At 38.5% G+C, this 127755-nt stretch overlaps 2 protein-coding genes across 12 annotated transcripts; one reads left to right on the top strand and one right to left on the bottom strand.

Moving 5' to 3' along the window:
• The first annotated feature begins 11792 nt into the window (after positions 1-11792).
• On the top strand, positions 11793-73850 carry REPS1 (RALBP1 associated Eps domain containing 1). Of its 9 annotated transcripts, none has more exons than XM_053974707.1 (20): positions 11793-12053; positions 27377-27500; positions 31398-31597; positions 40417-40570; positions 46503-46630; positions 47109-47271; positions 47568-47631; positions 48484-48638; positions 53200-53339; positions 57993-58073; positions 60979-61066; positions 61869-61970; positions 64098-64170; positions 66454-66572; positions 67343-67407; positions 68432-68617; positions 69826-69921; positions 70525-70630; positions 71330-71435; positions 72499-73850. In XM_053974707.1, the coding sequence occupies exons 1-19, from the start codon at positions 11901-11903 to the stop codon at positions 71407-71409; spliced, it is 2277 nt and encodes a 758-aa protein (XP_053830682.1). In that variant the 5' UTR covers positions 11793-11900; the 3' UTR covers positions 71410-71435; positions 72499-73850. The 9 variants fall into 9 exon arrangements, with proteins under 9 accessions (XP_053830682.1, XP_053830679.1, XP_053830676.1 ...); XM_053974704.1 differs by having other exon boundaries at positions 11794-12053; positions 46503-46567; positions 70525-70673; XM_053974701.1 differs by having other exon boundaries at positions 11794-12053; positions 57996-58073; positions 70525-70673.
• Positions 73851-81340: 7490 nt separating this feature from the next.
• CCDC28A (coiled-coil domain containing 28A) lies at positions 81341-88791 on the bottom strand. Of its 3 annotated transcripts, none has more exons than XM_053974710.1 (6): positions 88684-88791; positions 87650-87838; positions 84770-84933; positions 83921-84075; positions 83266-83288; positions 81341-82085 (listed from the first exon to the last, which is right to left on the bottom strand). In XM_053974710.1, exons 2-6 carry the CDS (start codon positions 87805-87807, stop codon positions 82031-82033), a joined length of 555 nt encoding a protein of 184 aa, XP_053830685.1. In that variant the 5' UTR covers positions 87808-87838; positions 88684-88791; the 3' UTR covers positions 81341-82030. The 3 variants fall into 3 exon arrangements, with proteins under 3 accessions (XP_053830685.1, XP_053830683.1, XP_053830686.1); XM_053974708.1 differs by lacking the exon at positions 88684-88791 and adding an exon at positions 88378-88660; XM_053974711.1 differs by lacking the exon at positions 88684-88791 and adding an exon at positions 88279-88367.
• Positions 88792-127755: the final 38964 nt, after the last annotated feature.

Here is a 127755-nt window from a genome sequence, read left to right as displayed (position 1 = left end):
GGTTCACAGAAGTTTACAGTTGGCTAGAAACAGGGAAGAAGACATTCTTTATCACTGGATTCATGACAGTTAATGATCACTTAATTCAAGATTCCTGTTCATAGGCATTTTTAAGGATCAATTTTGTCTGTAATTTTGATTATCTGCATTCCAGGTTCTTAGCTGAAAAACAGTACTTATGGTGTATATCACACCATTTGAATCTGGTAATATTTGCAATTGCACTGAATTTATATTATATTTTTAAGTCACATACAGAAACACTTTATTGTTTCCTGCATATGGGGAAGTGTACATTTTAGAGTAAGATCTGTATACAAACTGCCTTTCAGGAATTCTTTTCTGGCTTCAAGATACAATGCCAGCACTGAAATCCAAATGAGGTTCAAATTCATGTGCCATCAAATTTTATTAATTTCACTGGCACTGCAGCCACAAGTCATTTGATCCTAAATAATTTGATTTCCTGCTGTGTGAAACTGCAAGAGGGAACAACGATCAGACTCCCAGCATAGTTTCCCATGGAATACTAGCAGTGGTGTCGCATATTGACCTAATAGCCTAGGAGGATTTCTGTGATGGTGAAGAAGGTTAAACTGTGTGTTGATTTCAGACAGGAAATAAATATCTACCAGGGAAGTACTATGAGAATATCAAATTAGTTTGCATTTTTATCTATGCCACATGGTTTGATTACAAACGGGACAATTTTCTCCTGCATCTAACATCTTAAGTTTTATTAATTTCTCATCTGCAAAGTGAATTGCAATTGAATATCCCAAGACCCTGGGATAAGTCTTACCCTTTCTTATTTTTCCTTGAGGAAATTACATCCAAGGACCTCTGACACATAGCAGAAGCTTAGATTTAAAAATACAGTTAAGAAAAATATATGACCATTCTTTTGTTTGGTTTATAGTTATCCTATGTGATTGTGTTACATGTACATGAATAATATTTGCCTCTGAAGGTATTGTGATGTCATATTTTGAAGCCAATATTATTTGTTCTGTCACACAAACAACACAGATGGATCCCACTTCCTTTATGTTTACTGAAAGAAGCACAAAAGCTGTCTTGCACACAGGCAAGTGTTTTCTCTGTGAACAGCTACAGAAAATTCTCAATGCACTTCCTCTGAATCCAAGCCTTCCTTAAGTAAGTTTACACCAACTTGTTCTTACAGTTTCCTGCCTCTGTTTTTCACAATTCAAAAAAGCAAAGGTTTGCCACTTTGAATGCATCATCACTATGTAGTGTATTAGGAACCAGCATATTACTCCATTGTAAACAGTTAATCTCCATTTCAATTTTAATGGAATCTTGTAAAACAATATTAGAGGACATGAAAGTAGGCTTCTGTTGATCTGCAAATTGGGCAGAAATTATGAGGGTAGGGAAGGGGCTGATGATTCCAGAATTTGTTTATCTATTGCTGCTCTAAAATCCAGAAATAATTGTAATTACAGTGCTAACAGGAAACAGAAATTGGAGGGGTAGTTTTTTTTTCTTCAAGCAATCAATTGTATCACAGACAAAGCAAAGTTAAGTCAATGTTAACTAATAATTAGTTAACAGAGTTAACAAAGGCTCAGTATTAACCACTTGCATATAGCAAATAGTCATCAATAAAGACTTGGTACTTTGGTTAATTGGTTACTACAGATCAAAATGTTTCCATCACAGAGGCAAGCAGAAGGCTTGAGACTAGTATCTCACACCAGAAGAAATGAAGGAGTTGTTTTGTTTAGTCCCTTTCTGAGGAATACATATCCTTTATTTCATGACTGGGAAATAGAGTTTGTATGTGTTCCCAAGTTAAAACTGACTGCACAGGCTATTTTTCTCACGGGTCAGATGTGAGGAAACAGTACCATTTAACTTCCTTCATAATCTCTATATAAAGAGAAGAGGAAAATGGGACCAGACCTATTGTTCTTACAGTTTCCTGCATCCTCTTCCACTATGCCTCGTTCAAAAAAGCAGTGATTTGCCACTTCGAGTGCATGACCTCAATTTAGTGTATTTGGATATCTAATAATATATATATGGCTTTTCCAGTACACTGACAATATCAGAAAAGCCCTTATTGATAAAAAGGTTTTATGTGAAAGGTAGCTTCTGAGTTTGTGGGAGGGGGTTTCATGTAAATATTGTAGCTCCACATTAAAAGTGTTCTCTTTCTTTCAAGTTAATAAGATCAAACTACACAAATAAATAATCTGACCAAAAATCTCAATAAACTATTTTTGGGTTTCCTTTTCTCAGCTGTTTTTCCTAAGTCTTCAGTCAATTGAGTGGCTAGACTATTATGATCAAATATAAACAAGAGAAAGGTTTTGAGTTATAGAATCATAGAAGCATTTCGATTGAAAAAGACTTCTAAGTTCACCAAGTCCATCATTACAAAACACATTTGGTGCACTCTTGGCCACCCTAGTCCCAGGCTTTTTACCAGGGCTGCAACTCTTATTGAAATGGACTGGGAAGTGGAACAAGTAATTTCTGTTCTCACTCTGTAGATAAGCTGTAGATGGAGATGTGGGGAAGCAAGCATGAACCCACTGTGTGCTCCTGGGAAGCCCTGCTTTGCTCTCCAGTGCTACTCCTCCTATCGCTACGACATCCTCTACAAATGAATTGCAGGGATCGTGCCTGAGGCTTGCCCTTACTGTCTCTCAACCATTTGGAAGACACCTATAAAAAGAAGCACTACCCAGATATTTCCCATGAAGAAAACTCCTAGTACATCAGTCCATGGGTCAGAGGAGGACAAGGAGGCTGAGACAGTCTGCAACCTTTTGGTTCCTATTCAGGCTATGAGATCTAGGTTGCTACCTCAGCCAGGTAGCAACAGTGTTTAGGTTCTTGCAAAGAATCAGCATTGCTTTTTATTACAACTGGGTTTTGATCACTGGGGAGTACAGAAGAGATAAGAATTCAGGACACAGCCCATCAGTCAGAGAGATGACTGTACATTCTAATAGCTTCCTCATTTAATTATTTTCTATAAGAGAGTCAAAACTGATCTTAGCCTAAAAGAAAAGGCACATGGAAGAGTAATGATGCAAAGTGCTGCTTTTCTTTACCTTTTATTTAATATTCCACTATAAGAGAGATATGTGTTTCATGCACTGAAGAGTATTCTCTTTCCTCTGTCAAAGACACAAATTCTGGAAAATTACTTTGGTGGAAAACACACATAATTTGACAGTTCAATGAAAAAATGAGTGGATAGGAAAAGATGCAATCATCTCTCTGTATTTATGCACGTATAGTCATTCCAACCTTCCAGTCTATAACACACTCATTTTATGATTAATTTAAAGAACTGTAAGATCTGAACTTTTTTTTTTTTTCCTAAAGGAACAGAGAGAAATAAAGCACTTGGCAATGATTCCACTTAAACTCAGAAAGTTATAGCACTATGTAGGCTTAGCTCAAATTCTACCAAATATAGCCCTGCTAAAATGACTGGAACAGAACATGATGTTTCAAAAATAAAGAGATTGCATTTATTTAGAACACTTGAATGTGTGTTAATTAAGTGTATTTCCACTCTGCTCAAATAAGAGGTTTAATTCAAATAACTTTTATTGATTTTACATTACAGGACTGTCATTAGCATTTGCTAACTGAGTCAAGTTTTGATGGTAATAGCTTTTCTTCAGAAATTATTTATACACTGACAGGAAAACTACATCCTTCTCTGACATCTTGAGATTCTCAATGCAAACAAAAGAAGTTTCAGTTCTGTGTATATTTTACGTATTTTACTGTCAAATTCAAAAAATGGGGTCTGTGAGTGGTTTCTGTGTAGTACAATGAAAATGCTACTGTATTTTGAAATCAAGTTCTGCTGTCAGGTATAACGAGGCAAGTACAAGTTATGCTCCTTAATGTGATGGAATTATCCTAGATTTTATAAGAATACATGTGAGCTGGGGATGTGTAGGTGAGGTCAATGATCAAAGCAGATGGCAATTTGGCTGTAGGGTCTGGGTCAGCTGCTGGAAGGGCAGCCACAGCCAGGGCCAACCTTGTCTCAAGGGAGCTGCTTTCATTCCAGGTTCTGCTGCAGGGCCAGGCCAAAGCTGCGGTCCCTTTGCATTGCTGCTCTGTGTGTCCCTGGCTGTGGGCTGCTGTTGCAGACCACACAGTCCTGCCCACTGCCTACGCTAGGGCGGCAGCATGGGGCTTTTGCCAGCAAAGGTGGCCACTGCCTGTCTTGTGATCATGCATGGATCCCAGCTTTCCTTGCTAATCCCTCACAATAAAAATGGATAAAGAGATGCAGTTGGAAATAGATCTTCAAAATAAGTCAAGATGTTCAGAAGGGAAAAAAGAGAAAAGCGTAAGACAAGGGACAGAAAAAATAGCATAAAAATTAGAAAGTGTGAAGATTTGAGAGTCTGTAAAACATATTAAAGCAAAGTTATATATAGAGAGGAAAACTTTTAATTATCAGACTCCTTCCTAAAGCCACCACAGATGGAGCACACAGCATCTTAATATCCCTCCTATACCTGACTGAAACATCAGAGAAATGTCACAACAGTGTTGTCTTTAACAAATGAAGCATATTTGAAAGCACATGGGGGTGGTTTTGCTCTAGAGGAATTTAAGAAATAGACTAGATTATAGATACCTTTTAAAAATATAAGACACAAAAGGGATTTTATATTTTATTTATCTTAACATACAAAGAACATCGCTGTGGACAAAAAAAAAAAAAAAAAAAAGAATTAATTCAATTCCTTGGGAAACTGATATTAATGGAAAATAGCTAAAAGAACAGGCTGAGTCAGATTCTGACCAAGAGGGAGAATCGCTCTGTGAAATAGTAAACCCATGAATCCAGAATAGAGAAGGTACCAAAGCACAAGGAACAGGCTGGAATACAAACCCCATGAGTATCAAAATTGCGCAGGATTGTATTGCTGCCTGTGAGGAAAAAATATGCAGAATGAAAGGTTAAAGGGAGAATTTAAAGATCTTGCATAATTGATTATAACTGAAAATTCTTTAGGTAAAAAATAGCAAGATGGAAACGAAAATATAAGTGATGTAACTGTAAGGAAAAGGACAGATGCATTTATATATACAGCCAAAAGCAGGGAATATAAAAAGAAGGGAGGGTTGAGTATGTGTGTAATATGGGAGAGATGTGAAATTTTGCTTTCAGCACTTCTTCCCACCTCGTAACCAATTTCTGACAAATTCAGTAATGTGCCAGAAGTTTCCTGAAGTAGCTATTAACAACCCTCCCAGATGGAGATCATTATTCAGTGGAGTAATGAGGAATAATCAGGAAGGAATAGTGAGGAATAATCCCATCAGGAAGGGATAACATCCTGTTTCATCATCAAGTTACACTGCATTTCCACATTCAGGGAGCAAGAGGAAAGAGTGAAAGGTAGGAGAACAATGAGAACGGCTCAAGAATCCAGGGTGACCGGAAGCTGAGTAAATAAAGGTAATGGAGGTTAAGACTGTTTTCAGACTAACTGGGACTTCAGTAATGAAAATTCTATAGCTTCAAAAAAAAAAAAAAAAAATATTGAAGGACTACAAAGGTATTACAAATAATTTTTAAAAAGTAATTTGAATATAGCCTTATAATACTTCAAGGCAGTTGCTATCAATATATAAATAATTTTATTAATAAATATGTATGTTAGTGTCAAAAGTACAAAGAAAAGTTAATCTCATCCCTCCTGACTCTACAAAATTGTAGAGAATATATTTATAAAAGAGGATGTAGACATTGTTATGGATAAACTGTAAATAAATATGGCAGCAAGGCCAGATGAATTTAAAGTTAAATATTGTAAGGATCTAAAAGGAGCTTTCATTTCAATAAAAGACTTATTTGATAGTATCATGCAAGCAAGAGACATTCTTTCCTTTTGGAAGAAACAAAGATAGTTTTAAAATCTAAAGAGAGATGGTATTCAATCAGCTGCTCAGGCAGGTAAACATTAAAAAAATCACTCTGCCTTCAATATATTCTGTAAAGGAATGCCTCTCTGAAAACTACCAAACACATGTAAGTCTGGCAGGGTAAGGGTAGAGGGCTCACCACCTTTTGACATGCAGAGATGAAATCTTCTGTAGAAATCTGCCAAAATCATAAGGAGTAAAAGTTGCTCTTCTCCAGTATCTTCCATTAACTGAAACCCTTTCTTTTAAATGCTTTCTTTTGATTGCTTTCTCTTTTCAATCAGGTGAAGTATTGGGATGAAAGAGAAAAGAATTCAGTTTTTCAAATATGGGCAACTTTTACAAGGACCCTGATAGACATACACAAATTAAATGTTTAAAGGAGAGACTGGAGAAAACTGGTGCAATAGTGAACAATATGGAAAGGACACTATTCATTCTGAACTGAGAAGGTTTAGAGACAGTAGATGGTTTCAGCCAGGATCCCATGCATATTTCATGCACAACACTCTAGGGAGGCTGCTGAGAAAGAAGTTATTATTTTCCCTTCTAGGATATGCCTGCACACTCACTTTCGTGACTAAGCACATTGCTTTAGATCCACTGTTCACGTGACGAATGCTCCTTGCAAAGGTGCTCTCCTTGTACAGAAGGAAAAGAACAAAACCCCCATTGTTGTTACTGTCTGATACCTGGCTCTGTGTGGAAAGGATTTTTATATTCACCATAGAAAATCTCATAGCCTTAAATGCAGGATGCCCTTTTGATGGAAAAACAATCCCAACAGGACTGGTCGAACTGGTAGGTTCTTGGAAATATGGATGCCATTTCATAGAAGGTAAAAACAGCACATGACAAAACTCATGTTTTTCAAAATTGCAAAAATGTAAGGTTGGAAAGAGGTTGTAAACTGTAACACAGAACATACATGCAGAAATTTACAAAAGTATGGGTACAATGTCTGTAAAATGGCTATATTCCTACTAAAATGTTGCTTCTATACAAAGAAAATACATATGCTTTTAGAAAAGCAGAAAAGGAACTTCTTTAATTTGTAATTATTAACACTGTTCTCAAAATCTTCTTCTGTCTGGAATAAAGTACCTTATGTCCAAAGGTATCTTCTTTTTTGAAAAAAAAATGAGGCAGTAACAACAAACCAGTCTGAAACAGGAAATATTTTTAAACATCTCCCATTCATTTCTAGACCTAATTTACTTGTCTTTACACTAAAGAATCAGGATAGAACAAGTTCCCAGAACTCCTGATGAGCTGCAAGTAAAGGGAGTATATTGACAGAGATTGTAAAACCTGCTCCACAGCATTATGTATGCGGAAGAATTTAGAAAGGCAATGACAAATAACCCCAGGGCCATTTTTCTAAACTTGGAGAACCAGATGCAAAATGGAAACTGGACCTGAATACATACTTTATAAGGCTGAAAGTTATTTGAAGGTATTTTAATTAAAAAAAAAAATCTGAGCATATATCTTACTTCAGTGCAAATCAGGTGGTACGTGAGACCCACTAACTGTAATAAGAATATCAAAAGCACGTAGAGTGTAGACATGGCACACCTCCATCACCTGATGAGCACCAGACCCTGCATCTGTTTATGTGTTGTATTTACTTTTAGAAATTAGTCTCAACATGTGTAACAGCTAGTTTTCAGAAAGTTCATAGCTGATAAAAGACACTGAAACCAGTTTTAAGTGGTATTGCCTTTAAATAAATAAATTTCCTTTTGGTTTTTAGTACTAATAAACATACATACTTCTGGTCACATATCAAATTGTAAAAGTATGTCTTTTCTAAGAAGAATGTATTATTGATGTATAATTTAGGTCTGATTCTAAGAGTTATGGGCAGCAAAACAATCTTGCACTTCAATCCCCTTGGGTCACTGAACTTGGCTTTTCTGTGACAATGATGATTTTCTCTAACTCGGATGTCTTAAAAGGATGAATCCTTTGATATCAATATATGTAATCTAACAGTTTCTTCATAGACAATAAAAGACAGTAAAATTAAGCACCACATGGAGAATAGTTTAACTCTTATCTATTCAGAACTCTGAATTCTAAGAAGGTACATTAAAAAGAGAAGAATAGGTACAATACCTAAAAATCCAGGACAAAAAGGTCCTGTTCTTGTTCTGTTTAAAACATAAATCAAAATACTCGAATCAAGTGTTTCATGTACTGAAGGCTGAATCTACTATATCAAAAGTGTATCACTAATGATACATTTTGGTGGGTATTTAAACATAAACCTTCTTTGTGTATCTAATATGAGCTCTGGGGAATTCTGTGATACAAATCTTCCGAAACCAAAAGACCTAGAAGTCTAAATTGTTTGTGTCAGTTGCACTTGCAAGTGCCAATACAGAGAAGTTACTCACTAATATGCATGAATACTATTTTCCTCAGTTCATCCTGTGGCAAACAGCATATTTTCCAGACCAACAAAATTAATTCCCATTGAAAAGCCACTGAAAAGATTTAATTATTTATCTCAATAGATGCGAAGTCTGGCATGATGGGCACCAGTAAAGTTCTGAACAGAAAAGTCCCTTGTCGGGCTGGAGGTTTTCAGGGGCTGATCAGGGGAGGAAAGGACAATCACATAGTCAAACACAGAAACATTGTAGTGGGACTCTCTGAGGCAAAGATGCTGCATTCATCTGTAGGTTTTTGGAAGTAGAAATTAATTTGCTACACGTCATGTCATTTTTATTATTTCTGCTCAGTCTTTGAACTGGCACAAAGCAAGTATGTAAGTTTATGGTACAGGAGTTGGAAATGAGACCCAACAATCTGATTCCCAAACTATCTATATGAGCAGCTTCAGAGAGATGCTATACCACAGGGAAAAGCATTCATCTCTCCAGCAAGCAATGACGTGACATTTTCATGTGACATATAATGGGTTTAGTGAAATGTACAGTTATTGAACACACTTCAGAACTGTTTGACACTTGGTTATGTGGGACTAGTCCATGCTGGGGAACTTCCTCCTTGTATTAGTCTTTGGGTATTGTACAAATTGGCGCAGCCAAGTGATCTCCATTAATGTATAAAGAGAGTTCTTGCTGCAAAGATGCAAATAATAAAATAGCAACTCAATTAAAATAATAAAATGTCCAGATTACTCACTCAATTAAAATAATAAGATGTCCAAATTATTCTTACAAATAAACCTCAAAATTATTTTGAAAATAGAAGTATTTTGGGGTGCTTACACTAACTTATAGGTAAAGATATGCATATATTAATGTTTCAAACTCCAGTGCCTGAACTAGCCCACAATCACTATAAGAAGCAAAGGCACTTGGAACCCAAACACTTACTGATAAGTGATTTAGAAACCTCTTCTACACATGCATCTGTGTAACTAATAGAATCACAATATGCAATTTAACCATGGAGGGGGGGTCACAATCATTGTACTTGCAGAGACACTGATGTGACAATAGCTCCAAGTAAGTGACCGATGATGCCAAATTGGCCTAAGTCTATAAAATCATAATAATTAGATATAATATTTTTTAAAAAGTTATTTCTTTAATATAGGTTATTTTAAGGAATTTTAACTTAGAATGTGATTGATCTGTTTGGTTTCATTGTTAGTGTAATTGGAGTTGCAAAAGTTTGATAATGGTACATTTCTGGGAAGAACCTTTTGTCTATTATTTTAACTATAAACTAACGTACGTGTGATTTTCAGAAACTTTAGTTAGCAGAAAACTTTAGTTAACTGTGTATTTCAAATAGCAAGAAAGATGAATGTCTACTTTAAGTTCAAAATGTAACTATGTTAAGAGACAAAAAGGATGAGGTGCTTAAGGGAAAAAAGAGCAGTCAGCAACAGCAATCTGGAAAGAGAAACATTGGAAGAGTTGTGAAGGAAGATGAAGTGAAAAAAGAAAACAAACATAAATTAAGAATGACAGAAATATATGAAGTAGTGGACTGCCAACTCAGCAGGATTTAAATCAGACCAGGTAGTCAAAAGGTCAGGCAGGAGACCACGGCTTTTGTTAGATGCCCTCCAGAAGCCGAAGGAGCTTGGAGACAATTCTGTTAGTGTACTGCAGGAAAAGCATTGATCTACCAAGGGGACTTAATTTCATCCTTCAGTATCTGAAAGGAGCCTACAAGAAAGATTGAGAATGACTATTTACAAGGGCATATAGTGACAGGACAAGGGGGAATGGCTTCAAGCTGAAAGACAGTAGGTTTAGATAAGATATAAGCAAGAAATTCTTTACTGTGGGGGTGGTGAGGCACTGGAACAGATTGCTCAGAAAAGCTGTGGATGTCTCATCCATGGAAATGGTCATGGCCAGGTTGGATGGGGCTTTGAGCAACCTGGTTTAGTGGAGAATGTTCACAGCAGGAGGGGTAGAACTACATGATCTTTAATGTACCTTCCAACCCAAACCATTCTACAATTCTACCCAAGGAAATACACAGAAGCTAGGAAAACAAATCCAAGAGAGACACATGGAGCAAGAGCTCTTGATGTGGAGATAGGTGAGCTCTTGCCTATTCTTCCTTGCAAGGCCAATGTATGGAGCTATTATCCAAGCCACTTATTGTGTGCTATGTGGTGTTGATGAATACTGTAATGATGGTGGAAAGAGGAAGCATACAGAGGAGGGCAACCACTTATAGCTGGGCCTATATGGCATAATAGGCTGCCCTTCACCAGTTATCAGCAGAACCTGCACTGGGGATGATGTCAAGTGCCCCAAGCTCGACAGGAGTGAGTATTCTCCTGTATTCAGCACTGGTGATGCTATACTTCGAGTCCTGTGTCCAAGTTCTGGGTCCTTCAATTCAGGACAGACATTGAGATGCTGGAGCAAGTTCAGAGATGGGCATTAGGAGCAGCTGAGGGAGCTGGGGGCATTTAGCCTGCAGAAGGCTCAGGGGAGACCTTATCACTCTCTTCAACTCCCTGAAAGAAGGGTGTAGGCAGGTGTGGGTCGTCTCTTCTCCCAGGCAACCAGCAATAGGACAAGAGGACATTGTTCCAAGCTGCACCAGCAAAGGTTCAGGATAGACATTAGAAGGAATTTCTTTACAGACAGGGTGACCAGAAATTGGAATGGGCTGCCCGTGGAGGTGGTGGCATCACTGTCCCTGGATGTATGTAAGGAAAACCTGGACGATGCACTGAGTGCTATGGTCTAGCTGACGTGGTGGTGTTCAGTCACAGGTTGCATCCGATGACCTCGAGTCTTTTCCAAGCTAATTGTTTCTGTGATTCTGTGAAGGCAGGCTCGGGAAGCCGTTCTGCACTGCCTCAGCCTCTCACACGACGTACTAAGCCAGGACGGCCGGGACGGCCGCGCAGCTGAGCATCCCCAAATTTATTGGGAACCTTCCCCGGGGGCCTGTGCAGTCCCGGCCGGGCCAGAGAGCGAGACGCCCCCCACCGGGGTCCGAGCGCCCGCGCTCTGCGGGGCCCTGGCCTGCGGGGCCTCCCCCGCGCCGCCACACCCACAGGGGGCGCTGCGGCGCACGGCCGGGCCACGGAGCGAAGCCGGGGTGCGCGGACTACTACTACTGCCCCGCCGCCCCCCCCGCCCCTAGGGCGCCGCAGATGGCGCCGGCACCGGGGGGCGGGGCGGGGCGGGGAGCACCGCTGAGCCTTCTCCCCGCTAGCCCCGCCCCTGGGCCCGGCGCTTCCGCCGCCGCCGCCGCCGCCGGCGCGGAGGGGGCGGGCTGCCCGCGGCGCTGGGCGCTCCCCACGCCTCCCTTTCCGGGCGGCGGCGTGCGCAGGCGCGGGGGAGGCGCGCAGGCGCGCGGCCGCGTGGGCGGGCGGCGGGGGGAAGGTGCGAGCAGCCGCCCGCGCGCGGCCGCCGGCGGCGCGTGTGTCTCGTGTGTGCCCCCACCGCCGCCTCCCCCCGGCCCCGCCGCCGCATGCGGATGATCCGCGGCGTTAAAAGATGGAGGGGTTGACGCTGAGCGAGGCGGAGCAGCGCTACTACTGCGACCTCTTCTCCTACTGCGACACCGAGAGCACCAAGAAGGTGGCGTCCCACGGGCGCGTCCTGGAGCTCTTCCGCGCCGCGCAGCTCCCCAGCGACGTGGTCATGCAGGTACGGCCGCCGCCGCGGGGCCCCCGGGGGTCGGCGGGCCTGGCCACCGCCCCGCCGTGCCGAGATGGCCCCGGCCCGGCCTTGCCCTTCCCCTCCGCCCGGCCCGCGCCCCCTGCCCGCCCCGCAGCCCTTGGGCGGGGGTCGTCCCGCCGGCGGGGACTCGGGGATTACAGAATCTTTGGGGTTGGAAGGGACCTGTGGAGATCTTCTCGTCCAACCCCCTGCCGAGGCAGGGTCCCCTAGAGCAGGTGACACAGGAACGCGTCCAGGTGGGCTTTGAGCGTCTCCAGAGAGAGACTCCGCGACCTCCCTGGGCAGCCTGTTCAGTGCTCTGCCGTCCTCGGTGTCAGGGGGCTCTGCCTCGTGTTGAAACTTACTGTGATTTAGTTTATGGCCATTGCTCCTCATCCTGTCGCTGGGCACCACTGGAAAGAGCCTGGCACCATCCCCTTTGAGATATTTACGTGCATTAATGAGATCCTCTCTCAGTCTTGTCTAGACTAAACAGGCCCAGCTCCGTCAGTCTGTCCTGATAAGAGAGCTCCAGACCTTGATCACCTTTGTGTCCCTCCGCTGGACTCTCTCTGTTAGCTCCTTGTCATTCTTGTACCGAGGAGCCCAGGACTGGACACAGTAGGATGGAGCTGTTGTCTGACTGGCCACCTGAGCCCCTCCGGTGCAGGGGAAAGGCAGGGGACACAACGAGTTGTGCACCGTGCACCCTGTGCCAGCCTCCCCTCCCCTTATGTACCTCCGACTGCAGGGCTGGGAAGAGGCTGGTGGTGTCTCTGCTGGCAGCCTCCAGCAACTGGTAGGAAGATATTCTGTGCCGACAGAGGCCATCCACAGTGTGAGAACTGTAGAGTGTAAAACTGAGGATGAGTGAGATTGTCCCCATGATCTGCTGATGAAGAGCAGCATAGAAGGAAATCTGGTTTTGTGTCCTTGGGAGCTACTGACACTGGTCCACTTCACCTCAGCCGTGCAGTCTTTTTTGGACATCACTTGCTGGCAGGTATTAACTTACCTGTAGTCAGCCTAATGTTTCTAATAACAACAAATGTGGTCTTAAGACTGACATGGGCCCATACTTGCTGTATGTATGTGCATAGTTTTAGCACTTCCTTGGCCAGGTTATGTCTAAGATGTGTAGCAGTACTGCAGAGCTACCTGCATAGGAAAGGGAAAGTCTGCTTTTGTGTGCGTAGGTGATTATTTGAGGAATGTATTCCCAGTGAACCATTCTTATGAACAGCTATTTGTCATAATTTGCTGCTTCTGCAGTTCCCTCTGTCGTTGTTCAGTGCTTTAAAGTTTACATAGTCTTTTAAACTGCTGTGGGTAAACCTGTATTTAGAAAGCCATGCCCGCCTTTTATGCCGTTTCATCCTCAGCCTAGTGAGATAAGCAGCCCTTTTAACAAAGTATTAAACTTACTATTGCTAGAAACATAAATTGCAGGATACTGGAATTCAGTGCCAGGAGAACACTCACTGACTAGGGCTACTTTGGTGTGTTTTAGGCCTCCCAGCTTGGTTAGCTGAAATGAGTTTAAGAAACAATGAGGTGGAAGAGGGCTGAATAAGAAATGGTTCTTCCTGGTAAAACCAGTAATCTCTTATTTGACAACTTGCTATACTGGACTTAATGGTAGGAGAGTCTGCATGCTCAGTATTATGAGTAAGGTTTCTCAAGGGCCACCCATGGCTGCTTTTTGTGTGTAGCCAGCCAGTTTCAGAAAAATCATCCCAGGGAAAGTGAATGTTTACATCTTTGCCTTATTTAGAAGTTTATTTTACATAAAATTTGTCTGAATCAGTGTATAGTAAGCTAGTGCTAGAGATTTTATTTTATGCAGGAATTTAGTGCAAGAACTTGGAAAGACCTGGAATTCTGAAAACAAGTGTCCACAGGTTATATCCTTATCTTTTGCAGAGGAGGTCAGATATTTTCCTGCAAAGTAGACTGCATCTGAAGAAGAGAGACTACTCCGGCGTCATTCCATGGGTCCTAAATAAATTAACTGAAGCAGACCTGGCTTATCACTCTAGTGATCTCAAGTAGAACCTTGCAGTTAAAATGGCAAACAAGATATTGGATTGCCTGAGGAATGAGACTGTAAATAGTACAAAGAAAGTTGAAATGCCATTAGCAGTTTGACCCATTATGAGTGTCTTGTGCAGTCACAGTTGGTCACCTGTAAAGTACCTCGTACTTTGAAAATAATTTAGTTGTGTAGTTATTTTGCATTCTTCTTAAGGTATGGCTCTACACCATGTTAACACAGGCATGAATATATTGTATTGGGGTTCTTCAAAGGGAAGTTGCATTTGATGCTTTGAAAGCTGAGACTATGTAACTTAAACCTCAAGATGAAGTAGCTTAAGAAATAAATCCTGTGAAGGAGGTGGAATTTTCTTTTGACCATATGGGTGCTGTGTTTTTACCTGTTCATTTGAAGCACCAGCTGCTTGTGGGGAAATGAACTTGATTCAGTTACCCAATCCTTACATAATCCTGGAATGCAAGTGTAGTACTGGTCACATGAATGCTAAGTGCTTTTGTAGGTGTGCAAAACATAGCGTAAAAATGGTTGCTCTTCAAGCTCACGGGGACCAAGTAGTCCTGAGGAACTACTTCGTAGTTTTTCCTTTTCAGTACTACAGGTTGGTAGGTACCTTTGAATAGTTCAGAACTGATTCTATTGGAAATGAAAATGTCTGACAGTTGCATTTTTAGACTCATAACTTGTTTTGCTTGCAAATCTGTTGAAAGAGCTATGTCCTTGTAAGAGATTTGTCTTACAGGGTCAAAAGTTAATATGTGTATCTCATTGTTCCTAATCAATTTCATTTCTCCCTCTGAGGGACACTGTCAGCTCCCTGTTTAGCGGGGATAAATCAACATATAGAAGAGTGAAACAGTTACGGTTGTTGTATACCAAGCTAGGGTGTCCTGGAAAAGAAAAGCTCAATGTCTGTTTTGTACACATCTACAAAAGGAGAGCTTTATTATCAGAATAAAATACCACACCAAAGAAGCATATGTCAGAACACCAGTCTCTATTAACCCACATTTCTTCTTCTTTATGCATATCCCTGAAATGAGCATTAAGGTAGAAGACGTGCATAAAAGAGAGAATAATAGTACGTGTGTTGGGGTAAGAAGTCCAGCTACTTCACAACAGTTATGAGTCTTCATATCACTCTCAGGGTGTGGTTTCACATTGCAGTTGACAAAAATCTAATGGTGAGTTGGCACTGAAGAAGGTGCTCCTGTCTTCCCTCAGCCTTGTGTTCCTTCTTGCAAAGACACTCGTGCCTGTCCCAATGCTGTTGTGGGTAGAAAATTAATTACAGCTTTTTGTTGGTTATAACTCTGTATCAGGTGACAGTGGGGTTGAATGAATGTCAGTGCTAGCACAAGAAAGGAGGCAGGAAGACTCTTTGACAGAGGGGAAGTAGAGAACTTTCTTTGTTCTAGAGCACTTGGATATTTTAGTTGTGACCTGGCATGGGGTTTGTTGGCTTAAACCACTGGAAGATGGAGCTGGCTCTGGCTCTCCTTTGAACAGACAATGAGCTGGTCCAGGGAGCTTGTTCAGCCAAAAGTTAGAAGATTTTGTTAAATGTAGTTTTCACTTGCCTCATCTTGTGTCTCAGTTGCATGTACATTGGTGTTTGTATGTGCAAGCAGCATGCCACAACATGAGTGATCCTGAGGAGCTGTCATCCACCATATTTATGCGCTTCAGGAGCTTCCTTTTGCTAGAGTTCCAGCCTGGTCCTGTGCATTGGATGTTAGCTAGTTTTCATTATGTGCCTCGATACAAAAGAAACGTAGTTGCCTGTTCTGGAGTGGCTGCACGGAGGAGCATGCTCAGGGAAATTGGCTTCAAAGGCATATTTCATATCTGACCTAAAACACTCATATATGTATGCTAATAAAGTCAGTTTTTGGTGTCTCTGCAGTGGTGGGGAAATTGCTTGTAAAAGCAGCAGTTAGTCAAAAAAAGGTATTGTGAAACTCATTACTTGTGTATGGAATGAATATAGTAGCTGTTCCATTTGATTTGTAGTATTCTTATTTAGGTGAGTTAATCATAGAATGTTTTCTGAATTTGTACTCTTGACTATGAATCACAGAAACTTCACCAGACAAGAAGCAAGTCAGTGCATATGATACTCATCTGAAATTAATGAGTCAGAGCATCTTGCTTTAAAATACAACATTACTATATAACTACAAATGTGTAATATTGGCATGTATCTTCTCTAAAATGAATGAACTGTAATCTTCAGTGCTGGCATTGTACAGCAATGTTACCTAGCTTCTAATTTAGTGTTAGAGACTCTTTGACAGATGAATCACACAATTATGCCCAGTTACTTCAATTACAGTAAGCTTCCATTAGTCCAGTAAAAACCTAGTGTAAAGCTATTTTTGGCTCTTGTTAGCCACTTTCAAGCTTTTTGTTTATTTTTTTTAAGGAGTCATTACAGACAGATTAGTTTTGCTTCTTGTTTTATTGCTAGAAAAGAATTATACTCTGGTTGTCTACCTCAACTCTCTGTCAGAGTTTGCTGCCCTCTCATCAGAAATTTTAAGAAAGTGCGTACCCGTGATGCAGCTGCTTCGTTGAGAAGTCCAGACTCTGAGATGCAGGCATGTTCTGTTGTTCTTGAGGTGGTAGTTTTTGGAGACAGAGGGAACAGAGGATGCAGTGGTGGTTTTCTCAAATGCCAGAGCTCATTTGCTGACAGGCAGCACAATTATAAATGGAATTACAATCCATAGGCAGAACATGACAAAATGAAATTGCAGGTTTCTTTGTTGGAAAATGGCTGTAGAGAGAAAGGGATCTAAGAAAATAACAGCTTTTTTGCAATTACCATGTTGTTGGAGTTACTGTTATAGTGAATTTTCCTACAGAAAGACTACCTGTTTGTCAAGTCAGTAGAGTCTACTAAATGCCAGCTTTGAATGGAAGCTAAGCCAGGGCTTAGGATTGCCTGTTTGGTAGAGACATGCAGAAGACTCAAACTCATTCTGGTTAATTTTCTGAATTTATTATTCTTCCTGAACTGATGGGGTAAGAAATCACAATTCCTTATACATGGCAAATTTCATGCCTTCCTTTCAGTCATAGGAATTTGGTTTATATTTAAAATAATAGCACTTCTAGATATTTAAAAAATGTATGCTGTGTAAAAAGCTTTCTTCTCTCATACTGACTATTAACTAGTCTGTAACAAGCCCAAATGGAAAAAAAAAATCACTTTATTTACTCCAACGCATACATTTTGTTTATTTTATTATTTTAAATCTTATATTAAAATGTCACTTAGAAAATATTTTAAATTAGTTTAGATTTCTTCTGAGGCAATATTCACAACAGGTCATTATCAAGGTACTCTTCCAGTGTAGATACCTCTAACTATAGCAATTTTCTTAGTAATCTGTAGTATTTTTTTAGCCTGAGCACCGTAAAATTGATGGATCTGTAGACTTATGATTATAATATTACCTAATTTACATATAATTTTACATCTTCATATATTTTCATATAGAATATGTTTGCACGCATATATTATGCTATATCAGTCCTCATTTAGTAAACAAGAGTTGTTAAAAACCTGTTGTAAGTCCTTGGATCTGCAGTTAAAAATATCTGATTTGTGAATCACCTATTTTTTCCCTTCAAATGTCACTGTAATAGCATATTCGTCTTTCAGCTAAGCAGTAGGTTAGCTTTGATTCCCTGTATTGATGAGATGCACAAGAGTGTACTTTCTGTTATTGCCAGGAATGGCTTTTAATCTGCTGCTTATCCTGTGAATTATGCTTTGAGTTTTTGCAGAATTCTGGTAAAAATGTTTATTTAAGTGATGTTACTTTCACGGAGACTATGCTGGGCTAAAAATTAATTTATTTTTACAGTTAATTAGTTGGAGTGGTCTCATCTCAGCAGCATTTAAGAAGAGAACAGTCATTGTTTTTTTAAACAAAAGGCAGGAAGTTATGGCAAAAATGTAGGACTTTAGATTAAGTATATTAGACTTATATTTGTTTTTAGTGGATTTCTTGGTGTAATTGGTTTTGAGCCTTTGAAATTGATATTCATACTGTACAGTCACTTACATAGTAAACAATTCCTTCATAAGTCCGTATGCCAACGAAGCACTCAGATAATTTCAAGTATCACAGCTCAGCTTAGTTTGAAAACAGTTTATTCTTCTCTTTTTAAAAGACACATGTCAGGAGAGGTGATTATTATCCTTTCTGACATAACTGGATATAATTCTAGAATTGGAAATATCAGGGCCTTTGGCAAATGTAGCTGTCTTAGAATCAAGTTGGCTGTACAAAATTATGGATTGTAAATTTGATCTTTTACCGGTGTAAGCGGTTCTTTTGTGTTAGAAGTTTTAAGTACTTCACTGACTGTGAAAATGGCAAACATGCCTTCATCTTAGTCTAATCTTTAGTAAATGTTACTGCAGATACTGTGAAATTACAGGACTTTGCTGGCAGTCTCTGTGACTTCTCAATTGTATTTACTAGCTCTCAAAATATTAGTCCTTGCAGACAAGTTTCCTACCTATTTGGTCATAAATATTTGCTGTTTTAGGTTAGTCCTTCTTGTAAAATTCCTAGGTGTCAGATTGGAGTTCTGCAGTTCTTTTAAATTAGTTTGAAGTCAAAAGTGAGTGTGGGAGAAATATATTGACTATCAGATTTCTCACTGGAGTTCCAGTAATGATTAATGTAAGAGTATATTTCCCTCTTAGTCTCTTTTCTTTAGCATTTCTGTTGACCATAAGGATATTCTTAAGCCAGCAATGTCATTCTTTCTAAATTAATGTACCAAGTTGGTGATCATGTTCATGACTTGCTTGTTTTTCCGTCTGGGGTTAGTGTCTGAAGAGTTAAATAATCCCTACATTTGTTATACAAAAAATACAGTATAACATGTCTGACTATGTATAGGAACTGTGTTTTGAGTGGTTGAAAGACTTGGAAAAGATGACAGTCTGACCTGAATTTCTGGAATGATTGACTTCTGACATCTAAAATGCTTCTGAAGTATAGTAACAGAGCAATGAATAGGCTCAGTTTTGAATATATCTTTCAACTTCACTAATCCCAGAGAAAGATGACCAGGACTGAGCTGTGTGAAATTTAGTATTAGGTGCTGACATACTCCTGCTACAGACTAGTAGTTGGGAATTGCTGTAGTATTTGTCACTATTGTTACAATAGTGTGAATGACTTGGTTTTTCTAATTTGAAGCATCTTTAAAAAATGTAAGACCTAATGTTAACAGTGGAGTCTCAAGCGTAGCTCTGTAATAGTGCAGTTTTTAGAACTTTAACCAAGGTTTGTTTAAACTTTGATAGACGCATCGTTAAGGCTTCTTGGCCTCAGTGGGAGAAGGAGAGCTGTGCAAAGCTAACTAATTAACAGTGCTCAGATTGATACTCAGAGAAAAAAAGACTGGTATGGGAAAGGACTGTAGAGTAATGGACACAGTATCTTCAGATAAACTTTCATGAATGTGCTCAGGAATAACAGGAACAGACCAGGACAGTCCTATTTCTCCAGGCCACAGCATGACCACTAAATCTGGGATCAGAGAATGCCTTAATCTTTGTTTTACATTAGCAAAAGAACCAGAAACTTGTGCTCATTTGGGATTTTTCTCTGTTTGTATTGTTCTGGCATAATAATGGAAGGTGATGCGTGAGGAAAATGTTAAAACTGAAGAAGAAAGAAAATAATTATTAGCAAAGAATATCAATCACTGGAACGCTTCAATTATAGAGAAGATCTGAAAATGAAAATGTCTGTATAAATGCTCCTTTCTTCAGCTTTTAGTATTACGGGAAAAGTATTCAACTTAATGCTACATGGTAGAAGTACTCACAATTAGAATATCTGTGAAGTATTTCCAATGCCTGCTGAAGCTAGATGCTTTCTTGATAATTATATGCAAGTAATTCCATTTGTTTATGCTAAGGAAGATAAATCACATTTTGAAGATTGGTACAGCTACTCACATAAACTTCAACCATAAGAACAAGCAAACAACACATAAAGTTAGGGCGAACTTGGTTAGTCTTTATAAGTATTCCGTTGGACTTTCAGTTATTGCAAGAATAAGACCAAGTGCCTCAAAAGATTGCAGATGAAGAATGTCACTCTGTGTGTGCCAGCTGGGGCTTGTTTGCCATTTCTGCTTCAGGTTTTGCTTGTCAAAAACATAAACTGCAAACCTAAAAACCAAGTTCCAGCTATCTGATGTTGACCAGTGAGAGATATATTCTGTAAGATTCATTGCAGTTTGTTCATAAAAACTTGTACTTTTTCTATTGTAAATAAGGCCTGTGGGTAAATAACTTCTGAAGCTCTGCTGAGGTGTTTGTCGGTTGTACAGTAGACAGATTCAGTTTAATAAAAGAGAAAATAACTAACACAGTAACTTTTTGTTGGCTTACTGAGTGGAGTAATCACATTGTGTGACCAGACAGATAAGCAGCAGTTGTTGCTCAGGAACGGGGAACTGCAGCTGAGAGCAGAGGAGGGAGGAGCTATTTAGGTTAAGCAGTAATGTAAAATTACATAGTAAGAGAACACAGGTATATGGAATATCTCACTTTAAACGAGCCTCTCTTTATGCATCAAAAATGAGAAATGGTTCTTATAGTTTCCCCAGGCTGTCTTATGCTCTTTCAGATTTTTTTTTACATTTCCAGTTCTTCTGGCTGCTTTATTACCATTTCTGCTTGTAAAGTGCTTGTAGGTGCTCTTGAGCACCTACTCTGCCAAAGAAAAAGCGGTAGAGAAAGTCTTAATACAAACAAAGAGCAACTCTGCCTTGAAGTCTTCCAGGTGTGATTTTTTTACTTGGGAGGATGGTAGTTGCTTTCTAAGTGAGTGTTCATCTGGCTATCTGTATTTTCCTTTGTTGGTGCTACTGAACATATCAGAAGGGTGTAGAATTCTTTATTCTGCCCTGGTTTTGAGGGTATATAACAACATTTTCTTTGAGTTGTAGTCAAGTAAGGCAGTCTATTTCTCTAGATATTTGGAAAAATGGCTTCTCTAAGTCAGGGTCTTGAGGCTGCATGTAGAGTGCATCTACCTTATCTTTGTGGATTGCTGGGTGGTGATTGCCATGTACTACCAAATCAGAAGGGAATTGCTGACCTCTAGAGAGCCATAGAGATCTACATGAGAGGCTCTGCAGGTCAGATTCATGTGTAGAGCTTGTAACAGCTTTTGCAGAAGCTCTTAGTAAGACCACAAATTTTGATTCCAGGTGGAAAAATCAAAAAAGCTACTACTGCATTAGGAAGTGTCTTTAATAAATGAGGCTAATGCACTGGGAATCTTCATGCTACCAGGAACAAGAGGTGTTGCAGACAACTTTTGAAATGGGTCAAGTTCAGCAATTACCTAAATACAACTCTTTCAAAAAGCACCACCAGTAATAAAAGCTCTATGAGATTTTTGTGTATGTGTGGTGTCAGCATACTCCCTTGTTAAGAATTTATCTGTCATAAATCAGAGTTTTAAATTTCCACTAGTTTTTGTTACCTTTCTATTAACAAAGTGAAAGCATGACTCCAAATCTGAGAACCTGTACTCAGGGAGTGGCCATGCTTGTAAAACAGATCCCAAAGTACAGGGGCAGAATAATTCCTCTGAGCCTTAAAGTACTGGGTCGTTTCTTGAACAGCTAATTATTTGTGATGTGATTAATTCTAAAATTTCATTTAACTGAAACAGATGTATGTTTGACCCTGAAATGACCTGTAGAATGGGAAATCTTAGTTCTAAGTATCTATAGAGAATTAATTGTCCAAGCAGATGAGTAGCTTTTTCTTCCCAGTGGCATTTTAGCGGTCTGCTTCCACTGTGGATCTGTGCAGTGTGAAAATCAAGGGCAGAGAAGTATTAGGAGAAGCTCAGACAGTAAAAGACTCTAAATAGTTCACTGCCAGAGAGCGTGTGTTGCCTTGGAAGTCCTCCAGCACTATTGGTTTTATTTCTTTCAAAGCCTGTGTTCTGAAGCCAGGTTTGTGGAATTGACTGAGATGTATCTTCATGGAACAATCAGTAAAACCTTACTATTTGTTATGCAACAGAGAACAGCAATGCCCTAAATATACTCTGTGCCTTGTAATTCTTAGTATCAGCTGATTAGCTATGTTTACTACAATGCCTAAGTACCTAATAAGATAAATGTATATGTTAGAGGGAATTTTACACTTGCTGTTCAGCAGCACATGAACATTTTCTGCTTCACAGTGACTGAATATTAAATATAGCAGTATTCATTATCCTTCATAGATGCATTTTGCAAATGATCTTTGGATAGGTGTAAGACTGTTGAAATGTTTGCAATGTGTTGAAACATAGAATTCAGAGCAATACTTGGACTGTTTCTTTTAGTGGCATTCTTTTTTTATCTTTCTATAATTGTTTTTTATTTGTGTCCCACCTTGTGCCAAGCTTTGTGGAGCTCTGTGAAAAACTGGGTCAGAGACTTGACTTGGTTAAAAATAGCTCATCAAAAGAAGGATCTTTGTCAGTTCTCTGTCTTGTTCCTGTTGCACAGTGCAACAACTGTTGCATCTGTGAAGCTACCTGTCAAGGGATATCTTTGAAGAGAAGTTAAAAATTCTAACTAATATTAGCAGACTAATCAGTATTGCTTTGTCCACTTGACAATAGGTGAGAGACTGTAGTTGGAAAACTGTGCCAGGCTGTGATCAGCAATTAGTGAGGTAGATTGAGATAAATGAAGTGGCAGGAATTGATCTAACACCAGTTGCAGAACAATGTGATTAGAAGATAACAAATTGGGAGGACAGAAACGTAATGAAGCTAGGAAAAAACGAGTGAAGGAGATTTTCATAGTTCTTCTGTGTGTAGGGATGGTCAGGGTTTTTTTTTTAGCACTACAATAGCAATGATTAGGAAACATTTTTTCAACTTACATCACACATCCCTGAATTACATTAGGGATGTGGCTAATTTTTGTAACAGCTGAGGTGAGTGGAGTACATGACTTCAGGACAGCATTGTTGTAGGACAGTGTGTTCTAGAAACCAATTTGAGTTTGTATCCCAATAAACTTTTAAGTTGAAAAAAATTCTGTCATATGTTTTTAGTTTGAAAACTTATCAATGAACTACTGTGTATGAGATACAGAAATAACATTGTTGATATGATACATTATTAAATTTTAAACTGAATTAAAATCAGTCCATAATCAGTTACATTCTTATTAACTAACAAAACTGAAGCAAGTTATTATATTTAATTTTTTATCTTAAGTAAGCAACTTTTTTTTAATGCAATACTTGTTTTTCATTTGAAGGTTATTGTTAATATGCACAGTAAAACTCAAAATTGTTTTCTAAAAATTGAAGCACATTCATATGGTTTGGTTTAACTCAAGTTTGTATCAAATATGTATAATGAATGTGAGAACTTGTTTTGTATTTCTGGTGCATGGTTTACTTGGAATTGTTCATGGTCTTTGTTAAATTTAAACATAAGAGAAAATTTTGTTTCTGTAAAGGTGATCACTCAAAGAGGTTGTCTAGAGAATTTGTAGAGTTTCCCTGCTTGGATATATATACTCAAAATTCCAACTGGATACAGTTCAAAGCAACCAACTGAGCCTGCTTTGAGCAGGGGGAGTGGAGCAAATGATCTCCAGAGGACCTTTGCAAGTTCAACTATTGTGTGATTCTGTGTAGGGTTTCTTTGTGTTTAACAATTTTCATTTTTATATTCTTGGTGTAAGACTTCTTTTTTAATCAACAATGTCCTAGTTTGGATGAGATGATAAAAAAGGTCCTCCTCTAAGTTTGTTCACTCCCCCTCCCATCAGCACACAGCATGTGTGTTTTGGCTTCCAGCTTGCTAAAGTTGTCTTCAGGTGTTGCCTCTTGCTACCTTCTGGTATGGAACAGTAGGTACTTAAGTAACTCTCTCCAAGCAGATGAAATATTTTTATCTTTACTGTGTAGGTGGCATGCATGTTGCTTCATTTATTGTTTTAGCATTGATGTCATCCCTGTTTAAATACTGTTTTACTTTTGCATGAATAATATTTACAGATAATGGGCTTCATTTGTCTTGTAGAAGAACCTGGGGGCAGGGAGACTATGATATTCTGGAAGATACTCCCAGAGAGATTTCGTGAGTTCTGGGAAGTGTATTTCACTGCATTTGATAGAGAAATTATTTGTTCCACTTCACCTGGAATTTGTAAAGGTTCACAAAACTCTTGAAGTTCAAGGGCCTCTTATTTGAAATCTGTAAGGGTTCTAGAAGGTATCTACTTGAAACAGTGCCCTTTGACAACATACTGCTTCCCAGCCATGTCTGGTTTCTGCCAACTCCTGGTATTTCTGATGCTGTTGTTACATATTTGTGGTATGATGACTGAGCATGCAATTTAATAATTCACAGCTACTGCACAGAGGTGTGGCTTTGTGAGTTTTTTGTTTGTTTGGGATTTTTTTGGTATTTTTTATCGAGGGCTTTCAACAATTCTGGAGCTTTGCTGAGTTGTTTGCCTTACTCTAGTAAATTGCAGTAGTGTGACCTCAGGTTCTTCATACCTAAAGAGATTAAAACAATTGTGAAGCATTTTGTCTTGAAGATGGCTCTGCATTCCTTGAAGAGTTTAGGGAAATTCCTTATCCTCTTTCTTCTTAAGCAGATGAAAGCCCTAAATCTCAGAGAAGCAGTTCTTTGATATTTTTTTATTATTATTCCCCCATTCAGTATAGCTTATTGCCTGTTTCATGTTTAAATCCTGCTTCAGGGAATTTCCAAGTACTCTGTTTTGAGTATGTTTGGGCATGATGTCACTAAGCAGAGGAGTTTCCACTAGATGCTTGCATCTAATGATTTTACTCAACCTTCAATCATGTTTCCAATTAGGTTATATTCTGTAATTGAAGCAGAATAGCATACCTTTAGCTAGGTATGAGTGGATTTGACACCTCTTGTTCAGCAGCAGAAGAGCATTCTTTTTTGAAGTGGGATGGGTGGGGAGGACTGGATTGTTTGGTGGTTTTTTGTTTTGTTTCTGGGTGGGTTTTTTTGGGTTTTTTTTTTTTTTGTATCATTAGCTTTTTGTTCTTCTTGATATTTATATCTGGTGTATTTATATATATTTACTTTGCGTCCATGCTTGCATCTCCTTTTTCATCCTTACCTGTCACAGTAGCTTAGTTATTAATTCAGTTTTTAACAGAACTTTTTTTTTCCTATCTGGAAGTACTGAAAAGCTCCAACAAAAGATAGTTTGTAGTTCAGCCATGACTTTGAAATTGCACAAAGCCATTACTGCCTAATGATTCCATAAGCTCAAAATGCCTCTATCATTGCTTCTTTTCATAAGACTTATGAGAGTCTATTTAAACCATCTGTTGGTGCTAGGTCACTGAATCCACAAGCTTTTTCTATTTTGCTTGTAGTCAACTATGTGGATGTTCCATCAGTCTTCCAGCATACAGCACTTTAAAAAAAGAATTGCTTTTGCTGTCACACTGGTTTTGATTCCTAGCTTCTCTTGAATCTCCACTGCTTTAGCTCTGCTGTTTATTTAAACTCAGGATAATTATTTTTGATGTTAGGTAGAGTAAAGGTTTAGATGTCGATGCCTCAGTTTTTATTTGAATTGTCATCTGTCAGTTTGCACTGTCACTTCTTTCCCCATGGAACTTTCTGTAGTCCAACCAACCTGTTGATACAACCTAGTGTGTTGTATTCAACTGTATTGAATTATTTCTTTATTCAATGGATTTTGGAAAATGCCCTGTGATCCCCTGACTTTTCTCCAGACATCATACTGCAGAAATATTACGGTGGGAAAATGCCTATAACAGAGAAGTTGTGGGACAATGTGTGAAGTGTGATGCAGAATCAGACAACTGATTTAATGAAGTATTTTTTGTCCAGCAGGATTTGAGCTGCAGCTACAGCCCTAAACCTGCTGATCCTCTTTTTAACTTTTTTAGAACACAAAAACTTAGTTTGTCAACTTCCTGCACCATCCTGGGATAGGTTTTACAGCAGCTTACTTTCATGAGGTTCCAGAATCCTGGTGCATGGCAAGGAGATAACCAAGTAGTTTTTTGTTGAACTGCATCTGGCTCAGTTGTAGTTGATCAACTCATCTGATTCATTGGATGGAGTTACTGAAGTCTGTTTTCTGATCCAGTGGTGCTGAAGCACACAGGATAACAGCTTTGTGCATTGGATGGCTCAGTTATTGCTATGTGAAAGTTCACTTCTTCAGCTGGAATTTGCCTGCAGGCAGAACTGTGTCCTCTGAAAGCTGGGAAACCTTTCAGGACAGTTTTTTCTAAGTCCAGTAATAGTACATGCCAGTAGTTAGGAAAATGCGCAAATGTAACAAGAGACTAGGTTTGCCAACAAGGGAACATGACTGAGCTCATGTGGGAAGGGTGAGGGCAGAAATTCATGCCCATGGATGTAAATTAGTCTGAGAGTCTCTGCCCAATGGTCACAGGCAAAGTCTCGTGCCTGAGATGAGATTGAAGGAGAGAAACTAGTAATATTACAAAAAGATGAAGGGTCTCTAGAAAAGTATCAAATCCCTGGGATTAGATGGGATCCTTCTGAGCATATTGAGAGAGATAGCTAATGTTGTTGCAAACCATCTTTCTCTTTGAATAGTTGTGGAGATCAGGGTTGCGTCTCAATGACTGGAGAAAGATGTTACAGTCATCTTCAGGAATATAAAGGAAGATTTATTTGGGGAACTGCATGCTGGTCAGCTGCAGTTTGGTCCCTGAGGAATTGTGGAGCCAGTCTGTTTGGAAGCCATTTCTAGGCATATGAAGGTGAAAACAGTAATTAGGATTACCAAGAGTACTTGACCACCAGATTGTCTGGAACTGTGGTTGAGGAACGAGAAACAGTGATGCCATCTACATTGACTTCCAACAAGTGTTTCACTGTGGTATTCCAAGAGCATCTTTGTGTCTCATTTGGAACATTGCAGTCTAGATGAGCTTGCTCAATAGGTAAAAAGGCAGTCTGGGTAATTTAACTCTGAGAGTCTGATTTGGAATGTGTCATGCTTAGTATCTTATCAGTGACCTGGCACAAGCTGGAATGCCCTTCAATAAGATTGCAGGTCATCATTGTGGAGCGGGATGCAGTCAGTATGTTTGAAAACATGGCGTGCTCCTCTGAAATGTATGAAATCTGTATAGCTGTTGTGTTTAAAATTTCTTTCTATAAGTAACTGTGTTTCATTTCAGATTATGGAGCTCTGTGGTGCAACAAGACTTGGCTATTTCGGAAGAAGTCAATTTTACATTGCTTTGAAACTTGTTGCTGTGGCCCAATCTGGTCTCCCTCTAAGAGTGGAAAGCTTAAATACAGGTAAATCACAGGATCGAGGGAGTGGGGATTGAGTTGCTGAGTGCAGTTATTTGTAGTTGGCTTACATATTCTTACAGAGTAACCTTGTAAATTAGTGGAATATATCTTTATCTGTGTTGCTAATTTAAAAATGTGGAGAAACTGAGAGAGTGTTTTCTTACTGTGCAGTAAATACAAGTTGAAATACCTTACTCGTTGAATAAGTGTTGCATTCACCATGGGACGAATGAACAACTTGAACCTACTACATAGGAGCAAGTTAATTCTATAGATTACTGATGTGAGAAATTGTGTGCCATGTCCTCTGAGTGAAGTACTAAGAGTAATGTAAACTGGAAGGAGAAGAAGAATGCAGTATTTGCAGACTTTTGTAGCTGCTGGGTTTCCAAAGCCTTGATTATGACAAATGGAAGGTTATCTTTTGTAACATTACATTTCTTTGCACTTGGTTTGACAGTTTTTTCCCTTCTAAGAGCAGATATGACGATTAGTTAAAGATTTTTTTCCTGGTGAAAAACATGACCTGTAAAAGATTTTTGAAGTCTGTTGTCAGCCAAATCACCTGTTACCCTAATTTTCAAAGGTCAGCTGTGGTGTGGGTGGTGAAATAGGTGAAACAGGAGGAAGGCTTATTGTAGAAAGATGGTTTAGTGCTGCAGGAAGAGCTTTGATGTGAGGCTCTCCTGTAGCCTTCTAAATGAGATAAGTGGATCTGTGTCCTTGTTGTTCTGTAAGATGAAAAGAGAACTTAGGAGGATGAAGTCGTGAGTTTTAATGCACTGTAGCCCTTGCATTATAGGACACAACTCAAAAGCTAAAAGTATCTTTGGAGCACAGTTTTGCCTTAGAGTGACTTTCCTACTAGATTGCATGTCTGTAGAAAAAAGTTATGATTTTTATATGCTCGTAAATAAAAGATGTCTTAGGTGGTTTTTGTGTCTAAAGGATATAGATTAAACAGTAGTTAAGGAGACTGTTAAAAACAATCTGATATGACTGAAGTATTTGACAAAACTATAAAAAAGAAATTAATCTCTTTGTATACTCTCACAGTTATGTTTATTCTAGGCTCATACAAACTGTTTATACTGATTTCATGGGCTTTTGTAGCTTTTTGGAAAAGTGCATTGTTTTAGTCAACATTTTGCTATTATTCAAGTCCCTTTCTGTTTATAAGCACTGTGTGTTTATAAACTATTTCCCTAGTTTTCCTTATGTGTTCCCTAATCTAAAGCTTTAGCAAGTTGTAGCAGAATGTCCTAAAATCGGAAAACAGGAAAAAGAACCTTCAACTCTTAACACTGATAAAACTGGAACTTGATCAAACAACTGTGGAGTTTCTCATAAAATGCCTGTTGGAGAAGGGAAAGACAAATCTGTATGTAGGCTTTTTACTGGGATTTTATAATCTTGGTTTATTTTAATGCAAGGTACCTTAACCAGAAGGAGCTGTTCTGTTTAAAAAAAAAAAAAAAAAGAGAAATCACAAGAATTTTGAAGGAAAGATTTAAATGAAGGTATAGAGTTAATTTCAAAATATAAAATATGTTGCTAAAAGTTAAAAGTGATTGGAACTTTAATTTCATGTTGATAATTTCCTTTATTCATGACAATATTAGAAATACTTGTAATGATTTCTGAACTTTTAGGAATATTTTTCTGTAACTGGTTCCAAGGCTACTGAATACACCAAGTACAATAGAAAGAACATTTATTTTTACTCTAACTGTTTTTAGCTATGGTCTGTTGCCTTGGTTGCAGTGGTTCCAGTCCTATCTATGAATTTCCTGCTTCTAGAATGATTCAAGTCTTGTTGTAACAGCTAACTCAACAACTAAAATGTAGCAGGCTGATAAAATGATTCTGAGTTTTGCCAACTTAATTCTGCTTACATTCCATCTCCAAGATGTCTTGAAGACAAACTGTTAGAGCCATCCCAAACTAAGCTGTATACTCTTTGTCTCTTCAGACATTTTAAATTAGTTAAAGCCTATATTTTTTGACATCTACTTTTTAGCTCTCCGTTTTATGCATGTTTCATTAATTTTCTTAATTTTCTTCGTTCTTTTATCTTGGGAATTTCTTTCACCTTCCTACTTTTTCCTTCTGTATTTTTGTGTGTCTTGTCAGTAGACGAGAAATTTACTTAATCTGAATTGCTGAGTGAAAACTCGGTCAAATTTTAAATACTAAGTCCAACATAAGTGTGGGCCAACTGGTTCTTAAGTACTCTTTTGATTATTCAGATGGGCCATAGAGTAAGAATAGTGGCATTAGATATTATACTACAAGCCTCCAAAGCTATTGTTCCTTCAGAAAATTTTCCTTCCAGGAAGCTAAAAATTGAGACATGAATGAGCAGTGTGTATTTCAAAGCAATATTATTTTTTAAGTATGAAATACAGGTTTTGGTGGAAAAAAATATTAGGAAGGATGTGGGCATGAAACGTATAGAGATCTCTTTAATACACTCAATATCAAGGGTTAGTTCCATTCATGACAGCTCTCACATTTATAATTGAGGGATTTCTGAATGGCAACAAATGCTGTAGTGTTGAAATGAGATTTTTCTGCTGTTACTGGAAAAAGAGAGGAGAGAGGTAAAAATAACAGGTTAGTCATGTAGGAACTTAGTACAGCTAAACAAACCTATATTTATCTAGTCTTGCTTTTAAAGAAGACAGAGTATTTTGTGTTTCTTTTGAGTTCTCTATTATTTTGTGACTTGTGCTGGCACAGCTGATTGCACAGACTTCCCCTGTGTCAGTTGGATCATCTGGTGTCTGTATTTTCCTGGTTTTGCAGACATACACATTTTCACTTGTATGCAATGGATTTTTCAGTTTTGGCTGGCCATGGTTTGCTGTTTAGTTATGTTACTTTCCTGCTGCAGCATGGGGTACAATGCTCATGTAATAAACAGTATGCAATTTCATCTTGTATTTTAATATAGTTGTAGTACCACTGACTCATTCTCAGTACCAGAAGTAATTTAAGTAAGCAGTCAGCAAGAGAAATTAAATTGAGCCATGCTTGTAATTTTGTTTTGTGTTGGAGACATAATTTCCAGATAAGCTGTACAGCAAATTCACAATTTATGTTTATTCAAAGTGGAGCACTAAGAAGATTGCAGTTGGGAGAAAAATGGTAGAGATCTTGCAGTGGGAAATTGAAGGTTTACATAGTCTCATTTCTATGTTGGGCTACTCTGAACCATGGTACATTATATTAATGAGCTTCCTAGCATTTTGTAGAAACTTTGCATTTTAGTTGTTCATATCAAAGTGAGGTGACATTGGAATATTTCCAGTTGTATTTCCAGTATTCTGAATGAGCTAATATAGCTTTTATTGTAAAAAGTATGCATAGATGTGTTTAGGCAATAGTCACACTCTGTAGTGCAACTAGATTATATCTGTTGTAAATATGAACATGACATTAACTCACTAAAAGATGATGCTGAATATACTGCAGTATTTTAGCATTGGTTTTCCCGATGAATCATTTTATATGAAGACTCTAGTTCTTTATATGTGCTAGAAATGGTAGAAAAATTTTGAAAATGATGCTTCAGGAATGAAATGTTGACAAATCTAACAAAAAATGAACTAAATCCAGGTTATCCGGTTGCTGCTGCATTTAATACACAGTTGTGGTGCAAAGCTGTAATGGAGCAATGTGAAGTCATCTTTGTGTACCAAAGTCAGAGCTTGGCTAGTAGAATGGGTATGTGCTTTTTCCAGCTGCCAGGAGTTAGCTTGACTATAGCAGCAGTCTCAGTGTGTAAGGAATTGAGTCACGTGTGAAATTTTAACTCCAAAATAGAACAATGTTTTTATTTTTAATCATCATATTTAGGTATGGTAAATATCCTGCTTTATTTTTTTTTTTTAACAGTAAAGGACCTCCCTCTTCCCAGATTTGTTGTGTCAAAGAATGAACAAGAGTCAAGACACACAGCCTTGTATTCTTCAGATGCTGATAACCCAGCTTCATATTCAGGTGTGATTCCTCCTCCTCCGCCTGGCAGGATACAAGTCAAAAAAGGCTCTGTGAGCCATGATGCAGTTCAGCAGCGTACATCAACTGATCAACAGGTGAATTAACTTAAAAGATTAAATGGGATTCTTAATCACTATTTTGCTGTGTAGGTGTCAATTTGATAGGGCTTCTGAGCTAGGTTACTTCCAATATAGTTTCTTAAAAAATTTATACTGATATGTATTATACACAAAGATCATAGCTGCCTCTGAAATACTTACATGTAGGAGACATTTTTTATGAAGTCTTAAAATCTTTGTTTAAAATATTGGTAGTAATGGACAAAGAATAGAGACAGAAAAGAAATTCAATGTGTAAATTAGGATGGGAAATATATAGTTGTAGTCATTATGGTGTTAATAGCTCATTTATTAAATTGTTCCCATCAGTTTCCTGGTCATTGGAATGGTGGTACTGAGTGCCGTGGAAGACTGAATTTCTAGTCTTTCAACATGCTCCAATACATGCAAATCTGGAATATTGTATTTAAAAAAATAATCTGTAAATTTTCTCAGTAGCTTTTCTCTGCCTCACATTTTATTGTTCAGCAGTTTAACTGTTAAGGAGAGACAATGAGAACTAGAAAAACAGACCAAAGTTTTCAAATAGCTTTTTCTTATGTTTTAATAATGAGAAAACTGATTACTTTTTGTTCATTGGTTTTTTCATCTTCAGTGACAAGATGTCTGAATTAATGAAAACTGTAAAGACTTGGAACACTCTGCCTTCTCATACACAGTTCTTTGGGTTTACAGCCTTGATGCTCTTTGTCCATGGGGAAATCCTTTCTGATTGTCTTTTCTACAAACAAGAACTGAGTACAAATGCTAAATTTTGCTGGGTATATGTATTGAATTACTTGTTTTCTTCCCCATGTTGTGCTTTTTTTCTGGGCTTATTTTGTAAAGAATTGGGGAACTTGCAAATGTCCCATAGTCTCTGTGGGAATCGAGGAATCACTCATAAACATTTATTAGTCTCTATGGAAATAGCCCAGACTGATCCAATATAAAGAAAAAGTAAATTAAAAGAGGAAATCCATAATCAGTGTTTGGCTGCCACTTCCTTTCTTTCAAAGAGAAGATATAATGAAAAAAGAGCTAGCAGTAGGTCTCAAGATAGCTTTTTGCTGTCTAGTTTTGGTTAGGTATGTTTGAGAGAGCTACCAAGCACTTTGCACATTGCAGATTTCCTAAATCTAATTGTGAGGTTTTAGTTGGGTTGAAACTGTGTTTTATATGCTTCCATCATGATGTTGAGTTTATTTAGTGAACAGTTGTAATTTGATACAGGAATCTGTAGTGGCATAATGTCAAAATAACAAAAAGAAAAATAAATCTGGTGTTTGAGGTCTTCAAGTTTAGAATAAAGAAGCCTCATAATCACAAAAGTGTATGTGCATCCCAGTTTAATTTTTCTGTCTTGGCTGATAAAAACAACTTGGTATCTCTTTTTTACACAAGTCTGTCTGGGATCTTCAGAATAAAGAAACTCTGTATCTAAGTCCTTGGAGTAATCTGGCCCAGAAAGCAGACATGGAACAAATGTAACAGACAACACAGCATTGAGTCCAGCAGTTTTAAGTTTCACAGTGTAGAACATCAGGGAAGTATTGTCTAATTGTGCACCCTATTGTAAAACTGAACAATCTGTGGCTAATGCTATATTTCTGACTGTACAACAAACTCATTCAAGCAGCCTTCTTGTCCCAGTCTAATACTTAGTGATTCCGATACCAGGTTAGAAATAAACTGAGAAAGGAACTTGAGCCTAGGTTTCTCATTTAACCATATAAATGCTCTAATTGTGTTATTTTATAAAAATGGGTACTGCTTTTATCCATGTTTTCATTGCTGATTTAGTTGCTGATTTAGTTGTCTTGACCTGGAGATACCATTCAGATTTATAAAATCTAGAAAGAGTTTCAGATTCTGAATTCTCATGCCACCTTTTTGACCGATGAGTATTTGAAGAGATGAAGTCTGACAAGTAAATCACAATGTGTCATCTTCCTAGGGATCACTCTTATTTCTGGAGGAGTATGTCAGTTAAGCTTGGATATTTCGCTCATGGAGCTTATCATATACTTGTTAGATTCTCCATTAGCAAATTTAGGGGTTTGTTTTTTTCTTAAACTGTTTGTGGCTTTGAGAATGTGACCAACACTTGAAAATACATTGATTTCTTAAAAGGCTATGGCTGAAATATTATTTGTATGGCATCATAAGGTATCTTAATCTTCATCCTTAAAAACTGGTTAATTTATATGCAGCTTTCCATATTGGTGAGATTTGTCATGCATAGTATAATATCTCATAATCACAAATAATTTATGTAGAAGAACTTTACTCAGTATGTTGTCTACTGAAATGTGCTAGGTAAAACTATTTCTTTTTTCAAGGCATTATTTCAGCAGTTCCCTCAATGAACTTTACTTAGAGGAAGGGAATCAGGAAATAGCAGTTAGGTTGTGTTTCCAAAGAGTAGCTGTAAATGATTTTGTGGTAGCTTTTGTAATTTAGAAATACAGCACTGGGCAGAAGTTAATATCTTTTTAATATTGTTAGAAGATGGCTGAAGTCATGCTTAGCTGTCATGGAAGCTGCAGAACTGATTTTAGGAGTCTAGCTGAGTAATGAAAGATGCCATCCTTGCTGGATAGCATGTTAACTGCACATCCTGGTGGAGATAAAACACTGGCTAAAAATATTTTTTTTTCCTTCTGACAGAATTTCTTATTCCTATAAAATAGAGGCTAAGTAGATTTGAGCACTCCTGCTGACAATGTGACATCTATACGAGCACTTTGGTGACATGGGTATGCTACCACAGTGTATATACATATCTATACCTTGATAGTAGCAGCTATGTTACTAAAAATGTTAGTGTACTGAATACTTCCTTAGAAGAAGCAGCAATGTTGAGATTAGGAAGAATTTTGTGTCTTCTGAAAGTAGCTCACAAGTGACTAAATGTTCTGAGTGTTGGAGATGTTTTGTGTTTTGCGATTAAAGCCAAAAAACAAGTACTTTTTTCAGGCTTTTTTAAGTATAATCCGATGTTGATCAGGTACTGCTTTAGGATACTTTTACCTCTTTTCCAGGAAAGGGAATATCTAGCTTCAATAGATATTGAGACTTTAACATCTGAAAAACACATATCTGACAAATGCTTACAGGCTGAAACTTGCTATACCCCTGTAAAAATAAAAGGTAAAGCTGAAGGTACTCCTCTGCCTATGGGTGTATTAAGCATATTACTGGCACTCCAGATCATACTGATTTAGTGCTATGTCAGTGCAGCCTTAGGAGGAGAAGCTCAAATTTGGTACCTGTAGCAGAGAGAATTTGAACATTTCAATTCTTTCAACTGTATGAAAACTAGTGTGATTTTATTTTAAGGTTCTGCTAGTAGTTCTGGTAGTTTGTTTCTGTGCACTTCTGTTTTGTGGATTGAACAGGTAATTTCAGATAAAATATACCTGGCTTACAAGCACAGAACTGGAAAGGATCTCATATGTGATTTTATTATTATAAAAAGTTTTTAAAAGATCAGGGTTCTCTCTTGAAACTGTGAAGCCTTTTATTCCACACTGTCTTTGTTGGGGAAGACTATTCCAGGGCCTTAGTAGGAATATTCATGGGAATATGGTGAGAATTCCCACTTAACTCAGCCTGCTCATTTAACAGCTTTGTCATTAGTATTTGCTGCAGGGCACCGCCAGTATTTACTGGAAAACTATTGCATTCTACTTTAGCTCTGTTTTGCTTGACAAAGCAATCCATAGTTTCAGTTTCATTTCATAAAGTAGTTACCAGTAATCCCTAATCCTTCTCTGCCTGAGATCCAATTTGAATTTGTGTTCATTGAAAATATTTTGTTACATTTGTAGTTCTTGTTCCAAGTGACATTTCGCCAGTATTAATACTATTTTGTAGGGTTCTTTCCTGGTTTTGCTTGATATGTCTCACCTTATATACCTTGGCAGCTGTGAATAAAGCAGATCTGTCACACTTGACAAACTGTAGGGGTGTGATATGTGACCTGTGCATCTAGTCTTCTCTTTATGGCCTTTGGTAGTAACATTCATTATGCAAGAAAAACTGTATTTTATATTTTAAAATTTGATAGCTGACTGTTCCCTATGTCCTGAAAGGGATCCATCTGTTTGCTGCCTTATATTTGTTGTTAAAATTTGTAAGTATGCTATGTAGTGTGCATAATTGTTTACCTAATGTATCAGATTAGGTTATTGTCCAAATCAATTAGGTTATTGTCCAATTCAAGAAGATTATTAGAAACTTCCCTTCAACCTTGTAATTCCCATTCTAATGCAATCCAGCTTTGCCCTTTCTATAGGCAGTTCTTTTACACCTTAGATCCTTGTGTTAATCTCCACATTCTTGGAACTATCCTGTATGACACCCCACTGAGATAATGCTCAGCTTCAGGTTAAATGTAGTGCAGTTCCTTTGTTGAGGAAATCACAAAAATACCAGTATCATTTCTCATGCTATGATTGATCTCTTTTTCATTTGTCTCTGGTTTTATTATTATTTTCCTCAATTGACTGAACCATACATCCTGCCTTGAAAAATGTATAGTGCTGCAAGTGGAGAAGTTCTCATTGAACCTTGGGCTGTTTTGTTCTTTGGTATGAAGGCCAGTTGATTAAAAAAACCTGGGTTCTACAATGCAATTGCCATCTGTAAATAAATCTTTTTTCATGATGGATCTGGTGACTAACTCATAAGCTGGCTGGGTGGTAACAGGACCTGGATCACAACACCTTTAAAGCTAATCTTTAGATATCATGTCTGGCTTCATTGCTTCTGGAATTCTCATTAGGCAGTTTTCTTCTGACCTGATGTGTGCAACCCAGGAAAAGGTTTATAATCTTGTTTGTCTCATGTATGCTTATAATGCCCTTGTGAGGCTGAGATCCCTCTGGACAGTATTATCCCTTTAGCACATTATTGTGTTGCCTTAAGCCAGTTTATTTGACTTGTCTTCACTAAGGCTCTTCCTTTAGTCATATATTATATCACCTTTTTTAATTAACATGCTATTTTTAGTAATTTCTTGTCAGTTCAAAAATATCCAAGTTACAAATACTTCGTCTCAGTTTTGTAATTCCAGTCTGACAAAAATGCTTTTTTACAATGTTTTTAAACATGATTTTTTTTTTTCTTAATTAAGATGCACTACTTAATTTTTGCCTGGTAGCTATAACCTTTTTTTTTTTTTTTTAGTAGTTATTGACAAAGATGTCCTCATTAGTTTGATTTAACATGAAATTGTTAACCATTTATGTCAACATGCTTTTATTAAGATATTTTCTTGAATCATGTAAAGAGATAAAATAAGTGGCTTAACATAGTAAAATACAGAATGTTGTAATTGGTTTGATTTTTATTGAGATTTGTCTAGAGGGAAAACAAAAGGAAAAGGTAGTGGTTTAAATGTAATTGCATTGAAAATACTAAAAAAAAAAATAAAAAATTATTTTAATAGCAGCTGATCTAACACCTACTACAGTGTACAGACGCTGAGTAAAATTTTCAAAGTTCCCAGAGAGATTAGGTGTGTAACTTCAAATGACTGAGCTACCAGTAAGCTAAATAATGCAAACTGTTCTTACATGCTACAATTTGGGAAAGCAGATAAGTTAGGTTCTGTATCCTAATTATTATTAAATTATCCTATTATTTTAAAAATCTGATTCTAGATATTTCAGGCTTTGAAAATTAAATTCTTTTATTAATAGATCAGACAGGTGAAAGCAAACAACTCTACTTGCTCAGTTGCAACAAATATGTTCATAAACTCTCAAAACACTCTCACATTATGCAAATGTGTGTTGCAGCTGAGAATGAAGTTGGTTCTAATAAAACTACTCTGCTGTTTGCTAAAGTGTGAAGCTCAAGACAAAACTGAAGTGGAAATTATACAACAAACCATGTTTTCTAGGTAAAACTGATAACTTTTTATCCAGTGTAAAGACAGATACATAGTCAGTAACCTATATACAGGCGTTAGAACCTGTATATAATTGCAGTTTCAGTAAATCTCTACTCATTGTGTTTTCCCATGACTGCTTTAGAATGGGAGTCAGTATTTCTACTGTCCTGGCTCCTCCCCAGCCTTTTTTGGCTTTCATCTTCCTTCTTTACACTTGCATCAAGCCATCAGTATTTTGGCTAAGACATTTGCTATATATGCACATATTTCCGTGTGTATATATAAATACGTTTAAATAAACCAGTTAAGGGTTTTAGCTCTCTTAAGATTCTAGTTAGCTAGGTGAATGAAGGCCATGAGTGGTATTAGTGAGTGACTAGGATTGTGCAAGGGAAAGATGGTGCCAGAGCAATGCTGTCTAAATTGGGTTTAAACTGGTTTGGGAATGTGTGCCGTATAATGACAGTACAGCTAAAAATGGGGATTGTCCCCCTTCCAGAAGTTTGACATCAGAGCTGGTGATATGCTTTTGCTGTTAAATTATTTTGGAGTCTGTAAGCTCCAAATCAATTGTGGGAAATCTGTAAATGCTCAGATTAATGCTTCTGATATAATGTTGCTTTGCGCACTGAGAACAAAGTTAATTATTTCCTATGTTTGTGCTTCTGATGATCTGATTACTGTCACTACATGCTTTACAGAATCACATGAACCACATGTATAGTAAAGATTTAGAAGAATTAAAATTGGGAATCGTATTTACAATTACTTCCTGTGCTCGCAGCATAAGACCAGCTGCTAGGCAGAGGCTTACTGAAGAGTCAGTTCTCAGCCTAGGGTAGGGCTGCTTCATGATGACTGTGTGTCAAGTTTTAATGTTCACATGCAGTTACTAGAAGTAGTCAGTAGTTTCCTCTAGGTAGACTATCATACATTTGTCTGCCTCAGGTTTTCTTCTGTGTCTTTCTGGACCATCTGATTTGTAAGAGTACTGGATTAAATTAATAACACCTGTGTCCAAGCATAGCTTTCTCTACATTTACTCCATGATGTTTTGTCTAAAAAATTCAAACATCCTTCAAGTCCTGTTTGATAAAAGATGGCTTGCATAAAAGCGAACAGAAGAGGAAGCTTTTCATTGATTTAAGTGATGCAGTGTCATGGTTTTCCTATCACTTGTTGCACAGTGCTAAGCGCAGTAGCCATTCAGCCTCAGTTCCATTTTCCAGCCTGCAAGTGGCACTCTGGAAACCCTGACTCCTTCCCCTCTTGTCCCCATGTACCAGTGAGGATAAGAATGTCCTGCCATTGAAAATAAATCTGTTAACTAAATGCAACAAGGAGAAATCAGGCAAAGTACAGAAAGGCATGTAGCTGCAACAAAAAAAGGTATCTTGATTTGATGGAGGTACTGTGGAGGAACAGTAACGCAGACTGTGCAGTCAGTTGATCCCTCAGTTAAAAGCTGAAGTGAATTAGTATTGCTCCCAGCCATTTTGTAAAACTTTTTGCCAGTATATATGAGCATGATTTACATACTTGGAATGGAAAGTTTGAAATCTTGTGGCCTAGAAACTTAGTTGAGGAAATCTGATTTGATGGTCAGAACTTCCAGAAAATACCTCATCTGTAGAATCAACCAAGGTGGCTTCAATTTACAAGGAATAGGAAAATCAGAGGGCAAAAAAGAGGCAAAAGTTTATATCAGCACATTGTAAATTAACAGTCATTGAGGCTCTAAAGCTTTTTTTTTGTTAGGATGCGTGTACTTTTAGAATATACTTTGCTTGGAGAAAAGCTTGCTAATGGCACTTTCTGACTTTTTAAAAGACTTTTAGACTTTCATAGGTGTAATACTGTTTAAAAAGCTTAATGGTCTTTAAATATTAGCAAAGTAAATCAGTTTGGGTAATTTTGGGGAAGCCTACATTTAGTCTGTCTTGATACTTGATAATATGTTAACACCTGTTTACGTAGAATCCCAAACTTTCTGTGTACTGCTGAAACAGAATTTCAGGTTTTTGGCTTTGTTATTACTTTTCAGGATATTTGGAGTTCAAGATTTACTTTCTTTTACTTGTTTTCACTAATACAGTTCAGTTCAAATTGGGAGAACTGGCAAACAAGAATTTCAAAGGATAAAGATATAGGGAAGAAATTACTTTCTACTACATGAATACTTTGTACAATATAAATTATTTTTCCTTTGTATTTTATTTGAAATGAAATAAAGTGGTAATTTGAATGTCTTATGAGAACTGATTCCATGTAGAAATTGCACATGTGATTCTTTTTTCCCCACCTGTTCAGGAAGAATATAGTACAGTATGGGATTAAAGAGAGGTATGAGCCTTAGCATCATGGCAACATTGCCTTGTACAGCAGAGAAGTATATCCTAGCTGGCATCATTCTTTTTAAAAAATTGGATTTATGTTTTTGCACATTAAAAAATCCAGTGTGCTATTTGGTGATTTTTTTACCAATCTATAATTCTGGTTCATTTTAAATGAAGACAAATAACTGTGAGTCATTTGATTAACATTTGGTAGGATAACAAATTGCACAGTAAGTATTTCTTTTGAGACATGGTTTCAAATGTAACTTTTATAACAAGTGAAAGTGAGTCTTATAATCTAGTTTCCTTTGTAGCTAAGTCATTTAACTCAGCATTGCTGTTGTTTTAAGAATGCCAAGTTAAAAATATATTAATTACATTGATGTGAATGTGTTCAGTCCTAGTTATACTGTACCCGACTTCTCCTGTTCCCTCATTTTAATGAGTACTAAAATTTTCACTCTCTAAAATGAGTTTATCTGCAGTGATGGTTGTTTCTAGAAATAATGGTTTTAGATAGGCTTTAGATGTATTTAGTTATATAGTAAAAAACTTAAAAGATTCCTTTGTTTTATTAGGAGTCCGCATCTCCAGTTGTTTCACCACAGCAATCCCCACCAACCTCTCCACATACCTGGAGGAAGCACAACCGCCATCCCAGCGGAGGGAATAATGAGCGACCTCTTGCTGGACCTGGGCCTTTTTGGGCTCCATTTAGTGAAGTACAACCAGGTATCAATGTCTTGTTATGCTTCAGTGATAACCCAACATTGTGGAATTCTTAAATAAGTATAATAAATGAGCTTAGGACAGTTTATCTTTGTGTTTTCCAGTCCTGGAAATTTTCTTGCAGATTCAAGTATCTGTGTTGATAGCAGTACTGTAGAATCTGTGGTCTTACATATGGCAGATGCATTTATTAGGGTCACATGGGAAATGCTAAGGGTTTGGAGGGAGGAAAAGAGTGCTTAAGTTTTCCAGTGGAAAGTTTTTAAAAACAAAACTGATAATCCTGTTGAAATTGTGCAGAAGCTGTCAGTATACCTGAAAATGTGGGGACCTCAAGGGAAAGCAGCAGATAATATATTGTTTGCTTGAATTATATTTCCGGTAGATTAGCTGAATTGCAAAACAATTAATTTTATTTCTTTAAAGTTTATGTAAACAACTGAAGCATCTGCATTTCCAATCTGTCAAGACAGAACCACTTGTTTCAGTGAAGCTTTTCATCCTTTAATGTTCTTCATTTAACATGAAGACCATCCCTGTTATTGTATCACTGTATACAAATTTAAAAGTCTTTTCCCTTAATATGTCTTATTTTAAAAAGTCCTGTTTTCTTTTCTGATACCTGGTAGTCTTAATAAATTTGGGAGCAATTGTAATTCAGGTTTTGATTTTGATGGTACTGCTAAATAATATTGCATTTTGTAGGTTGTAGTTTGAAATTGAACTGTGATTCCTTGGTTTATTTCAGTTATGATATTCCAAAATTGGTCTGTCACCTTTCAGTGGTTGTCATTCTGGAATTCTAAGCATCCATGGAGGAAAAGGGATTCTATTAGAATTGGTTGGATAAGAAGATAAAACTTCAGAAGTGAAGTGGGTTGTGTGCAGAGGTTTATGTTAGTGTCCTGAATATTGTTTGCTAGTAAGTCTCAGTCAGTTTACAATTAAAAAAAAAAAAATTAGTCTGCTGATTGCTTATATAATCTTTTCTAAGGGTTCAGTCCAAGCACTGTCAGCATTCAATTTCTCAGCGTTTTTTCTCCTGTAGTTCAGCTGACTTTTGTTTCTCTAAAGCTGAAATACAAGTGTGTCTGATTTCTAACTTGTGAAGTTTTTCTAACTTAAAAAGTCATGGACTCAGGACAGTATGGAAACTCTTCCTTGTGTTATAGAGTTCAATATTGTTATCTTAAAAATAAAGTTGCAATACCATGTTAATATCTCAGTTTGGTAATGGTTTCCCTGTGATGTTTAATGGGTAAATTTTTCAGAAGTTCTCTGAGCATATTTCTGAACTAGCTCAGTATTCCCTGATTTTATATTCTGTACTGGAACACATTCATAGTTTATTTAAAGTAATTCAAAGATGCTATTATGGAAGGATTGTCTCTTCTGAAAATGCTAAAGTAATTTTTAATATATTACTTTAAGAATTGCTATGAATTTCAGCTGTTGTAGGCAGTTCAGCTTTTCCCCCCTCTCTTGATCCTACATTTTAAGGACAGTGTTTATAGAAAAATTATGTTCTCATGACATTTAGATAGAACCAGATAGACTGCTGGTTAGTTTTCTTAAGATCAGTACTACAAGCTCATCTTGATTCCAATGCAAGATATTTTTGAGAAACCAGGTGAAGTGTTACAGTTTCAGTAGGGCTGTGCCAGTTCATTTGTGATCCAAGCAAAGTGAGAACCCAGGTCTCTGCTTGTATTTTACTTTATTCTCAAACATTATTTCGCATTATGAGGTTGTCAACTGTAATCATGGAAACTCAAGTGTGAAAATGTTTCTGGTGGGTCAGATAATAAACAGCATGTTGCTTAAGCCAGAAGGGCAAAAATCAAATCTATTTTTTTTGTTGCAGAAAGATATATTTAAACGGGAAGATTGTGACTTATGCATAGTAAATGTTCCATTGCATCCTCATACTCCCACTATGAACAAAATTAAACAGTGCTTTCTCTATTGAATTGGGCTGTAGAATAATTATTAGATAAGTCAATTGTTGGTTTTAAAAATCTTACACATTGTCTTGCTTTAGAAATCGAACTCATAACTTATAGCTGTAGTTATCAGTTTCTTGGAAGAAAACCTGTTCTCATCTCAACAGAGCAAAATAATTTGGATTTTACAATTTTTTGTCAGTTGTGTTGTCCTGTGACTGTAATTCAGTTAGGATCGTGTTAATGCTTTGTATGTATATTACAGGTTTCTGCGGTACTGTCACACTAGCTCAGTATGCTTACAAATACAAAACCAGAAGCCAAGGCTTGTTACCATCTCTCTTCAATATTTTTTGTAAGGAGAGCCTCAAAGGATGCATTGATTTTACTTTAGTATCAGGAATTAAAATTCAGTGACAGACATTGATTACCTGTGTAGAATATTTATAGTTAGCTCAGGTCTCATCCTGCAATGTCAGAGTCAAGTCTGTTAAAACCTGAGCCTCTCAAGTCTTATAGGTGCCTTTGGTTTAGCAATTTAAGATAAGATCATGATGTTGACAAACTTGGGAGAAAGAGCCCTTTCCTACTTTAAATGATAGTTGAGTGGTATATCAGAATGCGAAATTTTTTGTTTTTATTACCTTGTACTCTGTTGGGACTGGAAGCAAAGCAGAATATTTATGTTGGTAGTATCCAAATAATGATCTAAAACAAGTTAAAAACATCTGAGGTCTTCTCTTCTGTCCTAGGATATTTGTTAGCTTTGGCATGACATCAGAGTTTTGTATTGATACCTGAATATGCATGAGAAATTGCAGCCTTAAGCCATACTTCTTTCTTTTCTCTTTGCGAGGGGTTTTGTAGCCATTTGTGAACGCTTCAGGGACAGAAGTGGAACATGTCTACAAGTAGAAAAAAGCTTAATGTTGATAATGAAGTTGAATGCTAATATGTCCACTGTGTCTACTGTGCTAACAGTTCCCTTGCATCTTCAGAGCCGTAAGATATTTACTGGGCTTGCAGGGGACTGAACAGTCCTTTGTTCCCTAGTTAATGCTTCAGTAACTGATGATAATTGGCCTTGTTACAAGCTATGGAATACTCTTACCTGGGCATAAGAGCTCTCTGGTATTTTATCTTATTGTCAGAATTGTATTCAGCTTCTGGTTTTGTTTCACCACATATTGATGATAAGGAAAGCTCTTCTTAGTTTACAGAGTTAGTCGACAATTTAGTTCAAGTAAAGTAGTATTTGTTTAGTTATTGAAAAGTACATGTTAACAAGATAGAACGTTTCTTACATTTCCATTTGTATCTCAAAGTAAAGGGGGTAGCTTTTATTCCACAGGAAATAAGATCATTTTCCTTAAGTTATCAATGTGTTGGTAAGATATTCAAGCTAGTGGAAGATGGAGAGCAGCTCCAGGAATTTGTTAGGTCTTCATACTAAACATAGAGTATTAGACTTCACCAGCTTGATCAAATCTGATAATTCGTCTTGGGCCTATTCTCCATTTAAAGTGGTGTTGCAAGTGTTTCCACTGATGAAGATGCACGGAGACCACTGAAGGTTTTCTTCATTGGGTTACAAATCATAAAATAAAAACAGACCAATGGCTTTGAGTCTTCTCTGTAACCCAGTTTTCTTCCAATTTCTCTTCCACCTTTCTGTTTCCAATTTGCTTTTGAAAATTGAGTTATTGGCTGGTGGCAGTCCATGAGTATGTGTGTTGTTCCAGGTCTCCATGGTTACTAGTAATCTTTCTCCAGTGTTCTCCAGCCATTCCATCCTGTGTCCTAAAACATTGCAGTGGAGAGTAAATAACAAGAGCAGTAATGTAAGAATGTTCTTGCTGGTATGACTAGGAGAGAAAGGAAACAGTTCTTGCAATACCTGTGAAGTACTCTGAAGGTATCACAGTTTGGTGCTACTAGCATTTCCGTTGCTGTCTAAGTACTGCTTTGGAACAGATACTGTGCTGAGATATGAATTGAATTGTACCAAGATCAGTTGTTGAGAGAAGTGAAGAAGGAGTAAACATGTAAGGTTAATGATAATAATGTCAGTGTCTGAGAGGTAGAGAAGGGGAAAGTCAGTCTATCAAAAATAAAATTTGAATGTCACATATCAAAATGACTGTTGGGAAGGTGTTGTCTGCCTCTGACTGTTAGTCCTGAAAGAGACAAGGTGGAAAGCGACTGAGCTTTTCTCTTGAGTTTCTTTCTAGTGTTTGAGAGTTAGGTGAACTACTGAAGAACGAACCTCAAAGCAAATAAAGCATTGTCAGATGCCTTACCTTTATTCTCAGCACTTTTGGAAAAAGTCACTAGAAACTCCAGGCCACATCAGAAGCTTCCAAAAGTGGAGGATGAATTTTGGACAAAATGAATAGTTAATAGTGCCTTTTCATCATATTAAAGCTAACATAGAAAGAAAAAATCCTCCACAAAAAAAAAAAAAAAAAAAAAAAAATTCTCCTCATGCAAATGCTACTTTTTATTCAATGTAATGCAAAATTAAATGTGTTCTGCACAATTATGACTACTGTATGTAGGAAAAGAGCAAAGATAAACTGGTTCTAAGCATTTTCTTATTTTAATTTATGGAATGAAAGAGTAATTGCAGGTTGCCGGGTATTAGATAGCAGTATTATATACTAACACATTATACTGTCACTTAAGATGTTAGTCCTCAGATTCTCAGATTTCCTTCATTCTGTTTACTGCAGTGTAGTGTCATAAAGGTTTCAAGAACCTGAAATTGTTGATTTTTGTCAGCTTCATAAATTGTTTACCTCTATATGAATGCACTTGTCATAGCAGGTTTTTTTAGCCAGCATCATGACAAGAAATTCTTGGTGTTTATTACTTGAAATTAAATCTTACTAGCAGGATTAAATTTATGACATCAGTGTCCTGTTTCTTGTTGTGTGGAGGGTTTACAGAAACTCACAAGAAGCTGACCTGTCTTTTAAAAGGAAGTCTGTTTCTGCATACAAAGCAAAAATTCTTATCTAAGTATGTCTTTATTTGGCATATTTCAAGAGAAGGCATTTAGCTGTGCAAGAAGAGTAGATTCATCAGTTTCACAAATGTTTAGATTTAAGGAGTTCAGCATTTCTTTCAGGAATTGAGGAGTAGAAAGGGGTCCTGGGATTCTTCTAGACTTGTTCTGAATGGTTTGTTTTCCCTCTGATCTGAGTTCCTTAAATTTTTAATTTGGAACTGCAATTTTAAAGAATTTTAATGGTTTTGTATGTAGAACACTGGATGGCCTTATCTTTCTGTAGTTGCTTCATCGTTATTTTAATATTAAGATATTGAACATTGACAGTTCTTCAGAGGTAGATTATAGCAGGGCATTGGGTGAATTTCAAATGTTGTGTTCCAGATAGTTAATAGATAGCAGATATCAGCATTCTATATGGATGCTTTTTATTATTCTTAGCCTGATTTTAAGCAACTGCGTTAAGTTAGTGTAGAAATGATGTAGAGGAGAAGGATTGTCTGTGCCAAAACCCCCAATTTTTAAAAGGAATGTCCAAGACTTAGTTCTTTGAATGGCGAACTAAAACGTAGAAAAGAAAGTTTAATATTGATAATGCAGTCAAATGTTAATATTATATGCCACTTTTAAATAGCATTTGTCCATACAAGTGTTGCTTATTTCAATTAAATGAAAATGTGGAGTGTTTATTAACTCATTCAAAACCCATTAAATGGATAAAATCCAATTTACATTTTACATGTGTTGCAATAAGCTCATTCCTCAGTTCTGTCTTCTTAGTGCAGATTGAAGCTAACGTAGTGTAAAAATCTACAGAAGTGAGATGTCAGGAGGTGAACTTTGTCACCTTGGTACATTTTGGTTGCCATTTTTCTCATCATCCTATAGTGTATCTCCCTGACAGGAGATATTTCCATATCCACAGTTCTTTCTCAGTTTTCAAGGTTGTCTTTTGAAAAGGAAATGTTTCTTCTAATTTCAGGCTCATCTACTTCTAGTGATCCCATATGGTCTGGCCATTCACCACCACCCCATCAAGAAAATTGGGTCAGTTTTGCAGATACCCCACCAACCAGTGCTCTTTTAGCCATGCATCCTGCTTCTGTCCAGGTGTGACACTTTATTGGTATTTGATTTGCCTCATTCAGATTGATGTTGCAATCCTTGGGTTTTTTTTCCTTCATAATTTTCATTGCAGCTGTTTACTGTGTATCTGTGCTGTAGTCAATTCAGTGCTATTTGCCCAGCAGATACTTGTTCCGTTGAGTTGACTTAATTTGGAATCATTAAATGAAAGATACTAATTTTAAAAATGTCAATAATTATGACTTTTAAACATTTGTATTTAGCTTTTTGTGCATATGTGCCATATTTTATTTTTTTTTGCTTACATACCTGCGGTCATTCCATATTGTATCAATGTGCAAAAATACCCTGCCGTTATCCTGGAGATGCCATCTGACGATGGTTTCCTGCACTTTTTTAACTACTGTCAGTTTTAACTATGCTTTATATTTTGAAGGCAAGAAGTTGAGAATTTGTAGAAGCATTTTAGGTAGATAATACTGAGGAAAATATTTCATTTCAGGACCAGACAACAGTACGAACTGTAGCATCAGCTACAACAGCAAATGAAATTCGTAGGCAATCAAGTAGTTATGATGACCCCTGGAAAATAACTGATGAACAAAGGCAGTATTATGTTAATCAGTTTAAAACCATTCAACCTGATCTAAATGGATTTATACCAGGTAAGTTATTCTTTACAAAATATAATTGTGGGTGCATCAGTTCTGTTACAAAGACTTTAGGCTTGCATACTACTTTGAAGGAAGTTCTGCATTTTGCTGATAATATTCTACTATAGTTCAGTGTAATTCAAGAAAGACTAGAAACTAATTTGCCTTTTTCCCTCATTTAACCCTAGTAATTAGTGCCATTTTTCCCAGAACCTTTGCTAAATAACTCATCACCTTTACAGTAGGTCTGAGTCTTCTAATGATTTCACTTACCTTAAATACTAAAAATGATTGTTGTGATTTTTTAGGATCTGCAGCTAAAGAATTTTTCACTAAGTCAAAACTACCTATTCTTGAACTTTCTCATATTTGGTAAGTGTGATTGTTTTAAATAATTATTAATGTTAAATGTTTAGAAAGATGACAGCTACCTGGTAGACATCTAATAGTTACTTCTAGAAACTGTTAAGTAAAATTTCACTACTACACTAGTATGTTCAGTCCTGCTCATATTTATGCCAGTATTATTTAGTGGGTTTTAATGGGCCTGAGCTGGTACTGTTTACAAGGCACTTAGAGGAAATTTCAAACTCTTCAGAGTTAGAAGCAATTTATTTGAGGTTTTTATTGTTAAAAATGCATTCAAATTTAAATAATTATTTCCTTATCTATATTTATTTATTCATTTATGTCTAAGTAAATTTAAATGAAACACAGATTCACATTTTTAAATACAATTTGTGGTGCATGATGACAAATTCAGCTCTGAGTTTGTGCAACTCTTCTGTTTCATTGTATTCTGGAATTTGTAATGCATCATTGCATGCTGTCATTAAATGGCTTACCTTGGCAGGTGCTATCCTTCTTTCAGTGTAATGATTTCTATTTCAGGTATTTTCCCATTTTAAATAAATCATGTTGCCTCAGCACATGTAATTTCAGTAATATACTTTGCCAAAATTCTGAGACCTATAAAATTGTGCAGTACTGTCTTAAATGGGTTAAAAACCAGGAGAGATAAAAGTGATTTTAAATTATCTGTAAGCTATTATTTATGAAGGCTCATCATCTTGAGGAGCAAAGCATGTAGCGCTAATATGAAGTGTTTAGTAGCATAAAGTGAGCAATAGACTTTGCTCATCCAAGTAGCAAAATGGAAGCCTGTCTTTTTTGGAAATAAAATAACTTTTAGAAATTTTATTTACACTAAGTTTTCCTTCTTAGGGAACTGTCAGATTTTGATAAAGATGGTGCCCTGACATTGGATGAGTTCTGTGCTGCATTTCATCTGGTAGTTGCTAGGAAGAATGGGTATGATTTGCCAGAAAAGTTACCTGAAAGTTTAATGCCCAAACTGATTGATTTGGAAGACTCAACGGGTAAGATACAGGTTCAACACAAATGTCAGTATTTTAAAATTATGGTCTAATTGTTACAGCAGGTACTTGTTTGTATGAACAGAAAGCACTTGTCAATGTGAACTAAAGCATTGTAAAATTTTTAGAAGTCTTATTGCTCAAAGCTAATTTGAGCATGTGCATATTTCTGTAGAGGGCAGTTATTTAGGAGGAGTACACATATACTATTACATTTGGGAATATTGACTGTGTCCTTTAAAGGTTAAAGAAAACAAAATTGTCACAGTATGGATTTTATTCATGACCAGCTATTGTATTTCAAGTTCCCAAGCCAGCTATACTTTAGACTCACTTTCAAATGAGTATGCTTTCTGTTCACCCTCATTTGTGAAAATATGGTATGAGTTTCTGAGTATCAAAGGTACTTAAAAAATATTCCCAGATTCAATGCTAAGGGCAGGATAGTACTGATCTGTGGTACTGATCCTGCAATTTAAAAATGCAGGATCAGTACCACATACCCTTTTTTTTGAAATTCACCTCCTGACTTGAAAGCAGATTTATCTTTCATTGTGTTGGCACCTAGTTGTTCTGTGTATTGCCTTTTATCTTTTGGTACTCCCAGAAAAACTATTGAATGTATGAGTTATGCTTGTTAATATGTGCCAAAAACTTAGTCCCGTAACTGAAACACAAACTTCTTTTCCATGTTAAAGTGATGTTTAAAAACAGGATGTCTGTGGCCATATTGTTTTTTCTATTTTAAAATAGATAAAGGAAACTTACTATTTTAAAGCTGGTTTAGATTACTTTTTAACAAGCAGTCTTTGCTTGAAAAGTCAGGTTATATTCTGAGTGCACAGGTACTATGATTTGCTAGAATTTTATTTATTTTCACTAAATACTTCAAGGGGACTCTTTTCATACTGTGTTTGTAGGCTGAGACTTTAATCTCAAAATTATGGATGAATTCTTAAACTAGATACTGTGTTTCTTATCTCTGCTTTAATAATGAACCTATTTTATGTGGGAGTAGGTTGGCTCTTCAAAGAGCTGCTGCTGAGGTGTTTTCAGTATGAGTAAGCATTTTGCTATGATAAAGACATTTGTGAGAAATAGCTGCACTTAATTGGGCTAAAACCTAGCAGATGTCTAAAACCATTCCATTCTCTCCATTTTTGTGTTAAAGTGGCGATCAAGCAAAAATCTTTGTAGGATGTGAAATAACATTTATTTGTATAAACCATTTTTACTAAAAAAAAAAAAAAATCCCCAAAAACTCCACACCCAACAGCTATATTTGTCTTGATCTTCTCTTGTTGTTATTGGTATTAGATTTCAGCTAAAGTTGTCTGGAAACTTTATACATCAGACACTAAAGCAGAAAGTATTATGTGTATGTTCATTGTTCTCATTTTACAGGTAACTTTGTTAATATAAAACTTCTGATTATTTTCATGAGGTACGAAGTGGCCTTTAAATTTGAGGGAAAGCTGCTTTTAAAAATTAAAGGGAAGTTACCCTGTTCTAGTGAATGTTATAAGGTTACCTTGCTATATAAGCCATGCTTAAATATAGGAAAATCTGATACTTTATTCTGCGGTTATTAAGAGCTACAATGAAAAATTGAAGTTCTCACAAACTTATGGGTTTTTATCCAATTAGCTTTATTTTACTTATATATTTATTTGGTCAGCAGCATTGGAAATAGCTGATCTTATGTAGCACATAACATGATTTATTGCCAAAACTTCTATGTTGGATAAAATACTTATGAAGTTACTGATGTAGCTATAGTTTTATGTTTAGTTACAACAGCATACATTTACTAATTTAAAAGTTAGTGATAGGTTTGTCTACTGGACATGATGAATTACAGGAATTCATCTTAAGAGCTGTAAATCAGCCTAGAAAGATGAACCAGTTAAATTTTGGTAATAATTTTTCATTTCAGTTCTCGTAAAAGTTGTGTTTTGTTAAAGCTTTCTTCCAAAATCGTCTTAGAAATAGAAACTAAAGTATGACACCAGAGTGTCTTTTTGAGTGCGCTTTTTGCATGGGATAAAACTCTCTCAAAGAAAGAAATGGTTGATCTTCTGTTGACATGCCTCAGTATGAATAATGTACAGTCAAACTGTTGAAGAAGATGAATTGCTTGAATGTCTTTTAAACCAATGTGCAAGATGGCAAACTTTATTTCAAAAGCATTAACAATACCATTATTAATCCTGTTCTTTTGTTAGAAAGTTTCCCATTAATCTTCTGCACTTCTCCTCTGCACTTGAAAAGTGCTGCTTTTTTCCATTTTGACTTCTGAACTAGTGGCCAGCAGAAGGAGGAGTAGCAGAGGGCTCTTGCACCCTCTGTCTGTGTTCAGATTGGAAAGCCTCTCCTTCATCAGCCCCTGTGAATCCAGTATGCACCAGCTGCAGGTGTTCCAAACCTGTTTGAGATATCATCTTGCTTTACATCTGGTTTCATAACTAGAGATATGTATTTCTCTCACATGGCACAGGCTTATTGTATAATTAAGAATTTGTATAGTTGGTCATTTTTTTAGTACTGCAGTACATCTCTACAGAATTGTAATTCCTTCAAACTCAATTTTATCTCAGTAAAAGCTACCAACCTTTACAAAAGCTGAAAAGCAAGTTGTACTTTTCTGTGAATTTTTGTTTGAGTTGGTGCCACAATTAATTTCTTTGTAAGAAAAAGAATCTGCCATGCCTTATGTCTTACACAATTACTTTAACCCTTAAAATTTTCCATAGAATGTCATAAGCATGTTTCATGTAGGTATTTGCAGAATTCTACATTTGCTAGAATTACAAATTCTGCAAATGTAGCAAATTGTTGCTATGTAGTCTATCCATAATAATTTTCAGCCTTATCTTTTGACTTTGTGTTTAACACCGGAAGTTAGTTCAATTATCTAGAGTACCATCAGTGAAACAAGAATTTTGAGGTTTTTAACTTAATAGAAATTTTTTATTCTTATTACACTTCAGAGCAATTAACATGCAATGTGTATTTCCAAAATCTTGCCACTGGCATATTTTGGACTTAGTATATTTTTTTGTTTACAATGACCACCGCATGTCAGCTTGACTACTTGTGATATTGACACCTCAATGTAACCTATTTTTATTGCTTTCCCTAGAGGAAAACATTTCAAGATGCTAGGTGCTGGGCATAATTTTGGAAACATTATGGAAAGAGCCTCATGTCTGGCTATTTAAAGGAAGTTTACATGACCTTTGAAGCTCTGATGAGTTACTGGTTTCTGTGTGTGGTTTTTCATGGTAGTAGCACTTCAGTTGCCCCTGAGCTCAAGGTAGTACAATTAATTTCTTTTTAATCTTCAGTGGTTTGGCTGTGCCTTTTGCTGTCCCTGGCAGCTCTCTGGAGAAAATAATGGGTTGTTACTTTTCAGAGGTACAGGTGGTCACCACTGACTGTTCAAGTGTTTTCAGTTCAGTTTGACATTGGATTTATTAGCTTCTTCTGAATGAAAATTAGCAGGTGGAATATTGACTCGCCTTAGCAGAAGAGAAGGCTGCAGAGGTCAGGTCTTTAGGAACCTGAAACCAGTCCATTTTATAAATTTCGAAGAAGTTTTGGTACAGCATATTCTTGTGGCAGTCATCTTCAATCACATACCCATGAAGCAGTCTTTTTTAATGGTAATTTAATTATACCTATTTTTCTTTTTTGTTTAGTATTTTGTCTTGTTCGGACTTTTAATTCTGTGTGACTGCTGGCATCATGTTAATATGTCTTGCTACTTATCAGTCACTTTTTCAACTGTTCTTGTTGCTTATATACTGCACAGTTGTAATCTGAACTTTCATGTTTTTGGAGGGTCTTAATTCCTGGCTGTAGCTTGCATTGTGATATCTAGAATAGGAGACATTGTAAGCAGGAGTTTACTCTGTTAGACAGAATGTTTGATCTGCTGTTCAGATTTACTTCAAAAGAAAACTGAACAGTGCCAAAGGACAGTTGCAATGTGACAGCTTCTAGATGTAGACAATTTGCAAAATGTGAATGGAAACACCACTGTTTTAGTAAGGAGACTTGAAACTAATATTATTTGGGGACTAATCTAAGGGGGAATGGTTTCCTTAATCTGTTGTCGTATTTTTTTGTGTTTGCACAGAGATACTGGTTTTGCTCTGACCTTTCGTACAAGGAAATATTTTATTCTGTAAGATGAAATGCTCGGTGTGGGATATTATGTATTAAACGCTAGTGCGAAGTTATTTTCTTATACTCTAAGAAAAACTATTTAATTCTATATGTAATCAAAATCTGAAAAAGCTACTTAAAGGCTGAGGACTGGGAGGACAGGATGGTACAGAGTAATCTTCAAAGTCTAATTTTCAGAAACATCCTTAAAATAAGAGTAGTAGCTGATAAACAGTGTATTTAACTTAATGAGAATTCTTGGGTTTTTTGGTTTTGTCTGCTGCTAAGTATTTACTTGAAAAAGATGAAAAGAAAGGGTACTTTGCACTTTCCATGAGATGTGAGCAACTCTTCTAAAAATAAACTGAATGCAATTTATGATTTTTGTTCATAGTGATTCCTGTCGTTTCAGAAGTTGGAGAACAGACTGGCGAGGTAGGTTACTCTGGCTCTCCAGCAGAAGCACCTCCAAGCAAGTCTCCATCAATGCCATCCCTAAACCAGACCTGGCCAGAATTGAATCAGAGCAGTGAGGTCAGCACTTTTGTCTAAGAGTTATTTCACTGCCAATCAATAAGTAAATTGTGTATGTGTCCATAATCTGTCATAAGTGAATTGCTGATCATAAATCATGAAACAGTTAGCAGGACAATAGACACAAGAAGGTTCTCTGTTAAAATGCCAAAAAAAAAAAAAAAAAAGCTTTCATTCTGGTTTTTGCTATCTCAATGTGAGATACTATTTAAGATGTTATTAATGGCAATTAAGCTTATTAATCACAAAATTTATCTCATAGTGTGTTTTGGAATTAATTAATTCCTAATTTTTTTCATTTAGGGCATGTATTTGATTGGAGTTTTTTGTTGTCTCTGAAGTGGTAACAAAAAACCTCTTTTTTTAGCAGACACTTTTGCTAAACTACAGAATAAGTTTCTGACAGATCTGGACATTGAAACTTATTTCTGAAGGTGATTTTAGCCTGAAATATCACCAGTAACATAGAGAAGTCATGACCCTGTTTCAGAAGCAGACACTCGGAGTAGAATCTGAAGCAAGCCACTGGCTAAATTTTTTTAAGTCTTAAATTTTTACTGTTACATACTTCTGCTTCATCATACTTAAGCATATATGTTTGCTATATAAGTAGTCCTCTGCAGTAGAACTGTATTTTGTCAGAATTTGAAAGTGAAGTTAGGAAGCAGTATTTTTTATATTATTTTTTCACTACAAATGTCCTCTGCTTAAAAGGCCTGTAAGGGATTGATTCCTAGATTTTTCTTGTTGCTCTGTTTTAACATTTTTGCCTCTGACTTAGAAAAAAGCAATGTTTGAAGAGCTACTTCGGATCAACTAATGAGTTTAACTGCAGCCATATACAAAGATGATGTTGGCTCACTTTTCATTATCAGAGGGGAAAAATAATGAAATTATTTTGCAAAACTATTTTTTATTATCTGGAACTCAATAACAATTGAAAACTTGTTTTAACCTCTAAGATTGTTCTGTCAGTAGCTGAGTATTGCCTTCTATTAAAAGAGCTTTTTGTGGTTCTTTTTCTTCGTCAGACTTTGAGTGAATAGGAAATTGATAGTAAAAGATTTAGACAAACCGATGGAAAATTAGCATGAAGCAGAAAATAAGCACATTTTTAGGATTAAAGTTAGGAGCAGAGGAAACTTCATTCATTTCTCAGCAGGAAAGGACTTTATAAAGTCTGCTGTTCCTTGTAAGGGCAAATGGTAGCCTCATAGTCACATCCTTACCAAATTAAAAAATGTCAGACATTATTTAGTGATTCTTAGTTGTTCTATTTGACAGAGCGACTCAGACTGCTGGTAGGAAGCTGTTTTAAGAGGGAGGTGGAGCAGATATTCATTCAGTTGTTGCTAAAAAGCTATAAATGTATGCATCTGTACTAAAATTTGCCAAGACACATTCCCTTGTGTTTTCAATAAAGATTTAATAAGCTAATCATTTGGTACCTGCATCATAACTGAACAGATTCCATGCAACTCAAACCAATTGAATAGGGTAATTCCAGTAGTGGAACAAAGTGAATTACAATTTTGTCAGCTAGAATCTTGACTTACGAAACTGACTATCCATTCACATAAGATAAGGTGGCATTTTCTTTTTGAAAGTCTACTATAGCTTAAGATGTTTGAAAAGTTCTCACAGTAGCTGTACTACTGGATACTAACTGTACTAAAATAAGAGTTGAACTAAATGTTTAGTTTTTTGTTCTAACACAAAGGAATTTCTGATTTTTCAGATATGTTGCTGTGCATGTTTCTTTCTTCTCAGCATTTTCTTTTCAGCATGAGTCAGGTCAAAGTCCTCAAGATTTTAATTCCACGAAAAAATTTCTGGTATTGCTGCAGGCACCAGTCTAATTGTTTCCTCTTTCACCCTCTTATAAGTGTCATCAACAAATGAATCGCTTGTAAAAGGTCTGCATCTTTGTATTATCTGTCATTCCAGGCAGTCTCATCCTGTTAGTCTCAAAGCTGTTGGTTACTCCGTTCTTTCTAGCTCATAGTTGGTTTATAGAATGCTGTTGCCAGACTCAGTTACTGGAGGCTCTGAAGTATAGACCAAGGCATGAGTTTAAAACTTCAGAATAAAGAGCAACATGAAAATTCACCTAACTTTGGATATACTACATGCTTCAGATTCTCATCTCTTCACTCATCACTTCTCTCTCACTTCAGATGTCTTTTCCATCCAAGTCTCAAGGCTGAGCACTTAGTTTTTGAAGCTTAAAATAATATAAAGCCTACTACAAGTTTTCTGTTGAAAACTGTCCAGTGTCATGCAGCTGTCATACTAGCTTTAAGATATGGAGATTTGCTTTTAAGTTCACAACTGTTACACCTTGTATCAAATGTCTTGGTGTTCTATTCATAATGCTTCAGGTTGCTGTGAGTTTTAGTTTCTAATAATTAACCTTTTGAAAGTAATATAAAAAATTTAAAAAAAATTTGCAGTTCTACAAGACAAATACTTCAGCTTTAGCTAGCATGAGTGTTACCCCATCAATGCTTTTAGATGTTGCAGAGTTTGAGATGCAGTCCAGTAGAGTCTTAATATATTTAGCTTTCTGTTAACTGGGGAATTAGCAGTAACTGGCTTCTGGTAGTATTTCAGGATGGAGCACAACAGTATATTTCCTAGAGCAGGTGTTGGTGTTCATCTGTCTGTGTCTAGCTAGGGAGCCCAAGGACAAGTAATAAAAGTACCTGTAGTTTGGCTTCAGAGCAGGGTGGTAAGAGAGATTAAACATCCATCTGTAACAAATAATATCTTACCATTTATCTTAACTGTAACATAAGTGCTGTGTGCCCTATGGAATTTTTGAAAAAATTAACAATATTTCTGTAATCAAATGGTCTGTTTGCTAGTCTCACTAGTAACTGGGAAGCCACTGGCCAAATCAAGTTTAAAAGGGTAGTGGTACACCTAAGATAAATATTAATATGTTTAATGAAAATGAGCAGCTGTGCAAATGCAAGAGGCCAAATCGGGAGAAAGGCTGGCAGAACTTGGAATTAAATTTCTGACTTAGTAAAAACTGGCTCACTAACAGGTTTGTAGAGCTCCAGACTACTTGCAATGCTGCCTCTTCATGAAGGGGTGGAGTGACACAGAGATGAACTGTTTAATAGAGGGAGTGTTAAACAGGGACAGAGCAGTTTGGAATCCTTACTAAAAAGGTTTTGTTAGGTTCTGTCCATGAAGAGGGTAGTTTTGTGTTAAAAACAAAAACAAACAAACAAAACACTCAAACCAACAGAAAACCACAACAAAAATAATAAAAAAGAAGAAATACCCACCCCCATACTAATAGAATTCCATGATGTTTGCCCTCATTTAAAGTTTGAAACGAGGAAAGCTCTTTCTCTACAAGTTATACCACACATGACAGCAATTACAAATTTAGTTAATATTTTTCTGAATTTCATTTCATCTGATTGTAAGCAGTTATTTAGGAATTTCCTTAAGAAGTTATTTCTGAAATAACTGTTTTAGACTTGGTTTACATACAGGCTGTTCACTGAATATAGTTTGGTTTAGAGGAGAACACGAGATTAGGTTGGCTATCACCATATAGCTTGTCTTGAGTCTTCTGGGATCATTTAGATTGATTTACCTATAGAGATGGGACAAGAATATGACACAGAGAATATTCTGAGTTGGAAAGGACCCACAAGGGTCATAGAGTCCAACACCCAAGTTGTTTCCACAACTATAACAAACATAATTTTTATTGAATTTTCTGAGCAGTAAAAAATTTTTGATTTTAATTTTTGAAACTTGTATTTGTAGTGTTTGGAACTTGTTTAATATTTACTTGTTATTTTACCAAAATATAACAGGTTTAGCATTCTTGTTGTGATTTTTTTTTTTTTTTCTGGTTTCCAGATCACAGACTAATTTTATGTACTTCAATGCTTTGTTGATCCAGTTGTGGCTATAACTTGACTCAGTTTGCATGAGGATTCTTGACAGCCATGTATTGATACAGCATGCCCATATCTTATAAAATTGTTCAGAGATTGACTTATTTGCTTTTAGCAATCAACAGTATATTTGGATTTAATTCTTTGCCTTGTCAGTGATTTAGACTTGTGGAAATGCTCTTTTACGGCGTAGAATCACTTCTCAGGGGTTGCACTGGCAAGCTAAAGTGGTGTGATTGGAGTACTCTGCTCAGTGTTCATTTGTCTGGGATTTTTTAAGAAAATTAGCATTTACTAAATAGGCTTGAAACTTGGCAGCTACAAAGCTGAGGAACCTTGCTGTGGATTTTATGACTACAAATGCACACAACGTGTCTCTGACTTTTATCTCTAAATTATATGAATGGCTTAACCAGTTCTTTTAGTTGTATGATGTTCATTGGCAAGCATGAACTCTGAAGGTACTTCTGGGCTGCCTTTGCACCTGTATCTTCATTATAAAATGTGAATATAAAGATTATATTGACAGATAACAAACTTGGTTCCACAACAATCTCAGAAATAGAAATACCTAATATATATATTAGTGCGCTTCCTGAGTGAAGTACTCTCCTGTACAAATATGGTTCTTTCCAGTGCAACCGCTGAACTACTATGCTAAATCTCCTCAGTGATCTTTTACTCTCATCTTCCTCATCATGCTGACTTCTCTCCTCTGTCTGTTCAGCAGTGGGAGACATTTAGCGAACGCTCTTCAAGCTCACAAACTCTGACCCAATTTGATTCTAACATTGCACCAGCTGATCCTGTAAGTCAATCACTTAGCTTGCTTGTTTGAAATTAATTTTATTAACACTGAATTTCCATTCATTGTATTTACCTGTTATGCATGATTCCATGGACTGCTTTTTGGGGAATGGTGGCAAATAGCTTGTTTGCTTATTTTCAGAATATAGATTTTCTAGTACTGCTCATGTTTAATCTCTGATTGCAAAGAATGCTTTTTCCTGTTGATTTTGACCTAATACAACACTTCTGTCAAAATCTGTCATACACAAAGAATTTAAACAATGTTTTTTTTGAAAAAATGTGCAAGTTGATGCAAGGGCCACTCCCTATGATAAACAAGTTCTATTGTAGCTTTTATCTTCGGTGTTGTTTTGGGTTTTTTTGAGTTGCAGAGCCTGATTTGCACAAAAACAGTGCCAACTTCTGTGAAAGAAAAGCTACTGGGCTTTAATGGGTGTGATATTTCATATTCCAAATGTTTTTACCAAGTTACTTATTAATAAGGCTTTTAGTATCTCTCCAGCTAAACCTGTGGTGTTCTAAGGCTTTGCTCAGTGAGGAGTGCTCTGAAGGATTATGTAGTTAAATATCTTGCCAAGTTTGGGAGTCAGAAATACAGTACAGTGTTTCGAGTTCTACTGGTTTTAAGCTTTACAGCATGTGACATTAAAGCAGTTCTGAAATGCATTAGAAATGCAGTATTTAGCTGCTGCTTTCATCCTGCCTTTTTTACAGACTTAATTAACACCAAGTGTCCATTTTAATTTAATTAATTACAGTGTTGGTGTCCATTTGATTGTGTAACAAAATATAATAGGTGCACATAATACACATTTAACTGTTTTTAGTATTAAACCTGTCACTTCTGAAAAGATAGAATACATAAATATACATAGATGTTTAATACATCAGTCAGTGCTGCAGTCTCAAAGTTAACACTGATGTTCATGTAGAAATAGCAATTCTAGATGCTGAAGGCTAGAATTCAAACTGCACTATTCCCCATGCTCAGAACTAACCTTTAATAAACATTCTAAACAAGTGAAAATATCCTACTTAAAACAAAAACCAACCCTCTTTCATCTGAGATGGTTTTTGTTTTAAATGTACTGTATTTCTGTGTTTTAATGAGGTAAACATGATGTAAATTAGTTCGTAGTTGTTACTTGCTGTGTATAATTGCTTGATAGTATGGAGCTATCACTGTCTTGTTTCTGCAATAAGACAGTAATTTATTTTCACACATAATTAGCAGATGACAGAAACCTGAGGTTTGAATTTTTTCATATGTTGATAATCTAAAAAGTAGAGCAGTGATGGTATGTGAAAAGCTCTTCTATAGAGTACATGTTTGTATGTATATAGAGAAATTCACTGGGAATGCAAATTTTTTTTATGGCTCATAACATCCTTGAGTTCTTTTCTTGAAATGCTTATATAGTTTAGAAAAGACTGGTGAGCATCTTTGATACTTGCTAGGGTAACAGACTTTGGGGTTATAGTCTTCATTTTCAATATTAAAATAAGAACAAATGATGACAAAATTTCAGTTAGCTGATGGCAGACTTCATTTTAGCAGTTTCAGTAGTGATGCATAGGAATGATTTATGGAGCAACTGGTTCCCCAGAGGAGAGTAAACCAGCTTTCTTGAGCAGTTGTTAATAACTGTCTAAAGAGTAAATTCACAGACCAAGTCTTTTTTAGTTGGAAAATAGCTGCTTTGGAGGTAAAACATAAATGAAAAGAGCAAAACAGTACCTCTATCCCTTAGTATGGGAGCACAGTATGCCTTTTGTAAGTCAAAGTTAGTAACATATTGTTTTATGTAAAATTAGGTTAATGATGTAAATTAATGCATTATATAAAATCCATTTAACTATTTGAGGCATGACTTCTGTACAGCTGCACATTAGAATACAGCAGAGGTCTGAAGCAGCCACAGTAAAAGTGATCTTTGTATGATAATCTCAGTACAGACGGAAGAAAAAGCAGTATATTTTCAAGTGATAGCTGTTCCTAAAAGCTTCCTGCAACAAAAATGTTCAAGCTATGACTAGAAAGTGGTTTTGCTTGCAACAAGGGTAGTGAAAATTATTGAAATAGTTTCAGAAAATACCAATGTAGATTGGTACCAATTGTAGATAACACCTAGTGAAATTGATCTACTTGAGTAGTCTGAACAGATGAAATTTCTGATACAAAGGTAGTTTTGAAACTTCTTGATATTTCTATGGTAGAATATAACATAATCTGGGGGTGTTCTTGTGCTGTCATTGGCCCACCCACTCATATAGTCTGAATATGGATGACATTAAAAAACCTCAGACAGCCTTGGCCCTATATTTAGGCTGCTTCTGAGTTTTGAGATTATTTTTTTAAGCTGTTTGCAGTCAGTGTTCAAACTAAATGGAAAGGATTGTCTATAAAGTACTTCAAACGGAGCCCCTTGTCTGAATGACTAATGACTAAGTGTAAGGCCAGTGCCTGACTAGAAGTATATTCCATAGGGCTTATTATACTGAAGTTTAGAATATTTTTGTTATTCTAAAGACTCCAGAATATACCTGAAATTACTACAAAGTACCTATTTCATTGAGCAAATTATTGTAATTTTTTTTTTTTAAGAAGTGCTCAAAGTACCAGATACCTGATATGCTAGAAGTGGTGGAAAGCTGGTAAAATTCAGGTCCTACTTGCAGTTATCTATAGAAACATAGTCTAGTGCTAAGTTTAAGTAGCTAAATTAACATTACAGAGATTAAGCTCAGAGAGCTTTGGTTTTCTGGGTATATTCAGTTCCCTGGAACTCTGTAAATAAACTAAATATATGGAATTTTGTTTAGAATTGACATTGCACATGGTGTCAAAGACTCTTTTAAGAGTGATTTAAACTAATTTAACATAACTGTGATCTCTTCCACAGGATACTGCAATTGTGCATCCAGTTCCTATAAGAATGACTCCAAGCAAAATCCACATGCAGGAAATGGAGCTTAAAAGAACTGGAAGTGGTAGGACATTTTCTCTTGCTAATTTGGGGAGTTTCATACAGTTAGAGTTGGCCTTACTTCCTTGAATATACTTAACTTTTCTCCTTCACTCCCTTCACAAGGATGAATAAATCTGGAGTTGTAACGAGCATCATTACTGAGTTAAGAATTGCTGTTCAGATAACTGCAGTGCTTGAATTGGCCATTTGCTACAGTGAGAATTTTACCATCTCTAGCAGAATGTTTCTTGGAGAGTAGTTCAGAATCATTATAAAGATTGGATTTGGACCTGCAGGTGAATGTCTGGGTTTCCTTGTTAAATACTGAAGGAAACTGGAGATGGAGATCATAACCTGCGTTCATAAAGCTTGTTCTTCTGTGGTCAGAAATACTGCGTTTATTATTTTGAAACTTGAAAGCATTTGGGAATATTGGCAGGCCCTTTTTTATTCTGGTCAATAATAAGCAAGGTGGTTTGATAAATTTTCTTAAAGGAAGGGGGCGGGGGTGTCTTAGTTTTCAGTTGTGTTACAGTATTTCCTGAAGTCATGGAACTTACACAAGAGTCTTCAGCATAGGAGAATAAATAGTATTGACAACGCACTTCTTTTAAAATTTCTTTGGCCTTGTAAATAGCTGAAAATACACAGCTCTTAATGCTGAGAAATTGTTGGTTTACATTGTAATAGTGTTATTTCTGAGTTAAAATACACTAATTTTAGTCTTGAGCGCAGCACTTCAGATAAGGGCAGAAAACCAGTGTAAAGCTTTGGCACCAGAAATAAAGGCTAATTTGAATAATCTAGATTTATTTTCCATCTAGATCATGCTAACCCTACTAGTCCACTACTTGTGAAACCATCAGATCTCCCAGAAGAAAATAAAATGAGTTCATCTGTAAAATTTACGGCTGGAAATACAGTTAGTAAGTATCAAAGTGCTTTCCGGTCTCATTTCTTACAATACACAAAATGTAGATCTGCTGTATCCCTCAGTGAATGAAAGCTGGCTGGATAGTAGCAGCTCTAAGATGAGATTAACTTATCGTAAGAACAGAAACATTTCTGATATAAAGTATGTATTAGAAGTAGTAATTAAGAAAGTTCTATTGATGTCACTGGAGTTGTTTTCCTACCCTATGTGCTCAAGAAAGTTCATTTTTGTCAGCTCTTTTCCATCTTCGTGTTTTCTGTTTTAATCCTAGAATGAAAAATTCAGTGTACATAAAGTGGAATTCACTAAGTAGCATTTGATTGTTTTTCCTCAGAACCATGTAACATGTTTTCTAAAGAGTGAAAATGTGTTGACCACAATTTCCATGCAATTTTCATCTAGTTTAGCTACGAAGCAAATGCTACAGCCTTCTACATTCCATTTTTAGTACAGCTTTTCAACCGTTTGTTTCCTTCTAATAGCCTTTTCAATTTCCAGTATCTTCTGTGTCCAAAGCATGTTGTGTTATGTTGATTAGTCCACTTGTCTAATATTGAGAAAGGTCCAAGATTATATGTTGCCTGAATGAATCTCTGGAGTCTTTTTTTTTTGTTGTTGTTTTCTTCAAGTTGGGAACTTTCCTTCAGTAAAAATAAAGTCTCAAGAAGTCATTATTTTAAATCCTTTGCATTATTAAGACCAGAATTATTTTGATTGGTTTGTAATACAGGAGGAATTCAGAAAGTACTGTCTTGCAATATGTTTTGCTACTCTGTTTCAGTAGCAGTCTTCGTTCTGACCAGTGTCCTGACCATGTCTGAGTTTTACTTTTTCAGCAGAGTTCTGTTTCTACTAAAAAGTTTTCTGATGCAAAAGAATGAGCAAACATCATCTCTTAATGTTGACCGAGTGCTGTATGCAGGAGCTAAGTTCAAGAGCCTTTTGGTGCTCTCTTTTCCTTATCCAAGTGTAGCCTAATACTTTGATAAAGTGTTTTTCCCTGAGAGGAAGAACATAGTGAAATTAAACAAACCACATTGCAGTGTAAGATATAAGCACTTTGTAGTACCTGCAGTGTTAAGGAGAAAAGGTATATAAAATGTAACAGTTAAGAATGTGCCTTGCTTATCAGGAAAGTCATCTCTGCAGGATTCTCATTTCTGAGGCCTGTTGATGTGTCTTACCACTTTTGAAAACTTCAGTGTCCTAGGAGGTTAAAATAATCCTTTGAGAGTGGATAATTCTAAAAAATCTTGATGTTATTGAGTGGAATTTTTCTCTTCACTGGTAACAAATCAACTGAGTCCCTTTGCTCCAGTGACTTCTGCCTTGAACTTTGATTTACATGGTGCTCTAGAATAATTCCTTGTGATTAAATTATCTTGAGGTCAATTTTTCTCTCTGCCTTTATTCCATATAAATCTTTTGATTTTTGTGAGGCTCCTCATTTCTGGGGAAAAAACCCTCAAGCTTTGCAGAGCTTCTAAGGGTAAGGGTGTCCTTGAGAATCTATCTTTCATTTCTGTAGGTTTCCTTAATCAAAAGCTGAAAGTTTTAAAAAAGATTCAGTCCAAAACAAGGTTGACCACCAGACTTGGAGATACAGAAATTACAGTAGTAGCAAAGCAACTGCATTGATCTGTGTTCCGTACATACCCTTTCATTTTTCTGATTTCTAAGGTTGGTGATAGTCCTTCAGCACTTCTAAAATCAGGCATGTTCTACCCCTTGTTTTTTTTCCTTTGGATGTCCCTTACTCTTGTTCACTAGATTGTTGAAGTGATGGAACATCAAGTGTTTAAAAATTTCTGTTTATAAAACTTGAGTTTTGTATTTTAAATACATCATTACTGTCATTGTTTATTCTTCAGTACATGCCACTAGTAACCAACAACTGATAATGTTGGGTGAGTGGAGTTGGTTTGTATTGTGTCCTTCAATTATTCAGACTCGAGGATTTTGAATCCTGACCAGATGATACCTTACAGGGAAGCAATACAAGGACATAGACATTTTTTGTAACAAAATAAATTGGATATTTGAAATTATTTGTTACTTCTGTCTGTTAGGGTATGCTAATAATACAAAGCAAATACGAAACTGTACTTTCTTTTCCCAGCAGATGGTTACAGCAGTTCGGACTCTTACACTTCAGATCCAGAGCAAATCGGAAATGCTGTAACACGGCAACGGTCAGTAGAGTAGCAACTGAAAAGAACAAGTAAAAGGTGTTTACAGAAGCCTGTTCTCAGCTCCTGGTTATTTGACAACTAGCTTATTAAATGGTGACAAAATAGATTCCTAACTTTAACACTCAGGAATCTGGAAGCAGTCTGTTTTCTAATGCATTAACAATATATGTTGCTTTTGTTAGTGTGTAAAGTGAAAATTATAAAAGGAAAGTTGTCTAAAAATTTGTTTGAGATTGGCCAGTCAAGTGCTCCATGTGAACTCGACATTCAGTCAGAATCTTAATGCTGTCCCCTTAAACACAAGGGAATGTAAGCACATGAGACCATGCTGTTACTTGAAACCAATTTTTTTTTATTTTTAAAAATACCTGTTTAGGCATTATTGGAGAAGAACCTTATAACACTGTAGCCCAAAAGAAGAATTAAGCACAAATTAGGTATACCATGGCAGTAACTCAATCTCTTTTAGTAAAGGACTTATAAAGGGCAGTCGTAGGCCCAGCATAAATTAAAGGATTGGAGAAAGCCATGCAAGCACAAAACCTGCAACTGCATAATTTCACATAAGAAAATGTACCGTACTAGCTGGTGCTAATTGTTCCCGCTAAATCTGCCTGAATAGGATTAAAACCAGCAACACCATTAACCATCTTACAGTCAGTTTCAGAGGTAAGTTTCAAAACAAAAATAATTAGGATGATTTCAATAGCAAAGAAAGATTTCCATTTGCCTGTCAGTACAACAGCTTGAAAGATTCTTTCCTGCATTGTTACTTAATGGAAAATGTGGTTCTGTCATGCTTTTATGTATGTTTTTGCTCTCAGCATGACGGTTTCAACATGTTCTTTTGCTCTTTGACTTTGGGTTAGGTTTTCTTGCTGAACTTGTGTGAATGAGAATGAAGATGAGTGAAGCTTTCTGATGAGTTCCCACATTATGACACAGGGAGCTTCTGTTCTGACCTGGTAGTTGTGGGAGTATGCACACGGGAAACTTGTTGTCCCACTTACTCTTTTAGTTCCTTCCACTGGCATCTCTTCTACCAATTGCAATTTTGTATAGAGATGACATTGTACTTAATCCTACCATTAGTCAAGACTACGTTTTTGTATTTTCACATAGCAAAAACTGACGAGGCTGTGTCAGATGATGATACTTTGGATTTCTCCTTAATCCACTTTCTCCCATTTTTAATTCCGCTTGTGGTTTTTTTACTATACTAGCTACAGGAATGACCCAAGGAGTCAGTATAATTAGATTTTAATTTCATCAGCTGGAGAGTTACACAGTATTACAGAAGCATTGCATTAGAGAATATATTAAGAAAAGAAACTTTTCTATTGTGATAACTCAGTTTTGTGTCTGGACTTAAACATTCAGGAGTTCCAGGTTTTGTGTGAAACTTGCGTACCCTTTACCTCTCCTAGTTTACAATTTACAATATTTATAGAAGAATGTTGCAGAGGTCAGTCATAGAAAAGATTTTATCACGAGTTGAATAAAAAAACAGCTGTATTCATGTCAGTGACTCAATAAATCTGTCTTGTTCAAATTAGACTAGTTAGGAAGCTTCTGCAAACTGGTTTTAAAAGGAAGTTGTACAAAAAATCTATATACAATAAATCACACTTAAATGGCACTTAGTGCAGTAATTTATCCTTCTTTCCTTTCTGCCTGTGTTCTCCATGAATTTGCAACAGATATCCACTAGATGGTGATCCTACCTAAGAAGTCAAAATTTCTGAAGATTCTGCCAAGTATATAGATTTGGAAAATTTCAAGCAGAGAAATAAATTGGTATCTCATACACTGAGATACTTCTTGAGCTCGATATACATGGAGGCAGATCCAACAGAAACCCAAAATTCTTCTTTAATGAAATTGAACTTACCCCATTTAACCTAAACAGGATGCTGACTACATTTTTAAAAATCTAATGACTGTCATCTAGATGGAATTTACTATATTTAGCATTCTCTGTTTCTGAGCTATCATTATTTGGAATATACATCAAGGTGTTGGTTTCCCAAAGATAAATTACATGTGATAATATAAGAATAATTTGACTAAGGGATATTTAAGTAAATGGAAATATAAAAACAGTTTTAAAAATCAAAGAATACTGGAAGTTTAAAACTAATTTGGCAATCTTGACAATCAATGGCAATCAGGGGTTTTTACTCTGTCAAACTTGTTTTTTTAATTGTGTGCTTTGAAGAACTTTTGATTTTTAGTTCTGTTGTAGCCACCTAAAATCATTACAGAAGCTTATGTATTTTGCAGGTCACATTCAGGAACATCTCCAGATAACACAGCACCACCACCACCCCCTCCAAGGCCTCATGCTTCTCATTCTCGGTCGTCATCTTTAGATATGAACAGATCCTTCTCAGTTACCCCAGGTAGATATACTGTGTTCTGAGTGTATATTCTTTTTCAGCACATGTATTCCTGAAGCAAACAATGCCTTTTTCTCTGAGGAACGATTTAGATTAGAGTGTTGTTTTTTAAAGCACCACTTCTGAATAAAAAAAGCTGCAAATGTTGTCATCCTTACTGTATTGTTTGCATTAAAATTTATATTGCACTTTACTTAAGTAGTTAATTTAAAAGTCAGTTCTGAATTCTGGCATTGTAGTTTTTTGGATGAATGTAGGAAACAAAGTCAGGAAAGAATATTCTGGTTGTATACCCACATCCAGTGAATTGTATCTGCCAGTAAATTTTCAAGGGGGGGGGGGGGTCTTTTTGGAATCACATGTATCAAAGATGGGTATTTAGTATTTGACTTCAGAGGAAATTATTAAAGTCACTTCTGCTACTCTGCTTAAGGAGTTTTATTGGACTTCTGACTTGTCAGTACATTTAAATTCAGGATCACTAAGTATGAGAGGATACTAAGAACTTAGAATGAGGGTAAAAAAATCCCAAAGACTAAGATACTAAAACCAGAAGAGTATGACCATGTCTGTATAAGATCTATGTTCTGATTAATCCTGGTTTTGTCTGTTTGCCAGTTTGAAAGGAGGTGACATTACAGTTATGGGCCCACATATGACAGGTTAATATGTGTCAAGTTGCAATGTTTCTTCATGTTGACAATTTAATGTACATGTTAAGAATTTAATATACAAAGTAACAATCTTGGCCAAATGTGGTGCATCTTTTACAGGACAGCAACAGGCTGGAGTTGTTGCCTATCCGCCTGCAGTGCCTCCAAGACCACAGCCTTCACAGGTGATGTCACTTCTGAAAAATCATATTCTAACTCGGTGCATTATTTTTATATAAGTGAGTTTTAATATATCTCTAAAATGAGTATCATTGCTTGATACATTTTTGAAAACACCAGGATGTGAATGATGGCAAAACCTAGACTACAGCTAAATGTTACAATTTCCTAAATAAAAAAATGCTTCTAGTGGAACCATGGGTAGGGATTAAGGTAAATATTGAGGAGGAATGAGTGGCTCTGGAGCTCTGAATTGTGGGAAAGAGAGAAAACTTATCCTTTCACATTCCATTGTCTATTCCTGTATAGTGCATAGGCTGTAACAAAGACTGCGAGAGCCATTTTGCAAAATAAGGGTTTGTCTTCCATTTGTCTGGCACAGGGTAGAGCTTTACGTAATATGCCTGCCCCCAAAAGGAGTAATTCCACTTCTTCACTTGTCACAGACTTGGTGATCTTTGCATTTGCTGTCTGAGTGATATCAGTTAGCTGACTTGGTAGAAAGCACGTCTTGAAAAAGTTTTTTCTTTGTCTTAGCCAGCTGAATCCTTCAACTGCTGTGCAGATCTGACATAAGGCAGATAAAATTTCTTTTCAGTTGTTTCTCACCAGCAGCTATGTGTTAAAATCTGAGTTATTAGCAACTGAAGTCAATCAGTGATTCAGAAATCATCTGAAGGGATGAAGGGAGTGTACAAGGACAGACATATTCCACACAGTGATTACATAAGCACATTTCCCTATGAAACTAAACTCAAAGCCTGTATCAAGCCCCCAGAGCCTAAATGGCTCTGTCACAGCAGAAATATCTACTATTGAATGAGTCTAGCTAGTGCTGCATTACATCCCTCTTTGGTCTTATTTCCTGGATAGTAGCATATCTGACCTTCCTTTCTCTTAAATATTTCTGCATGCATGTCTTGCATGAGATGCCTGTTGTCCTACTGATAGTATATAAATTTTTGTCCACTAAAAAGGCAAATAATCCTTAACATTCTGTCCCTAAATATTTTTGTTATTTTATTGTAGGGCACAGGTCCTCATGTGCATCGCTCAGTGGATGCTGATGGCCTAATAGCTCATACCAGTACCTCACCTCAACAAATACCAGAACAGCCAAATTTTGCAGACTTCAGCCAGTTTGAGGTATTTGCTGTTTCAGGTGTAAGCAAAGAGGAAGAAGATGAAATTGAAACACACTCAGAAGTCTTGCAGGTGAGTAGAAAAGAAGATCTTGTCAATTGCTTTAATACCATCAACAGTTATGAGACTCTGTTAAAACCTATTTCTGCTGTTCTCTGTCAGTGGTGTGTTGTTTGTTGGGTTTTTTATTCTGTTTTGGTTTTTTATGATGTCTCAATCCATTGCTAGCAAGCAATTAAATTGCATACTGCTGCATTTACTTAGTAATTGCCAAAAGCCTAGGCAGAAGGAATTTTTTTCCTCTCACCTCTTGACTGTAATTTAAGATTTTCGTACTTATTAGCATACATGGGCACAAACATGATTGTGTTGGTAAAACACATCATTTGAGACACAGCACAGGCAAAACCTTTCTTCTGCTCATTCTTGCCAGTCTTCCAAATGACTTGCTAGTAATTTTTAAATAATGTCTTAAAAAAAGACATGCCTTAATAAAGGAGATGACTGTCATGTATTGTAAACATCTGCTAAAATTCCATTAATTTACTTTTCTTCAAAGTCATTGGACAAGCAGCTAAAGTGAATAGAGCTCTGGCATCCTTCTGTCATTAAAGATGTTTACAAAAACTTGTTTCCTACTACAGACATAGGACTTGAAAGTTTGGAAGCATTATTATTAATGTCATTGCTAGCTGCTGTTGCAGAAACTACTTCATGTTCTCCTTTGATAATTCGTAGCTTTTATCCAGATTGTAAGTTCTGTGGGACACTTCTGCATCCTCACTTGCAAAAGTCCCTGTGGTGCTTTAAAGTTCTCCCAACTATCAGCAGCATGGTCTTGCTTCACTTGTTCAGGAAGGTCAATGACGTAGCCCCATTTGAGCACTCTCCATGTACCTCATTGCAAAACCAGCTATGGTAGCTTAAGCTGCCACTGAAAACTGCTTAAGTTAAGCTTGCTGATTGTTTTGCATTGAGGTGGATGTGGAACAGTCACATTGTGTTCCATTGGAGGGATTAACCTTTGGCAGTGACAAATAGATAATGGTGGTACTGTAATAGCAGAAACAGCTATAGCAGTTTGTGATCAGGCCACGGCCTCTTTTGTGCTATACGGTCCCTCATGACATTGGGCTTGTGATTCTAAATGAGAATTGAACTAGAATTTAGGTGTTAACTGTATTCATGTATCAGAACACAGCATAGTTGTTTTTATTCCAATTGTTGCCAAATGAAGTATATGTTAAGTAGATTTCTAAATATAGTTTATATTCCTTTAGGTTGAAAAGCCTTCTGATTCTGCGAGTTCTCTTAGAGTTGCCAAAGCAGATGGAAGAGTTGAAGACAAAGCACCTGCAAATGTCCCCAGTAGTGCGGTATGCAAAGTACCCTTGGAACAAGGCGCAGTTTTCTGATGTATATGAAATTAAATGTTTGTTTTGATTTGCAACAGCAGCTTTATACGTGTCCACTTGAACCCAGTTTTCTAAGCCCAATAGGTGCTTCAAATAGGCATGTGTATGATGAATTTTTGTAGCAGATAATGATGATTAGATTTATTCTTGAGACAGCAGAAAAGATACTTGTAAGTTTTCAAATTTTTGAAACAGATCAAAATGTTTAGTGCAGAACTTGATTAACAGTAGCTTTTTATTTGATTACAGACTTAAAAGTACTGGGGGGAAAGCGTGCTCTGCGTTGATGTGTATTTACAGTACTCATTTGTACTGTGGTGTTTCTGCTTGCATAGTTCTTCGTCAGTGTGTAGCAACTTACTAGCCTTTCACCATGTGGTAGGATTTAGTTCTTTCAGGTTTTTTCCAGACCAAATGAGAATGCAGCTAGATGTCCATCAGAAAATACCTGATGGGTTGTGAATTCAGTTGCCTCAGCAACTGAATATGAAACACAAGCTACCCAATTATAATCCAAATAAAATGTAGTTTCAGAGAATTAATAGGCTGTGTTTTCCTCTTCAGGGTAAAGGCACTACCCCACTTGCTCCACCACCGAAGCCTATTCGTAGAAGATTAAAATCAGAAGATGAGCTAAGACCTGAAGCTGAGGAACATACACAGAAAACAGGTGTCATAGCTGCTGTTCTTGCTTCACAGCCATCTATTCCTAGGTAACCCAAGAAGTATATAAATACATCTGTTACTGGAAAGTTTACATTTAAACAGCATACACACTTTCTGTTCCAGGAGTTGCAAACAAGTTCAGTGTGTTTAATTCAGAGTAATTCAAAAATTTAAGAAGTTTTTGGTTTTCAAAGATGGTCATCCCAAAGCTGCAACTGCTGGGAGACTTCTAAGAGATTTTGAATTTTGGAGTGTGAACTCTTTTTAACTTCTGCAACTATGTTGGAAATAATTGGTGGAAGTATTAAGATGTAGCGTTTAATTTTTAATGGTTGCTATGAACAGTCCAAAATGTGCAGTCTGTGTGTCCTAGCATGAAAAGAGTCTATAGTAGTAGTCACTTGGAGGTAATGAGGTTCGCTGTGTTGGGCCTTCAGAAAGTTGATAATGACATGTTTTTAAAATGCGCTGTGTGCTCTCTGATTGAAACCAACTATGTGTGCATATATGAAACGTATATATCTGTGTTTCCATGCAAACAAACGTGGTTAATCAAGCCAGACAGAAGCGGGAAAATGTAACAGTATAACAAGTAAAAAATTTTGAAAAGAGGATTCCACTCACTTAAAAAAGGGGGACTGTAAGTGAGATGTTCAGCTAAGTGGCAAAATTACTTATTACAGTACTTCTAATATATTCTCAGATCAGTGGGGAAAGACAAGAAGGCAATTCAGGCATCAATCAGACGTAACAAGGAAACCAACACTGTTTTGGCCAGACTGAACAGTGAACTACAGCAGCAACTAAAGGTAATTCCTGTCTTTGTCTGTGTAAGAGAAGAGTTTCAGAGAGCAAGCAAGATGTTAGTGATGCACAGTAACAGGCATCTCTGCAATCCACTGATAAATGTAGTTGAGGATATTGATATGAAATATTTAGCTATTTTTGTAGATCATAGCATACACCTATTTGTGACAAGCTTTGTGAAATTACAAATCACACTTTTGCTGCTACAACGCATATTTTTAAATGTATTGGTTTGCTTTTAGCTACAGTAAAATTTTGCCTCATGTTATCAATACTAGGTTTCCTGTTGTCATCATCACATACTTTAAAAGCAGTACCAAGAAGAGCAGCTGAAGTGGTTTGTGTTCTTCTGAAGGAAAAAACAAGCCTTAAAGTCTTAATAAAATTATAAATTATAAATATTTTTAAACAAATACAGTAATCCGAAATACAAAACTTGCAGTTTAATAGATAGTGCAACAATAGTCATTGTTTATCTAGGTCAGCTGTCATTGTTTTGGAGCTATCTGTAGGCATCAGCTTAATGTGTTTCGCCTGCCGTCTTTCTTGCCTAAGATATCTCATTTTAACTATGAAGATAATTTTTAAAAAATATCTTAAATGAAAATATGAATTAATAAGATACTGTCTAGAATGGAAGTTAGGTCATTTTAAAAACTCAAGCCTGTATTTCACTTGTTACTGTTCATGAGAGTCAAGGTGCATAAAATTCACATAGGAGGAAAAACTGTGAGTTTCCAGTTCTCTTAGTTGAGGTGAGAGCTTTCGCCCTTAATATTTTAAACTTCATTTGAAAATATAGTTTGGTTTGCATCTGGTTACAAATTTGGGTTTGGGTGATTTGAAAGAAAGGAAAAAATACTAAATGGTATCACCTTGGAGCAAAGTACTGATTTTCAATTATAAGTAATTACCAGCATGAAGTCTTCTATTCAGTTTCTGGAAGGAGTTACCAAGAGTCTGTAATATAAGTTAGTTCTCAAAGTGAAGCAGATTTTGATTGCATGAGGAAATTTTCAGTACTCTTTTTCTGTGGACTGTCAGTAGAAAATCTTTCTTTTGTAGGATGTTCTTGAAGAGAGAATCTCCCTGGAAGTCCAACTGGAACAACTTCGACCCTTCTCTCACCTCTAAGCCTACTGCCGTTAACTGTGAATTTACTAATTTTGAAAGGGGTATTGGTTTCAAGGCCTATTTAACTATCCATGCATCTAGCTCAATGCACTCTATTCTACATTAAATGTTGTGGTTCTGTTTTGTCAATTTGTCCACTTTTGTATTTTAAGTATTTTAATTTCAGTACAGAAAAAAAAAAAAAAAACCTACTTTTTCCTTGAATGTGACACTGCCTCTCACATCTTATTCTGTGGGCATCCGTGATCTTTGTTGGACTTGAGTTTGCAGAGTTTGTCGCCAAAATTTCCAACTGGAATTTTTTCGTGGATTTTCTTTCCTGTTGAAACATCTTTGCAGAAGACGTTTGCTAATCAGTTGATTTTAACCTTTAGGCACATAAACTCTTCATTCACTATGGCATTTATTTTATGGTGCCAGAAAAGAGACAAACTACTAATCTGTCATCAGCCAATGTTACTTCCCAAGCTGCCTTTCACAATTGGAAAGTTGTTCACGATTCTAGAAAGTCTGCCTCTTTGCAATTCCCCAGCTTACTCAGGTTGGGAGAGTTCTTGTAAGCTGTTTGCCATATCAACTGGATTGGATTTTGTGATTTTTGTTGCATACATTATAGAGTATGTAACCACAGATTGCCAGGTGTTCACATTTTATCCATTCATGATCCTGATTCAGCCGCATGCATAGAAGCATTTATGGCACAATTGGTAGTCTGTCAAACAGGTCTTTAGTTCTCCCTTTTGTGAAGAGTTGGGTGTAGATCCCAAACATTAATTGCACATTATCTAAGCACCACCTGTAATTGCATGTCTCACACGTTACCTTTTAATAGCAGATCACATCCACCAGTCTTCACTATAACAAATTGTATTGTCAAGTAATGTGTCAATACCTCTATAAACTTCTAATTCCCAGCAAAGAAAAATATAAAACAAAAAAGGAACAGTTTTGCTTCTTAGGAATTCTGGGGTACCTTCTGTCATCTTGTTTCCAGGCCTTACTTCTCTGGCATATAGACAGGCTTCACTATTAACAGAGTTCCTTGAGTGTATCTTGCTCTTCAGGTTGATGTACTGTATTAGGATTTGTTGTATATTGTACAATACACACATTTTGATCTCATATGTAAATTTGCATTAATTGCTGACTAACAGCAGATATTCTATTTAATGGCTTCTTCTGGCTGTGGGATCATAGATGTTTAACTGCATGGATGTATCTCTGCAGAATCAGAACTAGCAATTGTGTGATTTTTACACCAATAAAACAGCACAATATTTTAATTTTGTTGATTCATCTTTACCTGGGAATTGAAACTCATTCAAATAAGGGGGAGGGTTTTATTACAGGTTTGCAGGTGATTTTTTGTAATTTTGTGGCATGTACAAGAAGTGATTGATCGTAATCTTTTGGCCATTTTCTTCCCTCGTTTTTAGCTGTTGATCAGAAGTGATTCTCTTGGTAATCTGTGGCTATACTCCTTTTGTATCCTCCTGTAAGCAAATTTAATACAAATGTAATTTCTAAAAAGTAAATGTTAGTATTGACTTGGGTCAAATATATTTATAGTTCTTTAGGCTTAATATCTGGTTTGATTTCCTCTAAAATTCCTTTAAAAATTAAAGATAAATCATCCTCTGTTAGCAGTCCTTAATATCACTGTCTCACTTCTGTGCATAAATGAAATTCTCTTAACATCTGCTTCCCTTCCAAAAGGAAAGGCCAAGTCAGATTTACCACTGGTTATGCTGTTACGGTGAAAAATATGTATTTCTCTTTTTGGTTATCATAAACAGACTGGATAATTGCGATGAATTTTTACTACTATGACTTTTTCAAATGTCATGGAAGTGTTGCAGATGGTTTATGTATATAATCTAAAGCAAAATTCTCTGGTATGAAAGGATGTTAAAGTTGCATGAAAGATGGTAGTTTATATTTGCATGTAAAGGGAATAAGAAATGATAGCTAAATGGTCATAAAGGTGACATATAAATAATATTTAAAGTGCAAGGCTTTTACTTCAGGAAACTATATATGAGTAGGGAAAAGTGAAGAAAAACTTAGCAAAACAAATGACCCCCCCAAGTAAACTAAAACTTAAAAGTTGATAGACCAATCACTTCTATTATAACTGACAAGTAGCAGGAACAGAGTGGGAAAAAGTTGTTGCCTTTTTTAAAAAGTGGGAAAAGTGAGTCACTGCAGTTAAAGAATGTTGATCTTTTGAACCAACTGTATCTTGTCCATAGTTTATTTTAAAGTTTAAACTACATTTTTAAAATAGCACTATTTTCATATTAATATTTAAGTATTAAGCCTGTGTTTATAGCAACAGGATTCTTAAATCAGAATTTAACATTTTAAGCTTAAATGTAAAAAGCCTTTTACATTCAAATGTTACATGTACATATGAATTTCTCTAACATCCATATCTTCCTAATAGAATGACAAGTTAGTGTCTCAAGTGAAGAACTTCGGCAATCTGAACCTTTTTGTGTCTTGCCAGCAAGTCTGTTTTTAAGAATTTTTGTGGATTACTTTTAATGCATCATTCTGTACATTTTAAACCAGTTTTTCATTATCAGAAGACCTTCTAACTGAAAAACTACTTAATGTCTTAAGAACATCACTGCCAATGATGTTCAGAAGTTACCTCATTTAGTAATGTAACCCAACTTTAATCCCTTATAAAATTATCTCCCTGTCTTCTCCATTTCTTTGATCTTGATCCAGCTACTTGATGCATTCTTTTGTATGAACTTAGATTGTAAGCTCTTTGGGGCAAGGAATTATGTACTGTACAAAAGAGGTGCTCTCTCTATTGCAAGTATAAATGTAGACTACTAAATAGTATGGAGTGTGATTCATGTACCCAGCTGGGATGGATGGACAGTAGCGGGCCTTTCTGAAACACCTGGGGAATGTTTTTCTCTGGACTTTGTCATTGGAAGAGTGTCTCTTCTCATTTGATTTGAATTTCTTTTGTGTCCCCTAATAATGTGCCTCTTTCTTCATTCCACCTTCTTTGAAGTTGCTTTTTTCTCCATTCATTGCCTATCTTTGGACTGCAGAGAAGATTTCCAAAATGCAAAGGTAAAAAGCTGAAAAGCCACTTTGTTTTGAGCGGTATTCTAAGTCTATCCAATGTAAGCGAGTATTTTCAGGTTTTTTGTACTTCACATGCACCTCATTTTCCTTGCAATTGTGATGAACTAGATGATCTCATATTACTGAAAATGTCTTATGTGGGATAAACAAAGTTGAGGTTATAAAGACTTAAAACTAAAGAAAATAAATTTGCAGCATTGTTTCTTGTGTGACATGTCTCTGTCCCTTATGGATGGGGTGTGCTGTGTTTCTCTACATTTAGGGCAGAGTTGAGAATTACTCTTCTGGTTTCAGCTGTGCAGTTTGTCTCTAAATGTCACTTTATGGGTGGCCTAGCCTTAATCACTTTTTCTTAAAACGGTAAAAAATAGTGAATCATTGTCTCCTGACTCCAGCTCATTCTAGTTTGTTTCTAGTGGAATGTAGTTTCATGAAATTGTAATGTGTTGCAAAAGCACATTACTTCTAAGTGAGTAATAACAATGCAGTGCTTACTCTGTGGGGAAGATGAAAAAGTAACTTGTTTATTTTTAATATATTTGCATGCTTATGCAGCATGCTTGTCTTGCCATATATATTGATGTATCAATCTTTTATCATACAGTGGTGTAGAGGAAAACACATGAAAACCAAGGACTTCATTATCTAATAACAAAAAAACATTAAATGCTGTGTTCCCTTAATAGTCTTAACAACGAACTAGGGATTGTACAGGAAAGATGTTAATAATGTTTTAATGTTTAAAATGAGACAATATGGGGTTGTCCTGATAGTACACAAGCAAAATATAAACTTCACAGGAGTCTTTGAAGTAATTGCTTTTGTTTGGGGACATGGAGCGGGGAAGTTGAATACTATGTAATTTCCTTTCAGTAATATTTCTTTAAATTGGCAAAATGGGTTTTAAAGGTGCAGTTTCTGCTTTAAAGGTAGATTGTACATTATTTGTACCGAAAGCATATATTGATTGTACACTAGTTGTACCTAGTTGTGCACTATTAGTGTATTTCAAAGTGATTTCACAGTACCTTTTTCCAGCCTACTGATATATAGGTATTCAATGTCTTGCATTTAAATTACTGTCCCAAGCAATATTTTTGCCCAAAACAGCATTAGTTATAATACTAAAAAAATTGGTATTGTGACTCTATGAAATATGAAGTTTGTGATCTCACAGCTTAAATACAAAGCTTTAAGAAGACTCTTAGTACTGTTATCACACTTCACCAGCATACTGGGCTACAGAAAGCTAGATGAATTCTATTTCATCTCTGGTAGAATATAGTCTTGACACTTTCAGTCTTACAGATACTGATTCATTTAATCTGGAAGCAGCTAAAATTACTTGTTTTGATTGATCTTGTTTATGAGAGGCCTATGAAATTACCAAAACATCATAAATAGTTAAAGCAATTTAAGCTGACTTTCAGTGGTATATTGATGGAAACCCAAATTTTGGCAATACTGCTGTTGAACCATGTGTGGCTGTATTGCTTCCCAGTCTGTGGAGGAGCTCATGGAGATAGGAGATACATCATACTCTGCAGTGCATATCCACTCTTTTGTGTATCCCTTAGAGATGCAGTGGTGCCTCTTGCTTTCTGTCGCTTAACCTCAGAGGTCTGACTGCTTTTCCTTCTTTGGCTCAAGTAAGGCTGTCATTTAAACTGACAGAAGAGGGCATGGTCCATGGAGTGGAACACATTCATTGTAAGAAACTGCACTCTGCATTAGGACTGTCTTCTACAAGGAACCTGTGGGTTTTAGTATCCAACCAAAAGGCAAGTAAGGAACACTAGCATTTGAAAGACTGGTTGTGTATTGAGAAAATAAATTGATTTCATATTGAAAATCAATTATTTTCCTGACAGTGGGAGGAGCAGGAAGTGGAATAAGCATCACAACAGCTGCTGTGGACACTCACCTAAGGGCTTCTAAAGGCCTAGCATCCCTGACTGGCTGTGTCAGACTTAGCAAGAAATTTATGTATAGTAAGGAGTTTCAGCAATATATGATTTCTCTGCAGAAGGCAAAGGAAGTACATTGGGAATCCCTGTATTAACTTAGGTATGTGTTTCATTAAAATGCTGTGAAATTCAGCACTCTGCTAAGTGGTTTTGTGCCTTATTCTGCATAGCTTGATCTAATAGAAGGCTTGAGTTAATCAAGGTATGGAAATAGAGAGTGAAGAATACGGGGTCGAATACATCAAGAAAAAGATGAAAGGAATTTTGTAGGAAGTTGTAATTCATTGTATTCTATCAGAAAATGCAGAAGTGCCATGCCTTGAGCATGTTACTTGTTTTTTGTTACATATCCTGCCTTTGGAAGAAGAGTGGTTCAGCTGATAAAAAGCCTTTCTTATAGAGCTTCAGTCCATTGGCTTTCACTGCCCTTGTGAAGGAACTTGGTCACCTTGCCTTCTCATCCAAAGGAACCAAGAGCTCATAGACCAATCAGGAGGTCCTTTTGCTGTAAAAGGGTACCTAAAAAACACATATTCCCTGGTTTACTTTGCATTTAGCCTTTTGGGATAAAGTAGCATTAAAGCAAGAATGTTCTGTGGAAAAACAGTAATTATTCAATTATTCACAGTAATTATTGTTTTTTTCAGAATTAAGAGGCTGGTAATTTTGACAGATTCTATGGTTTTCACAGTATTGCCTCCATAGTGACTTTGCTAACCAAAAAATGTGCTAAAATTGATAATGTCTCAGAACTTTTAATGTCAAAAGTACCAATTTTGTCAGTGTTTTTCATCCTTTTTTCCTCTAGCTTTTTAGAACATTGATTTTTTTTTTAGGTTTTAAAATTTCCTTTTTGCAAATACCTCTTCATGTAGATTTTCTTTTCTCTTGTGGAAAAGAATATTACATATTGATTTAAGGGGGGGGGGGGGGTCACATTTCATCTGTCACAGCTCAAAATTGTCCTGATCTGAATCCAAAGTGAGTACTGTCTAAAATTGAAAGTAGATGTAATTTGGATTGTAAGGTAGAATTTTGGGTTTAAAATTTTTATGAAGATGGCATAGATTTTTGTTGTAACATACATCTGTTTTCCTTCACATATACATTGCAATTTTTAGAGTTCTGTATATTTTCTTGTACTAGCACTTGCTTAACTGTTGGACTGTATCTGTTCGAGTACTTTGGCTTGATGCTGCAATATTGCATTGATCAGGGTGACCAGATAATTTGCAAACTACTCATTCACTCTGGTCCCAGCCTCTCAGTTTGTTGGGAATTGTTCTTGGTCATTTCATGTTCTGGTTTTCACTGGTTTAATATGATATCTAACATCAACTACTAAAAACTTTTTTTTTTTTTTTTTTTTTTTTTTTTTTTTTTTTTTTTCCTTAGGAGAGAGAGATGTACAGGTCTTGTGGATGTGTGCCACAAGTCTCTTTGTAAAGCTTTATTTCAGCAAAGTTCTGTGCTGACTCAGAGTGTCTGGTCTCATTGCAGAATCAATCTTTCCCAAAGGAGTACTCCTTAATTTCTCTGACATGTTTCCTCCTTGGTATTTTCCTGTTTGCTTCTGCTACCAGATGAGTCCCTGGGATTGCAGGTATGCTCCAGTGGGACCAGCACAGCTGAGAGCAGCAGAGGACCTTTACCACCACCTGTCCCTCTGACCTTTGCATCTCATCCCACGTCTTGGCAGCAATAAGCCTGGGACTGTCCCAGTCCCCCTCCACATCTATTGTAAAGCTCTGCCAGTGAGCCCTGCTACTTCCTGAGCAAAGACTCTCCTCCCTCACTGAGAAGGATAAATCCCATCAGGGGATGCAGCAGGCCTGGTGCTGCATAGCCAACTGCATTGTCAAAAACCCCAGAATTTTGGCAGTGACACCAGCCATGAAGCCATGCACTAATAGACTCAGCCCATCTGTTTCTTCCAGTGTTGTTGCCTTCAACTGGTAGAGGATAATGTAACTTGTGCCCCAGATTCCCCATAGTGATGCAGTCAAGAGCACCTTCTTCCAAACAACAAACCCATTTATCAGTGTGAGTTTTTAAACCACAGCACTGGCCTAAACTCACACTGGTAAATATATTAAACACTTAATACACTTTAATCTCCATAAACAACTCTTCAGGAAACAACGTAACAGAAAATGAGCTCATTTTCTGCAGCTGCTTACATACTTTTCTAATTACAAAATACTTTCCACAACTATGTTACACTAGATTTTTTTTCTTTTCTTGCAGGAGCACAGAAATGTGATTAGCTCATTACTACATAAAAGAGTTCAGTATCTCAAAAGTCTTGCTACACAATTTTCTTGTATGAATCCAGAAGTTAATAATTAACAGACTGTGTCAAAGACACAAAGTTGTATCCAGGAGGAGGTATGGGAAAAAGAATTTCTTAGTTTCTCAATTATTTGCAATTAATGCATTCTTTGTGACTTGTAATTGCCCATGGGCTTAAAGTTATTGAAGGGGCTAATTCTTGTATAATTCTAAACAGCTGCTTGAGAAAGGTATTAGTTTATGTCTGTATCTCAAATTATACCCTCTGTCCTTGCATAAATTGCTACAGAAAGATCAAGACATTGAACACGTTTGTAAGTGACTTTAAATGTGTTTGAAATAGTAAGCCTGACATTTGATGTCAGAGCCCAAAAATGGAAAAGAGCTGCCTCTAATATGGAATATCTAAACTCTGAGATTTAAAGTGTGGTTTGGGACAAGTATATGTTACAATGCTGCGATACACTGCACTTGCTGGCAAGAGGCTGCCAGTGAGCACAGAGGTCTTCTCCTGCATCCAAGTGAATTGCAAGAATACAATTTTGTTTGTATAACTGCAGCTCTACTAGTGACTTTTGCCACACCCGGTAGGAGGCACGAGGCTAAAAGATGCTACTTTTTTGCTTGTTGTTCAGAAGTCTGCCCAGAAACAAGGGCATAGTGCTGCTTTAAGAAGGTGCTGTGCAGAAATGGTAATTACCCAATTACTGGTCAGAGGTGTGTGTGTGTGGAGAACAAACATCAACCTTGACTTCACTCTGTGAGAAGCTTCTTGTATTCTAGTTCCTAAGCTGACTCTAGATTTCACAATATCACAGGTACGTACCCAGCTGCAGGCAGGGACTCCCAGGTACACTTACCAGCACACAAACTCCTAGAGAATCTTGGCAACAAAGGAGATAAATTGCATAAAGAACAAGAACAACCTGAGGGGGCAACCACTGGGATCCCTACTGGTTTGTAAGTCCTGGAGATGTGTGTGATAGGTGAGGCAGGGAATTTGAGGATCAATCTGTGGTGGTTAAAGGATCCTTCTGTCCCCAGTGTGCTGCACAGTCCAAAACTATGTGTTGTGGCTGAAGGAGCCTCTTCTCCAAAGATGCTGAACAAAATCTTCTATTCCCTGGCCACAGGCCCACTCTGAGCTGATTAAAGCTTTCTGCTCAGGTAGGATAAAGATTCCATTCCTTGTTCAGTAAGTGTAATCTGAATGAATTACCTAAAAACTGAATATAAAATAAATCTAGAACCAAAGGCATGGTTTGATGGACCAAGATAGAAATTCTGGATCTAAAACCAGCCTGATTTTACACTAATAGAGATTTTTTTTTCCCTCTGGCTGTGCACAGAAGGATCATACCAATTAATAGTAGCCTATTTACAACAGCAGAGTAACTACAAAATTGATTATCCTGGATTTATTGAACAGTAACTATTTACCCAATTTTGGAATTTCACAATACTTAATTTATGTAGACTGCTAGCATGCATGCTAATTTTAATTTGGTGAGATTTTATAATTATTCATAGTAATGGAAAAACGTAAACTTTGCAAACATTTGGACAATGCTAAAGCTCATCTTCCTGCACAGCCAAACCAATAGCAGCTTCTGCAAATGAAACATCATATATTTAAAACTTTTCACTTTATTAACAATAAATTAATCTGTGGCATCACCAATCAACAAAACACTAAAGAGACAGTGAGCAGATTGTCTGTGTAATGATCAGAAAGGCAACATTATCACTACCTTCATAAAAACTGGAGAAATGCCAATGAGCTTATATACATGTACCACTTGTAGCCATATGGGCACTAAGCAGAAGAAATATATTTCCAAGCTTCTCCAATTTTTCTGTTAAGTAAGGCAATAATAAAAAGCACAGCATCACAATTAACTACAACTCTAGGTACTGAGCCCTGACATAATGCAGTGCTCAGAGGAATGTGCAAAATAAACACCTAGATTTGCACTTTGATTCTTTGTTGTGTAAAATTAAAAAACAACACAAAGTCACAACTCTTCTTGATTCCATTGTCCAGAAAAACAAAAGCAAAGCTGGAGAATCCAGACTGACAAAGATGTTCTCTCTCAACCTGTAGTACCATTTGGAATATCTTGAGCATCGGCTAAATGTAGTTTTTGGCTGAAGCAAATCATTAAGGAATAACACTTTCATATACAGATAAGGCATAAACAAGACAGCAGTGTTATGAAACTCTGCTTACACTGGGGTATGCACCAGTTCAGACAAACTCTGTTCTGGTGAGTCCCAGACTAGTTCCCCACCAGTAGATTAATATTTCTCAATGAGACTTGAGCATTACATACCTGCAGCACTAGCCTGTGGATCAAGGGCAATAGCAGATTATTTTTATCACTATTACATATTATTATCACATTCCACTTATCCTCTTAATGAAGTTTTCCTTAAACAGCTTTCCACGGATATGCAGGGGATGTAGATACCAGTGCAGGATTTGAAGCTCCAAAAACTAGAGCCTCACTTACTCAATGCATACAAAGTGTGTAACAACAGAAATAACCAGATTTCAGAGTAAACTGAGTGCTGCACTCCTCCACTGCCATCCTGGCTTATCAAAAGCACAGTGTGAAAGACAAGCTGAGACATTCAGCTTTTTCTTCTCTGTGGGCTAAGAGCACATGTTTGTTCAGTTACCTAAGCTCTGCTGAAGTATCTGACCCTAGAAATAAAAAATCAGGTCAGTTCACTCTTCACATTCAAGAGGGATAAGTGACCACACATGTTTCTAGAAAAAAAACTCAAAAGGTAACAGAATTCACCTATCAGTGGGACAGATGCCTCTGAATATTGTTGAAGGAATATTACTATGGATGCTTGTTCCAGAATGTCTCAAAAACATGCATGCAGAAAGACCATGCTGCTGATGGGCTTTGCCACTGACAACACATTGTGGTACACAAGTGGTACATGGTAGCTAAATAAATCACCTGATAAAAAAAACCAACCTGTAATTAGATGTGTTAAGATACATTCACTTATGTATTGGAAGAACCTAAAAATCGATGCTGTATTACAGTATTCATTTAAAAGCACAGCATCACAATTAACTACAACTCAAGGTACTCAGCCCTGACATAATGCAGTGCTCAGAGGAATGTGCAAAAGAAACACCTGGATTTGCACTTTGATTCTTTGTTGTGTAAAACTAAAAAACAAACAACACAAAGGCATTATTGAAGCAATTTGACTCTTGTAAAGACATCAGTTACTAGGGAAACACACTGCAATTTGACTACGTTAGTAATTATAATGCAAAATAAACATTTTAGGAAAAGGATACATAGATGAATTTAGTTCTTCTAGCTGCAATATAAATGCAGAAATTATGAGAAATGGTACTTTTGTTAGTCAAAGAAATGCAACAATTATGCTGGTACAAATACCTTATGCTGAAATAAATACATTAAAACAATGAAGGAAATAATTAATAGTTTGGGCTGAAATGTATGATTTATTACAAAAATCAAATCAAACCTACACTGAATTCTACACAATGAGCTAAGTTCCAAATTAAGTTTAAATTTGCTGATCTCAAGAAATTTAAAGAAATTTTAACAGTTCTGGTTTTTATGGAAATACACTAGACAAAGTGTAGAATATACAGATCTATCCTTGTTATGTGTCACCTTCCCCAGCTGTAGGAGAATGGACTGGAGGGAAAATGGTCATAGTTCCCTAGGCTGTCCATGGGCTGTCCCTAAGCAGGCTGATGTGCTCAGGCAGCTTGCAGCCAGCCCCAGAGCAACCAGCAGCTGTTACAAATGAAAACAACTCCTGTGTTTTCTCAAAACCAAGAGGAGGGCAGGGCACATCTTGGTTCATTGAAGAGCTACATTCTCCTCAAAAGACAGAGCTCTGCACACAGGAGCGGCATTTTCCTGAACCAAGCTTTGCTGTGGGCTAAGTTCCATGATTTCTGCCTTCCCAGTACTTACATCTGACAGCAGTCTATCCAGGTTGGAATCACTGGCTAGTTTTCTTTTGTCTTCAGGGAGTTCTTCCATCTCCCCATAGAGCTCCAGATTGAGGCGAGCAAGTTTCTCCTGCATACTCCGCACGTGCTCCATCTGCTCTATGGAACATTCATTTCCTAAAAGACAAGCAAAAACTTCATATAAAGATGCCCAAAAGAGAAAATAAAGGTGTGAAGATGCAGCTTTTTACATCAGAGAAGAGAGATGCAGCTTTTTACATCAGAGAAGAGAGATGCAGCTTTTTACATCAGAGAATTTTATCATCAGTTTTACAAGTACATTTGCTTTCTCAATGATTTCTCACTGTTTCACTATTGTAGTTTCTGTCATCCCATTTGTTGTTGTGTTGTGCTGAATTTACAGTGACTATCCAATGTTCTCAGAGTTTTTTAGACTGCATGTGGTTTTTCTATACTCTGGAATTTTTCTCTGATTCAGAAAAGGCCCTGGTTTTTAACTTAAAATTTAAAATACAGTCAAAAAAACCTTTCCAATTCTGATTTCTCTAAGGGTTGCTTTCTTGGAACCGATGGTTGATATAATACAAACTTCTCAGGTTCTTTTGTAAAATCAGTGTGGAATTTGACACATTGACCTAACACTAAACTTGCAAAAGTACTTACAACACAGACAACCTTACAATGGGACTTTAATTTTAAAATGCACTAAGATGTATTAATTATGTTGATTTCAGGTGGCAGAGTCCAACTGACAGCTGCCAGTCTGTCCATGCAGCACACTTGTTTGCAAATGTTACCACTCTACAGCTATAAAAAACAACTATTTTACACACACAATTCACACACTTACCAAATGCCTGAAGTTTGCCAGAGTGGAAGTCATTCAAGAGACTCAGAAGTCCCCTTTCCATTTCCTGGACATCTGATACATCTGTGAGAAAAGAATGCTGGATTGGTGCTGCCTGTGCCCCTTTTGCTTCACCTCCTGGAGGTTTGGCTTTCTCTTTGATTACGCTAAAAAAAAATAAATAATTGAACAAAACAAATACTACTTCCTGCTTTCAATTTCACTGTAAATTTGAAATGTAAGGAAGTGTACATCTGAGCTTTGAAAATTAAATGGGAAATACATAGTGCATATTTCAGTCCCTGCTTTTAAAATAAACACTGGACCACCAGCTTGTCTTACAAATAAAGAACATCACTATCTCAACATTTTAATACTGCAAAATGAAAGGTTCCAACAATCTGCTTTCCTGCTCAGAGTAGGAACCATCAATAGACTACACATCTGTGATGGCCATCTTAGTAAAATAAAGTGGGCCAACATTACCCAGCAGTGACACGTAGGGCATTAGCATCGGAAAGACCTCTAAGATCATCAAATCCAACCATTAACCCAGCACAGCCATATTCACCATTAACCCACATCCTCAAGCGCCACACATGATATTTTAACATTTCCAGGGATGGTGATTCCACCACTTCCCCAGGCAGACACTATCTACATAAAATCACCCCAAAAGCATCTGCATGCCAGAGAGAAACCCCCTCAAAAATCATACTCTCCTCTTGTCACAAACATCTATAGACTCCAACCCATGTGGAAAGCAGCTGGTTATAAGCTTTGGAAGGTGACCTTGCCTCCACATAAATTTTCTTAGAGCTCTTTCTTTCAACCCACAAATAACATCCCAATTTTGTAAATCTCACCATCAAAACCACTCTCCCACTACTCTAATGTACCAAATGAAACTAGTCCATGCCCAAACATCAAATTGCTAAAAATACTCTACAGCCCTTCCTGCAAGAAAACCATCAACATTCCTGGATCTCCCATACACTTTTCTCTAGACGTAGCATTTATTCAGAGCACCATGTGCCCATAGAAACTACATGGATGAAAATAAATAAGCATTTTAAATCCCCTTGAACACACAGCAATATGGAAACTAAACACACAGCTACCAGTGAGAAGCGGCATGTTCCATCTGTGACCAAGAGACAGACAGACAGGCTGCATCCTAATACAGTTTAGGTAGGAGGCTGTCCTGCAGCCTTATGATGAATCTGTTCAGAACCTGATCCAGTGAAAAAATCTGAGCCTAAAAATTTTAACATAGAATACTATGGGATATTAAAAACAAAAAAAATCACAGACTTAAAAAAGAGACTTAATTTAATTAGTGAAGATAAGGGGGTTTAAAGCATAGTAAGCCCTACCCTCCTCATGCTCTGCAAATTCTGCCTTTCTTATGGGAAATAATAATTCTTTGTCCAGCACAAGAGCTTCTGTAGTCTATAAAACATCATACAGACTATATGCTATAGTCTGTATGACTATAGCATACAGCTATAGTCTGCTATGCTATAGTCCAACAATCACCATATCCAGTTCAACTCAGAACATCTCAGTTTAGGTTCTGGTTCAATTTCAGACTTAATGGTTTGTACAATAGACAGGTCATCCATTTTTTCTACCCGATTCTAATGTTTAATAAAATATATTATTGGTCTTGTAAAACTTACTTAATTGGATTCTTGCAGATGAAGTGAAAAATAATTAAATACTCTTACTCCATTATTACAAGAGCACTTCATCCTCACATTACTTTGTCAATTACCTCTCCTGCTTGGAATGTTCAAATAATTGTCTGTATCAGCTCTGCTTGGTAAGTTTAACAATTGTGCCAGAATGGCCAGAACTTACAGCAAAAAGGACATTTTCTTCTCTAGACAATCTTGTGGACTGCAAGAAATTAATTTCTAGTAAATCCCAGGAGAATGCTGAGACTTGAGTAGACTGTTCAGTCAACTGCAGAAGCCACCAATTTATAGCACATTAGTATTTACTAATATTTCCCTCTGAGTATTAACACAGTTTTCCTGAAAAATAATGTATAGACTTTACACTGCAGAAATTCATTATTTATCAGGCCAATACTGCATCCTTCAAACAGACTCTCTGTGCTGATGCTAACAGTTCTATATTTAATCTTCAGCTAAAACTCAGAGGTCAGTAAATTCCGCTGCCTCTCTCCAGATAACATTTCACTTTAAAATTCTCCTTCATTTATTTATCTGCTGTGTCTGCCACAGCCAAGAAACACATTTTCTAACATGCAGGTAAATTAACGTTCTCAAACTGAAACCAACGTATCATCAACAAAACACAAACTATTCTGATGTAGTACTTTCTGAAGAACTGAATGTCTCTCTTTACTCAAGATGCTGCCCCAACTGAGAGGTCCCCAATCACAAAACACCTGGAAATTCCAGTTCTAGCTCATCCTGTTCAATTTATGTCCTTCATCTCCTGCCATACTTGTCAGTTCCAACCTTGCATTCATGTAGTATTTTATTTGTTGCTCACAGCTCTCCATCTGGAGCTCTGCTATCTCCCATATGATGCCCAAATCTGATCACCCAACTCGTGTCTTCCACTCGCATCAGGCTATATTGAGCTAAATTGTTGTTGGTATGAATCTACATCATTGTGTAACATTTCATTAAGCTTACAAGAAGAGTGTAAAACACCTTCCTTTGCTGTAAAATAACCATTATATTGCATTAAACACAAATCATGTTGTTAAAAAAGACACATCATCAAAACTTTTCACAAGTCTGAGATTCTTCTGTCACAGTCAGTCTAAATAACCTTTAGACTGTCTTAACATTGCCAAGTTCCTGGCTCTCACTTCCTCTAAGTCTGCAAATGCCCCGAGCTTACCGTTTTAACTTTGGTTTTTGTACAGCAGGCTGTGGGGCAGGGTTGGAAAAGGCTGTACTTTTACTGACTGGCACTGAGCTTTTCTTGGAGTTAGCAACCTGAGCAGAGTGACTGGAAGATGATTTGGGGCTCCTCCTCTTGATCTTCCTTTCTTCCATTTCCTCCAGTTTACTGCATCTAGACTAATGTCTTCATAGGGAAGAAAAGAAAGTGAGAAAAAATCAGTTAAAACTGGCATTCACAATAAAAGCAAGTCGAAAGACAGCTCGTGGAAATGAAACTCGTAGTTCCTTCAGAGATGAGCAGTCACTCATTTCTGAGAACAAGAGAATCCAGTTTTTAAGAGAAGCTGCCTGGCCTGCTTGATGAGCGGAAAGGGCAGGACTTAAAACGTCCATCTGCCAACAGGTATCTCCAAATGATCTCAAGCATTGTGTCCCGGCTAGGAAACACCACGACTGCTCGGGCCCACGGCAGGCAAAACACCGACAATGCTGTGGCACGGGGATGCTGCGACCCATCCGTGCCACAGAACCTCCTCTGCTGTGGGAAGACTCAGCCGATGCCGAGTAGTTGTTGCTGTGACGCAGCTGTCGTTACCGCTGTCCCACACTTGTTATTACTCTTACGGCTCTTGGTGTTACACGCTTGCTGTATTGTTATTACTCCTGCAGCTACCGACGGGCCCTGCCCAGCTGTAGCTGCCCAGCTCCTCACACACAGCCCACCTGCGTGCGGTTACCGGGCGCTCCCTCGCCACCTCCTCGCCGGGGAAACGCCTCTGACACCCGTTACACCCCGGAAGCGGCCGAAGGCTCCCCGGGCACGGCGACGTCACCCCCGGGCGCCATCGCGGACCCGCCGCTACCTCCCGGGATGAGGAGACGGCTGCGCGCAGCCCGGGCAGGCGCAGCCGCTACCCCGCTTCATTACCGCGGAGGCTCGGGACGCGGGCAGCGGCCGCGGAGCAGCGGGAAGAGCACGGAGCCTCCCCGCCCGGCCGCAGCCCCAGACCCGCGGGCCCCGCCCCCTACCTGAGGGGGCCCCGCCCCCGCAGCGCGCGCGGACCCCCGCGGAAGCGGCCGGCTCGTCCCCGCGCGCGGATCACGTGACGGCGGGGCGGCCCGGCGGCACTCCGAGGTGCATTGTGGGAGTCCCGCCCCAAGGCACCGCCTCCCCCGCGGGCGGACTACAGCTCCCAGAACCCCTCGCGGGGCGGGGTCGTGTGCCGGCGCTCTGCGGCCCTCACGGCCGAGGGTTTCTCCCGACATATCTGATCCAAGTCCACACGTGTTAAAACACGCGGGGAAAACCGCCGCGCTGCCGACCTGGTCCTTTTCCCAGCTTACACCCTGCTCACTCCATCTCCTGCCTGTAATTACACTCCACCCACAATCCGCTCTATACGGAACAGGCCTCAGCTGCTTTTGCTTTTTAGAGCTTCACTGAGCACTGGCCACGTCTAATTAAAGTTTTACACGGTATGGAAAATCATAGAGTCATTAGGGTTGGAAGGCACTTCTGGAGATCATCCAGTCCAACCCCCTGCCGAGGCAGGGTCCCCTAGAGCAGGTGACACAGGAACGCGTCCAGGTGGGCTTTGAGCGTCTCCAGAGAGAGACTCCGCGACCTCCCTGGGCAGCCTGTTCAGTGCTCTGCCGTCCTCGGTGTCAGGGGGCTCTGCCTCGTGTTGAAACTTCTTGTTTGACCTCGTGGAGCCCTCATCAGGGGCCTGACTCCTTTGTAGCCTTTGTTACCTGTGTTTATTAGCAAAATTTACAGCCAGTTGAAGGGCATGCTTATATAGGTGGCAGCTGAGCCCGCCGGGACGTGATCCTCAGATGTTGCAAGGCATCGCTCTCTCCAGATAGGGTCAGCAAAGGAATTCTCCCCAAGAGGACATGCTGGAAGAACTCATATATTCACATGGAGCTATATGGGCTAGGAATGCTGCCGGTGGAACAGCAAGTTCCAGACGACAAGAGGACATACTATTAAGCTGAGCCAGGGCAAGATTAGGTCGGACATTAGGAAGAATTTCTTCATAGAAAGGGTGACTAGACATTGAAATGGGCTGCCCTGGAAGGCAGTGGAGTCACCGTCCCTGGGGGTTGTTAAGGGGAGACTGGACGGGGCAATGAGGGCCACAGTCTAGTTGATAAGGCGGTGCTCGGTCACAGGTTCAACTCGATGATCTCAAAGGTGTTTCCAAACCTAATTGTTTCCGTGCTCCCGCAGCCCTGGAGGGTGAAGGCTGGGAGGAGACTGGAGCGGCCATCAGTCCCCGGCGGCAGCGCGGGCCGTGCCCGGGCCCTCGGGGCGTGTCGGTGTCACACGCAGGGACGCGGGCGGGACGGCCCCGGCAGTGCCGGTCCTCGCCCGCAGGGGGCAGCGCCTCCCCGCGCTCCGCGGCTCCCGCCCGCCGCTCCTGTCCCGGCTCCCAGCTCTCCCCGCCGAGGCACCGCGGGTCGGGAACGGGCGTCATGGGCAAGGAGGACCCATCCTCGTCCCCGCCACAGATATGCCCGGACCGGCTACCGTGCCAGCTAAGCCAGGAACCCTGCTGCCACGCTGAGTTGGATGCAGCTCTCAGTGTCATTTCCGGCCTGGATTTCAGTCCTGAGTCGTTGGCTTGCAGGATCTTAATTTTCAAGGCAGGCAGTATAATTAGCGGGGTGTGCCTACCTAGCCTGAGTAATTAATGAGTTCAGCCCCACCAAGTCTATTTTCTGGTGCTGTCGCTGTTACATATCTGGTCATCACTTCTCACCTCAGTGCTCCCTGCCAGTTGTGACTTTGTGGACTTGAATGGTCAGCACACCTTTCCTACCTATGGCTGGTAGCCTGCGCTGTTTACCCCCCATGTGACAGTAGTTTGTGGCCTAGAGAAATGAACTTATCAACTATCTCTACAACTTGTCAGCTTGAATTTCGTAAACCTGCAACGAGATCTTATTTTTGACTTGAGAACCGTGTTGTTCATTACGGTATGTTTTGTGATGAAAACTCTCAGACATTATTCACACACCAGCCGTGAGGGGTGGTATAATCTGCATTACCCACAGTGAAAAAACATTGACCAGGAGCTTTACTGGTGTTTGCAAGTGTGCGTCTCAGTATGAAGCTACCTCATGACTTTACAGGTGTGCAGCACCTAGAATGCATGCCTACCTCTGTCTAAACTGTCCATGATACCAAGAGAATGTTTTTCCAGTCATACCCTGATACTGAACCTTTTTATGGACCTTGAATTAGACTATTAAATAGCAGTGTCTATTAAATAGCAGGGATATTAAATAGCAGTGTCTCATTGAGACTTGGATGGGATGTTACAGCTGTGAGGCTCAGTGGCCACTTGGAGACCCAGAAGGGGAGATTGTCAAAAGGAGATTGCATTTGAAGTGATTCTTATGTGCATGACAGGGACCAAAAGTCCACTGAAGGTCAGCCTATAGTCAAAGTAATTCCTTGCAGCAGGACACAGTTTGGGTCTGAGGAGGTGGATCAGTTCTGATACATTATGACCAGTGTTGTTGAAAGAGGTGTGTGATGGACTAGTGATACACTGACAGCTTACTTGTGGGAATAAACAACCTGAGGGTGTTTGCATGTAAGCGACTGAGAAGAAAGAAATTTATCTCTGTAATGCTGGAGATGCATTACACAAAAAGGCAGTAGTACAAGACTTAAGGGACAGGTAGAGAAGCTGAAACAGTTGATCCTGTAATACAAAGGGCTTCTGATATCTAGTTTGGCATGCCTTACAGGGAAACGAGAGCTAGCAAAAGTCACACGGGCTGTGAGCCAGACACAAATTCTCAGTCACAGGGCTGCCCAAGTAGAATCCTCATTTGCTCACATACATATATGTGTATGTATAAATATATAGGGGGCTACAAAAAGTGGACAAATTGAGACTTACAGGCAGATTTCTGCAGCCATTTGGGAAAATTGTAGAGATAAATACTGCTTCTCCATAGTAATGGAGAAATGTTGGGAATGTTTGTGTTCATTCAGCTCATTTCTCACATGCTATATGAGCAAGTAAATGTACCTGCCTTGCAGTTGGTATATAGAGGCGTGGTTTGTTTTCCCCCGTGTGATTAAAGGTGTTCTGTTTGACAGTTTGGGTGGAAGGTGTCTGGGTGTCCTTTGTTTCTACCAAAGCAGTTGAAACAGAATGACTGATGGTCTGGTTTTTAATAAAGGGGAAATGTTTCCATCACTAAGCGTTTTTAAAATAAAATTATTTTCATATTCAGGAAGCAGTTGGATTCCACAGTTAATGGAATGTTCTTCAGTTTAGTGTCTCAGTAGGAGGGAACAAATACTACAGAAAAGACAATAAATTTTAGCATGCAGGAAATATTTTGCTCCAAGTGGAGCAAAATACTGCACACTACACCACATTAGAATTATTATTAATGTGCCTCTGTTATTTTTATATCTGATTTAACAGAGTGTACAAGGGCAGATAATTGGAAAGCATCAGACTTTATGTTTTCATAAAGTAATTCTATAGTGAATAATTAATTTCTTTTAAAAGATAGTAGTAAGTTAAGGGCAAAGAATTAAAGGTAGTATGGTCTTGGTTTGTTACTAGAAATCTTATTGCAGATAACACTGTTGCCTACAATCAAATAAAGTTTGAGGGAGAAAAAAGGCATGTTTTGGACTATCTCTATCTGAGATTTTTGCATAATTTTGTATTGTGACAATGATTCATGGTCCAGGAAAGGCTTTTTTCTTCCTTTAAAAGGCTTTTTTTTTTTTTTCCAACAGCTCCACCATGCATTACAGTGATAGCATTTGTATATATTTGTTGACTGAAATGCTCCAAGGGTAACAGTGTTTTAATGGCAACAATGTTATTGTTAAAGCAGCAAATTAAAAACTTAATTGAATATGATTTTATTTACATGCATATCTCCTTACAAACTAGGGGCCCACCTTTGAAGATGCTTTGAAGAAGAACTTCAAAGAAGTTAACTCTGTACTTTGTATTGAGATATGCATGCAAATAAAATCAGATTCTTCTTTCTGAAAACCCTATTCAGTTAACATGAGATGGCAAGTCGGTTCTAAAGGCTTCCAAGACAGTGATGAAAGCTCTGGGTCCTTTAGCTTCTATAATTAATTTCAGATGTATTTCACAGGCTGGCATCTTGTACTCATGGAATTCTGACATTGCTGTAGCATCACCTTCTGGAAAAGAGCATGGTCTGGGACATATCTGTTCATAGGAAGGAAAGCACTTATTGCTGGTTTGTGAGGAGCAGCATAACAAGGTGTATATGTGTCTATCAGCCAGATAAACATGCAGAACAAAGCAGCAAAGTTGAAATTATACATATAACTAACTACCACTAGATTAATATGGATGTAGAATTGCATGGGTTAGACACTTGTATTCTTTACAGATTGGTGACAGATATGTTCTAAAGAAATATGACTGAAAATGTGTCAACATGTATACTTACATTGGATCTCTCTCTCCACACTATCATTATGCTAAGTGAAGGAATATGATTATATATAAGTATTTAGATTTATGTATTATTACTGATCAGTTTCCACATCTCTAGCATGAATAATCCATTGAAATCAGTGCTGTTACACAGGAACAAGCAGTTTAAAAATTCCACCAGTGTTGTGTGCTTATGAAATGTTCTGATTGCAAAAAATCAATACTTGATTAGCTACCAAGACATAAAATACATGACCTGCTTAAGAACTGAACAAATCTTTTACCTGAATGTGGATGAAGAATAAATTATCTCCTTGGGCCAGCAGTGTGGTGATTCAGGCAGCCAGGACATAGTGATGAGTGAGAAAGGAGGGAGAACAGAAGGGAATTGCTGAATCCCTTGGAAAGCAGCAGTCACCCCAAGAACTAGGCCTCTAAAGCCCAAGTGTCCCTGGACAGCCCCACCTGTCCCCCACCCCACTGTCTGGAAGTCCAGGAGCCCCACTTCAGCTCAGCCCAGGGACTTCAATTGCTGCCTAAGCTAAGCATCTCCAACTCTCTCTTCAGCTCTTGGATGGACACCTGGAAAATTAATTTTAAAGAATGTTATTAATATATCCACTAGTAAGTCTGGATTTCACATTCACAGTATCATGGAAGTAGTAGTGCTTGGAAAGCACTTCTGGCGGTCATAGCAACATGAGCTAACTCAGTTTGTAAGAGACATCATGAAGTTCGAGTCAAGGCAGGTCAACTGTGTGCATAGACCAGGTTCCCAGTTTTTTTCCAGCCTCTCTTGAAAAACTTCCAGGATGAAATCTGCACCAATGTTCTCTAGCACAGCCTCCTCCTCAGAGCAGAGCTACTACCACATCAGGCCAGATATGTCTTTGTCTGACCAGGCCTTGAAACCTTCAAGAATGGAGACTCTACAACCCCTGCAGACAATTTGTTCCAGTAGTGCATTACTCTCCTGGTGATGAAGCTTTTCCTTATACAATTTTTAGCTGTTTAAAACCATGTTAATATTTTGTATGTGTTCAGTAGATATAGAAGCTATTGTACAGTTACATTTACCTTCCTCTAAATATTTAAATATTTGTAACATGCATTAAGAACCCCAATGAAAAAGCACTTTTAAACTGTACTTTAGTTGTTTTAGCAGTCCAAATACTCCAGCTGGAAAAGGAAGAAGTCTGTCATTGGCTCTGCCAGCACAACCAGTATTTCATGTATAGTCCCAAACCTAATAAAATTTTTCAGACTCTGTCAGGGATGTAAAACTAAGATTATCCATAAATGCAATGGTGGTTCCCTAGTGCTTAATGTGTTCTCCTTTAGAATTGTTTCAAAATTGTTTCAAAATGGTTTCCATGGTTTTAGATGCTGTCATGTTGTAAAAAGAGTAGGGTTTTCTGAAGGCTGAGGATGATAGCTGATTTCCATCTCACACCACTGTCTTGCTTGGACAATGCTTGTTTTTTACATGTTAAAATACATTATAATCAAATAATTCAATTTCACTTGTTTTATCATAAAAACCCCTTTCTCACAGGACTCAACCGATTGATAGACATGAGAAAAGGCTGGGATAATATGGCACCACTTCTGCATGCATGTTCAGTAGTTAACAACAATGAATTTCATATGAACTTTTAAAATAAATTAAAATAAACCTTCAGCAAATTCTTCCCTCTTGAGCAGCCTGCTGAATTATTTTTGCAGGTACTCACTGGGCTACTCACTGTAAATATAACAATGTTTACAATCACTCTATCATCATGGTGTTTACAGATTTCTACGAAAATCAGTTAAAATGAACCCTTGTTGTGGTTTGACGTGGAAGTGATTTTTTTCAGGAAGTCGGTAGTTAAACTAATTAGTGGTCAGGTTTGGATATTGGCATTTGGACTGACCACTGAAGGTATGGACATGCTTCTGAGAACACAGGGGATTAAAAGCCAGAACTTTCAGGGGAACTGTCTCTTTTTGGTTCTGGTTGTCGGAGAGTGCTGACTCTCCCCTGCCCAGCCATGGGCTGGGTGGGGGAGGGGAAGCCATGCGGCCTGGTTGAGGTAGGCTGAGGAGGCTGAAGGATTAGAACTGAGCCAGCTCCTGTGGATGGAAGGGTGGAGAGAAACGGAAATGCTTTTGTTCCCTCTCTAGAGGGAAAGAAACAGAGAGTGTGACGGTACTTAAAATTTGCTGGCAGAGGAGAAGAGGGGGGAGATGCTCAGCGTGGCAGTTGGAGTTAGTTTTAGGCAGAGATTTCAGCCGTTCGGGGAGCCTGAACTTTTAACTCTATCTTGGGAAATGAAGGCTTTGCAAAATATTACTTTTTCTCGATTTATAGTGGAAGAGAGACAGTCCAGGACCTGAGATGTTAGAAGAAGAAATTTTTAAGTGGGAGGAGATGAAGGAGTAGCTTTTGGCTGGACTTTTCTTGTTAGCCATAGACTGAACTAAATTTTCCTGTAATAGAGACTGTATTTTTAGGGGGATGCAATAGTGAACTAAAGAGACCTGCTTCAGCAGCTACTAGTACTAGAATGGCAAGAACAGAGAAAAGCTGAGGAGGGAATGGTGATGCCCTCTGTCTTTAGGAAGAAGATGATCTCTGTTCTTAGACCTTCGGCCCCAGGGGGAAAGAAATGGGGGGGGGGGACTGTAGTCCCAAGATGAGAAGCTGAACTGTTGTCTCTTTGGATCCGTGGCAAAGCATCCTTAAAGGAGACCTATAGGCAGTCTGTTCATGCATAGTAGTGAGAGCACTGTGACATGAAAAAGAGAGTGCTACACTAGCAGATTTTCTCCAGGCGGTTGCCATGTGTGACATGGAAACACAGGAGGTAGCAACTGTGTTTCCTGTGGGGTCTATGGTGCAAGAGAGACTCCTCTCTCCCTTAATAGACTGAGTATTGATTATCTGAAGGGTGGCAACTTGATCAAGAATCCCGGGTGATGTCTCACTGTAGTTGTTTTGGAAATTAAGTGGGAGGAAGAGTGTTTTGGAAGGTCTTCATCCTGGGTTTAGTGTGTGTGTCTTTTACAGTAGTAGTAGTTTAATAATTTTTTTTTTTCTTTTATTATTAAGCTTGGGCCTGCTCTGCTCTGTTCCTGATAACATCTCACAGCATTTATGTTGAGAAGGTGCATTTTCATGGGGGCACTGGCATAGCACCAGTGTCAAACCATAACAACCCTTGTAAACCGAAATGGGGAGTAAATTCTATAAACAAGACCAGATCAGAAAACATGTGACAAAAGGTTCTTCTTCTCTACAGCTGGGGATGTATTAGTGCAAAGTATGGTTTCTGATGTATATTATAGACGTAATATGTAGAAAGGATTGTTGGATTTTATTTAAGGTAAGATTGGTAATACCTGTTCTCGGCAGGCACCTGCTCCTTTCCACTTTTAAATATTGAATAATGTTTATGATTAATTTACTACAACAAGATAGAACATGCAGCTCTTATCACAAAGAACCAATGGGCATTATTTGTTTTCTGTAGCCTGTTTTTTAAGCTGTTCAGTAATTTATCACAAGCGGATCATAATGGAGTAAGACCTTGCAGGAAATAAAACCCAATAGTTTTATTAAGGCCACAATTGAAATAAAATACTTGTTTGGTTGTTTTAATAGTTTGGCCAAGTGCCTACAAAAATGGGTTTATTTTCTTTGCTGGTGTTTACACTTCATGTCAGTAAGAAGAAACTACTATTCATATTGTCTCCATGAGATGCCACTGAACAATATTACTAGCACAGAGTAACCCAGGCATGCCAGAGAAGGTTGAGTAAATAAAGTTTAACTTTTCAAAGCAATTTCAGCCTCATCTCCACTATGTACAAACACAGGCTTGAGGACATAATCACCTGTACACACCTCTGAATGTCATGGGCAAGAATCCCAATGGTGTGACACTGTACAAACTCAGGGAGCAAATAAACAAAATTCCTATCACACAAACCTTAAACCAGATGGATATAACACAAAAGAGGAAAAAAGGAAATGTAGATTCCTATAGATAATCTATATCTACATGATCCACCATGTCAAAGGTTCTGCTGGCATCAGGGCAATGATGAATTCATAGCTTTCAGGAAAGAATTTGTAGGTGATTTTTTTGGATGGATCATTTGGCTTGAAAGAAAACTGGTCAAAGTTACAATTTTATTTTTAAGCCAAACAATACAAAACTATCTCAAATATGTGCTTTTTTTTTTTTCCTTGATTTTTTTTTCCTAATGGTAAACTCCATATCCAAAATGATAAGTCTCATTTGGACACTTCAACTCAGGAAAATCCAGTAATTTTTCCAAGTGAGATCCATGAAGATTATGCCTTCAAGAACTGTGAAGGCAAGCAGCTAGGTTTCCTTTACTGAATATGCTAAGAGTATGAAATATAGCTCTCACAGTTATAGAAATAAACTTATATTCTAGAAATATAACTCAGATTATTATCTTAATATTGAAGTAGAATTGTGAGTTATTTGCAGTCTGCAAATTTTCCTGGTCAGATTTGTAGTTGGCCTCAAGTCATTTTTCTGTGTTGTTTAGAAAATTGAATTCCCTTCCCCCTCTATAGCTTGGTGGCTTAGCACAAATAAACTGCTTTGATGTTTTAAGACCCTCGAGTGACTTTTTTTTCCAAGCTAGAAGATAAGTTGCTGAGAAGTTCCACTGACTAAATGTCTGTTCTCTGAAAACAGACATTGGAAAGCATATTTGTAATTTCAGACTCTCTTTTGTTAGACATATACAAATGCAGAACTAAAAACAAACACAAATCCATTCCCTAAAGAGAATAAGTGAACACAGAAATATCTTTACATAAAACTGTTTCCAAGCAATGCAGACACTAACCAGTATTCTAAAGTTTTATTTTTAATATGATTTTACTCCAGTAACTCTAATTAGCAAAGGAAAAATTAAGCATCTGAAGCATTTTCCTTTGCATTGGAAATGCTAAAGAGGAAGAGCAACTAGAGTTCTCAGCTCCAAACAGGACAATTGTGACAGTGGGCACCATATTGATGTAGGATAAAGAGGGCCTTTGGAGAAATACGTTTAAGGCTTAAATATGAGCTTTTAAATAAACCAGTGATGGAATACAGTGGGCATGTGAGCAGCACTGTTTCACTGAAGGCAATTGTTTATAGACTAATCGCTAATTATACTATGGTACAGTAGGTATTTGTAAGAAGAATTATGTTTTAACGTTTCCTTAAATTATTGGTAATAGAATAATGGATTTAAATGATACCTCCTTTTAAAGGGATATTAACCTCATTTTAAAGGGATATTCCCCCCAACTATTTGGAAAGCATGGTAAAGAGTTATAGAATTCAGTGGAAAAGGACTGACTATATGACTTCAATGGATTGTGGATCACAACGATTGTGTTAGTATTTGAAACTGCAGTTGCAGCTGTCATTAAATGCAAAGCACAGAAAAACTGACATGGCAAAGAGACAAATTGGAATCACTGTAATACTGTTTCTTTGGTTTTGTTTGGGTTTTATTTCTTTTTTTCTGTGTATGTACAACCGGGGATTAAATATTTAAACTTCTGGAAAGAGACCACAACGGTGAGTCCTGGGAGGAAACTAGATGCAATCAACTTTTCTTTTTTAAGAAGCTATTCCCAAAATATGCTGAAATTCTTTACACTTTCTTCCACCTCATTTCTAAGAAAAACAAAACAGAACTTCTTTAGCTGGATTTCACTGTATTTAAAAGTTGATTCCTATGCTATTAAGCAAAGCATGATATGTTTTTTTCTTGAACTAAAGATTTATTTTGCTAGAAATTATTAAAACTGGGCATGTTCATAGTCCTCTAAGGAATGTGTACTCTGCCAAATCTGAAAACACTTGGAGGACAAAGAAGGTCTATCTTTCATACTGTGCTACATTTTTTTTACTGATTTATGAACAAGACACTGATGCTTAGCTTGTACAGTTTGTTGGGTCCATGCAGTGAAATAAACACAGCTGCATTTATTACAGCGATTGCATAATCACATATTTGGTACTCCCAAACTTCTGGGAATATTCAAAGAGCAGTGTGTGCTAAAAATCCTAATTTTCTTTACCCTCTCTGTTACTCTCAATTTATTTTATATTTAATGTAAGGCTTTAGTTTGTATAAGTTAGATATTTTAGTAGTAATGATTCTGCAACAACAGAATCAGTAATTTAGATCAGAACAACAGTAATTTAGATAATTTGCAACAGTTGTAAAGAGTGGTACTGCCATTGCATAGGTCACAGAAAATACAAAGGTGCCACTTGTCACAGGTATTGCTTTGAGTGATCCTCAGCTCAGCTACTCCATGTAGCATAGACTTTACGACTCAGTGTAATTTCTAAATAGTCATAATGCCATCCATCTTTCAAAAGATTCTTTTGGAATATGAATATATTTTATTCTACTTTATTAGCAATATGCCAGTCATTGAGACTGACTTTATATATGAACAAAACCACCGAGCTTTGCAGCACAAACACATTGTATTTCATCACAAACATCACCGGGTAGATGAAATTGTGCAAAGGAAAATAAACAAGGCATCCAGAGACCTTTAATGATCTACCACAGTGACAAAGTCTTCCCAAATTAATTTCTAGTAAGGAAAAAAATATAATTCTTTCATGATGTAAATATCCTGAACATGGATAGTATGCTAAATATATTTAGGAAATATTTTGTCCCTTTTTTTAATCAGAAAATGGAGAGGGGAGCTTAGACAGTGGTGGAGTCACAGATTTCTGTGCACACACACACTATAATTTCACCAGTGACTGTTTCATCCACAGTGGAGGTCCCAGGGACAAATCATGCTCACTCCCAAGGAAGAGAATGGGGAAATCTGTGCTGGTTTATAGAGGGTTTATCATGCTCTGCGTTTTTTCAGTGACCAAACTCTGCATTTTTTTTATGAGGCAGAAGCTCAAAACTCATTAATGACTGACTGGCATACCATCCATTTGTGTTCATAACTGAAATGAAACAGGGTGGCATCTTTTAAAAAAAAATATTATATGTATAGTTTAAAGAAGTACTTTGCTGTAGTTGTAATCCCTGTGGGTAGGAAGCTAATACCTAAGGAGAAATTCAGTTCTGCTTTGGTGACCAGCACAGTCTGCATGTTTGGGATGCAATTAAGAGGCTTTTGTCCGTTGAAAGTATTGTTTACCCTGAGTCCTGAGGCATTCATTTGAGAAGATAATCAGCTCTGTTAAAAGAATACAATTTCATCTTGTTTGATGGAATGTTTTTTTTAATTGTTTTAGAATTTGATACAATGTTTAGTTAGTGCATCAAAACGTAAACTTTGTGTAATTGCTTCAAAGGAGACCAAATGTAATACAATTAGAGTAGACATAAATGTGGTCAGTGTCCTAGATAAATAAAAATTATGTACAGAACTTACACAAGCTTTCGACATGATCTGTTTTCATTAAAGCTAAGAAGAGCAGCAAATTACTTTGGTCAGCATTTATGAAATTTCTATATGTTTATTCTGATTTTCAGTTGATAATTCTTGCAGCCTTTGTTTTTCCATATGAAGGTTTTCTTGCACAAATAATGACATCCGTATTCCTATTGTACAGTCACTGGCTGTTTGCATAACTGTAGCTATGTTACTCAGTAATAATGAATAGTTATACATGACTTAGATTAAATATAAGGAAGAATTTTTTCATGGTAGGGGTGCTGGGGCACTGGAGCAGGTAGTCCAGAGAAGCTGTGGATGCCCCATCCCTTGAAGTGGTGAAGGTCAGGGTGGGTGGGGCCTTGAGAGACCTGGTCTAGTGGAAAGTGTTTCCACTTCGTCAATTAAAAAAAAAAAAAATCAGAAGTTTTTCTGTTATGAAATAAGTGGAAGCGCAGAATGCCCTTTGTTAGGAGACACAGAAATGCCTCAACCAAATGAAGAAAATTAGTATGGCAACTCTGAGAGCACTATTATTGACCCATTGAGATAATTTCTCAGCAACTTGGTTTCTCTTTGGGGCGATATAGATCGGGATTGTTTCAATTTTCCAAGAAGTGGAGTCTTAAAGGCAGGTTGTCTCTGAATTCCACACAACCACGGTGACTGGCATTCTTTTTTTGCACTCTGTTCAATTGAACACCAGGACCAAAAACCTCTGATGATCACTTGAGTTCTGAAGGGGCTGTTATGCTATAGTTGTATTTTCCTAGGCTCTGTGATCTCTTGCATGTGTTTCTATTCACAGTCTCAATTGCCTCCACTGTTCAGTTCCCCTGAGGATGATCCAATAGACTACTGTCTTGAAGTGCATAGAATACATTTTCCTGCAATTTTTTCACAGCATGTTAGCTGCCTCTTTTCATGCAGCATAGTGGCAGCTTTTCTACCCTGATGACTTCAGATGTTTGCAGAGCAAGCTTCAGATCATGCATCTGTGAGCAGGAATGGAAGGAAGGAAGCAGAGGTGGGAGGGCTCCTCTTTTAGAGGCAAAGAGCTGTTACACGTTGTTGGTGTGCAGTTGAATCATATCCTTAGGCCATCACAACTACCGCTTCCTCCACAGTGTCATTCCCACTGCAGTTAGCTTTGATTGTTCCATTGCACCACTAGTAGCATGGCTTTTATTCCAAAGACAACTCTATATAGATTGAAGGATGAGAAAGGGTTTGAGAGGTTATAGGCAGGCTGAACTGCATGCTGACTCTCACACTTATGTACATAGGCAGAATTCTGTAGCATAGAAAAGTTCGGGCCAGCTAAGCAGAGCAACCCAAGGTCTAATCCACAAGCTGGGCAGACTTAAAGAATAAGTTCCAGCTTAATGTTAGGACTGAGAGAAAAGACCACTAGGACTGATGCAACAAACCACTAACCTTTAAGAGAGTGCTCAAGAAAATACTGAACTCATCTACCTTGAAAGTGTGAATACATCTACTCAGTTCTTTGAATAACAAGGATGAAGGTGTTGGAATTACGCTGCTGCCTTTGAGACAATAACAAGTTGAAGAAAAATAGAAAAATGCACTGCAGAACAAAACAGAAAACGCAGCTCAGTTCCAGGCTTCATGTAAGTGTGTGATCCAGGGATATGCCAGACAAGGAGAACTTGGGCTTCACAAAAGTTAGAAATTATTAATGTTCAGGAAAACAGGACCTTGTAAGTAACCTGTGTCAGAGAGAAACCTGTCATCATCAGAGAAGTTCTGCTATTAGTTTTAAAAGAATATCCACAAGATTATTTTTCTGGACAAAGAAGGTCTTTTGGGCCATGCTGGGTATGAACTCAAGCACACAAAAATACCAGTTCCTGATATTGGTAAGCTGGAAAAAAAGTAGGGATTGAAAGTTTTGCTGCATAGTCAGGCAAAGGTGATCTGTGGCCTAATGTAGTAGTGTAGAAGTTTGGAGAAACTGAGCAAAGCAGCTAAAATTTTTTTAGCTGTAATTAATTTTATAATTTGGTATTTATATAATGCACAAAAAGTATGTAGTCATGAGGGACAGAAAAAATTATGGTGCCATTTGACTTCCTCGAGAGTCATATCTACTCCCATTTGTTGCCTATCTTATGCAGGTTTCCTTGAAAAGCGTTTTCTACTAAGACAAATGACTACATGATGATTAAAAGAGCCCAGTGACCCAGTAAGACTGAAAGCACCCACATACTTTTGGTTAACCAAGAAAGAATAAAATGTCAGAACTTTTCTTGCAGAATTGTCTCCATTTTAAGCTTACACCAAACTTGTACAGGTCAACAGCTAAAGTAAGTAAAAAATACATAAGCTGGCTTTGTCCAGGACATTGAGCTTGCTTTCTCCACTACAAACAAGAGCTCATTAGAGCTGCTCTGAGAGTGACCAAGAAATGTCTTCCTCCATCCCTACAAGTTACACAGCTGTTTCTGCGTATCCATTTTGGTTGGGTTTTCTTAGCCTACACAGGCAAACAGCTTCAATCTGTGGGATAAAATACAATGGATGAGCTTGGTGATCCCAGCTGACTACATCTAAACTACCCTCTCTGCACAAAAGTATAATTTCAGGAAGAGCTGTCTGATGTTACATGGTTGGCCGGGTGACTTTTGTCCTACTGCTCACCACTTGCTTCTGAGATCCCAAAGGGATTGCAGAAGTAAGCCAGGGGAAGAGCAGTGTTCATTCTGCAGTGGGTGATGAGTAAGTCCCAAAAGACTTTTCTTCTGTTTCTTAAAGTAGAACATGAAAGTTATTAGGCCTTTAATTTGGTAATTTACCTTGAGGCTTAAAATGCCAAAGGATGAAAGCTACAATTCAGACATAATTAACTTTCCAGTGAACTTGAACTTTGATTAAAAATGTAATAAATATTGGCTTGAAATATTTAGTGGAGTCTCTGCTGTCCTTTTGTCTACCTTTCTCCTCTGTCTCTCATTTTTCTATGCTCTGTGCCTCTTCTGAAAGAATCTCACACTCCTGACTGAGGCTATTTGGAGGAGTGAGACCCAGAACACTGGGTCACAGCTCTGCCAGGTGTAGCTGTGCAAGTGGAAATGACTGCTGCCCACTGAGCTCACAGACCTCCTTCTCCAGTGGATGCAGCTACATGGAAAGCAGCCTCTTGCTCCCATCAGTTACACAATTGCCAAAAAAACGCACTGTGTGAGTACACGGAGCCACGATGAGCTCACCCAAGGACAGGGATGGCTCCCCCGAGGGCAGCGTCCTGCCAGACAGGAGGGACAGCACGAGGGCGGGCACCTTCCAGCCAGTGGTGCCTGCCTTCACTCAGTGTCCCCCTGGGCCTGCAAGAGACTTAAAAGGGTCAGGAGCATCCTCACAGCTCTGCCAGAAAAAGAAACCTTTTCCAGTTATAACCTCTGGAAACAGACAACAGGCATGGCTACCTGAGGGCGATGGGGTGTCCCTAGGAAAGTCTGTACTTTTGCTGAATGTAGAAATTTTAAATGCTTCATTTTCAGCATGATGAATACTTTAAATCCCCAACTCTGTAAGTATTTAAGCTTCATTTTCTTTCCTATGTCCCTTCCTTTAGCACAGAAAGAAACAACCTTCACTGGTTTCAGTTAACCTATCTTCACATTTCAGTCATTCAATATTTACATTTTTTTAATACTTGTTTTCTTTTCTGAGTGTTCCATGTGGTAACAACGCATCCCAGAAATCAGTCCATTTAAATTAATGAGAAAAAGTATTGTTCTGGAATAAACATAGAGACTGAATATTTCAAGAACATCAGTGCATTTAAAATTCAGATTTATTTCTTAACTTGGTTTAACTGGCAGTCCTAAAAACACCTTATTTTATGATACATTATTCCCACCAGAAATATTCAAGCTGTCACAGGAGTTTATTTTAATTTGCAAACAGAAGACCCAGTGAAATAGGTAAAGTAGACTTCACTGGCAGTGAAATCCCATTCACTCACAGTAGCTAAGGCTCCTTACTGCATTTAGGTGTTGTCTCAAGCTTTGATTTCTGGCTATTATTCTCCCTGTGCTCAGATCTGTTCTAAGTGCCTTTTCCTGCTTACAGATAAGAACATGCAAAAATATTTGCAATATCAGGATGTGATCCACATTTTCAGAAAAAGAAAAATAGACTGGTAAATTTAGCTTTTTGTAAGTACCTATTAATAAACTTAAAAATTAGTAATTTCCAATCAGACACACACACAGCCTTATGGTATCTTCCCTGGCAGATCTGTTGCTGTGGGTTCTTTCCAGCTGACCCTGAACTAATGTCTTTGCTCACTTTCTTCCTACTGTGTTTTATATTGAAGTCCACCTCATTGATGGTACTCCTGTAGTATAAACATACCATACAAAGAATCACTCATCTCCATTCAAACATGCCAGTGAACAGGATGCATTTTTTATCAAACAACTACTCCAAACAAGCATGTCTAAGAATTAATGAAGACATTATGTCCCAAAATAAAACCAGGAGAGTTCAATATGACAAAATGACTGCTTCCCATCCTCTGATAATCAATCCTGACAGCTTCCCCATTGCAAAACTAATTATTTGGATTCCCTATGTGCTTAAACACCATTTTGCCTGTTTGTACCATGTTCTCCTCAGCAGTTTCTATAAATATTGCACATGTGCACTCAGTGGTACTGTCTGTAACACAAAACCAGTGGGAGCATTCCAAGTTGCAAAGTTATCCATTGGTAACCTGTTTGGACAGAGGTGTTAAGAAAGGAGACTTTGTTCTTTATTTTTTAAACACTAGATGGCATCGCTTCCTCCTCCCCCCCCCGGGAATACTTGACGATGAAACTTGCCTTGATTAAGGTAAGAGAAGAATTAAGAAGAATTAGTGGCTTGCCAGTTTTGATATGCCTATCACCCTTACAAGCCTTTCCTGTAAATCTTAACTCTCGAGTGTGCCACCAAGCCTTTGGTGTCTGCAGCCCCCATACTTCTCCATGCACCAAAGAATTTCTGAAACACTACTGGTAGAATGGTTTCCTTCAGGTTTCCTTTAAGTAACGAACGCTAAAGCTACAGATGATGCAGAATATTTTGTAACATAAACTGTGTGTCCTCAACATGGTAATGGAGGTGGATACATCCCTGGACCTTTCCTTCTCCAGCTGATTCTCTTTCTTTCATCACATATATTCATGAGCTACAGCAGGAGCCAGAACAAGCTATGAGGCAGGAAGGAACTATACAACCACTTTTCCCCAGGGCCCTTTCCCACAAGAAGAGAGGGATTGGGTTCCTCTCTTTATCATATAGCAAGAGCCAGAGCCAGTAGGGCATTGTCCAATTAAAATTAAATAGCAGCTGTTGACAGTTGCTTGTGGGCTAAATTGGTTCTGTGGGGAATAGCTCATTAGAGCCGTCATCTCCATGAAGAGCTGATTGTGTCCTAAGCGCGGGGGCTTCTAAGGCTGGAACCTGCCTTCGGTCCACACCAGCATTATGTGCAACGTTTGGTACTGCCACACTCGGTGTCACGGGCCAGACTTTTCTTCTACCTTAGTGTAAATCTTACTAAAAATTAACCACAGAGAACGCACCGTTCTCAGACAGGCTGCTCTTTCCCTACCTTGGAGCAGCACCTCTGGCCTGACCGGCAGCACGGCAGGGGAAAGGGCTGAGGCGAGACGGGCCCCCTCTCTTCCTTAGCCCCTTTCGCCGAGCAGAGGAGGCCGGACGGGCTGGCTTCTCCCTGGAGAGTCCCGCCGGACCGGGCGCCGCGGGGCCGGGCCGGGAGCAGCTACCTTGGCTGGCCGGGAAGGGTGAGGCTCCAGTTCGGGGAGCCACAGGTAGGCGGCGGCCTCCTGCTTTTCCCAGGTTCGCGGAGGTTTTTCCCCCCCTCCCTTCCCTCCTCCTCTTTTTCCAGCTCTCGCTTTCCGGGTTGGGAGTTTGGTGCGTTCAGAAAAGTGCCTGCAACGGCGCGGGGTTCCCCAGGTGGAGCTGGTCCGGGCTTTCTCTCCCCTCCTCCTCTGGCTGGCTTTCCTCCTTTGTGGCCGCATCCAGGGCGCTTCAGTCCCCCTCCCACGCTTCCTCCTTCCCTCCCTCCCCGTCTCATCCTCACTTCGGGGAGAGAAAGCCGGGCTCTTTCCTGTCTCCCGGCCGGCCCGAGCTCTCACCGCGCCCGCCGTCCGGCGGTGCTGCGCCCTGCTCCGCTCCGCTCCCCCTCCTCTCCCCTTCCCTCCCATCCCCTCCCTCCTCCCGGGCCCGCTCCCGCCTCCGGGGGCCACTCCCGCACATGGGCGCCGCGCGGGGCTCCTCCTGCGCCGAGGCGGCGGCGGCGGCTCCCCCCCAGCCCCGCAGCGCGTAGCCCGGCCGCCCTCCCTCCCGCCCCGATTCATTTGTTGTTGTGCTGTTCTCTCTCTCTCCCTGCCTCTCCTCTCTCTGAACTTTTGTCACCGCGGCCGCTGCGCGGATGAAGACTTTTCGCGCCGGGGACGCCTAGCTCTCCCCGCCACCCCTGCCGCTGCCGTGCCCCGCGCTGCTCCCCGTCCCCGGCCGCGATGCCGTTCCCCCTGCGGACCCTGGAGCCGCTGAAGCTGTGCAGGTTGGAAGAGGCCGGCGGGGATGGCGCGGAGCGGGGCGGCCCGGCGCCCGGGGACCACGCCGGGACGGCGGAGGGGGGCGGCGGGCGCCGCCGCGGCGCGGTGCCGCTCTTCGGGACACTGGAGCAGGTCAGCTCGTACGCGCTGGTGTCGCTGCTGATGCAGCTCTCCGACCTCTCCCGCTGCGCCGGCGACATCTTCGGCGGGATCCTCAGCGAGGCGGACTCCCTGTGCCACCGCAACGCCCGGCTCCAGCGCCGCCTCGGCGCCCTGGAGGAGCTCCTCGCCCGCCTGGACCACCGCAAAGTCAAGATCCGTGAGTACCAGCCTTGCCCAGCGCTGCGAGCTCGTCCGGGACGGTGGCGGGGCGGCTCGGGGAGCGGGAGGACCGGCAGGAGGGCGGCCGCCCGGTGGCGGAGCTGTTGGCGCGGCAGGCTGGGTTGTAGTTGGTGATTTATTTGAAAATAGAAAGGAAAGAGGGACACCTAAGCATCCCCGTCTCCCTTTTCCCGTGCTCAGGGGCGGCGGCCGCCCCCGGTCCCGCCGCGGCTCCTCCCGGACCCCGCCGGTGCCCACGGGCTGTAGCGCGGCGCTGCTCTCCCCCTCGGGGACACCCCGACCCAGGGCTCCGTTCCGGTGGCCCCGGCCCTGGATGTCGCCGGCCCGTGCGGGAGGGACGGTGTCAGCGTGCGGGACTGGTAGCTGCGGGTGTTCCCCCAGTGCTTCTGTGCGGCGGAGCCCTCGCTCACCGGCAGGAACGTGTCCGCGGGGCGGGCAGCGGGCTGGCCGGGGGCGGGGGGCCGCCAGCACCAGGAGCTGAGAGCGCTGTGATCCCGGGGGAGTTTGTTTATATGCTTATGCCGGGTATGCGCTAGACTTGGGATCTGCCGGGCTTCTGACAGTTGAGCCCACATGCCTGATTAATTCTTTTGTATGTGCATGGAAAGATCTCAGTAAATAGAAACCTGGATGTATTTTGCAGCTGGTTTTGTGTCTCTCGGTTCTCTCGAGCTTCTGCTCTTTGTACAGAGCTGATCTCAAACTTTGAAATTTCAACTTCATACGGAGCCCAGGCAGCAAGATGCAGATTCGGCCTCGGATTCCTAAGCAGTGGCAGCATGGGAGGCTGTTCTTAAGTTTCTTTCAGAGCCTGTAAAGTGCCCCTTAGAAGTGACTAATTGTACACCTACACAGAACTATAGGAAAAGGTAGTTTGTTTTTTGTTTTTTTTTTTTCCTGAGCTTGGTCCAACTTTGGAGAAAGGATCCAGTAAAAATTGCATCTGGTACATGAAATTTTGTCTATGTGTGACCAAGCTCCCCACAGACAATGTGGGAGATGGCTTGCAACATCAGCTTAGCTTTCTCAATGTGCTGGAAACATTCAGGAACCCAAATAATTGTGTTGCAACTTTTGTGGCAGCTATATAAGGTGTAAGCCCAGTTTAAATAGGGTTGTTGCTCAGAGACCACCGACAGTTTTCTTCTGACTGGAAGTAGAAAGCTTGCTTTCCATATGGCACACTTACGAGCAAAATTGATAAGGAAGTAAGTTAATTGATAATTTCAGAAATAAGATTTAAAGGGTATGAACCCTGTATGGATAACTTACCTGTTTCATTGCAGAAGTATGCCTTATGGTGTACTTGAGTATGTGATTTCTCTGGGGGAGGACACCATCATCATCCATACCAAACCTTGTGGTTTTTAAGTGTGAGGCTAAAGTTTTGTGCTAACCAGTTTTACTTTTTTAGGTGCTTTATAACTGAATGATAAACTGAAGGACCATTTCTTCCTCACCAAGACAAGTATAACCTTTTCTGACAATAATTAGGCATGGCATGGTGCTGTCACACTTGAAATGCAAGTGTGCTATTACTGGGGATACCTGCAGTATAGTGGTATATTAAACTGATTGCCTGATAGGAAGCAGTATTTGTTTATCTCAGTTTAAATAGGATGCTAATGATTACCATACATTGATGCAATGTATATAAAGGCACTGATGCAATGTATATTAAGGCTACTGCTGCACTGTGCAAACCCTGAAATTCTGTGTGTCAGACTCTTAGTGATTGTATTCTTTCTTAGTCATCCTTTTGCACAAATTATATATTCATAAATTTTTGTTGTTGTTGCTATAACTCAGTTCTTCAGGCTAAGCCTGTTATTGATTTTAATTTGATGGTCTTTGCTCTTGTCATTGTGATACCCAAAACGATGCAATTCTGATGTTTGGCATTCTCTGTTTGGTTTTGAATTCTTTGCTAAGTGTCGTGTCTTCTGTTCATTCAGTTTTGCTACTTGAAATCTCATTGCTGCTGCTGTATTCACTTTTCTAAGATATCATTCACTTAAGTCTAAGAAAATGAATTATTATTTTGTTCTAATTTTTTGGGGTTTTTTTTGGTGTTTTTTGTTGTTGTTGTTGTTTGTTGGTTTGGGGGTTTTTGTTTTGTTTGTAAAGGAAGGTTATTTTATTTACCTATTCAGTCACTCGGAATTGATGTGTAGGCTGAGCATATTGACATGAAGCTGCACATAAAGCCATGACAATTCCTATAGGCTTTCTAGATACTGCAATCTGGTCAAGGAGATCAGGTAGGATGCTCAGTTGCAATTAGAGTCATGAACATCTCTGTAATACAAGCCGTCAAGACTTGTCTGCAAATTTGACCCTGTTCCTGACATTAAAGGGAACTATATGGAAAACAAAGAAAATGGTTTAATAATGCTGTCTTTAATAATGCAGCAAGGGGGATTTTTCCTTCCAGTTTTTGAAGTCTCATGGAGAAAGTTGTTTGCTGTTGCAGGATGTAAGAACAACAAGGATTGTATAATTGCTTTCCCATTTGCTAGGTTTTTACTGATCATAAACCTTTTCAGATATTATAAATTACTGCACCTTTTTTGGTGCACAAGTACACACACAGGTGCAGCATGGCATTTTGTCAGATGACTTAAGTAATTTGCTCCTGCATTCAGGATAAGGGGATAGGACACTGTACACCTACTTTTCAAATCATGGGTAATTTCTACTGGAATAAATGGCTTTTGTTCTCTTTGTGGGGCCCAGTGAATAATTTCCTCTTGCAACTGAAGGTCCCAGAACAACTTTTGAGATCCCAGCAAGATGTTGTATGGGAAGGACCAGAAGATGACTAGAAAACTTCAAATATGGGTTACAACCACTTTTTGGGAAGTAACTGCAAACTGGCAGCTGGTAGAAGATATGCTATGTGTGTCCATGGTGCTTGGGAAAGTACATACTTTGAAATTGTGGGTTTTTTAATTTTATTTTTGCACGATTATAATTTTGTTTCAAAGTAAAGTTTACATGCAGTACCCTTCAGATAACAGGGGTCCATCAGTATTTGTTCCTCACTGAGCATGGGCAGGGGTGTGAGGGAGGGAAAGCAGGCAGAACAAAGCTCTTTGTCTTCACTTAGTCACTCTCTGCAGTCATTGACTGTGCTTGCTGGTCTGTCTGTACAGTGTGTCCTTGTGTGTGTGTAGGATCCATATGCTTCTAGATCTAGATATCAGAGTATGAATAGGTAAATGCGTCTCAGATGATTTCTCATGTTTCTCTTCTGTTACATGCTCGCTGGTGTTCTGTAGTGTATGCATTAGTTCAAGGACATCCATTCACTGCTCCACATGGGAGAGAACTTTCTGAGGTGACAAACTGGTTAAGGATGTGCTGTAGTGCAGTAGGTGCTATGTCTTTGCAACCCTTACTAGGGATAAACTTCCCCATGTGTGGAATTCAGCAATGCCCTTCAGCTGGGAGGCCTCCTTTCCAAGGGTTTTGTACTGGTGTGCCACACATACTTGGAGAGTTTAATTTCATGTCTGCTTCAGCACTTTGAAAGTAGCTTTCAGATGTATGCAGTCTTGGTGATGGCTGAGTTTTCAGGTTCACTAGAATGACTGAGTTTTCAGATTCACTAGGATGATTCTACTTTCTCTGGTGTGGTTTAGCTCTCGTTAATTTTTTGTTTATAGTGGTAGAGAAGTTTCTCGTTATATCCCCCCAACTGAGAAAATTGTGCTTGACTTGATTTCAATACAAGGCTATTTTTAAGGCCAGTTGGTAAAATGGTTTCCTGACATGCATTTGAGCTTCGCATAATGAGCAGGGTGTTGTGCCACAAGAAGGGACATCAAAATATGATGAGACACAGCCCTATAGGCTGATGACTGGTTTATAACTCATGGTGATGGGAGGCACTAATGGCTCAAGGTGGTTTATAAAACTCAAGTGTAGTATGCAGTACTTGTGACCTTAGTTCAGCTGCACTAGTCACATCTAGAGAATTAATTAGATTCAGTACATTTTTAAACAGTCTTTCATCAGGTTTTCATTAAGCTTATGTGTGTTGCTGTTTTGCATGATATTTTGTCATATGTTTCCAGCATCCAGCTGCCATAATGTGTTTTACACCACGGGACTTGCCTAACAGCTTTTTATTTTCTAGCAGTGTGTGTCTGTAGCTGTGACCTAGCATCAGGTGATGTAGTTTTTCACCACTTTTGGTTCTCAAATGTCGGGGTGGGTGAGGACAAGTGCCTCTTGGAAGTGATCAGAGCTCATCAAAAGGGATATGATGGCTGCAGAGAAATCTTGCATGAATTACAAGGCCAGCTCTTGGGAAATGCTATGGGGCCTTAAACAGTCATTGTTTTTGTAGGGCATGAAGAAGGACATTTTTTTCATTAATATTTGACTTCTGCCATCTGCTGTTATTTATGCAAAAAATACTATTGCTGTTCTTTTCTGTAAATCCCAGTGATTTGACAGACTGGAAGGCTGTTCCTTCTATCCTCTCTACTATTTATTTTAAAGTCTTTCTGAAGAGATGATTTGAGAGAGATGCTGGGAGGTTAACCTAATGACAACTTCTGGTTCAGTGTCTCCATCAGCAGAATGGGGTTCGGCCAGTTGCACCTCCTGTTTTAACGAGAAATTGATTTTGTGGAAGGGAGGAAATGCTACCACCTAATTAGTGTTGCTTAAAATCCTTCAATGTTTGATTTTAAAGGCACAGCATAATAATTTGATTTTGATGCACAGCGTCTATACATATGTATGTTTTTTGTTGGTTTTTTTTCTCCTCCAAGTTTAAGGACATTAATGCATGAGAGCTGGGGACAAGGGGAGTATGGCTTTCTATTTGTCTGCATGATGGAAGGACAATCCAGTTTACACTTCATCTCCTGCTATTTTGTTTAGTAAGTATTTTCCACTCTTTGTGTTCAAGGCAGTACTGGAGCACATTTCCTGCTTTAGCTGAACAGGAAGCTTTATTCAGCTTATTCCTAGGGAAACCCCTCCTCCATCCCAAGCCACCAAAATGAGCATTATTTGAGACAGTATCAGCAGTAGGCAGGAGATGAAGGGGCTGGCTGGCTTTCTATAGTTTCTGGTGTAAGGACAGCGAATACAAGATATTCATCATCCTGCAGCAATAAGAAGAATCCTTCTTTAGAAAAAGGTTTAGGGATTAAAAAAAAAGTCAAACAACACACAACCCCTCAAAAGAAAACAAAACACACCACAACCAAAATCCCCAAACTAACTACCAAAACCACAGTGTGCTCATGAGAATGCTTTGGTGAGAAAAGACAGGCTTTTAGGTGAAGAACTCTGTTCTAGCACTATTTGGGAGCTACAGTTCATCCATGATTACAAATGCTTGAGGTGACTGCATTGTGGTACGTCTCTCTGTTGCTGTGCAATATGAAGATTCAACAGCAAAGTTCAACCATGTTAAACAGTTAATTCCTAAATTCCCCCTAGGAAAGAAAAGAAGAAATTTTCTCTTTAACCCTGTTGTAATTATTCAGTTTGCTGCTCAGAAGCAATATAACTCTTGTTTTATTTAGCTAGTGCAAGACTAATTATCTGTGGAAATTCAACCTGATCCAAAGGAGATTTCATTTGAAATAAGCAGGAAGAAAGTCTGAGTTAGAAAAAGATTTCCCATGGGGATGGTGGGCCAAGTTGTTGTCCTGCTGAGTGGCAAAGCTCCAGCTGAATTCAGTTTGATGAGGGTTTGGCTTGCTGTTCTGAAAACAGTTGACACTCTTTGGCTGATATGTAGAGCTGCTTTGTACATTGCTCAGAACCTATTATACACCACCTACGAACATTTATTTCCGTGGAACTTATGACTGGCTTGATCGTTCAGGAAAACAGTGTTTAGGAGAGGTAGTTAATGAATTAAACATACTTGTATTTAGTTATTTTCAATTAGGATCTATTTTGAAGGTTGCTAGATATTTTAGGATGCACTAAAATGTCCTCAGAAGTTTCTCTTCCTATTAGTATTGGCACAGTCTCATCTTGGTTGAGTGCAAGCTAATAATCTTGGTCTTGCGGGCTTCTCTCTAAGCTAATATGAATCTCCTGCAGAAGAATAATTTTTTAGGATGAGCCTATTAACATAGGCTCATCCAACATAGAACAACACAGTGGGGAGCCACTGAAATTCCTCAAACCCTCTATCCTGGAATTTAAACCAGCCTCTAATCAACAGAAAGTGGGATCAGGCTTTCAAGGGGAGTTTGGAGCAGCTTATTCCACATATGCTTAGTGTTTCCTGCATCTTCTAGTTAAATGTTTGGTGCTAGCTTCCCTCAGCCATGGGGTATCTCATTTAATGTTGCCCAGGCCAGATTCACTGTGGTAATTCCCGGTCTTTTCCTGTGTTTCTGGGTGAAGGAGCAGCAATTTCCCTTTCCTCATCTTCCTTTTTTTGCCTACATGCTCAAATAAATTATGGCTTGTTCTTTGCTTCCTGTTATCTAGAGCACTAGTGCAGCAGAAACAGAAAGGGGGATTGGGAAACAGAAGGAATTAAAAGACACACATCGAAAGCTTGGCAATTATGCAATGGCCCAGTTTCTTTTGTAGTCCTAAACTAGCTATCAGCAGGCGAGATCAAAGCTGTCCACCCTTACAGTTAACAAGATCAATTAAACATGCTAATTAAATATTGTTCTTGGCTGTAGGTTGGACAGGAAACCTGCTGGTTGGATGGCAGTCTCCAGAAAGCCTGGATGTCATGCAACTTAAGAGACTAGAAAAAATATTTTGCTATCTCTGAGCTTAGTACAGATTAATGTGGGTGGACTTTGCAAGCTGGTTGTACTTATAGCCTACCATATTTTAGTTGGGCAGGGCTGCTTCTGGCTTCAGGCTGTCATGGGCTTTTTCTCTTTGTCATTTGTAAAAGATGGTGGTTTAAGTTAGGTTGTTTTTATTTATTTATTTATTGGCCTCTTGTCCTTTAATCAGCATTGTTCATATGAGATTTCATTGCCCTTTAAGAACTAGGAGTAGTTAGAATATAAATGTTTAAGGTCTAATTAATGTGATTGAGCTTCGGGCACTCTGCAGTCTGGAGGCAGGGTAGTTACTTCTGCAGAGAGAGGCAGAACCAAGTAATTGCTTTGATATCATTCTTCTGCATAGTTACCCTGTTGAAGCCACTGGACTACACAGTTTTTAGGTTAAAACCTGATTAATTTTTTTATTTCCTTCCTCTAATTTTCTCCTCCTTATTTACCTTAGTAATTTAGACTCCTCACTCACCCGGGTGTGCTCTGAGCTGCCTCTCCCTGTTCTGAGGTGTGACAGTTCCAGTGTCTGCCGTGCACCTCACTCACCCATATCACTTGTTAAAACTCAGCATTTTGCCTTCCTCAAATACAGCAGCCTCTGCAGGCCTGATAGTTGGTTGGGTTAGTGAGGAAGGAGGTGAGGAGACAGGAGGCAGAGACAGGGAAGGGTGAAATTTGATGGAGCTTTTGGGTTTCTCCTGACAGTCCCTCTCACTCCTCTATTTCATAGCCCCTTGGTATTAGCCCCAGTGTAAGGCCTTCCTGCCTGAGGTTGTGGCACAATGGGTAGCACCATAATAACTGAGTATGCCGCTTTCTTCATTTTTATTGCTTCCCTTCCAAACATGTCCCTTGCTCTGCTATAGGAGTATAAAGCAAACGCAAAACCATTTAGGCAATTATAGTGATGGAAGTGAGAATATCAAGGTATTACTTGAAATAAAAAAAAGCCCTCAAAGGAACTGACTTTAATGTGTGTCTGTGGCTGAGTTCTTATAACTTTCAAACTTAGAGGACATTTTAATGTTTCAGTAAACTTAATTTCTGTAATGTGAGCAGGAGCTCTGTTTTAATTTGAAATTTGACATCTTGATAACAGGTAGATCTGTTAAGATAGTTGATTGGACGTTCCTTTTATCAGGCTGTAGCCTAGCTAACCACATTTTGATTAATCTAAGATTGTAATTTTTAAATTAATTTAGCTCCTACTTTTCAGAAATTAGGACTAGAACAGCTGCCTCCTGAAGTATATTGGAACTATGAATGCTATTTGAAGAATTGAGCCACTTAGTTTTTTCTACTAGCACTAAATGCAAATGTTAATAGTAATGGAAAAATTATAGCGATTTCAAGCATATGTGACAATGGTGGGATTTTTTTCCCCCTGGTTGAGCAACCAATTGGAAAATGAAAACAAGACACTTCTACATGTATGTTTTAAATGATAATGTGTTGTACTTGAATGCTCTTCTTTCCCGGTTCTCCCAATTTATTTCTTTTTTTTTTAATGTCAAAATGCTGGCTACAGAAGAGCTCTTGTCAGCTTTTAAGTGGTGGGATAAATATTGCCACTCACTGGCTTATACACATTCTTTTTGTCTGGCTGTTACATTAGTAAAGTTTCTCAAAATCTTGGGTTTGAGTAAGAAGGCAAGCCCAGTCTTTCTCCTTGCAAATGGGTATCTGTCTTTTGTTTCCTACTTTAGCAAGTTTTAGCTTTTGGCAGCAGATGGAGTTTGCTTACAGGAAGCTCAGCAGGATCCAAGATGAGTGCCTTGTGGGTTATCTCTAGTGGCACCTTTTGTTCCTGCTCTATGGAAGGGAAGAGCTCCCAGGCAAGTGGTGCTGGCTTTCCCTTCCTGTTCAGTATCTAGTCCATAGTGCGTAACTAAATCTGCTTGGAACAACTGAAAAACCAAGTGATGCTTGGCTAATGCAGTATCATTAAAAGTTAAAAAGAAAATATCAAAATGTTGTTAGCCACATTGTCCTTAGAGACATTTAAAACATTTTGAAGTAGAAAAAAGAACCCGACTGCCAGGAAATGGGACCAAGCCCTTAGAAAACTTTTCATTAACTGTGGTATTTAATCTTCAATTTAGAAGAAAGATAGCACAAGCAAGGTTTGATTGATAACACAGCAAAATCTATCACCCATTATTCTGGACATGATGCAAATAAAATCCTTTCTTCTCAAATTTTGAATTATTTGTCCTCCCTCCAATATATGTCCTAGACACTGAAAAATATTTCTCTGCAGGAGTCCAAGAACCCAAGAATTTCTGAAAATGACCACTCTGTAAGATTGAAGATATATGTTCAGATGCAATTAAGTACATTGTTATAGCCTCCTTTATACTATTTTGATTTGTAGTGTTGGAAACATGGAGGCCTTCTTATGCAAACTTTAAAATTTTTAAATGTGAGAAAGAAATAAGTTTGTTCTAGATTTGTTATGAGGAAGAAAGAATGAAAATGCAGTAATGTTCATAAATATGTCTCAGTGTGTTAGTTTAGATGCAGTTTTCTAAAAGTTGTTGGTTGAGCTATTTCCTTGTTCTATTAAAATAAAGGTAGGTAGTATTATGTGGTTCCTCCTGGTAACTTTATTTTAATAATGTGTATGTGATAGAAGTTCACATATTTTAAGGCATAAGTACACTTACCATAAACTCATTCTGCATGGCTGAATGCATGCCATGGGGAATGGCTGGGCAGGAAACAGGAGGGTGATAATGGGGTTAGAACTGACAGGTTTTGTACCAGTTGGATTCGCGACCTTGTTGGAAGGCCAGATATGGGAAACTGGTATGGCAACTGATCTCCATGGGGCCAACACCCTTCCTGGTATCTCTGGCTGCTGCCCTCGCAGTGGGGAGCATGTGCAGTCCTGTTGGGCAGGCTGGGGCAGCCTGAGCCCTGCAGGGAGCAGTCCCGTAGAGGGGGGGCCCTGACCCCGTTGGGCTGCAGCTGGGCTTAGCCCCGGTTGTGCAACACGAGCCGAAGTGGCTCTGCCTCTGCGCCTCGGAAATCCCGGCTGGCATCGCACAGGGTTTCCTCGTCCTGGGGAGGCAGGCAGGATCATAACAAGGGTGATTTCAATGTAAATACATTATTGCAGTTGATTTTGAAATTACTGTTGCAGTTATAATTGTATAATAATTATGAAATACGTAGAATTATAATCTGTAATCGTGATCTTTACCTTCAGGAAAGAAAGGAAAGCTGGAGAAAACGAGGCAAGTGTGCGTCAGTTCTCTTGCCCTGCCTTGTCTTGATGGTCAGTGGTAGGACAGGGCTGCCTTTCTCCAAATCTGCATGGAGAAGACATAGGCTGTGCTTGCTTATCCTGAAGGAAGGTTAAACTGCAGTGTTGGCCTGTTTGTGATAACAAATTTTCTTAAAACATTAGGAAGCATTTACACAGCACAGCCACAGTGCAGATTTAAGCATGAGTTAGAAGGCTTTTTGCCCTGAGAGAATCTAGTCATAACATATACGAGTGAATCCAGAAGATGGTAATTTAGTTAAGTGTGGCTTAAAACAGTCTGTTTTGAAGAACCCAAAGTTTCACAACAGTTACGGGCTTTTTTGAGGTCTAGAGGAAGAGCAGGTAATTAGAAATCCACAGAGTGTTTGCCTGAGGTGAAGAATACCACAAAAACATACGGCTCTTGGTGCTTTTTAGTTTGTCATGTTACAAAAGTCTGTTTGTCCATATCTGTTATAGAGACATTGTGTCTACTGGATGGTAATGAAGACTAAAACCATCTGCAGTGCTTATTATCTTGCCTGCTCCCACTCATTGCTGAGTTTGGCTTGAATTCTGTAATTTGTGATGTCCCTTCTGAAGAGTGTGGTATGTAACATGGGAGGGGAGTGCTCTTCAAGGCATGTTGTTTTGACCCTGTTGCTTTAACTAAGCATGTTTTCCTCTCCCACCCCTTTTTCCAACACATAAAATACAGTAGCTTTTTCTTTACAAAATATTTTTTACTGTTAGTAAACTTGCTGACAAATTGTGAAACTTGCTGCAGTCTGGAAATAGCTGCAGCTTGTAAAAGGTAGGATGAAGAGTGGGTAATTTAGCATTGTACATAGAGATAATGTGCTGCAGCTTAAGAAATCAAATATTTAAATGATTTAAATGCATTGTGTAGTGCAACTGGTAGAAAAATGAATTAGGTCATGATAGACAAAAGCTTGTCTTCATTTGAGCTCCTGTCAGCTTGGCATGTTTGTGCTCCACTGGTTTTATCACTAGTTATATCTATGCACATATGGTATTTCTAATTTAGATTAGTATTAGGGGCTTATAAAAATATGAATAAAGTTAATCCCGAAGACAAATGAAAGCATGGGCATATCTCTAGTGGAACTTTGAATTTATTTGGGAGAACTCCAGAATATCTCAGCTTTTAATAAAAACAGCCAATAGGAAAAATGACTCACTGATAAAAGGCAGATAGCACCAAATAGCAAGTGCAAGTACGAGCTCTGTATGTGAACACTGAAGTGAGCAGTGTCACTCACTGTCAGCCTGAAAGTTCTGCATGGTCATGGTTAGCACAAGAGCACAGCCTCCACTTACAAGGGATTATAAAAGATATAACATGTGTGTATAGCACCTGTGTGCCACATGCTGCATTACCTTTCTCCCCCTACTTTGGTGGCTGTTGTTGAAGCTGAGACAATGAGTTTGAATGGAATTAAACTTTTCAAGGGAGAGTTCTTGAGGCTGCTTGAGTAGTCACCAAAGGTCCTGTCTTGAGAGCGTTGCAACCGAATGGGTAAACCTATAGTGTTCCCATGGGCCCACATGTTGAGCTTATCCAGATTCCTCTGGATGGCATCCTGCCCCTCAGGCGTGTCAACCACACCACTCAGCTTGGTGTCTGTCACCTGCAAAGTTGCTGAGGGTGCACTTGATCCCTTCATCTATGTCACTGATGGCATTAAACAGAACAGTCCCAGTATGGATCCCTGAGGAGCCCCACATGTCACCGATCTCCATCTGGACATTGAGTTATTGGTCACTACCTTCTGGCTGGGCTGTGGCCACCTAATCCAACCCCCTACGCAGGATAGGCTGAGTGGGAGCCAGGTGCTGAGGGCTGTGTGCATTTGGGTTTTGAATATCTCCAAGGATGGAGCAATCACAACTCTCATAGTAAAACTTTTTCCATATGCTTAAATGGAGTTTCATGCATTACAGTTTGTTCTCATTGCCTCTTGTCAAAGCGTTATAACCACGAACACGGATACACTCCTTACTGGAAGGCTGTCCAAGAGAGGTACTAGTGGGACCCAAGATGAAAAACAACTTGATCAAGAGAGCTGGGATACTCTGTGGCCTTTGGTAAATGTCTGTCCTGGTTTTGGCCAGGACAGGGTAATTTTTAGATGGGAGGGTATGTGTGGGGACCCAGATGTTACTCTGTACCACCTCAGGCCATTGCTGCAGGCAGGGGGAAAAGGGACTCGCTCTTTCTCTCTTTCTCTCTCCTGGGGATGAGGGGTTTCCCCAGTTAAGAAAAGGTGTCGAGGGAAGCCGTCTGGTATTTGCTTATTGTCATGGGCTTTCCATGTAAATAGTTTCTTCGTCTTTTGTTATTATTTTGTTATTAATAACCTTTTGTTATTAATATTGCTGCTGTTCATTTTCTTATCTCATTGCTGTTTCCAGTTAATTGTTCTTATCTCCACCTGTGCCTCCAGTTGGAGTGAGGGGGGAGCTAGCAGTGGTGTAGTTTTAGCAGGAGTTCTAAATTGGAAAATACCATTCCTAAACTGTGACTATGTCTTAGCACATTTACTTGAAAAAGGATGGGCAAAGGAAGGTGTTAGTTAATCAAGTTATAGAGCTGGGAGCCAAAAATCACATTCTAAAAATTAAAAATAATATTTTTTATTTTTACTTACAATTATTTACTTGAGGATTTCTGACCTTGCAGTGTTTCTTGGGAGGAACTTTAATACTCTCCATAAAAATACCTATTGTTTCTGTTGAAAGGCAAGGTAATAAACTTGATCTCAGAAAGATGGAAACTCTCTCCAGTGGAGAAAGTGGAAACTGTTTCCAGTGGCTCACCTTACAGATCCTGCTGGCAATGATCTCTTAGAGAGTGAAAAGCATTCACTGTGTGCAGGAGGAGTCCTGAACAACCCTTCCGCATGCTTAAGAATTTCAGCAGCGGCTTCTCTTTGAAATTCTGACAAAGATCCTTGGCTGGGTTTTTGGAAACTGTCTAGGATCTAGGTTACATTACTACAGTACCCTATTTTTCCCTTGTTGATGGGAGCTTTATTAAGGAGGATGGAAAGCATACCATATAGTTCTGTTCTTCATCTTGCTTGGGGCAAGCAAGTGAACTCCAATGAGAATTACAGGAAACACCTTTTTGATCATACACAGAAGCAGTTGATCAAATAAAGCAGTTCCTCAGTAGCCCGAGTTGCTGCTAATTAAACGCATTTTCCTATCCTTCTCCTACACATGCAACCCTTCAGGCTGACTTAATTGCCAGGACTGTGTAAGTGTGATGGTGCTTTAGAAGAAAGTTGTGCTTTAAGGGCCAAATCAAAGCTATTGGAGAGAAATAGTTTTAAAATATTTTTGCTAGACTGCAAAATTATCTGTGTTTTACATAACTTATAACTTACATGCATGGATGGCAAACTATCATGATACATTTTTTTTCCCAGTGCAAGTTCATAAACTCTTGTTAAAATTGTCCAAATTCACATGGAGGAAGCCAAACTGGCATTCAATACAGCTATATTTAAAACTCTTGGCAGGACTTTACCCATATGAAAGATGTTATATGTAAACTCTTGGAATAAAACTCAAAGTTTTGTGATGACAATTCTAAAGACTGCCAGATCATCTAAAATTTAGAGATTTTAAATACTAGATCAGTGTTCTGTGTCAGAGTTTTCTTGTCTTACACTGTCTTTCTGTTGTCCATGTAAATTGATTTTTGTTACAGCACCTCTGGGAAATATCCACTGGATAAGATTGTAATCTCAGGTATTTGGCACCTCTGTTGCTCTCTGCCATGGTATCCTGCAAAAATGGGGTTCACTGAAAAGTCTGCTCTTAAGTATTTGAGCATAATGGATGATTTTTCTTTTTTTTTTTCTCCCCATATTGTGTTTCTAAGGAGAATAGTTATAGCCTGTGGAATGCATCCTGTTTTCTTGGCTGCAATGAAACCCTTGCTTTTTATTGGTAATACCTACTATTTTTCTTCTTTGTGGAGGCTGCCAACATCTGACCCAGGACTTCTTAAAGACAAAGGCTAATAGAGATGTGTTCCTTTGTTTTGTACCAGAGAGGAAAAGGTTGGGTTTTTTTCAACCAGCTATTTTTCCCTGTGGTGCTTTCAATCAAAACTTGTGTGTGTCTCTCTCAAAGAAAAAAACAGCTCAAAACTAAAAAAATCAAATCCCAATAGACAATAAAGAAAAAAAACAGAACAGCCCCTACCAGGTGAAATTGACTTTGCCCAAAGTGTAAGAGAGCCAAAAAAGTAAGGGCCTTTTATCCTAAATGCACATATTCTGATTTTTTTTTCTAATCTGTATCAGTAATAGTGTACATTAACCCCCAGTAATTTTTAATTTGTTAGTATTCCTCAAGACATATTTTTATATAAATAGATCATGTAGCTGAAACTTCTTTTCGCCTGTTTCTTGTTTGCGTTTAAGGTCAAGAAGACACATGGGATGAAAGTCTGGTTTGACTTATGATTTGCATTTTCCAACATCAGTTTTGACCTTGAGTTGCTAAGTATGAACTTGGAACAAAAGAGCTTTATAGAAGTGGTTGATGGATGGGTTGTAATATTGAAGTTTCCCTCCCCCATGCTCACATCCTCAGAGCTCAGTCCATCCTTATGCTGAAGTGCTGCCTTCATAGGCAAGAGTCTGCTGCTTCAGGAGATAAAAGTGCTGAGGCTGGCACTTTGGGAGTCTGTTTATAATAGTAAGGATGTAGGAGACAGAGAGAAGTCGAAAGTGTGTAGGTAAGTTTTGAGTTGTTTTCTATTCTTTGCTTTCAGTGGGAGGATGTCCCCCAGTGTTTCCTAACGAAGTAATGTTTTAGATAAACATCTTGCCTATCTATTGCCTAGGAAATGCTCTTGTATTGCTTTTGTCTTCTCTCTGCAAACAGCTTGCTTTGTGTGGATTGTGGTACATTTTTAAAAAATTACTTTTTAATAAAAAAACCTTTTTGAACCCTATCCCCCTCCAGCTTTCCATTTATTTCAGTACCTCTAGCTATCACAAGTTTGCTTTCTGTCAAATTTGCGGAGCTTCTTCACTGAAATGCTATAAAAACAGGGAGAGGTTGTTTTGGGAAGAGAGGGAATTAGCAGCAGTGGAAGTAACAACCTGAGCAGTGATATATCCAGGAACACTCTGGAGACCGTATTTTGCAATACTGAAATCTGAAAACAGTGTTCCCCCTGACTAGGGATTGCCCTTGTGTTTTTAATCAAGCTTCATTAATATTCAGCACTGAGTGTGGTGTAAGAGCAGGACTCCTGCAGAGCTGTAGCTGTGTTGGGCTGGCACTGTGGCTCCCAGCTGGGATTCTGCCAGTGGCCTGGGGGGTCCTGAGACCAGAAAATGGGGGAACGTGGCTACTACCTATGCTGTCATATCATAAACTAGTCTGTGTTGGAAGGGACCTTTAAAGCTCCTCTGGCTGCCTCCTTTGTGTTTAATTAATTAATCTGTTTCGCTGTGAGTGAAAAAGGTAAATTGGTTACAAGAACAGACGGCACAAATGGAAAGGGATGGACTGAAATGAAAGAAAATTAGCATGAGGTAGGCATCACTTCTATTGAACTAATGAAGTTCTGTCTTCTGCAGTCATCTTGAAGTCAAGTTAGACTCTCATATGTGTTGTCTTAGTGTTGCCAGTGGGGGGTTGGTTTGTTTCTGGAAGAAAAATAAACATAGAAAGGGAGGGGTGTGTCACTTATTTTGCTAGAGGGGATTTTAGGAAAAAAACAAAATGAATATGAAAAATCAACAGATGTTAAAATGCTGTGGATTAAAACCTATCGGTTCTACAGACACTGAGAGTGCTCATGGTTGCCAGCATCCCTATGAGACCTCTAATAATTACAGCATCTAGTACTGTACCTTTGCAAGATATCCTTTAGGATGATTGAGACTTGCTTGAAGATCAGAGATCTTCCTCTGCAAGCCTTGTAGAGACAGGTCTTGATTTTGGAACCTGGAAGTACTGAATTTGTGGGTGCAGAATAATTGGCTGATGCACAAAGAAACCTGTGTATGAAAATACCACCGTCATCCTTCAATGGAAGAGCAACATCTTTTCCTTGAAGGCTGATGCTTCAAAGTGAGCCACAGTGTAGATGGGGCCGTTGTGATGTGGCCATAGCTATAGCTGAAGGTGTTTTCACTCATAATTTTCTAAAGGGCTTTGGGGATGGCAGAATTTCCATTTTACAGTTAAATAAAGAAAACTTAAAGGTCAGCTGCCATGTCCGTACAAACTAATATCAGAGCCTGCATCTCAACACTGGTGAAATAGGACATCCCAATGGATTAAGCTGCCTTCCAGTTCATAGGTTGCACAAGATCTGGCTGGAATTGGCTTGCCTTCTGTTGAACTGCACTTTGATCTGTTTGGCTTTGATGCATAGGGCACTGATGGCCAAATCTATCCACCAGATCTGAGAAGGAAGGGAGTAGGAGTGCCTGGTATTTTGCAGACCTGGGATGATTGTGATGATTAAGATTACTTCAGTGGATAAAGGAAAAGAATTACATTATTTCCTGTAATATTCTGTAGACCTTTAAATACAAGGCATTGATTTTTACTCAATGCCTATGAAATTAATGTTTCTATTATTTTGGTGCTGTAGGAAATCACCATAAAAGTACCTTCTCTAATGATCAATATTGCAGTGGCCCAAAGATGTCTTGGATTTCCTATCTGTCTGCATGGCTGTGTGCGTGCCCAGAGACATGCTTGCTCCTTCAAATCCAGCTTGCCTTCTTGTTACTCTGCTGGTTAAAGCCTGGGCTGGAATCTTTCCTTCTGCTTTAACAGTCCTGAAAAGCCTTCTTCAAAAATCCCTACTTTGATTAATTATAGCAACCCTTTGCAAACAAATCGAAGAATGGATTTACCAGATAAATTGGTAAAGGATGGTGACGTACATACTAAAATTACTTTATGAGGCACATCTGAGGATTTTTGTGGAAGGGCTCAAATGCTTTTTTGACTTCAGTTAAGTAAATTTCACTGAAGATGTGTGTGCGATATCCCTGGTGATTAATTGCTCTCAAATACTTATCCCAGCTGAGTTATGTAATATGAATCTCAGAAGGATTCCCAATAAAAATCTGTGAATGGTAGATGTAAATGTCTGCAGTGACTTTTGAAATTTTAGATGTGAAAAGTGCTAATGGGAAAAATATTTTACATAGCTTCTGAGATAGGGTCTAGAATTTTTAAGGCCTTGTGTTTAACTCCCACTGACTTAAAATTTTGAGGCTTTGCTATAAATTATTCCTTATGCTTCTGCCAGAGCAATAGTTGAGTGTCTTCAAAGAAATTAGATTAAGGCTGTTGAAGTGAAAAATACCAAATGGAAAGGTATATACTTAATTCCAACTGCTGCCTGTGAAAATATGCTATAATACACTCAGATGGTATGATAGTGTTCCATTTCTGAGTACCTCAATAAAGATTTTTTTTTTGGATTAACAATTTTTCTTCATTACATGAAATCCTAAATTTTTCAGAGTGGTTTTTGCTGGCAACTCAAAAATGGGAAATGGACAAACACTGAGCTGAACATGTAGAAGTTTTCTGTATAGATATAAAATTGAATTTCAGAGTTCACAATATCTCTACTAATATTTGAAGATCGTGAGCTTTCTTTGCCAGGGCACAGCCTTTCTGAGGAGGTTGGAGGAAGGACAGGGACACGTCTTTTGCTGCAGTGCTGAGATCAGCATTGTCATGGGAGTCCTGTGCCTGCTGCTTGCAGGGGATGGCGAAAACAAAGTTTCTCTATTTAGGTGTAAAGGAAATATCATGAAACATCTGTTGTGGTAAAGGAAAGCATAGTTGAACACATGAAAGTGTGAGATCTCCAATCCAGATAGGCAGACAGCCTGTGCTTTTGCTTATCTTGCCTGCGTTGTTTGGCTAACTGCTGCCTCAAAAACAGGTTTCAATAATGAGGCTACTGACGTGCTCGCCTTTTCACCTATGATGTGCACTACTACAGTCATGTTTCCTGATGCTGGGCTTTGTCTAGCACTCCTCAGACAACTTTTTGAGTGGTATCATGCCAGTTGTGTTTTTTGGACCCGTACAAATGGCAGCAGTGGCCTTCAGGTCTTAGTTTCCTGTGCCTGTCTGTGGCAGGAGCCATTTGAACCCATCCATGCTGTGTCAGTGGCAGCTCTGTGGTGACAGGTTACAGCAGCTCCCTTGCTCTCCCGCCAAGAAGTGGTCGTCCAGGCTTATCCAGCAGGCTACTGGTGCAATCACTCTCACTTTGGTTACAGACTGGTTTCTTCTTGGCTGCTGGGAAGATCTTGGTGTTGGAGCAAACATAAATAAAATCAGCCCTAATCTGTTTGTGTTGAGCTGACTAACGTGACCAGTGTTAAGTGCAGCTGATTGATTTCCTGGTGTTTGGTTTTCCTTAGAGGGCCACAGCACAGACCTTGAGATACTAGGGTGATGTAGCAATGGGACTTGAATAGTTATTGAAAATGAAGACAATTTTTGCTAGCATAAGAATATAATGCAGGCTTTTTATGTGTTTGGTGCAGTTTTTGTAGGGATGCCCACGTCTGTGGTCTGCCATGCAGGGCAGCACCACCCTTCCTGTTGTAGGAGAAAACTGATCTTTGCAAATGGTTCAGCTGGTGACCAGTAGCTTCCTGCTGTAGTATTTTGCTTGGTTCTCAGCTGGACCATATCCAAACCTGATGATCAGATGTGCAGGGGAGCACCAAGAGACAAGGAGGAAAGCACCATCGTTGAAGAGATGAAGCAGCAGTAGTCGTTCCACCACACTCCAACTTTAAGTCAGGACGTTAAAACAGGTTTGGATTTCAAGAAAGCAAATGCTATACAGAACTGGAGGTTATGAACCTCTGAAAATCATGTATGGTTTTTTCTAATGTTGAGGAAAGAGACATTAGTCCACACTTGCATTCATTTAAAAAGTCACTGACTTTGCATACTTCTGTATTGGTATGCATCTAACAACAAGAAGAGAAAGAAGCAGCAACGATCCCAAGTAGGTGCTCCCATAACTCCACAGAAGGATGGACAAAATCACTAGCTGGCACGAAGGCAGCGTGTGACATGCATGGGGCATCTTGCAACTTGTGATGAGCAAATGGGGGGAATGATTTGAGCAAACATGGCCAAATACAGCCCATAAATAGGAGCTAGAGCAGCCCCTGGTTTTGGTGGTACTCAAGACAGTAGCACTGAACAGGAGCCAGCTGTGGTACTTCGCTGACTAGCCTTCCATTGCTTTATAACCACTTGGTGCTGGCAGTGTCTCTTGCCACCTCTTCAACGCCAATGGCAACATTCTGAAAAACCATCTGATTCCAAAATAAATGTGTACGTGCAGATTTCCTGAAAATTAGCACAAAGTGTGAAATGAAAACAGATTTAGTTATTTTGCTGTAAGCTGGTATGTAGTTCAGCTCTCTACAACCACTCCCAGAGGATGTAATAAATACGGAAGTGTTTAAATATAAGGCTTCATATTTTCTTTAGTAAATGGCTTTGAGTAAATTGTCCTGAACTATTTTTAACTCTGTAGAGCAGTTAATGGTATAAGTATGTTTTTTCGGGATTTTTGGTCAGCTTGTGGGTTGATATTTTGGAAATATATTTTCAGGATTTTTGGTCAGTTTGTGGGCTGTTTAGAGGAAAAAAAATGCTATCTGTTTATATATGTATTAATCTAAAATAGGGGTTTTTGAGTTAAATACCATTAGGTAGTAATTTATTGTCTTTGGTATCAGAGGTATACTGGTGATGGTTTTTGGGTTTCTTTTTAGAGAGAAAAAAGAAAAAAAGAAAGCTTTTTTTAAAAAGCTTTCCTCACAGTCCTTAAAACAAAACATGCTTCACTCTCTCCCAGGCCTTGCCTTCCCCAAAAGAAAACATTGTAAACCATTATTTTTTCTCAAAAGTAATTCAGAAATTACAGCTTGAGTTTTATCAACCTCCTTCCCATGCTAGCTATAAGCATGTGTGGCATGGTTGCTTATACAGAGTCATTAATGTTACTGCCAGGTGAAATTTGTTCTGGGTAATACAATTCCTCAAAATAATGCTTTTTTATTTCCGAAACACTGAATGTCTCATCACTAGGGGTTTGACAATAGCGATATTTTCAATTGTATTGGTGTTACTCTAGTTTTCACTTGTGGAATGA

The sequence above is a fragment of the Vidua macroura genome, chromosome 3 (assembly GCF_024509145.1).
Source record: "Vidua macroura isolate BioBank_ID:100142 chromosome 3, ASM2450914v1, whole genome shotgun sequence".
NCBI lineage: Eukaryota > Metazoa > Chordata > Aves > Passeriformes > Viduidae > Vidua > Vidua macroura.
The sequence above is the reverse complement of the archived record's forward strand: the minus strand, read 5'-3'. Positions and strand labels throughout refer to the sequence as shown.

What these genes read in the sequence shown, in the direction of transcription:
- REPS1 (XM_053974699.1), top strand. Translation starts at nt 11,901, where the DNA reads ATGGAGGGGTTGACGCTGAGCGAGGCGGAGCAGCGCTACTACTGCGAC. An exon ending in ATCCTTCTCAGTTACCCCAG is followed by an intron (nt 66,573 to 67,342) that starts GTAGATATACTG and finishes CATCTTTTACAG; the next exon opens with GACAGCAACAGGCTGGAGTT. An exon ending in CAAGACCACAGCCTTCACAG is followed by an intron (nt 67,408 to 68,431) that starts GTGATGTCACTT and finishes ATTTTATTGTAG; the next exon opens with GGCACAGGTCCTCATGTGCA.
- CCDC28A (XM_053974710.1), bottom strand. Translation starts at nt 87,807, where the DNA reads ATGGAAGAAAGGAAGATCAAGAGGAGGAGCCCCAAATCATCTTCCAGT. An exon ending in TGGCAAACTTCAGGCATTTG is followed by an intron (nt 84,076 to 84,769) that starts GTAAGTGTGTGA and finishes CTTGTCTTTTAG; the next exon opens with GAAATGAATGTTCCATAGAG. An exon ending in TGGATAGACTGCTGTCAGAT is followed by an intron (nt 83,289 to 83,920) that starts GTAAGTACTGGG and finishes TTTATATTGCAG; the next exon opens with CTAGAAGAACTAAATTCATC.